This window comes from Anser anser, assembly GCF_964211835.1.
Source record: "Anser anser genome assembly, chromosome: 20".
In the NCBI taxonomy this organism is placed as follows: Eukaryota; Metazoa; Chordata; class Aves; order Anseriformes; family Anatidae; genus Anser; species Anser anser.
Genome location: NC_139741.1, coordinates 7012830 through 7148755, shown reverse-complemented (window position 1 = coordinate 7148755; position 135926 = coordinate 7012830). Strand labels below are relative to the sequence as shown.

General features: G+C 56.1%; 8 protein-coding genes across 28 annotated transcripts in view; 4 read left to right on the top strand and 4 right to left on the bottom strand.

Moving 5' to 3' along the window:
* The window catches only part of YWHAG (tyrosine 3-monooxygenase/tryptophan 5-monooxygenase activation protein gamma), a 20638-nt gene extending 17929 nt beyond the window's left edge, over positions 1 to 2709 (top strand). The window contains exon 2 of the mRNA XM_083806157.1: positions 1 to 2709. This exon is cut by the window's left edge and continues 622 nt beyond it. Within this exon, the coding sequence (XP_083662283.1) occupies positions 1 to 35 (35 nt within the window). The 3' untranslated portion in view covers positions 36 to 2709.
* A 2124-nt stretch (positions 2710 to 4833) lies between these two features.
* On the bottom strand, positions 4834 to 6912 carry HSPB1 (heat shock protein family B (small) member 1). Its single transcript, XM_083806161.1, has 3 exons — positions 6390 to 6912; positions 5383 to 5446; positions 4834 to 5193 (listed from the first exon to the last, which is right to left on the bottom strand). Exons 1-3 carry the CDS (start codon positions 6748 to 6750, stop codon positions 5028 to 5030), a joined length of 591 nt encoding a protein of 196 aa, XP_083662287.1. The 5' UTR covers positions 6751 to 6912; the 3' UTR covers positions 4834 to 5027.
* Positions 6913 to 10916: 4004 nt separating this feature from the next.
* Positions 10917 to 38929, bottom strand: SRRM3 (serine/arginine repetitive matrix 3). Of its 10 annotated transcripts, none has more exons than XM_083806129.1 (15): positions 30573 to 31298; positions 27970 to 28071; positions 23171 to 23305; positions 22848 to 22928; positions 22401 to 22430; positions 21995 to 22063; positions 21600 to 21635; positions 21317 to 21367; positions 21090 to 21194; positions 20624 to 20795; positions 15001 to 15296; positions 13901 to 14131; positions 13620 to 13757; positions 11900 to 11939; positions 10917 to 11297 (listed from the first exon to the last, which is right to left on the bottom strand). In XM_083806129.1, exons 1-15 carry the CDS (start codon positions 30908 to 30910, stop codon positions 11007 to 11009), a joined length of 2115 nt encoding a protein of 704 aa, XP_083662255.1. In that variant the 5' UTR covers positions 30911 to 31298; the 3' UTR covers positions 10917 to 11006. The 10 variants fall into 10 exon arrangements, 7 of the variants coding, with proteins under 7 accessions (XP_083662255.1, XP_083662253.1, XP_083662256.1 ...); XR_014574197.1 differs by having other exon boundaries at positions 11283 to 11297; positions 11900 to 13383; positions 30573 to 31312; XM_083806128.1 differs by lacking the exon at positions 10917 to 11297 and adding an exon at positions 38841 to 38929 and having other exon boundaries at positions 11799 to 13383; positions 30573 to 30827.
* A 6920-nt stretch (positions 38930 to 45849) lies between these two features.
* MDH2 (malate dehydrogenase 2) lies at positions 45850 to 55608 on the bottom strand. Its single transcript, XM_083806148.1, has 9 exons — positions 55438 to 55608; positions 52719 to 52887; positions 51484 to 51567; positions 50403 to 50512; positions 49774 to 49899; positions 49039 to 49116; positions 47739 to 47838; positions 47166 to 47317; positions 45850 to 46156 (listed from the first exon to the last, which is right to left on the bottom strand). The coding sequence occupies exons 1-9, from the start codon at positions 55507 to 55509 to the stop codon at positions 46025 to 46027; spliced, it is 1023 nt and encodes a 340-aa protein (XP_083662274.1). The 5' UTR covers positions 55510 to 55608; the 3' UTR covers positions 45850 to 46024.
* A 105-nt stretch (positions 55609 to 55713) lies between these two features.
* Positions 55714 to 65378, top strand: STYXL1 (serine/threonine/tyrosine interacting like 1). Of its 3 annotated transcripts, none has more exons than XM_083806160.1 (7): positions 55714 to 55875; positions 56641 to 56702; positions 57147 to 57273; positions 57483 to 57539; positions 58470 to 58615; positions 61200 to 61294; positions 63051 to 63160. In XM_083806160.1, exons 1-6 carry the CDS (start codon positions 55773 to 55775, stop codon positions 61239 to 61241), a joined length of 537 nt encoding a protein of 178 aa, XP_083662286.1. In that variant the 5' UTR covers positions 55714 to 55772; the 3' UTR covers positions 61242 to 61294; positions 63051 to 63160. The 3 variants fall into 3 exon arrangements, with proteins under 3 accessions (XP_083662286.1, XP_083662284.1, XP_083662285.1); XM_083806159.1 differs by lacking the exon at positions 61200 to 61294 and adding an exon at positions 65244 to 65378 and having other exon boundaries at positions 55715 to 55875; XM_083806158.1 differs by lacking the exons at positions 61200 to 61294; positions 63051 to 63160 and adding an exon at positions 59565 to 59975.
* A 958-nt stretch (positions 65379 to 66336) lies between these two features.
* Positions 66337 to 73490, top strand: TMEM120A (transmembrane protein 120A). Its single transcript, XM_083806140.1, has 12 exons — positions 66337 to 66547; positions 67967 to 68085; positions 68523 to 68639; positions 69283 to 69342; positions 69961 to 70056; positions 70175 to 70264; positions 70680 to 70745; positions 71261 to 71322; positions 71517 to 71609; positions 72013 to 72077; positions 72606 to 72674; positions 72756 to 73490. Exons 1-12 carry the CDS (start codon positions 66473 to 66475, stop codon positions 72867 to 72869), a joined length of 1026 nt encoding a protein of 341 aa, XP_083662266.1. The 5' UTR covers positions 66337 to 66472; the 3' UTR covers positions 72870 to 73490.
* A 612-nt stretch (positions 73491 to 74102) lies between these two features.
* POR (cytochrome p450 oxidoreductase) lies at positions 74103 to 112276 on the bottom strand. Of its 10 annotated transcripts, none has more exons than XM_083806111.1 (20): positions 112119 to 112276; positions 110863 to 111264; positions 110352 to 110502; positions 108279 to 108541; positions 100834 to 100971; positions 92014 to 92206; positions 84693 to 84741; positions 83740 to 83868; positions 82961 to 83110; positions 81939 to 82063; positions 80951 to 81040; positions 80387 to 80485; positions 79605 to 79721; positions 78820 to 78938; positions 77225 to 77406; positions 76904 to 77053; positions 76444 to 76711; positions 75767 to 75912; positions 75408 to 75493; positions 74103 to 75160 (listed from the first exon to the last, which is right to left on the bottom strand). In XM_083806111.1, exons 1-20 carry the CDS (start codon positions 112255 to 112257, stop codon positions 75016 to 75018), a joined length of 3141 nt encoding a protein of 1046 aa, XP_083662237.1. In that variant the 5' UTR covers positions 112258 to 112276; the 3' UTR covers positions 74103 to 75015. The 10 variants fall into 10 exon arrangements, with proteins under 10 accessions (XP_083662237.1, XP_083662239.1, XP_083662240.1 ...); XM_083806113.1 differs by having other exon boundaries at positions 100834 to 100968; XM_083806114.1 differs by lacking the exon at positions 100834 to 100971.
* Positions 112277 to 114688: 2412 nt separating this feature from the next.
* Positions 114689 to 135653, top strand: TAF15 (TATA-box binding protein associated factor 15). The gene is made up of 16 exons (XM_083806225.1): positions 114689 to 114797; positions 117549 to 117585; positions 118710 to 118758; positions 118956 to 119046; positions 119125 to 119242; positions 121918 to 122201; positions 123042 to 123156; positions 129770 to 129804; positions 130402 to 130434; positions 131001 to 131110; positions 131660 to 131789; positions 133022 to 133111; positions 134505 to 134589; positions 134676 to 134761; positions 134877 to 134979; positions 135283 to 135653. The coding sequence occupies exons 1-16, from the start codon at positions 114788 to 114790 to the stop codon at positions 135320 to 135322; spliced, it is 1416 nt and encodes a 471-aa protein (XP_083662351.1). The 5' UTR covers positions 114689 to 114787; the 3' UTR covers positions 135323 to 135653.
* The last annotated feature ends 273 nt before the right edge of the window (positions 135654 to 135926 follow it).

Below are 135926 nucleotides of genomic sequence, written 5' to 3'. Positions count from 1 at the left end.
AGCAAGACGACGACGGTGGAGAAGGCAACAATTAGACCCCCAGATGGACTGGCAGCCGCACGCTGATGCTAACTACTGCAGTCTTTATTTTTTTCCCACGAGTGGGGGGGTCAGGGGTGGGGGAGGGAACGGGAGGGGACACCTTCCCAGGGAGGCCCCCCACAACCTGTCTTTGATTGCCTCTTTGACATTTTTGCCAAAACACCACTAGTGGAAGTCAGGCTGGCTGTGCTGGTATGGAATAGCAGCCTCACTGGCATATGGACTGTTCTGTAGATTATTAATACAAGTGGAGCTGTCTTTAATTTAACTTTATTGCTAGAAATAAAAGGGTTTTAAGATGAATTAACATGAATGGAATGGCCCTCGTTTTTAAGAAAAGCAACACAAAAAGGAAGTTCTGTGGTTCCAGTAAGGCTTTGTGCGTTTGTTTCTTCAGTTAAGTGCCGTGTGTTTGTACCACGTCGCGGGGCGTCTCCCTGGAGCGCCCTGCCTGTCAGGGCATAGCTTAAAATCCCCAAATTGAAAAGGAATAGTAATAATAAATAAAAGACTAAAGAATTTGGGACTTGTAAAGCCCCAGGATTTAGGCCATTTAATCTTTTTAAGATATTTATTAGGGTAGCTTACAGTATTAACACTAAATTGCAGTTTACAGTATTTCTACATTACAGCCATATGACATCAAGCCTTTGATTGTCTGTTTTCTTTTGCTAGTTCTTTTGGCTTGCCTTCCTGATCAGTCCTCGCCTGTGGACTGGCTTAGCTATTCTGTGTCGCCCAAGGCAAGAAGACCGCCCGCCCGAGGAACATCAAAGCTGCTCTAGTTTTTTGGTCAACAGCTTAACAGGTGCTTGGCTAGCGGCTGTTTAAACTATTTTAGTCCACAGCAAAAGGTTTAAGAACTTAATTAGAAAAGGGGGAAGTGTTTAAACTTAAAATGCCACTTAAGAAAAAAAAAAAAAGAGAATTCAGGTCTGTATGTCATGTACTGTGTTTGGTATTTCAAAGACCATCCTGATTTAAGGTGCCACAGCTGCTTCCTCAGGGATTGCACTGCCATTTCACTCTGCCTGACTTTCTCCCACTGTACCATGAGGTTTGTCAGCAGATCTGCAGCACCCAGGCTCCCTTGTTTGTCATCAGGGAAGCCAGGTGCGTTTTCTTTCTCCTGGGGAAGCTTGTGGTGTAATGAGTGAACTTCAGGAGCTTAGAAACTAATTTGGTAGAGAAATCCTCAAGGGAAGAGCTACAATCATAGACATTTCTATCAAGCATCGGGAGCCCAGGAACTTAGTTCTCTTCTTAACAAAATCTTTTCCAAATCTGTCTTATCTGGTTGGGGGTGGGAGACAGGGCATCTGAGTTTGCTTAGCAGGTAATATTTACCCCGTTTTGCGTAAAATTTGTATTTTTTTTTCCCCCCCGCATAACTGTTGGAAGTTCACTGCTGGTCTCCGGCTTGCGGAGCGCTGCCACACGTAGCTTTTTTAACTAAAGCTGCGCGGCGGGGAGAACGGCACTCGGGCGTCTTTTTTCGAAGCAGGCTTTCATCCTCCCTTTCGAGAGCCCGTCCGCAAGCAGCGCGCGGCGGCGATCGGGGACCCTCGGTCCCGCCAGGGTCGCACGGGGCATCCACCCTGCCTCGCCGCGCTTGGATGAAGTCGCGGGGGCCGTCAGCCCCTGCTCGGAGGTGAGGTTGCCCCGGCCACGCTAGCCAAGCTTCCCATCGGGTGCCTTTGCACGGAGAGCCTTGCCGAGCCCTGCCGTTGGCTGTGCGCCTCGGCAGCGTGCCACACGCCCGAGCCGCTGGTAAATGCCGTGGACTTGGAAGATCTGTTTAGGCTTCTCACCTTCCTTTGAGTTCCCGTCATGTCCAGTGAGCAGTGTTGTCCCAGCTGTATGATTTGGAAGTGATTTACTGGAATTACAAAACCTATTTTTTTCTTTCCGGCTTTTGCTCTGGCTGCTTTAGGAAACTTAACGCAGGAGAGATCGCACAAGAGGGCTAAAAGGGGAAGTGGGGTCAGGGACTTGATTTTTAAGCAGCTTGAATGGTTTCTTTCGTTTTTTAAGAAATGCACTTGCCTATGATACTGTCTCTCCAGTGAAATGATTACTGCTCCATTACTCTATTGATACAATATTGTGCATGCTAGTGTCGTATTTCTATACAGTAGCTTGAAATTTATTAACTTATACTGTAGATGTTATGTATTCCTATGACAAAATAGTCTTCAAAAATTTTTTAAAGTTTTTTAATTTATTTTTCTTTTGGGGGTAAAGTTTGCTCTACCAAATAGTGATCGTAACAAACTGATCTGTTATGGATGTTGCTATAGTGACATGCAATTATATATGATTTTGTTTTTAAAAAGGAAAAAAGCAAAAGAAAACACCAGTGTTAGCTTAATCTTAATGTCTGGTGTTCGTCATGGTGAAATTATAACTATTACAGTGTAGGAGAACAATGACTGTGTTCTTTGAATGAGCCTTTGTTTGTGCTTTTTGTCATGTTATGCAGTGAACTATTTTTAAGGTCTAATCAGTGATTATTTTTCCAACTCCGTGTTTCTGTAAGGAATTATTTCACACACGGACCATTCTTAGCAGTTTTCCTCAGTGATGGAATATCATGAATGTGAGTCATTATGTAGCCGTCGTACATTGAGCAAATAAACTTACAGATCTGACGTCAGCGCTGCTCAATTGTCTTGCGTCTGTCGAGTTTCTGGGGGTCCGGGGTGGGGGGGCAGCGCGGTCGGGGTCGGAGGCTTGGACCCCAGCCCCAGCTCATGGCAGGTTGGGTGGTGGGGGAGAGCTGGGATCACGGCTGTGTCCCCACCGGGCGCCTTGGTGGTTCTTGGGCTCCCGAAATGGCGAGGGGAGGCTCGATGAGGAGCCGTGGGGACGGTCTCTGCATGCTCACGGTGGGCACGGCGGGTTCCCGGGGCTCGGTGCTGGGTGCCTGTCCGCCCTCCGTCCCCGCCCGTGGGCTGTGCCGCTCGGCGCCGTGTGCCGTGAGCGGTGACTCACGCTGTAAAAATAAATCCCCTCCCTTGGAAACCCTCAGCCCCAACGGGCGTTGACTCGTGAGCCCTGCGGGGTGGGCATGGGTTGGGCTCCTTCCTCCGGAGCTGCCGCCGAACCCCGGGGAAGGGGCTGGGGACGGCCCCGGGACGGTGACAAAGAGGCGCCCGGGGCTGGCACGGCATGGGAGAGCGATGCCACCTCCACCTGCAGTGACACCTCGCCACCAGGGCCACCTCCCCGTTAGGGTGGCCGGTACTCACTGCCCGCCCCTCGCTGCCAGGACGCCCTTCCTGCACCATCTGTCACGGCCCCCGCATCCCTTGAGCTACCGCGGTGGGTGCAGTGGGAGCAGGACCCGGTCCAGCCCCTGGGACTATCCTGGGCCCCCCAGGTGGCACGTTTGGGGGCTGGTGGCCTGCACCACCGTGGTGCCTTGGTTTCCCCAGGGCTCCAGTGTCATGGGGTTGGGGCTGAGCCCAGCCCAGCACCTCCCAAGCCCCACATTAGCCCCACATCTCCCCCACCATGCCTCCCTCTCCTCTGCCTGCCCATGGGGGCCTCCGTTTCCCCATTCGGAGAGGGAAATGCCCCCCACACCTCCAGCACCCCACGCACCAGCAGTGCCTGTGCGCTTCCATCCCTGCATCTCTGCTTGCCGGGCAGGATTTGGCCCTAAACTGGGGCATTGCAGTCTGCCAGGGGCTGGCTGCTGTGGGGTGGGGGGCAGCACCCACCGGCACCCCCATCCCCTTCCTCCCCTACAATCGGCGGGGCTGCGGGGCGCTCCCGCTGCTGGTCCCCAAGGCTGGAGCTGCTCTCGCTATGGCAACCGTCTCCATCGCGCCGGTTGCCGTGGCCACCCGTCCCTAAAATGGCACACCACGCGCACCGGGGGTGCAGGAGGATGCTGTGGGTGGGGGGGTTGGCTGGCAGAAGGGCCCCCCGGCTGCAGGATTCCTCCCGGGTCACCAGCTGCCTGCCTGCGGGATGACTCAGGGGGGATTAGGGGGATTTGCCGGAGCGGGAACGCGGCCCGCGGCCATGTAGGGCCAGCCCTAAGCCCCTGCGCTGAGGCACAGGCACGTGGGGGGCACGGGGAGCGTGGCTCCCCCCTCTGCGTGGCACCAGTCCCTGAGCTGGGGCCGGGGCTGGGCGTGAAGCCCCCCCCATCCACCTGGGGCATCGCCACGGGGTGAAAGGAGGGGGCAGAGCGGGGCACGGACAGCCTGGTGTGGGTTGGGGATGGGGGGGCCCTGTTCCCACCTCCTGGGGGGGCTTCCCTGCGGCCTGGGGGGGGGCAGCTTGTTTTTGAGGGGTGTGGGGACCCGGCAGGTTGGGCACATGGGGGGCTGAGGTGGTGACACTTGGGGTGTGGGAGACCTGGGGGGTGCTGAGACCTGTAATTCTGGGGCCCGGGGGTGCTGAGCTGTTGAGACACAGGATGTGGGTTTTGTGGAGACCTGGGATGGAGGAGACCTGGGGTGTGGGGACCCCAAATTTTGGAGCCCCAGGATGTCAGAGCCACAAGGGACATCGGAGGTCCGGGAAATTGAGATCTGAGGTGTAGGAGACGTGTGGTGTTGAGACCTGGGGTTTTGGAGACCTGAGATGTCAGAGCCCCAGGACACGGAAACCCGTGATGCTGAGCCTGGGCTGCTGGAGACCCGCGATGTGGGACCCCAGGAGGTGGAGACCTGGGACTTTGGAGACCCAGGATGTCGAGACATGGGATGCTGGAGGCCGGGGTGTGGAGGCCTGGGATGGGGGGCTCTGGCCGGCAGACAGCGGGCACGGGGCAGGTTTCTTTCACCACTTTTTATTCCCACTGACACTACCTTCTCCTTCACATTTACTCAAGGCACTGGGTGACTGAGCGAGTACAAAATAAAAAATAAAAAGGGGGCTGGGGGTGGGGGGAAGGCATGAGGGTGCACTTCATGGGGGCAGCGGCGGGGGCTCCTCCTCCTCCTCTTCCTCTTCCTCCTCGGTGCCTCCTACTTCTTGGCCGGCTCGTCTTTCTTGCCCTGGCTCTCGACGGTGACGGGGATGGTGATCTCGGCGGACTGGATGGCCGGCTTGGGCAGGGGCGCCTCCACCGTCAGCATCCCGTCGGGGGACAGCGAGGACCGCACGGCCGTGGCCTCCACGCCGGGGGGGAGGCTGCAGGGGAGAGGGGGAGAGGTTGGGAATGGCCCCGAGGTCCTGGCCACCACCCTCCCTGTTTGGGCTGGTGGCAACCCCGGTGCGTGCGGGCCGGGGCGGGCGCTGGAGGGGACGGGAGGTGGGAGGAGGTCCCCAGGGTGCCGGGGGGGTTCCAGGCCCACATCTCCTCCCCGCACTGGTACTTACGTGTATTTTCGGGTGAAGCACCGGGAGATGAAGCCGTGCTCATCCTGTTTCTCCTCGTGCTTGCCTGGAAGAGAGAAACCCAGGGCAGGTCAGTGCCCACCAGGTCTCTGCACTCGGGGCACACCTTTCCCCTCCCCAGGCAGGGACTGATCCTGCCCATCCCGCATCTCTCTGCCCTACCACCAGCCCGGAGCTGCGCTGACCCACAGGAGAGACCTGGGCCCCTCCAGGAGCATCCCCCAAGCCCCAGAGCAGCGAATTGCTCGTGGTGACGGACCTGACCTGTCCCCAACGCCTTTGTTTCTGCTCCCCAGCACCCTGCGCACGCTGCTGGCTCCGTGCCGCGGGGGCCTGTGTTTTGTCACCATGCCCCTCGCCGAGCCACCCGCGGCGCTCCGGGGATGCTCGGGATGCCGTGGGGCTCGTCACACCCAGCTGCGCCCCCCCGGGCACTGTCACCCCCGCGCCCCTCCACGGCTCACAGCTGGGGCATCCGTCCCCACGTGGTGGCCGCAACACAGCGAGGGGCTGACGGTGTGGGGCGTGGGGGGGGGCGTGGGGTCTGCACCCTGCAAGAACGCTCTTGTAGTGCTATTCCTTCTTCTCTGCTGTTTTCTCATTTCCCCTTTTCCTTGTCCTTTCTCCTCCTTCCTTTCTCTTTTTCCCTTTTCCTTTTCCTTTCTCCTCCATTTTTCTTTCCCTCTTAACATTTCCCTTTCCCTTTCCCTTTCCCTTTCCCTTTCCCTTTCCCTTTCCCTTTCCCTTTCCCTTTCCCTTCCTCTTCCCCTTTCATTTCCTCTTCCTTTTCCCCTTCCTCTTCCTTTTCCCCTTTTCTCCCCTTTTTTCTCTTTTTTTTTTTTGCTCTGCATCGCCTTCCCTCCCCAGCAAGCACCATGATGGCTGCGCAACCATCACCAGAGCCCCCAGGGAATGGGGGAGACCTGGCACACCCCCCGGCCCCCACCTGTGGCACCGCCACCCAGCACCCCACCGCCCCGCGGACCCACCGGTGATCTCCACGATGTTGTCCTTGGTCTTGACCACCAGCTCCTCGGGCGCGAAGTGGTTGACGTCCAGGGTGACCTTCCAGCTGTCGGCGCTTTGGCGGATCTCGGAGATGCCGCTGCTGAGCTGGCGGCTCAGCGCCTGGCTGTAGGGCGAGCCCGGCGCCGGCACCAGCGCGCTCTCCCTGGGCAGCAGACGGAAATACCCGGGCCAGGCGCTGCCGCTCGGCCACTTGTACCAGTCCTCGGGGATGTGGGGCATCCCGAAGGACTGGTCGAAGAGGCGGCTGCCATGGTACCAGTCGCGGAAGGGCTCCCAGCTGGGGCTGCGGAGGAAAGTGAAGGGCACGCGGCGCTCAGCCATGATGCGCAGGGCAGTAGTGCTGGGGGGCCGGCCGCGCGGGGCCTTATGAAGACGTCCCGCCGGTTATTTTTAGCCGGGAGGCTCAGCTGGCTATTAATGGAAATTGCAGCAGGGCCCGGGAAGGGACCAGAAGCTTTCCCAGGCCGGGGCGGCCGTGCGCAGCCGCGTTGGGAGCCCCCGGCTGCCCACCCCCGTGGCGGGGGCTCGGCTGCTTGGCGGGTGATGGATGGCCCCTGGAGCGCTCCCAGCCCTTTCCCGTAAACAATCCCCGCGATGCGCAGCTCCGGGGCCGTCTGCGCCGGCGTGGGGAGGGCGCTGGGGGGGTCAGCACAGCGGGGAGGATGAGTCAGTGGAGGAGCCCGTGCTCGGCCCCGCGCCCGCTGCGTCACCCGGCCCCTGCCAGAAGCTTCTGGAGGCCCCCCCACCTCCAAAGCTCTGTGGCCCCCAGGTGGCCCCCAGGGCTTGGCCAGGCTGGGGTGAGGTTGTCCAGGCCCCGAGCAGCGGGGTCCATGGGGGTCAATGGGGCTATAAGGGGGGTTGTAGGGCTTGGTGGAGGTCAGTGGGGCCCAATGGGGCTGATGGGGGCTGATCGAGGCCAACGGGGGCCATGGGGTTGGCAGGGGTTGATGGGGCCATAGGGGCTGATGGAGCTGATGGGGACTGATGGGGCTGATGGGGCTCACTGGGGCCCAGTGGGACCAGTAGGGCCTGGTGGGAATGATGGGGTTTGATGGGGCCAATGGGGGCGGTGGGGACTAATGGAGACAGCAGGGTCCAACAGCCTTCACATCCAAACACGTCTCTCTGGTTACCCCTGGGATCCCTTGGTGCCTGTTTGGGGCCAGATTCCAGCCCCTCAACCCCACTGGGGCCCCGGCACCTATGTCAGACAGTCTGGGGGCACTGAGCCCCCCCCCGGTGGGATGCCCCTCCTTGCTCAGGCTCTCTGCCCATCCCTGGCAGTTCTGAGGCTTTGTTTTTAAGCCCCTGCATGGCCAGGAGACGTTTGTAGCTGAGACCTGACGCACTTGGCGCAGGGATGTGCGAGCCCTCCCCACGGGGCACAGTGCAGGGATGTCTCAGCGGGGTGCAGGGGGACCTGAAGGGTGTCCCCAACCTACCAGCACCCAGCTGCCCCGCCAGCACCCGCCAACCCTCCTGAATGGGGCCGGGACAGCCCCGCGCTGCCTGGGAAACCTCAGGGCAGGGGATGAAACCAAAGCAGCTGAGCTGCGAGGGGCTGGGGGCGCGGGGGGGGTGGCGGCGGGGCTGTGGGGATGGGGGAGGCAGGGGACAGGAGGGACGGGAGGGTGGGAGGGCTGCAGGGAAACGGTGCAGGCAAATGGCAGGGCTGCAGGGAAGGCTGCAGGGAACGAGGGGAGGGCTGCAGGAAAGGAAAGGAGGAGGGATGCGGAGGGGGATGCGGAGGGCTGCAGGGAGGGCTGCAGGGAGGGCTGCAGGAAGGCTGCAAGGAAACACACGAATCATATTTTCCCCAGCATCAGGGACCCCCAGAGGTTTCCCCCGCCGTGGCAGGATGCTCTGGGACATCGGATGCAACCAGTGCCCGGTGCCACCTTCACCAGGAGCCAGAAACCGACGGGACGGGTGGCAGAGGGCAGGGGAGGAGAGCGGGGGGGTCCCAGGGACAGAGGGGGCTGAGCCTGCAGGGGGGAGCAGAATTAACCCCACCGAGCTGTCCCCATGAAGAAACTGCTCCGTGCCCCGCAGCGTCATTTACAATATATACTGTATATTTTATTGTAGTTGAACCAGCTCACTGAGTCTACAGCTGTACTCACAATCCAGAAAAAAAGAGAGAGCGCGCGCGCGAGAGGAAAATACTGAAGTATTTCTACAGAGTATTTGTTCCAGTTAGCTCCCTCCGCGGCAGGAGACAGAGACTGTAAAAGAGGAAGACTGGAAATTTTCCCTGATGTGCTGTCTTGTCCGCGCCGTCGCTGCAGTCGGGGCTCTGTTGATTTCGGGAGCCGTGGCCGCTGGGGTGGGGACGGGGACGGGGATGGGGACAGGGACGGGGATGGGGATGGCCTCGGGGGATGCCTCCGAGCATCCCCGTGAAGCAGCAGGGCGATGCCGGCGGGATGCGGGGGCAGCGGGCGCACTTTGGGCATTGGTGCAGGGCTGGGTGCCGTGGCCAGAGTAGGAAGGGATGGTTTTGGGGGGAGAATGGGGAGTGCAGGTGCGGGGCTGGCAGGGATGCTGTGGGGACCTCACATCTTTTCTGCCTCAGGCTCGGGCCAGGATCTCCTCCTGCTGTGGGCACATCCAGACCCGCCGCCTGCCCCGAGCCATGCGGAGCTGCAGGTGTTTCTCCTCCATCCCCGTGAAAGCCAATTTCTTTCTGATTTTCTTTTCTGAGCAAGCAGCTTCCTTCCCAGCTTGGGCTTTGCTGGGAGGGCTGGGGAACCAAGTGGCTTGGATCAGGGCACGGCCAGCTCTTGGGGACGCTGCTCCGAGGGATCCCGCTGGCCTCAGTGTGAGGCTGTGCATGACTTCGTGGCATGCTGAGCCCGGAGGGTTCGCCTGGGCAGCACGGGTGGGTTCACGCACACAGCACCCACCCTGCTCTGCACCCCGGTGCTGGCACGGCTGCGGGTAGGAGCAGCACAAGGGTGCCCGCCCCAGCACCCCGCAGCCCTCCCAGGGGCGTTTGCCCCCTCGGTTCAGGCAGGGGCGCTGGGGACGGGCTCTGGCACCGCAGCACCCGCCTCCCGCAGCAGCGGGGCGAGCAAAGCACAGTGGGGTCTGGCTTGGCCGACACCTCAGCCCTCTGGAGACCCATTCGCCAGCTCTAGCACCGCATGACCACCTGGGCTGGAGTCCAAATGGCATCCCAGTGCCCCCCAGTGCCCCCAGTGTCCCCAGGCCGGCTGCAGGCGGGTGTCCGAGGGCTGCACAAAGCCCGGCTCTCCCTGCGGGGCCACGCGTTAATCCCGGCAGCTGCTCTCCCCACTCCGGGAGGCTCAGCTGCTTCGTCCTCCTCCAGCCAGGCAGAAAAAGCGTGGCCAACGCGGATTAAATGCAAACCGCCCCAGGGCCGGCACACAGAGGGGCTGGGGAGCAGCCCCCGCAGCCAGGAAGGGCTTTTTTTGGGAAATCAGCAAAACGGCGCAGAACCGGGGCTGTCAGCAAAGCACTCGGCCAGCCCGTGCTCGTCAACCCCCCGCTCCCCGCCTCTCTTTTTAAAATTAAATTTATAAAGCTGCTGGAGGGGCGCAGGGATGCTCGGGGGGAGGCCGAAGCGGAGCTGGGGGCCGGATCCTGCCCGCTGGGCCCCGAGGCACAGCTAACCCACGGCTGCCACAGCCAGGGCACCAGTGGCAGCATCTTCCAGAAGAGGAGTCAAAGCCTTCACTCGGGGCCGCGTTTCGTCGGGGAAGTGGCACGGGGAAGCCATTAGGACCGGGAACTGGGTCGCGAATCGGGGTGAGGAGGTAGCCAGGGGGTCTCGGGGACAGCCCTGTCCCCTCGTGCCCTGCCAGGGGGTCCCCCTGCTCCGGCGCTCGGAGGAAGCCTCTTCATGCACCACGCGGCTCCGCACACGAGCCCAGAGGTGTCCAAAGCAAGGGAAAGGCGGAGGGCAACCCAAAGGGCACCCCACGAGCTCTGTGGGGCGCATCCCAAAGCACAATTTCACCCCAAATTTGTCAGCTCCCCCTCATGGGGGACACCCAGGGGACCCGGCAGCATTTGTTCTGCAGGGGCAGGGGGCGCACAGCACCAAGGCAGAGGGACCCCAGCCCCGTAGCCCCGTGTGGGACGAGACGGGACGACGCCGGGCTGCTCCTCGCTTTGTTCGTCTGCGGCTCTGCGGGTGCTCGGGGCTGCCAGGACCCCGGAGAGGTGCGTGTCGCCTCTGTCCCCGGGGTGTCCTCTTCCCCGTCCAGTGTCGGTGAAAAGCCCTGAGCGTGGGCAGGAGAAACACGCTTATTTAGCGCGTGCTAGAAAAGTCCAACTGAGCCAAAAAACGCACCGCCGGCCGGAGCGCACCATGTCGGGGGCCCCGCCGCCCCGCCGGCTCGGTCCAAGGTCTCTGCCAAGCAATTTGTTCCCTTGCTCTGTGCTTGCCCACCCCGTCCCACCCCACCCTGGCGTTTGCAGTAATAAGAAGCCAACCCCCCCCCCCCTCCCCACCCCTGACCCCCAAAATACTGAGGGGGGCTCAGGGTCGCCCACTGCCCCGCAAGGTTTCCATCCGCCCCCCGACTTTCCCCCCGCTGCCGGGTCCATCCTTAGCAGCCCCCCCCCGGTTTTTTTCCACCTCCTGAGGGGGTTCTCCCGGGGCTGGGGTGGGGGGCTGCGGGGCTCAGAAGCCGGCGCTCTCCGAGCTGCTGCGGCTGTTGTAGCTGGGGCTGCGGCTGGGGCTTCGCGAGCGGCTGGGGGGGCTGCGAGTCCGGCTGCGGCTGCGGCTGGTGCTGTAGCTGTCGTAGCTGCGGCTCCGGCTGCGGCTGTACGAGTAGGTGCTCAGCGAGCTGGAGGACGAGGGGCTGGGGCGGTAGTAGGGGATGGGACGCTTGCGAGCACTGCGGAGGGAAAAGGGAAACTGAGTCAGGGCCGTGCTGAAGTTTGGGGAAGAGGAGGGAGGGGGGGCACGGGCCCAAGCACCGGCCCCGGTGCTCGGAGCGGCCGCGGGATGTCAGGATCCGGCCCCCCCTGGTCCCTTCCTCCTCCCTGGTCCCCCCCCCCCGGCTGTTAGTCCTGGATTAGGCAGCGGCGAGGACAGAAAGTGAGCAGGTTAATGTGGCTTTTGTGTTTCCCCAGCCACCAAAGATTGAAAGCTGCTGAAAAAGAGACGTTAGGGATTAGCGGGAGACGAGCGCCGGGCTGCCCGCGGTCCGACCCTCCCCGGCTCCTATGGGGACGTGGGGAGCAGGGGGACAGCGGGGAGGGGGGGACCGGGGGCAGCGACGTCTGGAGCCGGTGCAGGACACTGAGCCCGGAGCCCTGTGGGTCCCTGAGGAGGCTGGAGGGGGGACAAGGCAGCCCCTTGCCTCCTTCTCGCAGCCCCACGTCGTGGTGAGCGGTGTTAGTGGGACCAAAGAGAGACACACGGCCGGCCTCGCACAGCCGGGGAGACACGGAGGGGTCCGGGAGGAAGAGGAGGAGGAGGAAGGGGGGAGGTTACCCTGGGAGCCAGGCCCACGGCGATGCTCTCCGAGAGGAACCTTGGGATGAAATGGAAAAGGAGACGTTGGCATCACTGAGGGACGAGGCAGGACCACGCGGTGCTGGGCCCCGGGGTGGTAGGGGGACAAGGACAGGGCAGGAGGGCAAAGGAAGGGGGCTTCTGGCCAGGCTACGGGGCTGGTCTCCCCTGGGATGGTGAGGACCACAGGCTGTCCCCACAGCTCCTCCCTGCCACCTTCCTCGGGGCATCCCAGGAAAATCCAGCCCAGGGCAGGGGACCGAGGGGAGGGATGGCCACGGTGTCCCTGCCGCCTGCATCCGTGTGAGGCTGTCAATTTCTGGGCCACGTGCTGGCAGCCCCTCTGTCCCTGGGGGATTTCAGCTGGGGAACGGCAGAGCCAGCCGGTACCTGAGCAAGAAACCTTCTTCTGGGCTGGGAGGACCTCTCCTGGCCCATATGCTTCACAGGGGAAGCCTGCAGAAAGCTTTAGCGCGGCGTACAGGCTGTATTTCTCCTGCCTTCTCTCCTTATGTCCAGCCCAGGAGAAATCAAAATCCTTCCAGAGCGAGCGAGAGCCGGTTGCTGGAAATCCAGCCAGCTCCGTGCTACGGCCCCCGATCTCCCCGCTGATAGCACGGGAGACAAATAGGTCAGAAAGGAGGTAGTCTCAGCTCAGCACCGGTAACGTCGCCAGCACCGCATGCTAACGAGATGCTATATATGCACACAGTGCTTCATCTGGCACTAAACACTGCCTGCCTTAGAGCCCCGCATCCTGAGTCAGTAAGGTCTCGGGAAGGAGAAAACGGCATTTGGAGGGCAGGAGGCAAACGCACTGGGGTTGGGCTTCTTGCTGGAATATGTATGTGCTGCAATATGGAATATTACACAGAGTAAAATGAATTCATATTTGCTGTCTGCAAACGGGAAGAGACCAGAAGGTTGTAATGCTGGAGGCAGCCTGGTTACCCAGCTGTCTGGGCCAGCCTGGTTCACTCTTCCATTCATCCTCAGGGTTATGTGTCTGTCCTCAAAGCTGCTTGTCTGTCCGTCCGTCCATCCGTCCTTTCTGCCATCCATCCATCCATCCATCCATCCATCCATCCATCCATCCATCCATCCATCCATCCATCCATCCATCCTTTCTGCCATCCACCCAGAGAATCACAGAATCACTGAAGTTGGAAAAGCCCTCCAAGATCATCTGGTCCAACCGTCCCCCTACCACCACCATCACCCACCAAACCATGTCCCCAAGCACCACGTCCAACCTTCCCTTAAACACTCCCAGGGACGGTGACTCCACCACCTCCCCGGGCAGCCCATCCCAACACCTGACTGCTCTTTCTGAGAAGAAATGTCTCCTCATTTCCAACCTGAACCTCCCCTGGCACAACTTGAGGCCATTCCCTCTGGTCCTGTCACTGGTTACCTGTGAGAAGAGGCCAACCCCCAGCTCCCCACACCTTCCTTTCAGGTACCTGTAGAGAGCAATGAGGCCTCCCCTGAGACCTCCTCTTCTCCAGACTAAACACCCCCAGTGCCCTCTGCTGCTCCTCACAGGACTTGTGTTCCAGAGCATCCAACCATCCACCCATCCCCATCCACCCATCCGTCCATCCTTTCCACCATCCCCCCCACCCCTTTGGGGCTACGTGGGGGCGCAGGTCGGTCACGGGCTGTGCCAGCGGTGGTGGCTCCGCATGCCGGGACCCACCTGGTGATCCTCCTGGGCTCCATGAAGCTGGGGGAATCGCGTCTCCTCTTCCTGATGGGGGAGTAGCTTCGGGAGCGGCGCCGGGCCCGGGCGGGATCGGGGTCACCGTGGCGTGTTCGGGGCTCGTTGTCCTTCTCTCTAAACCAAGACGAGGGGCGTCAGGGGCACGAGGAGCCGCGTGTGCACCGAGGCGGGCTGCAGGGACACCCAGCCCTTCTCCAGCCGTGATGCCGCAAGCCCCGAGCCGTGCCCCCGTGCCACCCGCACCCCCCCGAGCTGACCTGCTGGCGGTTTTCTTCTGCGAGGGCGAGCGGCTGCGGCTGCACCCGGCCCTCTTCTCCCGCGAGCGGGAGCGGGACTTGGAGAGGGAGCCGCTGGAGCTCCAGGAGCTGCTGCGGTGCCCGGTGCTGTGCGAGGGGCTCTTCCTGCGCTCCGAGGCCCCGTGCCGAGAGTGCTTGGCCGACGACTCTGAGCTGCTGTTGGGCCGGCCCCGGTGGTGCCGCTCCTTCACCCTGCAAGGGGCAGAGGGCGGGGGGAACGTCCTGAGTGTGACCGCACCGCTCCTCGTTTCCCTCTGCAACCGTGGGGGAGCAGAAGCACCCACGTGGCCCTGAAAACACCCTGATTATCACAGAATCATAGAGGTAGTGAGGTTGGAAAAGACCACCAAGATCATCTGGTCCAAACGTCCCCCTAACACCAATGTCACCCACTAAGCCATGTCCATAAACACCACGTCCAACCCATCCTTGAACACCCCCAGGGCGGTGACTCCACCACCTCCCCAGGCAACCCACCCCAATGCCTGACTGCCCTCTCTGAGAAGAAATGTCTCCTCATTTCCAACCTGAACCTCCCCTGGCACAACTTGAGGCCATTCCCTCTGGTCCTATCACTGGTTACCTGTGAGAAGAGGCCGACCCCCAGCTCCCCACACCTTCCTTTCAGGCAGATGCAGAGAGCAATGAGGCCTCCCCTGAGCCTCCTCTCCTCCAGACTAAACACCCCCAGTTCCCCCAGCCACCCCTCACAGGACTTGTGTTCCAGAACCTTCACCAGCTTCGTAGCCCGTCTCTGGGCACACTCCAGGGCCTCGATGCCCTTCTTGTGGTGAGGGGCCCAAATTGAACACAGCACTCGAGGTGCGGCCTCACCAGAGCAGAGCACAGGGGGACGATCACCTCCATAATCCCCCAGAGCCATCCAGGCACTGCATCACCCACCAGGATAACACCATGGGGCCCCCCCGCCCCACCAGGCTCCATCCACGCACCCACCCGGTGCCCACCCACCTGCACCCAGCCCCGCAGCCCCGGTCCTTGCATTTCCCATACGGAACCGGGTTGTGGCTCCGACGGGACAGCACCCAGAGAGCCCTTACTTCTTGGCGTGGGCGCCGTGGGTCCTGTCGGGGCCGAGCGGGTGGGAGCAGGCCGAGCCCTCCGAGTCGCTGCTGTAGCCGGTGGGGCTGAGCCCCGTCGGGGCCGGCTGGCGGGGGGCCTGGCCGCGGTGGCGTGGCGGCGAGGCGGAGCGGGAGCGGTGCCGGTGGCCGTGCTTGGCTCGCTCCGGCGAGGGCGAGCGGGGGCTGCGGGCGCCGTGACGGCCGCCCCGGGCGCGGGGGGACGGCGGCTCCGTCCTGCCGCGAGGCCGCGGAGAGGGGGACGGCGAGGCCGGCCTCTGGCAGGGGGAAGAGAGACAGAGAGAAGGGGGGACAGGCGGAAGGGGGAGAAGAGAAGAAAGAAGGAGAAAGAGGTCTTTAACGGGGCGCGCCGGGCCGGGGCTCGGTGCACAACGTCAACGCACATCGCATTAAGGCAGGCTACACAGACGCTACCCTGCACCTTCCTCAGCCTCTCGCCCTCAACAACGTGGGTCATGCAAACCTCCGCATGCAAAAACGCAAAAAAAAAAAGAGAAACGAACCAAAAAAAAAAAGAAAAAACAACAAAGAAACGAAGAAGGGTTTGGGGAAGAGGGGAGGGACCAAAAAAATCCAAGAAACCCCAAAGTCGTTGGGGAGGGAAAGCTCAAAGGGAAAGAAATGACCCCCCCCCCAAACAGCTGGAGAGGAGATAAAGCAAACCCCCAGCACCCGCCCACCGCAACCAAGAAAGGTGAAAGGAAAAGGGGCGGAAAACCCAAACAAACCAAGGAAAACGAGAAAAAAAAAAAAAAGAACAAATGAGAGGAGGGGAGGCAGAGGAGGAGTAAATCAGAGTGAGCAGTGGGAGAGAGGGTGAAAACAAAGAGGTGACGGGGCCGGGCGGGCGCGGGGCGGGAGGTCTGCTCACACAGATGCATGCACATATATATATATCTATACGTTTATATATGCATAGGTTTTATAGATAGTACGGCTTTTGGCTTAAAACAAATCAAGAAACGAGGAAGACGGCACAGAGCAACGATGGAGGGCAAGGCAGGGAGTCGGGGGGCGAGGGGCAAGAAGGGAAAAAGAAACCAAAAGAAAGAAGAAAACATCAAAATCAAAGAAAAACCAAACCAAAACTTCACAAATGTCATCGTTACTGAGATAAACGAATGTCTCTGAACTCTTCCTGGGATACGCATTGATCTGTTAGCTGTGACTCTGCAGGGAACTGCTAAGTCCTCATCAGCACTCAACACAGACTTTGCTTTCTGCTTCCATTTTTTTTTTTCCGTTATATGCTTTTTTTTTTTTTTAAGTCCCTCTTGGTTAACATCCACTTACCAAAAAAGTGGCATTTCCTCCTTTAGTAGGTAAGGTATGAAGAGAAGGGAAAAGCGGGGCAATATAAGTGCATCATTAGATTCACAAAAATGCAAGAGAGAAAGAAAAGAGAGAGGAGGAGAGACAGAGACAGCGAGAGGAGAGAAATAAAACAAAACAACTCCCTTCTCCTACGCTCAGACACCGGGAGAACCCCTCCTCGCTACTTGGTGGTGACATTGGGCCACCGGCGTGGTGACAGCCCCGAGTGTTGGGCTGGGATTTGGGGTACTGGGGGCTCCAGCCCCAACCGAGCCGGAGAACCTGGGCTGGGGGGCGAGGGGGCGATGGGGAGACTTTGGGGTCTCTCCCCTGGCAGCCCCCAGTGCCCACGGAGGAGCAAATCCTGCGCGACCTGATGGGGCCTAAGGGAAGCTGGGAGGTGCTGGGGCAGTGCTGCTGCGCCCGGGGGCAGCCGGTGACCTTGTTTCCTCACCATCCCTTTGCCTAGAATGCAGTTAAGCCTAAACGCTGCTTTTCTCCCCAAAAAGAGAAGCAGACGATGTGCCACGGGTCTGCGATGAAGATGCTGACAAAGGGACACGAGGCCGCTCCACTGGTGGCTTGTCCTGCATCATGCCCCTGTCCCCACAGACGAGGGGGCTGAGCCAACAACCCCTGCAGACCCTACAGCCACAGAGCAGTGTGCCCCACCCGCCAGAGCCAAAATGGGGTGGTTTGGTGCATTTTTATGACTGCTTTAACAACTGGCTGCTGTTGCGATTGCTCCAGCGAGGCAGAGAAGCAGTGGGGGCGATGGATGCCCCACCAGCGGCATCCTCACAGGGGATGGGGCTTCGGCCGTACCTGTCCCCAGCCCTACTTCTGGGGAGGGAAAAACTTGAAATGGAGAAGGAGGAGAAGAAGAAGAGAGAGAAAGCCAGAGCGAGGTGTCCTCTTCCCGAGCGCATCGTTCTCACACCCATTTGCTATCCATGCTGTGGGGATGCGGGGCTCACGCCCACAACGCAGGGAGAGGGATGGGGAGGGCAGAGGGGGCTTCCATTGAAAAAACAAACAAACAAACCCAAATAAATCCTTTGCAAAGGTCTGGCCCCAAAGGGAAAATGCATTTGGGGTGCTTGTGCTCCCCAGACCTGCCTCTCACCTCGCCTGGCTCCTTCCCAGGTGCGGAAGGTCTCAGCCTTTTACCACCACAGCCCCAAAATCTTCTCCCCGGGTCCCTCCACCACCACGACTACAGCCCCAGGAGGGGCAAAAAATCCCAATCTCCCCAAATTTCTCACTTGTTATCCTCCCTCCCAGTCCTTCACCCCAAAATACCCGTGCCCCAGTGACTCCTTGTGACGCACTGGGGTTCACCTGCTTCTCTTTGCCTCTATTTTTCGCTAATTGTGCTCAGTCTCATTAGCCAGCCCCTAAAAAGCATGGAGGAACTCAAACCAACTCATGGTAACTGTACCGTCTGTGGGAACAAACACAAACTCGGAGGGCTAAAACACACAGAAATGCATTCTACCAACAGAACGAGGAAACGAGGAAGAGAAAAAGGCGGAAAGAAAGAAAAATATTACATGGACAGGGCAAAAAAATAAAAGAAAAGAACGTAAGAGAAGAGCATGGCTTTGCAGCTAACTGGGGAAAACCATACAAATCAAAAAAAATTATATATAGCCACCAAAAAGAGACAAAATGAAAGAGAGAGAGAGAAAGAGAGAAAGAAAGAAAGAGAAAGAAAGAAAGAAAGTAAGAAAGAAAGAGAAAATAACATTAAATCAAGCTACGGTGCTTTTCAACAGGCTCATCTGCAGAAGTGAACGTGCAGAGGTGGACGAAATACCTACCTTCTGAATTGGCAGTGACAGGAATGCAATAATAAAAAAGAAAACAATAATCTCCACATTTGGAGTGCAGAATGGGAAAAAGACAATGACTCTTTAGTAATGTGATTTAGACCCCTTTGCTAATCAAGTTTGCTTTGCTTAGACTTTTTTTTTTTTATATTGGTCTCATTTGCATCTTTTATTTTATATTTTTTTGCTTAAATGGAAAGCCCGTGGCTTTCGCGGCTGCGGCGGGTTTGCCGGCTTGCGTGTGGTGCCCGGCCCCTACCCGGCAGCGTTTTCGGTCTGGAAGGTGGCTGCCGAACGTCACCGAGTCCCAAACGTCATGCAAGGAAAGCGGCGGATGGAGCGCAACGCGTGGAGGTTTGTTGGGCGGCGTCGGCACCGGGAGAGGCCCGAAGAAAACCAGAGAGAAATTTGGGGCCGGAGAGTGCGTGTGGGAGAGAGAGCGAGGAGGAGGAGGAGGAGGAGAGAGAAATGGGGAGGAAGGGCGAGCGCGAAGATGGGCAGGCAGCCGGAGGCGGGGATGGATGGAGACCAGACTGGGCATTTAAAAGGGAAGTCAACCCCGTGCAGCGCCCCGGCCCTGGGCACCTGGAGGGCTTGGGGAGCTGGGGTAGCCCAGGTGGGGACATGGGGGAAAATGGGCTGAATTTGGTGGTTTTGGAGGGTTTGAGGCAGGCGCAGGGTGCTCAGCCCTGCTGCTGCCGGTCTGTGGGGCTGAGCTCAGGACGGATGCTGAGGATGCTCGGGGAGCGGGATGTGCATCACAGCACGGGGTGGCGCGGGGGTCCCAGCCCGGAGGGGTCACGGCTGGGTGGATGCCACAGCCCCATCCTAACGGGATCACACGTGGGGACCCACGAGGAAAACATCCCCATGGTGCCAGGATTGGCTACCATATGGGCAGCGGGGCCACAGCCAATTTGAGGAGGCAAAGGGCAATTTGTGGCTCGGTTTTGGGGTGAGCCCACTCCCTTTTCAGTTCAGAGCTGCTCGGTTATCTTCCCTTTTAAATTCCTTGTTCAAAATATAGAGAATGGAAATACAGTGTTCAACGGTCGTAAATATTTAGAAAACACATCTCCTTTTTTGTTTTTTGTTTTTCTTCTCCACATTAACACACACAAAAGCAAAAAATTCTAGAACAACACGACGACGACAGGGGGAAAAAAATAAGAGATATATATCGTTTGCATTTCTGTACATCACGAAGGAAAAGAAAAGAAATCATGATAAAGGAAACTAAAACAAGGGGGGAAAAAAAGCATGTTTCATTGCCCTTCCCTCCCCCTCTTCCCTGCTTCTGCTGAGCAAGAAATGGAATTGTATATTACCGTTTGGGTTTTTTTCAAATGGGAGGCTAAAGAAAAACACAGATGGGATTAAAAAGAAAAAAAAACAACAACAAAACAAACAAACAACCAAAAAAAAACAGAGAGAAAGAGAGAGAGAAAGAGAGAGAAGTTGTCGGAGAAAAGTCCCGCTAGAGCCGGGGAGCCAAGGCAGCTCGTGCGGCCTGGGCGATGCTGGGTGCCCGGGGTGGGGGCTCCTCGGCACCCGCACCCCCAAAGAGCTGAGCCGAAACCACAGCAAAGAAGAAAGCGGAGAGGTGCCCGAGAGGTGGGCTCCGCCGCCGCCTGCGAAGCGGCTGGGTGCTGGGCGCTGGGTGCTGGAGGGGATGGGGACAGCGTGGGGGACCCGCGTGGCACCCAGCCCGGTCCCCCCGGTGGTCTCCCAGCCCCTCCGGTACTGGTTAAACTGGGGCTGGCCCCCTCGTCCCGCTGGGGCAGCGGAAGCAAGGGGACAAGTGCCCGCGGCGCAGTGGGGTTTTGCCAGGGCAGTTGGCAGGGCTGGGGACAGTCAGCCCTGAGTCACCCGCCGCGGGGACCCTGAGTGCCTAAAATCTGAGCACCCAGCCCCAGCCCCCCCCTCCGAGCCCTCTCCTGGCCTTAAACCAGTGCCCAGACTGGTGCTGGGGTCCCGCTGGCACCGGCACCTTTGTGCTGGGATGGGCTGGCAGTGGCAGGGAAATCATTTTTCCATTTTTACCCATTTCTCAGCCATCTGGGCTCAATCCACTCCCAGGGCAGCACTGAGCCCAGTGGTGGCCCTACGAGCCATTGGGGACACCTCGGGGTGTGACATCCACAGAGCGGCCGTGTGGGGGGACCTGCTGGGGGTCCTGCCCCGCAGAGAGGGGCCAGCACCCCCCAGGGTGGGGGGGACATTGCGCAGCCAGAGAACGGCCGGGGAGGGGGACAGGCAGCACCCGGTGTCCCCATCCATCTGTCCGTCCCCGACGCCACCAGTGCCCCCCAGATGGCGGCCGGGTGAGTGGGGAAAGAGGGGAGAGGAGAGCTGGGGTGAGGGGGTCCTGCGGAGGGAGGAGGAAGAGGAGGAAGAGGAGAGGGCAGCGAACCGTGGTGCAAGAAAAGCCTACGTACATCCGGCGGCTCCTCGAGCGCGGCGCCGTGGCTGTGGCGGCCGTTCTGGGCGCTGCCCTTGTGCCCGTTCTGGTGCGGCGAGGCCGAGCGGCGCGGCGAGGAGGAGGACGGGCTGCGGCTGGAGCGGGCGCTGCTGCCCTTGGGGCCGTCCTCGCGGTGCTTGGGGCTTAGCCTGCGGGGCACGGCACGGTCAGGGTGGTGGCCGACGTGTCCCCTCGTCCCCAGCTCGGCACGGCGGTGGCACCCAAGCTTGGGCTGCAGCACAGGCTTTGCCGAAGCAAGAAACGGGGCCAGAAATTGCTTCTGGGGTTTTTCCCAGTTCACATTTTCCCATCTGGTTTGAAACCCTGGTGCCGAGTTTCCCGCCCCACCAAGCATCTCTTGTGCTGCAGCACCGCCCCGCTCCCCTCCCGTCCACCCCCAAGGGTCAACACCCTGGGGACAACCCTGCCGGGGGTGCTCCTACCTGCCGGGGGATTTGGAGTTGCTGTAGTCGGAGGAGAGCGAAGCGCTGTGCGAGCTGCAGCTGCTGCGCCGGTGCGACCGCCAGGCCGGCGACTCGCTGCGGGACCTGCAGGGAGGACGGCCGGGGCCGACGGGCAGGCTGAGCCCCCGTGCCGGGCAGCTACGAGGTTTGGGGGGGCTGGCCCCGCACGGCAGCACCCTGCCAGCCGCCTGCCCGCGGTGCCTCACCTCTTGCGCTCTTTGTTTTTCTCTTTCCGCTTGTTTTTGGGGCTGCGGGACCTGCAGGAAGGGCAGAGAGGTGAAAAGGCAGAGATGGGAGAGGGGCAGCGATGATGCCCGGTGCGATGGGTCACCCTGCTGAGCCCTGGCCAACGCGCACCCAGAGCATGGGGTGGCCCCGTGCCCCCTCCAAGGGTGGGGACAACCAGCGGAGCCTGGCCATGGGGCGAGGGGGACGCTGGCACCGAGTGCAGGTGGCGGTGGGATGGCTCCCGGCTGCCTTCGCTCTCACCTGTGTCTTCTCTTCTTCCGGGACCCCGACTCAGACCTGGGGACGGAGAGGAGGCAGAGACACATTGAGCCATGGCGGGGGGCGAAGGCTGGGCAGCCCCAGGGGACGGCAGGGATGGGGACAGGGGCAGGGGGCTGGGAGGAGGCAGCCACCACCAGGTTGGGTCACTGGAGGGGGCAGCCCGGCCACCAGGAGGTGACAGCCCGTGTTTCAGAGAACTGCCTGCCCCCTTGAAAGGCCATCCAGCACCCTGCCCTGCCCATGCTGCCAACCCACCCCAGTCCGAGAGCCCCGGGGGCTTCCCCATGGTCTCCAGCCCTCCCTGCGGCCACCAAGCAGCCCCGCTGTCCCCAGCCCCGGGAGCACAGTGCCTGGAGGAGACGTATCCATCCTACCTGTCGCGTCTGTGTTTCTTTCCAGTCTTCTTTTTCTTCTCCTTGCGGATCGGTGAGGAGCTGTCGCAGCTGAGGGGGGGGGGAAGTGGGTGCCTTTAGGGTGGGAGCAAGGAGCTGGGGTGCAGCAGGAACCCCAAGTCCCATCCTTGTGACCCACCACCCACTGGCACCCCACGTCCCCGGACAACCCCCGGGACGCGTGAATATTGCATGGAATTTATTCCCAGGGGGCTTTTGCAGCGGGGGACAGAAAGGAGAGTCCAGCAGAAGGGCTCAGGTTAACCCCGGTGCCAGGGCGGCCGGATCCTGCTGTGTCCCATTGCCACCTCGTGGGCTCCGTGGCCTCCAGCAGGAGACGGGGCTGGAGCAGCCAATTCCCACTGGGATTTGGGAGCGGGACACTCACCTGCGCTCCGAGCCGGGTTTCCTCTTTTTGCTGCCGCGGGGAAGGCAGAGAAGAAAGGGACGTTAAGGACAGCATCCTCCCACTGCTCAAGGACATGTAAACTGGGGCGGGTACCGGGGGGGTGGACGGAGCCGGCCCCCTCCCAGCAGCCAAATCCTGCCTGGTGCTGTGCAGGGCTGTGCCCTGCCCTCCCAGGGAGGCTGGGGTGCTGATGGAGCCGGCTGTGGATGCACCAGCACCCTGCAGCCCCCAGCCACAACCCGAGAGCGCAGCAAGTGCTGGGTTAATTACCCAAGTCATTAAATAATCCCCCTGAAGGCCTTCAGCGTCCCCCAGCTTGTTGGGACGGGGTGAGCAGGGAGGGGACCTGCTCGGAGCGACCCAGCAGAGCTGCAGGGTCGAGCCCTCCAGGTCTAGGGGACAGCGCGGGGACAACCGTGGACTCACCGGCTCCGACGGTGACCCGATTTCTTTTTCTTTTTCTTCTTGGGTGGCGGCGAGGCGGAGCTGCTGGACCGTCTTTTCAGCCTGCGGGAAAAAGCAGGCAGCGTTGGGGTGAGAACGGAAAACCACCCACCGTGCCCTGGCCACTGTCACCGTGCCCTGGCCACCGTCACCGTGGCCATCACAACGTGGCCTAGGTGTCCTGAGCACGGTGTGGCTGCGCCAAGTATGAGGACACCGTGCATGCATTTGGGGTGCATTGGGGGCCACCACGCGGGGACAGCCATCACCCTGTCCCCAAAACCCGCTGCCCGCCGTGGCCAGACCTGTACTCGCGGTGGCTGCTGTCGTCGCGGTAGCACTCGGCCGAGCAGTCGCACTGCAGCAGGCAGCCCTCGCCGTACTCGGGGTACTGCGCCGCGTAGTCCTCCCCGTCCAGCCCGTGGTGGTTCTCTATCACTCTGGCAAAGGAGGAAACGCGGGATGAATTTGGGGGGCTGGTGGAGCTGAATCAGGGCTGGGAAAGGGGATGGGGGCACAGGTGCCTGGTGGCACATGGGTTTGGGGACAGCCAGCTCCAGCGCCGCCTCCCCAGGTGACCTTGGTCACGTCGCTCGATGCTTGGCAGCTCTGGGTGTGACACCCTGGTGTCAGCACCGCGTGGCAGAGCTCTTATCAGGGCCCCATCCCTGCAGCACGTCACCGCTGGGCTGGCACAGGGACATCCCCAGGGCCGTGCCACCGCCTCCCTGTCCTCGGCATCACTCGGAGCCCCGTGCTGCACCGCGGGGCTGAGCGGGGTCAGCCCAGGTGGGTGGCAGGGGACGGATTAGGGTGAGAGGAGCCGGTGATTCGGGGATTATCCGGCTGGCGGCAGGAGCTCCCGGGATGATCCGGGCTTTGGGACCGGTGCCCAGCCTGCCGCAGGCTTGGCACGGGAGGTGATGGGTGACGTCCCCCCGGGCCAGCCGAGGCGAGGAAGGGGGGGACATCAGGCCTGAAGCCACCAGGGTCTCCTCTCCCTCCCGAGCAGCTTCGTCAACATTAATTTTCCCGCTGCCATGGAAACGGACGGGAGGTTGCCATTGACTACCGGGGCTGCGGGCTGGACCCAGCGAGCAGGAGGGACCCGGGAGCCCTTGGCCAGCCGCTCCCTGCTGCCCCCAGCTCCCCATCTCGCCCCGCTCCTGCTCTGCCATCAGCCCCAGGAGCAACCTCCACCCCCCCGGGGCAGAGCATCCGTCCCCATCAGGCGGGCTGGGGACGCCTTGGTGAGGACGTGGGGCAGCGGCTGAGCTCCTGAGCCCCAAATGTTGCGGGGGTCTGGGGGCTTGGTGACAGCAGCTGTGAGAAGGAGGTGGAGCAGGGAAAGCACGTCAAAAAGCCCTGATGAAACGTTTCCTAGCAATGTCACCGCTGGGGATGGCCACCCATCGGACGAGCTGCCTCCAGCGCTGGTGGCACTGGGCTCGGGGCGTCTCGGCGCCACCGGCACAGCCAGAAGCACTGCTGGGTGCAGGATCCATGGTGCCAGATGTTATTTTCCCCCCTTTTTTTCATTTTTCCCTTTCTGCCAGAGTTCAGGTGGTGTTCAAGCTCCTTGGCAGCAGAAGGACACGTGGGTTGGATGTCCTCCTCTGGGATGTCCTCGGGTTCCAGAGGCTGTGGGTGCTCCGGGACACGTCCCGCGGCGCCCAGCTGCCTGGCCACGGGTGCTGGGCGAGGGCAGGATCCCCAGGGAAATGAAGGCACTGGGGACACTCCTCCATCCGCCGTGGGTAACGGCAGCACCTGGAGCCCCAGAGCTGGGGAACAATGGCACGGGGACAGCCACGCAAGCAGAAATATGGGCTCTAGGTGATGCTGCTCGGCAGGGGGGTTGGACTGGGTATCTTCAGAGGTCCCTTCCAACCTCAGCTGTTCTGGGATTAATGGGGCAGGGTGAGGCGTGGAGAAATCCCAGTTCTCCTTCGCGTGCACACCAGCACCCCCACATCTGCTGGGGGACATGGCTCAGATGTGGGACACCTCGTCCTGGGAGGGATGTGGCCATTGAGGAGCCTCCAGGTGCTCCGGAGGAAACCCTGCTGGGTGGTGCCGTGTCTGGGGGGTGCCGACATCAAACAAGCCCAGGCTCTCACTCCCCGGAGGAGATGTGGCCTCAGGAACCAGGATTTTTAGCTCATGTCCCACCCTGGCTTCTTCCAGATGTCTTAGCCAGGGGGCTGGCAGCAGGGGAAGCTGCTGGAGAAACGCAGCCCTTGGCTTCCGACCCACCTTTTCCACGAAAATGCCTTTCGAACAACAACCAAACCACGGAAAGGGGAAAGGAAAAAGAGAGCTGAGCAAACCGAGATAATTCCTTGCTGCACTCTCTGCTCGGCGGGCAGCTGAAACGGCACCGCGTCGCAGTGCTGGGCCACGTGCTCCTGCTGTCAGCTGTGCTCTGCGGTCCACGACCAGCCCGTGGTGCCCCATTTACACCTCCCCTCCTGACACACGCCTGCATTCTGTTTCAGGCCCACTAACCTGGTCATCGAGCAGTCCCTCAGCCAGCAGAGGGCTGTGTGGCGGGGCTATGCACGCACAGACGGGAGCTGAAAGGGTGCAGAGAGCAAGCCGGGGCTCAGGTGGTCACGGCTCTGCTCGGTGCCTCAGTTTCCCCTGGGGACTTCTGCAGACGATGCCGAGCTTTTCGCCTGTGCTTTGAAACGAGAGCAGCTGGTTCGGGCTCGCAGCCCAGCCAGCCCAGTGACTGATTTGTAGACCTCCGGGGAGGTGCTGGAACAGGACCAGCACACGAGGTGCCTGTGCTGGGGGCTCTCCCAGCCTCCAGCCATTGCAAAGGCTGGGCGTGTTTATTTGAAGCACTGCTGCATCTCCCTCCCTCAACCTCAACAAGTGCAGAGGTTTTGCATCCAGGACATCCTTAGGCAGGGACCTCTGCAGGCCGGGTCCCCATCTCATGGGGAACCACCTCCTTTGGGATCTCCTCCCAGCTTCCCCCAAGCACCTCCGCGCTCCTCCAAGCAACCCTGTGCTTTGAGACTGCTCCCTCCAGCTCAGCACTATTATTTATAGCCCTGGGGCTAATCTAACGATTACCCTTCAGACTGGAGAGCAAGCCTGCCAGTGGGGAAAGGTGACAGCTACGGCCGCCGGGGTACCCGTAACGCACCTCTGTGCTCGTTACAGCACCAGCCCTAACGAGCTGGGCAGCCTCTCCCAGCCTGCCCAGAAGATGCCCTGAAGATGACTCAGGTCCCACGGGCAAAGGCCACTTGTTAACACGCCACCTGGATGCTCGGACACCTGGGTGACCCAGGCGCCTTGGTTTATCCCATACCTTGTTTATTCCACCGATCCCTGCATGGAGGAGGACCCCACATGCTCGTCGCTGCTGCGGGACGGGGATGGGGCTGCACACCCCGACCGGGACGGGCTCAGCCCAGCCCTGGCCCCGCTGGGAGGCTGCTGGCAGAGGAAGGCTGCCCCCGCCGCCACGGCTTCCCCGCCTCCCCCTCGCCCTGATTTCCTGACCCTAATGAAGCATTAATATTCAGTGAACCTGCAGCATCTATTCCTGTCCCAAGTGACCTGGTTTCCAGGCTGATGGATGGTGCGCGCCGGGCCAGCCACGCTGCCTGGGCCATTAAGCAGTGCACAGATAAATCATCGTCAAGCCAGCACAGACCCTCGTGAGGCTGGGGACGATCCCGTGCAGGGCGGGAGGAGCGGGTGGCACGTCCCCAGCAGCAGCAGGGCTGCTTTGCGCGACAAACCTCAGCCCCAGGCCCCATCCTGGGGCAGAAGGAGCACGAGGAGCGATGAGGAGGCAGCGGCACGGGGCAGAGCTGCTTGGGGGAGCTTCCTCCACGGGGCTCCTGGGTTTCACAGCAGTCTGACAGAGGTGCGGCTCCGCTCTAGGGATGGCTCTGGGTCTGTGCTGGTGAAAAGCAGGCTCAAGCCCTGCCTGGGCCTCTTACATCATTTATTGTTGCTATTATTAAGGATTAGTACTGCTAACACTAATGTTACTGGGGTTACAGGACAGCAGCCAGCCTCCCAGACCATCCCCAAGGTGAGTTACCCCAGCTTTGCACCTGGGCAGGAGGATTATTCTGCATTATGGAGTTAACAGCAAGGACTCGAAATCGATGTCCTTGCCCAGATGGAAGCAGGAGCTGTGATTTCAGCCCTGGAGAGAGCAGGACAGGCAACCAAACCAGCAGGAGCAGGCAGAAGTGAGGCATGGCCTCAACATCTCATCTTTCTCCCCAGGACCAAGCTGGTGTCTGCTCTGCTCCAGTGACATTGGTGATAGTTGTGGCCAGGCAGAGGCAGGGAACGAGTGGCTGGACCTGTCCGTACCCCGTGGTGCACCCCAAACCTGCGGCTTGGTCTCTGCCACCAGCTGATGGGTGAGCTGAGCACCCTGAGCTCTGGTTTCATCTTCTGTGATGGGCATTGCGATGCTGGCCTGTACAGCACGCGGAGGCTGCCCAAAGACCAGGGCAGGAAAACCCCTCTGGAGGTAGTAACCTGCCTCAGAGAGGCTAAACCTGCCTCCTACCAACCAGCCAAGCAACAAAGCAACCAACCAACCACCTAACCATCTAACCATCCAACCATCTAACCATCTAACCAACTAACCATCTAACCACCTAACCAACCAATCATCTAACCATCTAACCAACCAACCATCTAACTAACCAACCATCTAACCAATCAGCCATCTAATCATCTAACCAATCAACCATCTAACCAATCAGCCAACGAACCACCTAACCAATCAAACATCTAACCAACCAACCATCTAACCTTCTAACCAACCAACCAACCAACCAACATCTAACCAGCCAACCATCTAATCACCTAACCAACCATCTAACCATCTAACAAATCAACTATCTGTTTGTTCATCCATCCATCCATCCATCCATCCCTCCATCCCTCCATCCATCCACCCTTCCAACCACCTCTCTCTCTATATCCCCCTCTATATCAATCCATCCATCCATCCATCCTTGGTGGCCACCTGGGATGTGTCTCCCAGACAAGCAGCACAACGTGTGACAGACAAGTAGGACACACAGATGGACCGACTCGGAGCTGCCTCACTTACATTTGGCGCCCGTGCTGGTCTTCCCTGGTGAGCACGCCTTCCTTCTCCATCAGCATTTGCCGAAAGGTCCCCACTTTCTGCCGGATCTCCTCTTCCAAGTACCTGGATGGGCAGAGATGTGGTCAGGGCTGGTGTGGCCGCAGCGCGGGCCCTCCGGGGGCTGCACATCCCCCCAGGGGCTGGGACCTGCTGATGACCTCTGTACCTCCAGGTCTGGCGTGTGGCCAGAGCGGCTGGGAAGGAGAGGTGGCATTGTGATGGCCATTGGGGGGTGGAGGACAGCAGGTCCCTCCACTTGGTGCCCTGCCACCGCCCTCCTCAGCCCCATTTCCCCCTCCCCAGCAGCTCTCAGCAGACAAAGGGACCACGAGGAAGGTGAAAGAGGAGGATGACCACGAGGCTGTCCCCGCAGCCAGCGAGGCTGGGGTTCTCCTCCATCCCCTCGCTCGTCCTCGTGCCGCGCCGCGGCCCAGCAGCCGAGCCAGCTCTGCACTACCGCCGAACGCTGACTCAGGCCACTGCAGGGTTATTAACGAGAGACACTAATCACTTTGTCCCTGGCATCTGCAAACAGCCGCGGCAAAGCAGGGCGCTCCAGCTGTCCCTGAGACGCTGGAGGGACCGGTGACAGCCCGCGCCGGGCAGTCCTGTGACGCATCCCGCATCGGCACAAGGGCACTGGCGCATCCCCGCGACCGAAACCCAGCGGTGCTGTGCGGAAAATGCCCGCGTGGAGCAACTCGCCGTGCTCTCGGCACCGTCACCGGGAGGGGGAGGCACAGGATGGCACCTGGGCTGCATCCTGCAGGCGGGTGCAGGGGGTGCAGAGCTCCTCCACCACCAGAATGAGATGGGAATTAATATTAACGAGCTCATTTGCACTGAAACGGGCTCATTAATGCTCCAGCCGGCAAGGGCTGCCGAGCAGGAGGAGGGCGGTGAACCAGGCAGCCCTGGCTGCTTCCCTATACCTTGCACCACGCCAGGGCTGGGGGACCCCAAAAACAGGGCAGGACCCCAAAATGCTGCTCTGCACCTCACCCGGGGCCACTGGCGAGCAGGGAGCAGGCAAAGATTTGCTGCAGTGGGGTATTAATGTGGGCAGTGCTATGGGAGTGGGGACATGAAGTCAAGCTGAAGGTGATGCACAGGCGACCGTGGCCAAGTTTATGGCCACCAAGGGGCCATTTTATTCTCCTTTTCTTTCTGGGGACTTGCCTTTCTCCCCGCTTGCTCCAGCAGCCCCACCACGCTCTCAGAGCTCTCCACGAGGCGTTTCCAGCAGCCTGCAGACGGCTCAAGGGCTGGATTTGTCATCAGAGCCACAGGCAGGAGGACAGCAGCACCCCAGGGCTGGATCTGGCTGTGCCATGCAGAGGGATGGGGGCTGGCGGGTCCCCAAAATCTGCTTCCACCCTGCCCGCAAAGACCTTCCTGCCCCAAGGCTCCCCCCAGCCCTGCAGCAAGGGGAGCCTGAGGTTGGCTGCAGAGCGGCTGCTCTTAACCCTGTCAGAGGGATTTTTTGCCGTTAACACAGAGAACAGGGTGGGGAAGGAACCAGAAATTGCTGACACTTCTTTTCCAGAGAAGAAATCCAGCCATCAGCCTGCAAGTAACCCCGCAGGCAGCCTGGAGCGGGCAGACCCAGAGCAGGCAGGATCCATCCACGCTGAAGGGAACCAGGGAGCTCTTAAATCCCCAGAAAACCTCCCCTGCTATCACAACACCTAACCCCACAGGGTCCCTGCCCTTGGAGACAAATCCCCCGAGGCGCAGGGGCCACAGACAGGCAGAAACCCCTGGGGAGTTTCTCCTGCAGCCCCCGGGAGAGCCCCTGCGCAGGGGGGGATTAACCAAGTCGGCCAAGATTATTGCTGTAATTATATTATCATTTCGGTGGATCCCCGTCCCCACTGTTATTAATAGCCTTAATAACAGCAAAGACAATTACAGCAATAACAACAATACCCATCACCACAGTGCTATTACCCGCTGCACTACTACTACTACTCATAGTAAGGCTCCTCGTAGGGCACGGGAACCCGAAAGGAGGACCCGGGCTCCCCAAGGCGCCAGGTCAGCCTTATTTATTTCCATAACGACAAATTAGGCGTAATCATTATTCCAGTCTGTGTGAGACAATTTAATTCTAGGTCATGGCTGCGCTCTTAATGAAAGCCTTGGCGAAGCCTTCCCTCAATCCATTTTCCCTCTCCGCAGCTGATGCCAGTCTCCGTCTTCCTGCGTGCGCTGAAGAATTTGCTCCATCAGTCGGGCTTTAGCCCCAAAACTGGAGGGCAAAAGGGGAGGCAGGGACAAACCGAAGCACTGGACCGGCCTCACCTGGGGCTCAGCCACAGCTCTGCTTCATTTCCCCAACCCGCGAGGCAGAGACTGGCCCTTTCTCACCCCCAAAAACCCTGTGAGGCGCTGCAGAGACCAGCCCAATCCACTCAAAGACGAATTTCCTTCCAAATGGGGACGTTTGCCGCTTCAGGGTTGTTTAGAGAGAAAAAGGGGCAGGAGGAGGTGCCAGCGGGGTATCCAACGGGGATCCCCAACCACAGGATATCCCAGCCCAGCCCCGAGCGCCCACCACTCACCCTTGCTCTTCCATCATCTCCTGCAGCTCCATGCACTTGAGCTCCACCCGCCGCTTGCGCTCGTGGTCCAGGATCTCGCGGTGAGCCTTCTTCACCAGGCTGGGCTCTGCCAGCCTCACCTCCTCCTCGGCCTTGTGCCACGTCCCCGAGGCGCCGGGCTGCGCGAAGCCGTTGGAGGCTTCCTGCGGCGAGGGCGCGTTGGCCCCGTTGTTGTAGAGAGCCATGCTGGTGTGGTGGCCCGGAGGCACGCAGCACCTGGAGGGGAGGAAGAGCCACAGGTCAGTTCCTTGTCCTGGCTTCGCTCCCTTGTGCCGTGACCCAAAACCTGAGAGCCCCATGCACCGGCACTGGGGATGGTGCTGGGTTAACGCTCACTGGCACTGGCGCGGGCTGTGAGGCTCCAGAAACAACCCCTTGGAGGGGACGGCGCCGCGCCGGGGCTTTGGCTGATGTCCCCAAGCCTTGGGGAAGGGGAGATGCAACCATGCTTACATCCCAAATGTCCCAAATCAGCCAGAAAGGCGCAAACCGCCCCACCGGGCGTCTGTGCAGGTCGTGACAGCCCCGATCCCAGCGGCTCCGGTGCGCCCCTGAGCGCACGAGCCCCCTGCTGCACCTCGGATTCCCACAAACGCTTCTCCCGCAAAGTCCTACCCAAAGGAGAACGATCAAAGGCACAGGCAGAGCACCCCACCCCATGCACAGTCCCCCCGCCCCGTGCTGGTTTTGGACGCGGAAATGCGTCCTTTTGTAAGCAGCCAAATCTCGGGGGTGCTCCCAGCGGCGGCACCCTGCCTGAGACGCTTTTCCGAGGACAGGCGTTGCCTGCACACCCTGTATCGGGGGGGACAGGGACAGCGGCGCGAAGCCAACCTGGGCACGTGGGAGTCGGTGCCATCACATACTAAAAAAAAAAAGCAGGGCAGGGAGAAGGGGATCCAGGTCCCTTCAGCAGGGCCGTGCCAGGGGCTGAGATGGCACGAGCAGGGATGGGAGAGATGGACGCGGAGGGGAAGGGCTGGGAGAGAAGGAGTGAAAACGCGCCAACGAGCACGCCTGCCCTGCCATATCCCAGCATCGTGGCTGCTGGCTGCACACCCAGCGGGGTCACCCAGCACCACCGGCGGTAAAATTATCTGCCCGTGGCTCGGGACACAACGCGGAGCCGGCAGAGAGCTCTGATTTCTCCAGCAAGGCTGTGAAAGCAGCAGCACATCCCTGGCTGTGAAAGCAGCAGCAGGGACGGACATCCCTGTCCTCCCCGCGCACCTTCCTGCATTATTAAAGCCCATTGATTCCCAGGGCTGAAACCCACAGAAACCGGCACGGTTACAGCGGGATTTCTATGGAAATGTCACCTCCTGGCCAACACACGATCACCCGCAGCCGTGTCGGGTCAGACGGAGCCGGGGCAGCAGGGCTCGAGGGCAAACCTCTGCTGTCTGCGCCCCTCCAGAGCCTCTGAGCCCTGCCTGGGGCAGCAGCGGAGAAGAGACGGGCACGATGGGGTCCTTTTCGGCAGGCAGGGGTCCCCCCGGCACCCCAAAAACGGGGGCTCAGCCTGGAGAGCTGCCGTGCCACGGGTGGCCCCGGGAACATCCCGGCTTCCCCACTGCCCCCGGCTGCCCCACGCGTCATTTATCTCCTGACAGCCCTGCCCGGCGAGGATGGCAGCTGACTGCTTAATTACACGGCGTCTCTTCTTCTATTTTTTTCCCCGTTATTACCGTGCCGATAGGAGCCAGCAGGCTGAGTTTCCGCAGCGGGGGCTCTGCACACCCCGAGTCCCCTCGGTCCCCAGCCACACGGGGACTCCCCAGCAGCACAGGGACCCTCCGAGCTGCGGGAGGCACCTCTGGGTTTAAAAGCCCTGGGGAGGCTCGGACGGGTGCTCCAGAAAGCAGGCTAGTGCCCGTATTTCGGGGCCTGCGATGCCCTGCAGCAAGGAGCTGCCCAGGTCCCGCGTGGCTCTGGGTGAGAGATGCTGCAGAAAACCCGGCTGTGGGCTCCTCTTCCCCAAAACCTCTGCCCCGTCGGGGCAAAAATGTGGGGATGGGGAAGCTTCCCACCGGGAAACGTTCCCCCACCGGGGGGCTTCGTCCACAGGGGATGGAGAGGGGGAAGGAGGGGATGCTTCCTGCAGCAGCAGCAGCCTCTGCGCGCTTCCCCCAGCGGGAATTAATTTCATCCTCGAGCCTCCCGTTTTCCTCTCTGCAAAAGAAGCTGAAGGCAACCGGAGCGGAGCCCTCCCTCCGTGCAACGTCCCCGGGTCGATCGGTGAGCAATTTGCTCAAAGATAGCCGCAGCCACGTCCGCTGTCCCTGTCCGTGTCCCCGTCCCCTCTGCAGGGTCCCTGCGGGGCAGGGGGAGAGGGGATGGGAGCCGGCGGTCCCCAGGTGGGTCCTGGCCACTCGCAGGTACCCGGCAGGGCTCGGGGCGGTGGGAGCTGGGCTGGGGGAGCAGTGGGGTGCCCGGGTCGGTGTCACACAGCCGGCTCCCTCCTGGCTGGCTCGAAGCCTTCCCCAGGCGGCTGAGGACAAGGGGCTGGGGGTGGCAGGGAGGGGAAGTGCTCCGACGTGAGTAATATTCCCCATGATAGCTAATAACAGCAATCCTGCCTCGGTGACGGCACAGGCACAGGCAGGAAAACAAAGGAAGAGAAAAAACTACCCACAAACACCACCCTGCTATAAATAGCAAAGCAGAGCCACAAGCAAAAGCCCTGGACACACACACACAGAAAAAAAAAAGCAAATGGAGCAAACCCTGCACCCCTGGTGCCAACAGGACAATGTGCTGGGGCAGAAGGAGCCCCAGGCCCCCAGAGGGATGGGCTGGGTCTGTGCCCCCTTGTCCCCAGAGGAGACCCCCAGCGACACCCTGTCTGCAAGGGACAGCCTGGGGACACGCTGCAGGCGGGGGGCTGCCACCTCCCCAGCCTTCAGCCATCGGCCAGCGCCACGCGACAGAGCGGGGATGGCCTGGGGCGGAGGCAGCAACCCAGCCTCATCCTGAGCCTCCAAACCCATCCCCAATCCCCATCCCCTGCCTCGTCCCCAATCCCCATCCCCTGCCTCGTCCCCAATCCCCATCCCCAGCCTCCATCCCCATCCCCAAACTTCGCCCCGTCCCCGTCGGCCCTGCCCGAAGGCCAGCGGCTCCCCGCCCGGCTCAGCGCTATCCACAGCACTAACCACGATGGCTAAATATTTCATTATCTGCAGTAATTACCCACAAATCATCAAGCGCTGGCAGCCAGAGCCCCGACCGCCTTGCAGAGGGGGACAGAAGGCGTTTCGGGGCGAGCGCTGCCACCCGTCCCCAAACCACCTCCGTGCCACCCAGCCGCCCAAGGTCCCCAGCATCGACGTGCCAGGGCTTCGGGGGCAGCTGCTGGGGGAACTCCCGAGCGAACCCAGCCCATCCCTTTTTGCCAAGCCCTTTGCACTCACGTTTTGGGATCCCCATCCTCCCCGCTGGCACTCCAAGTGCCACCATTGGGGCTGGGGAGAGGGAGATCAAAACGGGTTTTCATCTCGTAGGTGCTTTCTGCTGCCTGGATTCAGCTTTGTTTGGAGATGCTGCATCCCCATCCCCATCCCCAAAAACGTTTTTCCACCAAACCACTCTTGCCTTTAGCTTTTCCTGCCCAAAAACACGACTTTCCCCAGCTGCCTCCTCCAGTCCTTCCCCACCCAGCTCCCTGCTCGTGCCCAGGGCCGGGCTCTGCCCCCCGGCACCCCCCTTCCCGGGGGCAGGGAAGCACCACAGCAGCGGTGCCCCCCGCCCGGCCGGCCTCCCCCTTGCCGCCGCGCTAATTAAAGCTGCCTCCGGCCGGCACTCAATTAATTCTGGCCGCATCCAGCTGCACCAGACGGGGCGACGGCGGCGAGCGCCCGCGTGCCGGGGCCGGGGACTCCCGAGGACGTGCAGCAGCCCCCGGCCAGGGCCAGAGGCCGGCGCTGAGCCCCCCGAAGGCCAAGAGCCCCTCGTGGGAGGCTCCGGCTGCTGCGGGGTCCCCCGAGGGGATGGTGTGACGCGGCGGCTGGCATGGCTGCCCTTTAGATAAAGAGCAGCGGTTTTCCCCTTTAAAATCTCCAACTTGTTTACAAGAGGGAGGCAGCACCAGGAAGCGGGGGGATGAAGCTTTCATCTGCTGCTGGCAGCTCGCGCCGAGCCAACACAGTTTGGAAGGAGAAGAGCCCACCTGCTCCGGGGAACGGGGAGAGGTGGGCCAGCCCCATCCTCCACCCTCCGTCCTCCATCGCCATCATCATCTTCCAGCCACCCCATCCCATCCCCGTCCCATCCCCGTCCCCATCCTCCACCCTCCAACCTCCATCCTCCATCCCCATCCTCATCCTCAACCTCCAGCTATCCCATCCCCATCCCATCCCCATCCTCCACCCTTCATCCTCCATCCCCATCCTCATCCTCCAGCCATCCCATCCCTATCCTATCCCCATCCTCCATGCTCCGTGCTCCATCAACCTCATCCTCATCCTCCATCCATATTGATCCTCATCCTCATCCTCCACCCACTCCATCCCATCCCATCCCATCCCATCCCATCCCATCCCATCCCATCCCATCCCATCCCATCCCACCCGCCCCCCGCTGCCAGCCTTGCTCCGTGCCTCAGTTTCCCTGCCCAACCACAGTTTCGATGCCGACCGCCACCCGGCTGGGGCCCGCGCTGCCCTTCGGGTCTCATCGCGGCACACGGCAGGAGCAGTCACCCCATCCCCTAAGCGCTTACAGCCTCGTTACAGGCTGCTAATTATTTGAAGGTGGCCGGAGGAGGCCTCCACCCGGCCACCTTGCTGCACGAAGGCAGAAAACAGCCGGAACGCAGACGGCCTCTCCTAAATACCTGGCCGGAGTCAGCAGGAGGAAAAGTCTCGGGTTGCTGCTTTTAATTGGGCCGACCAGTGCCAAAACCCATGAGTCAGACCTCCAAGAAGGGGAAAAAAAAACAAAAAACAAACCAGGATGAGAGCAGCTTGGAAAGGCTCAGCCCATCAGCTCTGCCCTGAGCCGGCGGGACCCCACAATCTGGGGAGCAGAAAGGCGCTGGGTGCCCAAAGGGCACCCCAAAAAAAGACAGTACCTGGGGACAGGCTGCCCTGCACCGTGTGGGGCCATCCCGCAGCAAAACCGCTCCATGGCCAGAGCCAGGGGGGACACCAGGATGGACCCGGGGGATTTGGGACCACCCCGTCACGGCTAACGGGGGGCCAGCGAGCCGGGCGAGGGCTCGCTGCTGCTCGTGCGTACGCACGCGTGTGCGCCTCGCTGTGTGTTTTAAATAGCTGAGGAGGCTGGTGGAGAAGCTACAGAGTTGCTAAGCAACTGGGCTCCTTCCTGGCGTGGCAAAAAAAAGGGACCAGGGGGTCCGGGGGGCACGGAGAGGGGCAGGACCCCATGGGGAGGTGGGCACAGGGGGACGATGGCGCGTGGAGAGGGACGGGCGATGCCGCGCGAGGAGCGGGGCGATGCTCCGCAGGGGAGCCAGGAGCCCCAAGGGAGGCGAGGAGCTGGGGTGTGCTCCCAGCCCCAAAACGCAGCCTGTCGGTGGGGGGGGACCCCCCCAAAATGTCTGAGGGAGGGCGGCGGGGAGCGTGTCCTGCAGGCGGCATCGAAATTCATGGCTTCTGGCAGCCCCGGATTCACGGCACAGCACGGGACGGCACAGGTGACGCCGAAGTCCCTAAATTTCACCCAGCCCCTGCCCCAGGAGCCCCCAGCACCCCGCATCATGGGCAGGGGTCGGGTGCTCGCTGCCCCCAAACCCTTCACCCCCGCGGGGGTGCTTAAACAGCGGGGGCTCGGGGGAAGGAGCGAAGCACCAGCAGGGCCATGGGCCGGATCCTGACGCCCGCGGCCCCACAGCCCTCCCTAAGGCCACCGCCAGGCTGGGGACAGCCCCCGGGGCAACCTCGCCCTGTCTGCCCCTACAGCAGCACCCCCTCGGACAATCCTGGGGGGCACAACGATAATAATAATAATAAAATAACAATAATAGCGGCAACTACTGAGACCCAGAGCAGCAGGGGGCTGTCGCACCGGTCCCGATCCTGCCGGCTCGCCTCCCCCGGCGGTAACGGAGGACCCCGGGTGCAGGGGGGGTCCCGGGCGAGCGGGCAGCAGGGCCCCCCCCGGGCGCGGTGCCCGTTGTGTAACGGGAGGAGCTATTCCGGGGCTGAGCACGTTATATAAGACGCGGGCCACCTGGCCGGGAGAAGACGCGAGCTGGGGACGCGGGAGGGAAGGCGAAGGGCTTTGGGGACGCCGAGGAGCGGGGGTCCCGCTGCCCCCCCAGCCCCATCCGCCCGCCCGCGGCCCCGCAGCGGGATCCGGGCCCCGCACGCCGAAATCGGGGCAGGGAAATTGGGGCTGGGGCTTGGGGGTTTGGGGATTTCCTCCACGGAGAGGAGCCGGGAGTGGGGAAAGGCAGCGTACCACAGGCCAGCTACCGCCTCCTGCGGCGTACGGTGCTGGGGGGCACCGCACACCCACAGCACAATCCATGGGGGGGGCTGAGGATGCCCGCGGGGTGCCCAGCAGGCACAGCACCCCAGGGAGCCGTGCCGTGGGGGCAGCCCTTCATCGGGGCAAGGCCGCATCTCCTCGGTGCGGGGACAAAACCAAGCGGGGACAAAACCCGTCTAGGGGGCAGGAAACCTGGGGGGGGGGGACACCACTCGGCACAGCCCCAGCAGCGCTGCCCTAAAACCCACAGGGCTTCTGGCTCCAGGAGCCCCCCCCGCCGGCTCCGGTAACCCCTCTGTGCCGTAGGGAGCGGGGCCGCCTTCATCCCTGCGGGGCTGCCACCGCCGCGGGGCAGCGGGACGCTGAGGATGGGACCCTCGGGAGGTGGGATGCGGGGGGGACACACAGGGGTGGGTTGTGTGAGGGGAAAGGGGCAAGCAAGAGGCTAGCGAGGGGCTAGCGAGGGGCTAGCGAGGGGCTAGCGAGGGGCTTGCTCCCCACCTGGAGCCCCCAGTGAAGGGCCTGCAGTGGCAGAGCCCCACGGGGTGCTCTCCTCCAACCCAAACACCCCCCGGGACCACGGCACCGTGCCCCCCCCCACCAAGCACAACCCCTCCGCCACAGCGCAGCCACGCGAGGCATCGCCCGAGCCGGGGCCACGACCCGAGACCCCCGCGGCGGGCACCCCGCTGCCACCGAGGGGACGAAGGACCCCGGCCCCGCTCCCTGCCTGGCCCCGAGGCTCCCAGACCCCATAACAGAGCCCGCCGGCAGCCCAGCCTTGCCCCTTCTCCCACCCCCAAACCCCACAGCGGGTCTTAGAAACCTGCCCCGTTTTGGGGCCGGGTTTTGGGGCAATTTGTGCGTCCCCCTCGTCGCAAGCCCTGGGCCAACGGGGAGCCCCCAGCCCCCCCTATGGGGCCTCGTGGGGCCGTCGGGCCCTTCCCGGCCCATCCCCACCACGCTGTGCACATGGGGTGCTCCCGAGGAGCCCTGACACCCCAAAAACCATCTGATTCCCCTTCCCCAACCCCACTGTCCCCCAGGTAACACCATACCCAAAAAACACCCCTGTCCTTTTAGGTACCCCCCACCAACCCCATCCCATGGGGTCTCCCCACATCACCCTGCTCCCCGTGCAGCCCCCAAAACCCTACAACCCCCCCCAAAACCCCTCCAAAACCCATCAAAGCCCCCCAAAACCCCGCTCCTCTGACCCCTCCCCAAGTAACACCCCCCACAACCACCCCTCTCCCTTTACCCCCCCCCCAAAAGCCCCCAAACCCACCCCATGGCGTCTCCCCTCACCCCCTTGCCCCCCCACACCCCCTGCTCCCCGTGTGCCCCCCAAAACCCCCAACTCCCCCCCCAAACCCCCAAAACCCCCTGAAACCCCCCCAAAACCCCCTAAGCCCTCCCTTAAGCCCCCACTAACCCCCCCACACCCTCCCCAAACCCCCCAAAATCCCCCCCAAACCCCCCAAGACCCCCCCAAATCCCCCCAACCCTCCCCAAACCCCCCAAAATCCCCCCCAAGCCCCCCAAGACCCCCCCAAATCCCCCCCACACCCTCCCCAAACCCCCCAAAATCCCCCAAAAACCCTCCAAGACCCCCCCAAGACCCCCCCAACCCTCCTCAAACCGCCCCCAGACCCCCCCCCCGGCCCGGCTCCCCCCGGCCCGGCTCCCCCCGGCCCCGCTCCCCCCGGCCCCGCTCCCCCCGGCCCCGCTCACCCGGCCCCGCTCACCCGGCCCCGCTCCCCCGGCCCCGCTCACCCGGCCCCGCCGCCGCTGTTCCCGCAGCCCCGGCGCGGCCCCTCCCGGCCCCTCCTGAAGCGCTGGACAGCTCCGCTCCGCTCCGCGCCGCGCCGCCCGCCCAGAGCGCCCCCAGCGCCCCGCAGCGGCCCCTGGCGGGCGGAGGGCGGAGCGCGGCCCCCTCGCGGCCATCGCCTCACGGCCGGGCCCCGGCGGCCTGCGGCCTGCGCCGTGTCACACAGCCCTTACCGCCCCGTATCGTCCCGTATCATCATCCCATATCATCCCATATCAACCCACGTCGTCCCGTGTCGTCCCATATAGTCCCATGTTGTCCCACATCGCCCCAGATCTCAGCCCGGCTCCCATCCCAAACCCGATCCCAGACCCCATCCTGTCCTACGTCCCACCCAAGCCTCTCCCGTATCCCGCCTCGAATCCCTTCCCACCCTGTATCCCTTATCACTTCTCACAACATATCCCGTCTCAGCCTCTGAGCCATCCCACACTCTGTCACACCCTGTATCCCATCCTATACACTATCCCATCCCACATCCCATCCCTTCCTGTATCCCACATCCCATCCCATATCCCATCCCTGTATCCCATCCCCTCCTATATCCCGCATCCCATATCCCATCCCTGTATCCCATCCCACATCCCATCCCATATCCTATCTTCGCATTCCATGTCCTACCTTCACATCCCATACCCCACCCCACCCTGTATCCCATCCCATATTCCATCTCATCCCACATCCCATCCCATATCCCATCCCACTTCACATCCCATATCCTACCTTCACATCCCATATCCCGCACCCCCCCATATCCCACCCCATAGCCCACACATCCCACCCTGTATCACATTCCATATCCCAACCTGTATCCCACCCACTCCGTAGCCCACCCTACCCTACATCCAACCCCATATCCCACCCAGCACCCCATCCCACCCCCCGCCCTGTATCCCACCTCTTCCCACACCCCAATATCCCACCCCATACCCCCCCAGACACCCATCCCAGCCCACCCATCAGCACCAACCGGGACCACCCGCAGCACCCCAACAGGGACCGGCCGAGGGCTGGTTGGAGGCGGGATGCGGCAGGTCCCTGCTGGGACAAAGCCGTGGCGCCAGCACTAATGAGCCCGTAATTAATTCTGCTTTCCGCACCGTGCCGAGCACTTGTTCTCCTCGTGGGCCAGGAGCTGTGGGGTCTGGGAGGGGGAGCTCCCAGTGCCCCCAGTAATGTCCCAGTGCCACCGGTACAGTCCCGCTCAGCCCGAACATGAGCGACAGCAGGCAGGATTGGGCACGAGGAGGAGAGATGAACCCAAAAAGGTTTGAGATGAACCCAAAACGTTTTGCATTGAACCCGAAAAGGGCCAAAATGAGAGAAAAGCCAGGTCAAAGTGCTGCGATGCTCAGGGCCACGCTGCTCCCCCATGGTGTGGGTCAAGTTACCCAAACCTTCCCGAAATCCGGTCATGGCAAAGGATAGGCTGCCCCAACCCCCCCAAAACCTCCCTGCACAATTGCAGTGAGGGATGGGACCCCCCCAAGCACCCCAAAACAACCCACTGCACTCCCAGCAAGGGGCAGGTTACCCAAACCAGCCCCAAACCACCCCACACCACGTGGCTGCGGCACCGGGGAGCTGCCCCCGGCTTCGGCTCCTCGTTTGTGGAGAGCTAACGAAGGCACCCAGCTGCCCCCATGGGGGTGGTGAGGGGGGGACCCATCCTACAAACTGTTTGTCACTGCTGCGTGTGGGAGGCTTTGGGGCTCAGCTGCCCCCCATCTTTCTCCCCATCCCCATCCCCATCCCTGTCCCCAAACCATGGGGGTGGCAGAGGGCACTTTGGGGCCGGACAAGGGGCCGAGCACGACCCCACAGCATCCCCAGGCTGTTTTTAGGGCGCTCTGCTCCTCTCTTTCTCCCCTCTGCATCCCCACCAGGGCGCGAGGAGACGCCGCCCCATGGGAGAAGCCCCCTGCCTGCTCTGCACCCTCCATTTTTTGATGGCAGAGGGGACAAACAGCCATGAAGGGGAAAAAAATCCGGCATCCCCGGGGCGAGCACGTGCCCCGCGCACTGCCATTCTCTTTCCAGCACCCGCAGCGTCCGCAGCGCTGAATAATGCATCAGGGCCTGGGAAACAAAGAGGACGGGGAGACGTGGCCGGGCTTCCCCGCGGCGCAGCGGCAGCAAAAGCATCGTGGGGAGACCCCGCTGCGAGGGCAGCAGCCCCCCGGCACCCCAGGGCTTGTGGCGGGGCTGTGTTGGGGTTTGCCGCAGCATCCTCGGGGGCCGGAGGAAGGCAGGGGCTGGGGGTGAGGGGAAAAAAGGGAAAAAAGGGAGAGAAACCCGCGGGCAGGGAGCTGGGGGGGAGCTCGGCTCTGCGGTGCAGGGAAAGAGATCGCAGAGAACAAAAGGGGGAGAGGAAAGGAGTGGGGAGAGGGGACGTTAATTGCAGGAAAAGAGCCAGCCAGAGCGAGCCGCGGCGGAGGGGGAGCAGGAGAAAAGCATCACTTGAAAGAAACCCAGGCTCGGGGAAGGAAAGATCCGCGATAAATAATTAAAGGAGATCAAACGAGGCAGGCAGCAGAACAAGGCCTAATTGCAAGGATTCACACTGCGGTTCCAAAAAAAATAAAAATCGCTGCCAGCCTCCTCCCGACGCACGAGGGAGGGCGGCCGGGAGCGGCCCCGCCACGTGCTGCCGGCACGGCCACGGCCCCATCCTGCCGAGCCCAGCCTGCGTGGTGCTCAGCAGCCCCACACAGCCCAGTGAGGCAGCGGGGGGAGAGGAAAAAGCCGAGAAATGCTGCAAAAAACAGGAAAAGTTGTGCAGGGGAAGGGCCCAGGGGCAGCCCGGTGGTGGCTGCGATGGGGACGGGGCGTCCCGGCGTGACCTTGGGGCGTTCGATCGCAGCCGGCGGCTGGAGGCTCCCATCGATGTGGGCTCGACCCCGCGTGGGGCCGGGGATGGGGTTGCAGATCTGCTCTCCCAGCACCGGTGCAGGAGCAGAAATCCAGACGCCAGTCCCCAGTGGGGTCACTCCAGCCTGGAACAACCCAACGGCAGCTGTCCACCACCGCAGTTTTCTTTTCTACAAACCCAAAGCGCTGCTCCCTGCAAGCATCCACCCGGCGCAGGCACCGCCGGAGGGGCAGAGCCTGGCCACGGGGACCTGTCACGGCCCGTGTGCCACCATCCCTTCCCCACGTCGCAGCCCTTCCTGCAAGGGCATCGCCCACCTCCCCGTGCCACCGGGGTGCCCACGCCAGGTGCCAGCAGCGGTGGCGAAGCTCAGCACGAGCGCGCTCACCTCTCCCCGCCGGCAGTAAAACCTCCGCCCCGGCAGGAGGCCCCGCGTATTAATCGCACCGCCTTATCCCGCCATCTGTTCCGGCAGCCGGGAAAAGAGCAGCCCCTTCGGTGGCCTTTATTAACAGGTTTCCCTGTAAATACAAACAAACCCGCCCGTCTCGGCGCCGCGCTCCAAATCCGCTCCGAGGCACCCGGTAGGGAAGGGACAGCTCGCAGGCATTTGAGTAAATCAAGAGGAGCAAACGCGGCGGTGGTGATTTAACGGTGCCGGTGGCCAGGCAGGGGAGCGAGGGGAAGGAGGGAGGGAAGAGAGGCCTCCGCCAAGCTGGAGCCACCGCTCAGGTGGTTTCTGATCCTCCTGCCCGTGCTCAAACCTCTCGGCATCACCCTCCGGGCCCCTTTCCTCTCCCTGTTCCCCTGTGATCTCCCCAGGCTGAGGATGCTCTGCATAAAGCAGCACCCAAACGCCTTCCCCTTGTTGTTTCCCTGCTTCTCCTAAATATCACCGAAATGCCAGGAGCGAGCCCTGCCCAAGGCAAGCTGCTGCTGCCATCTCCCGGAGCGTCCCCGGGGAGAGGAGGCTCCAGGGGGGCACAGCCGCCACGCGCGGGCTTCGGGCTGGATTTTCCCGAAGGATTACGGCTCCTTATGGGGACGGATATTGCGCCAGCGCTCATTCTCCCCGGTCTGCCTTTAAAACCCACCCACTATGCTCACCACAAGGGTTTGAGTTGCGCTGGAGATTGCAGGCTCCATCCCAGCAGGGTTCAGACAGGGACGGGTGCTGGCACCCCTCCCCGGCACACGGTCCCGTTAAATAAATGTGCGTGCTGGGGAGCCAGGAAGGGAAACAGGGAAAAATGTTTTCCCAGGAATAAATGTGGACGAAGGCTGCCAGCCTGCACTCTGTCCCTGCAGTCTGCCAACCTGAAGGCACCCTGGCACCAAGGGCGATGAAATAGCCAAGCCCTAAGCCTCACCGTTTGCTTTTCTCCTCGTTTTACCCTCTTCTGCGCTTTACCACATCACCCCGATCCACGCGGGACGTGTAAAACAGAACGAGGTTGTTCCACCGAGGGCACCTGCACACGGACCCTTCCACCTCCCCCAGGAGCTGGGCCCCGCAGCAGGGCAGGGAACGGAGGCAATGCGCCCCGTAACGGGGCAGGCCGGGCTGGGGAGGATGTTCCAGCGAACGCCTGAACCACTGCCCGCTCTCGTCACAGCACGGCCACCGCGCTGCGGTACCTGCCCGAGGGGGGATGGAGGTTGTGTGGCTCGTTAGGGACCCAGCACCGGGAAATAACGCCCAGGGCGAGGTGCCAGATCATCACGGTGCACCCAGCTAGCTCCTGCTCCTCCGGGAACCTCTGCCAGCGTGTGCCTTGGTTCCCTCCCTGGGACTCCAACCGCATCCTGCCCAGTGCTGATGGCAGCAAGGAGGAATTGGGAGGGATAAAATCGGCACAGAAAGGGGAGCGGATGTTGTCTTATTACGAAAAGGATTTGAAGGAGACCCTGAAGAATCTGCCAGCCAGCAGGCGCTGGGAAATAATCCTCTCCCACCTCAGCTCCACTCACCCACGCTGTCCCACGGTCCCCGCTTTCTGCTTTTCCACGCAACTCCCCTCCCACTTTGCTGGATTTGGTCCGCTGACACAGGAAAGAATAACCTAGGCCACGCTACGAACATCAAAAGTCCCCAAACACTCCAACCCTCGGAAATCTGCTCTACCTGCTGCACCAAAAAGAGCAGGACAAGAACAAGCACAGCTTACGTCCCTCCTGATCCAAGGCGAGGCTTTCCCAGCAGCCTGGGCACAAGCAGGAGCAGGCCACTAGCTCTGCAGACGATAAACTTTTAATAACCCACTGCCTGCTTCTGGGTAGGGAATTGCTGATGGGTCTGCAAGAGCCCCATGCCCAGCAGCCAGCATTATTGCCAAGGCCACCGCGCGCTTCCCAGTCCTTGTTTTGAACATTTTGAACAACCTCGAGGTCGCATGTGCTAGGCCTGGCCTGCCACCCATCCTCTGTGTCCTTTGGTTGTGACATCCTCCACTGTCCCCAACGTGATCTTTAATTCTGTTAATACCACCTAATAACCACTTTGTTCCAAGCCTGCTGAGTAACGAGTGCCAGCACTTCCATTTCATTACTATTTCTGTAAAGAAACCGAGCTTTAACACATTGAGCTTCCGCAGACAGAGGCACATGAGCTGTGCTTGCTGCCCTCCCTGCCCACATGTTCCACAGAGGGACAGAGCCAAGCACTTCATTGTCAGTCTTCAACAGCGTGATAATTGTGTGATCTGTTTCAGGATGATGGGCTAGATCAAAATAAATTAAAAAAAAATAATAATAGTTCAAATAGCTCAGGAGAGTTAGAATACAAGAGGTAGGAGGAAATGAAGCCAGTGACCAAGCAGCATCTACTACCTTGAGGTGTGTTCCCTAAGAGAAACTTCAACTCCAGGTTCTCTCGCTCAAACCAGCACTGCCCCCAACCCATCCAGAGGTGCTGGGCTTTGGCATTTCCTTCAGCTAATCAAAACAGAGTCTGCTCAACTTAGAATTCAGCCTACATGGATTAGAGCAATTCAAAGCAATAGGGTAAGCAGCCCACAGAGCATGGAGGAAGATTGAATTAATAGCTTCCTTCATTAAAGCTTACCTTCAAAGAAGTCAGCGTTAGAACTTGTCATCATCGTTTTCGTGCAGACATTTATTTTTATATTCACAGGAGGATGAATGTAAAAGAAGTCTATGCAGATGCTAAATCAAGGCTTTTGTTCCTAACCAGAAAGAAGTCACTCTCAGCATTTTAATTATTTTCTTACAGCAGGACTGACGTTGCAACCACTGTGCTCTTTCACTAACTCTTTAAAAGTCAACTTACGTAAGGTTCCAGCAACACAATGTAACAGAGGTAATGTGCCAACCTGAAAAAACCCTTTTGGGATCACTCTAATCAGATACCCTTCTGCGAGCCTCTTCAACCTGTCTCGATCCCGTTTGATCATCCCTGTTTTCCCAGCTGCTGTGCTGAACAAGCAGCCTGAGACAAAACCGAAGCAGCAGCACAGCTGAGAGCTCGGAGGAACTGCAGCGTAGCCAAGCAGCAGGACCAGGAAGGCGATGCAGAAAACGTCCTTCCCAAATTACAGATGGGATGGCCACAAGCAGTGGCTGTTGCAGCACGGTGCTGGCATTACTGACTTTCTCTGGTTGGGTTTTCAGACAAAACTTGCTTCAGAGGTGTGAAATGCCAACCTTGACTTCAAAGGCAGCTTATTTTGCAGCTTTCAGAGACGAGTGGAAGTATCTAAGGAGGTCTGAAAGCAGTCTGAGGACAGGTGGAAGCTTTGTAAACTGGCCACCTCCCCTGGCTCCATCACCTCTGTCCAGAGAGCAGTGTTACCTAGTCAGATCTCACCATCTGGAGAAATACAGCACTGTTTTAAATACTAAATACAACTTCAGGCTTCCTTAACCCTGAAATGCCCATCACTGTCAGTCTGCATTATCACCTCCCCTTCTGCAGAGAACAGCTGAGCCCCTTCCCTGGGATGCCTCTCACAAAATCCAGCAATTAGTTCACCCATTTTAAGAGGTTGCTATCGCTGATAACCTCTCAGAGACCTGCAGCTTCTACCTTCAGAAGACAAAAACAACAGGACAACTCCAGCCGGTACGCTGAAAAAAAATGAGGCCATTTTATTGATGATTAGACTCTGCTTTGACAACAATCATTAAACTGGTACAGACAGACTTCAGTCAAAACCTGAGCTTTGAATCAGAAGTTGTAAAGTGACATGATGCCTTAATAAATTAAGGAAGTTGGAATTCCTCTCCATCATCAGCTCTTCACTTGAAGTTCTTTGCAAAATCTTCTCCTTTTTTAATAGAAGCCTTCAGCTCCGACATGGCCTCAGCAACCATCTTCTCTTCAAAGGGGGTGATCTTGCCGATACCCAGGTTCTTCTCAATGCCATTTTTCTGAGGGAAAGAGGATTTAAGGATTAACCATTCATTGAATGACCCAGAGAGCAACTTAACAACCCTGATTACTTACAGTCCAACTGAGATGGAGACCCAGCCTAGGACCTCTGCCACTCCTACTGTCTGCAAACTTTGTGCTTCCTTGCAAGGCTGTGAAGCTTCCTGCTATTTGTAGCGACTTCTAGAGCCTTCACAAACTTCTCATTCACTGTTCTCGTTGGGGTGTGAGACTTGAAGCTAGCCCCTCGGCTCCTTCCAGGGGAGACTGATACCAACTGCTCCTTTGGGCCTTCTCCTGTCCTCAGGACCACCATTCAGCTCTCCTGTGTGTACACCCTTCATTTGCCACTGGCTTGCACTCTGAAACTGCTTCGGAGTTGCACTCCTGGGATTCCAAAATCTCATGCCTACATCCAACTCTTCCCCCTTAATCCTCCTCTACATCCACTCCTTCACCAGCTACCACACAAAACAACATACACCAACCCCTGCATCCAGCAGCCATGCCAGGGCTGCACCATCCATTAATTTCACTCCACCCACAGGGTAAGAATAACTTCGCATCTGGGACCTCTACTGAACTCGGAAGGAAATCTATTAATCCTAATCCGCACCATGGCCCCCTACGTGCCTCCATTTCTGAGTAATTTGCTGGTAGCAGATCAAGCTGAGGAGACCGGGTTGCTGACTCTCCTTAACCATATGAAAGCTCTTCATAAATGGGCACCAACTCGGGACAAACATGACCGCTTAAGAAAGGTCTGAATCGCTGGTTACTCAGTGAGCTGCAGTCTGAGAGCAGATAAAAGCTGCAATACCCCATTCAAACACGGGATATATGCTTACCTGCAATACCCGAATACCCAAGAACTGCTAAATGTACGTTCAGCTGTTTTCTAGTGATACTCAGCACTGAACTAAATTGAAATCACTAAGTAAAAACCACAAAATCTAAAGACTGCACCAGTAACTGCTGTTTATAAGCCCCACCACGTGAAGCACATACTCCCAGCAGCAGAGGTGTAGAGAAGTAGGGGCTCTCTGTCTCTTCCGACCGCACAAAGGAACATTCGATAACCCCTTCCTTTCCGTTCATGGCATCCACCAGGGAGAACACAAAGCGAGCTCCAGCGTAGGCCATAGACAAGGTAGCAGATCCTGTAAAAGTTGAACCATTTTTAGAACAGATCACATTTGAGTTCAGTACTTGGTTTAGTATCAAAGGCTTCCACACTGCTATGCTTACAGAGCTGCAGCGTCATTGACTTCAAGCTCACAGCCAGTTTAATAAGGCAGAAGCCACCTGCTATGCAGTTCACCAGATTTACAGGAAGAAAGAGCTTAATTAGATAAGATAATTTTTGAAGTCACGCACGTTCAGGGATCCGGTAATGTTTAGTCTTACTGAGCTACTTCTAGTGCCACAGTTCAGGCAGTCGCTGACGTGGCAGAGCAGCTAGGATTGCAATCATCAGTTCCTATTTCTGCATCGCAGTTGTAAATAAGATTAAACTAAAGAGGACTGCGTCCATTCAGCTGGACGACAAGAATTACTTGGAAGTTGTAGCCAAGAACCAACCTGCTCCTGCTTTAGCCTTGACAACTTCAGTGCCAGCTTCTTGAATCCTCCCTGTAAGCTTTTCCAGCTGATCCTGAGGGAAGTCCACTTTTGGTGTGCACTAGATTAGAAAAATGAAGGTAGCATCAAACACCAGCACCCCTCCAGCACGAGGCCACCCACGTGATACTTCTCGTACCACTACAGTTGTTACCAACAGTTCTCAGATGGGAAAAATCAGCTACCCCAGCTCCCAGATGGTGTGACAGACTGGCCAGCAGCTGCAGGCATTCACCAAGGCTTCTGGTTGTTGCAAGAACTCTAGCAGTAAGCCAGTCATGCCTAGTTTGCTCAGAGACAAACTACAGCTTGATGGCAAAGGCAGGGCTAGCCACGGTTACTTGCTACCATGCATCTCCTTTGAACTACGCAGGTGCCCTCCAAGCACGTAACAGTCCTTAGGGAAAAAAAAAGCCACCTTATAAATATTTGGGTCACTGTGGCATTATGGAAGCCTAGAGCCTTATGAAGGATCCCGTCTGCAAGCAGTATTTAAGAAGTCCGTGAACCTTCAAACACAGCTGCCCAAGTCTGCTAAGCACAGCTGGGGCTGCCCTGGCTGACTCTAGCGAAAGCACCCTCTCAGCATCCAGCTCCAAAGCCCTTGCTCTTATTCCCTAAGACCGTCCTTCTGTGAAGGGTACTTTATTCCTCACTGAGAGCAGAGCTTTTTGCCCTTTCTCCACTGGCTGCTTTTGGCCATCTCTTAGCCCTCTCTTCATGAAGCTGCAGCCTAATTTAGAGCTGCATTTCACTCTGGATTTGATGCGTGAAGGGAGCCTCTCTCTGACAACCGGTCATTTCTGAAGCAGCCTCCCCGCACAACTTGAGCTATGCCTCCTCATTTCAACACTGGCTGGTGAAGGAGGGTTTCTAGTCCACCATGGCACAAGCAGTTTAATTTTTCTGCCGTAGCAAGGCATTCATACCATACAACTGCCATCAGAAAAAATAAGCGACAAAAGAAAACACTGCCAAGATATCCGAACACCCACACTACACCTCAGTTCTTATTCCAGAACTGCTGTAGGGAAAAAAGAGTGGTGCTATTTAAGCCACCCAGAGGAGCTCAGATTTAGCTCTTTACCTTCGAGTATCTTGCACCTCATCTCGGAATAAAATGAGCCACAAGAGCAGGGAAGACTGCCTCGGCTGTACCTCAGCACGCCACATGCCATCACAAAGGCACTTCACATCAGCTCTAACTCACTGAGGAACACCACGCAGCGCAATGCCACACGCAGCAGCTAACGTGACTTACCTGAGAGATCAGAGGGATGATGGTCTTCCCCGCATGGCCACCAATGACTGGAACGCTTACTCGAGCTGGATCTAAACCCTAAGGGAAACAAGAAGTTGTCCAGATTCTGAGACACAGGAACAAGAAAAACATTTAAAGCCACCACACTTTCTTCCCTCTGTATCTTAACACGTCCATAAACCCCATGGGACACAGGGGAGAAGTTTCAGAGGCAGCTACACTCCATGGACAAAGCCAGATGTACACAGTTCGCTCCAGGTTATTCACTCTGACATCTTGAGGCAGTACGGAGCAATATCGATGAAAGTTCAGATAAATAGCAGCAAAGGTACAAACCCCGCTAGGGCTATTAAGAGCAGTGGAACTGCTACACCTCCTGACACCCCACAGAATATCCCGTAACAGGCAGCACAGGCAGTGTGACTTGGGAAGATATACTACAATTCAACCCCCTCCTCTGGTTGCACCAGCAGGGCTGAAAATGCCAAGAGAATTAAGGCAAACATGCAGCTCGCTCACAGGGGAGAGCTATGAAAGGAAAGGTCAAAGTCTCTCGAACTACATTTTGCAAGAAACCCTATCCCCGGGCTCCTCTAGAGAGTGGGAACAGGGAATCGTTGCTTTCAGCTCTAGCTCCACATAAGCCTGAGCTATTTTAGCTCTATGCAGTGATTTTAGAGGCATTTTTGGTAGATCTGATGACAGAAGCACGCAGCACCCCTCACTACGACGTACCTTCAGTTCGGCCACAAAGGTATTCGCTCTGACAATGTCCAGTGTTGTAACACCGAAGATTCTGTTCGGATTGTACACACCGTGCTTCTTGAAGACTTCTGAAGTTATTGGGATGGTTGAATTTACCTGCAAGCAAAAACAGGCAACCATTCATTAAAACCACGCTAATAACAAAGCCAGTGCGTGAACTGAACAGGCCAGTAAATAAACAGTGCATCTCCAAGTCAACTCTAGCCAATTACTTCAATTCCTAATAGGAAGAGCAATTTACAGTCAGGCCAAAACAAGCGTATTTTAAATAACCGTTAAGGCAGTAACTTGCTCATTCACGTTACAAAGGCTCCTCCCTTACTGAGCCATTCTATTCCAGCTAATACAACAGTATGCACTATTAACCACAGCCAAACAGAGGCTGAGATACCAAGCACTTCTATATCTAAGTTTAATCTGATTTTGATATAGCCCAAGAAAAATGTGTTGACAGAGCCAAGCTTTTAGTTTTTTCTCCTACAAACACTTCATAGACCTTCACGATACTGCTCAAAACTAGCAGCAGCTCGCAGACTGCTCCAGTGTTCTCGGTTTGGATTTTCTTGTCTGCATTTTGAAGGTCTCCAGGAAATGCTTACCGGGTTAGAGATAATACAGATCATGGCTTCTGGACAGTGCTTCGCACAGGCAGTTGTCAGAGTAGCAACAATGCTAGCGTTGGTGTTGAACAGGTCATCGCGGGTCATACCTAGGACACACCCAGCAGAATATTTTAAGTTACCCGCAGCCTATTCACTAAAGGGCAAGCTACCCAATCAAAGAGCGTTCTGCTCTGGACAGCGATATGCCAGCTTCAGCTCCTGGTTTCATGTGTCAAGAGAAAGCTCCCCAGCTGCAGCAAGGAGCTGGCTCCAAAGGTAACCCACTGATAAAAGCTACCTGCCCTTTTGGACAGATCAGCGCTTTTCAGCAGCGACCAGCCCGGCTGCCAGCTATCAGGCTGCCCTTCAGCCGGAGGCGGTGTGTCACCCCGCGGACTTGCATCAGTACCGGGGTGCTCAGCGCAGCCTGACGGCTCCTTGGGTGCATTCTTCCCCCCCCTCTGAGGTCACCTCCACAACTACAGCTCGAATGCTAACTGCTCTGTGCAAAACACTGCTAGCTGCAGAAGTGACACCTCCCGGTCCTGCTGCAGCAACCACTTTAGCCATGAAAAATACACAATCAGGATGAGCAAGAAATTAAAGTCTAGGCTTTTGTAGCGTTCCCAATAGGACACTAAAAACAAGAGTGGAAATGGAACGGAATCAGGGATATGAGGAAGACTTAAGAGCATTCATTTGGAGATGCTCAGAGAAGTAACCACACAATTAATGCAGAACAAATGGATTATTATTATTCTGCTGAGAAAGGAAACAAAGAACCAGTTGTTGAACATGGTAATGCTCTGGGTAAGAAATCCTGCAGGGAGATTCAGGATCACTTGCAGTGAGACGTCTTTGCTCCTCACCCTTACACAGGAACCCCAGAAATCAGTGTTTGTCCCCGTTTCACAAGTGACAAAGGCTAACTGAGGTGCCTGACACCACGCCAAGCTCTAGGGCAGCGTCATTACCAGCCCGCTCCCATCCCAGCCAACAAGGAAAGTGCCGTGAAGCACCAGCCACGTGAACAGAAGTACTGCAGAGACACGGCAGCGAAGCCCTGGGGAGAACACACCTGGCTTTCTGGGGACTCCGGCAGGAATAACTACAACATCGCAGCCCTTCAAACATTCTGGCAACTGCTCAGGTCCCAGGAAGCCTGGAATGGAAGGCATTCAGATGTTATGGTTTTGTCGGTAAGTATCTGACAGCTTGAAGTACAAAATTAGTCCTAAAGGCACCCAATTCTGATATTAGTTTACCCTTCAATTCAGATTCATGCTGAGAAGCAAGCAGTAAAGTTACGGATGAACCCAATCTGATGTTTCATCTTCACTGTTTCAAAACTCAATGAGTAAGAGCAGTGGGAGCCTCCCATCTGTGTGAAAACACCCTGTCCATCCCACTGCGTATGCATAACGTGCACCGTCCTAAAACCCGAGCTAGGCACTACAGCCAGTGCTCCCAGGACATAGAATCAGAGTGGTTTGGGTTGGAAGGGACCTTAAAGACCATCCAGTTCCAGCCCCTGCCATGGGCAGGACACCTCCCAGCAGCCCAGGCTGCCCCCAGCCCCACCCAGCCTGGCCTTGGGCACTGCCAGGGCTGGGGCAGCCACAGCTCCTCTGGGCAGCCTGGGCCAGGGCCTCACCGCCCTCTGAGGGAAGAATTTCCTCCTAACCCCTAATCCAAACCTACCTCTTTCAGTTTAAAGCCATTCCCCCTTGCCCTATCTGTACACCCCCTGACAAAAAGTCCTTTCCCAGTTTTCCTAAAGCTCCCTTTAGGTACTGGCAGGCCGCTGTGAGGTCTCCCCAGAGCCTTCTCCAGGCTGAACACCCCCAACTCCCCCAGCCCGTCCCCATAGGAGAGGTGCTCCAGCCTCTGAGCCCCCTCATGGCCTCCTCTGGGCTGGCTCTAACAGCTCCCTGTCCTTGTGCTGGGGGACCAGAGCTGGGGGCAGGGCTCCAGGTGGGGTCTCACAAGAGCAGAGCGCACGGACACACCCAAGTAAAACGTCACCTTTTAGTGACGTACAGCTCATGGAGGCACCCAGAGAGCATCAGTCCATTTGTAGACCAACTTTCAAATCCAACGCTCGTTTTTTTTCCCCTCGATATGACTTTACTATTTCCTGCCAGTTTTTATGAATTCCCCTCCAACAGCGCAACCAGGAGCTAGTCCCACCTCCATACACACCAATCTAACCAACAGAGCCCTAATTAGCCTCGCAGCAGGCTTCAGGCTCAGATCCCCGCTCCCACGAGGGGCGGCAGCAGGCCCCGCACGCCTGAGGGCGGCCCTACAAACCTTTGACGGTCGCTCTCGTCTCGATGTGGCTGAGGTCAGCTGCGACGCCGGGAGTGTGAGCGATGTCGTAGAGGCTGAGCCTGCTCACCAGCGGGCTGTTCTTCAGGAGGAGGGACAGCGGCTGGCCAATCCCTCCCGACGCCCCCAGCACTGCCACCTTGGCATTGTTCTGAGGAAAAAATGAGAGAAAAGCACTGAAGAGGCGCTTTGCTAGTGACTGCAGAAGTGACCCCAGGGATTTCACCACACTTTCTTTGCTTTTCATTCCCGTTTCCCAACTTCTTTATCGAGCACTACGCAAATTGGATTGCCTAAGCCCGCAGAAAGCCCTCATCACAACGGCTTCCCAAAGGGCCCTGAGATTCCCTGCTCGGACACATCAGCTGCAGACATTCTTTGGGATCTGAAGCTGAGCTAGGAGCAAGGCCAGGCAGAGGAAACAGAGGGTCAGCTCTCCTCAGCTGCAGGCTTCTGAGAACATTAAGGGACCAAATCCCAGCTTTGGTCAAACACGTGAAGTAAAATCAACCCTGCTTCGTTGCCCTGGTGAACCAGTTTTTTTCAAACGTGTTCTCTGGAAGAAAGTTATTTCTCTTGCAGACTCCCTGTGCTCACAGTGAGAGGAAAGCTCCTTTTCAAGAGAAGAGGAACTGTAAAATGGGATGTTCTGACAAACTCGGTGAGGACCAGAGGCTCCTGCAGACGGAATGTGCTAACAGAATGATCGGTGACGCTCTGCATCACGTTGTCTCACCAGATAAAGCCCTAATTGCTCCAAGGCCCCGCATGAACAGCTTAATTATTATGCTCTGACAAGAAATAATCCATAATCTGCCCAGAAGCTAATCAACTTCAGCTCAGCTCAACGTCCTCGCTACTGCAACAAATGCAATTTAGCAAAAAACTCTTCAAGGGAAAGCAAAGTCTAGCATTAATCGTTGCTGTGCCCCGTATTTATGACTGGGCTGATGCCATTAAGGCAAAACTCAGTGCTATTAAATGTAAATCCTAATAATTACACAGTTCTCTCCTGTAGAGCATATCTTTACAGCTCCGATAGCCGTTCTGTCACATGGCACTGCAGAGCTGTCTCCTTTCGATGGCAGAGGTCTCCCCCCCTCCCCAGCACCCAGCCGCAGCCCTTCCTGCCACCGGGAGCCCCGCACTCACGCACAGCGGGGCCCCAGATCAGAATATTCCCAGCTGGAAGAGGCCCGCAAGGACCTGCGGCTCCAACTCCTGGCTCTGCACAGGACCACCCAAAAATCAGACCGTGTGTCTGAGAGCGTTGTGCAAACACTCCTTGAGTTCAAGGATACCACATATTAAGGTTTACTGCTAAAGCTGCAGCTACCACCCGAGTTCTGAGTGCACTGAGAGCTGGGACACGCTCTCAGGAGGGAAAGGGAGCAGCATGGAGCCTGGCACCTCTCCCTGCACACCCTCGCTGAGAGGATCGCCCAGCGCTCAGACTCCAAGTACCCACTGTGAGGGGAGCCAGGCACAAGCTCCCCAACCGGGAGGTGCCCAGGGACAGCCCGCACTGTGCAGGGCCAGGCTGAGGCTCCCAGCTCCCTCACCATCATCCCTGGGCTGAGCCCCACAACCTGCTCCCAGCCCCCTGTCCACCACCATCACCCCCCGTGCACCCCCCCACTGCCTCTCCCTGCCTGGACCCAGCTCCCTGTTCCCCCACCACCACCCCTGGGCCAAGCCCCACCAGCTGCTCCCAGCTCCCTCACTGTCACCCCCGGGCACCCCCTGCCACGGCCCTGCTCCCCCCCATCCCCAGGCACCCCCCACCGCCTCTTCCTGACTGGACCCAGCTCCCAGCTCCCTCACCACCACCACCATCACCCTAAACCCAGCCCCACGACCTGCTCCCTGCTCCCCCATCACCCCTGAGCAACCCCTACCACCTCCCCCTGCCTGTACCACCACCCAGCTCCCCCCCCAGCCCCATCTCCACCTCCAGGCCGATCCCTACAACCTCCTCCCAGCTCCCTGCTCCCCCCCAATCACCCCCAGCCACCCCCTGCTGCCTCCCCCTGACAAGGCCCTGCTCCCCCCACCACCACCTCCCCCTGCCTGTGCCCAGCTCCCCAGCTCCCCCTCATCCCCATCTCCACCCCCGGGCCGATCCCTCCAACTTGCTCCCAACTCCCCCCCCATCACCCCCAGCCACCCCACCACCACCTCCCCTGCCTGCTCCCAGCTCCCTGCTCCCCCCCATCACCCTCAGCCCCCCCCCAGCTACCTCCCCCTGACAGGGTCCACCTCCCAGCTCCCCCCCATCACCTCCAGGCACCCCCTACCACCTCCCCCTGACAGGACCCAGCTCCCTGCTCCCTCCCCATCACCCCCAGCCCCCCCAGCCATCTCCCCCTGCCTGTGCCCAGCTCCCTGCCCCCCCCCATCACCCCCTGCCACCTCCCCCTGACAGTACCCAGCTCCCAGCTCCCAACTCCCTCCCCATCACCCCCAGGCACCCCACCACCACCTCCCCTGCCTGTACCCAGCTCCCAGCTCCCCACCCCGCCCACCCCCATCACCACCACCTCCCCCTGACAGGACCACCCCCTCCCCCCCCTCACCGCCTCCCCTGACAGGACCCAGCTCCCCCCCCCCCCCCCCCCCCGCGAGGCCCATCTCCCACCCTCCACCCCCCAGGCCCCCCCCAGCCCCCTCCCCGCTGCCCCCCGTCCCCCCCAGCACCCACCGGCCCGGAGGTGGCCAGCCCTCGGCGCAGGGCGGCGGCGGCGGCGGCGGGGCGGGCGAGGCGGGGCAGCATGGCGGCGACTGTGGCGGCGGCGGCTGAGGCGACTCCAACGACCTCCACCGCGCCGCCTCTCGCGAGACCTCCGCCGCTCCCGCCGGCACTTCTCGCGAGATCTCCCCGCCCGCTCTCCGTCCCCTTGCCGCCGCGGGGAGGAAGCATCGCGAGGTTGCGGCGTGACGTCACTCCCCATGGCAACCGTGGGGAGGGGGGGGCCCGGCGTTGCCACGGCAACGGGGAGGGAGCGAGGGGGAGCGCGGCCCGGTGCGCGGGGCGCCATGGCGGGGGTGGTGCTGTGCGAGCCCGGCCGGCTGTACAACGCCCTGCAGCAGCACCGCCGCCTGCCCAGGCTGGCCGAGCCCAACTACCTCAGCCTGCTGGGTGAGGACGCCCACGGGCGGGAGCTGTGCTGGCCGCGCGGGGCTCAGGGGGACGCGGAGCGGCGCTCCTGTACCCGTACGGATCACCCAGGCCTTGCTTGGGGGACCTCCGGCCGCCCCGTTACGCTCGCCGTGAGGCGGGACCGCCCCGCTTTCGTCCTTCACATGGAGCTGACAGCAGCCGCGTGCGGCGCTTGGCCCCGCGGGGAGGACAAAACATAAATTGGGAAGCGTTCTGCCCGCACAAATCCTGGCTGCCGCTTCAGCTCCATCCCGCGTCCAGCTCCCCGCTCCCTGGCCCCCTCCATCCCCCTCCCCTGCTCCCAGCGGTGGCCGTGCTGACAGGCGGACGAGAGCTGTTGGCCATCGCACAAAGCCTGCTGATAAGCGTGGGTGTCCTTCGGGGTGCCCAGAGCCCCCAGGTGATGCCTCACACTGCACCTTTTGGGCAGGGAGTCGGGCGGATGGGGAGCAGGATGGGGTCCCTGCCGTGTGCCCCCCTCAGGAGGTGCTGGAGGGCACAGCACGGCGCTCAGGGCAGCTCCGGGGCTGTCGGCATCTCTTGGTGTTGCTCGTATTTAGAATCACATCGGTGCTGGGGTTTATGCCATGCATAAAGTCTCAGTTTATAAGAAACAGAGTCTTTCTCTTGCTGACATTGGTGCCTGAATTCCCGTTGGCTGAATTAGAAGCAGGATTCTACCTTAAAAGCATCAAATAAGCCAATTGCCCTGCCTTAGTTATCTTCTTTTTTTTTTTTTTTCAGATGCCCGTACTCAGCGCGAGTACAACGAGAGCCACATTATTACAGCACGCAAGATTGAACAGGTGAGGAAGGATTGCAGTTTGTGTAAATAATCTCTGCATTTAGCAATTAGCAGTACATGAAATGGGCTTAAAAAACAAGGGAGTTGTCCTCGCCTCTCCCCTGCCTGCTTCAGCCATGTTCCAGTTCTGCCGCTGGGGGGATGTGTTCTGTCACACAGAAGAGCTGGCTTCAGGAGCCCAAAGGATTGGCACGCTGAGGCTGTGTATCAGGAAAATATTGCACAAGAACTGACATATTGCAGGCCTGTCTCACAAAGGACAGTGCTGACATCTTTACTACTGCAGCAGATGAAGCAATCTGGAGTAGTCTGTGTGATTTCTGAATTCTACCTGGGTCTTTCAGCATAAAGCGCAGACGTAGCCCCAAACCCTCCTCCTTGTGTTGATACCACAAGAAAAGCGTGGAGCTGTGCTCCTGATAGAATTCTTCTGTGATTTTGTCAGAGTCCTACAGGGAAGTACCTGGTGCCGGACTCAGAGGAGCTTGCATGTGTCAGATACTGCGTGGTGTATGACTGCGAGACCAGCTCTTTAGACTTATCTGATGACGAGGAAGAGGAGAAAGAAAAAGGTACCTGTGACTCATGTCAGTCAAGACCTCACTGCAGGATGGGTATTCTTCCCACTCCTCATTACTTTTGTGAGCTACCTGGCCGGCCTGCTTTCTTATCTGTAGACTGATCCCTCTGACCTTGCTGCATGTAAGGAACTGATTTTTTAAATTATTTTTATTTTTTCACATCTCACTGAAATTGGGCTTGTCCAACGATTTCCTTTCAGGGAGCAGTGGTTCTTCAGAGACTGAAAACACTGACTCAAGTTCCTTATGTTCACAGAGTGAGTATTTCCTTCTCTGAGGGTTACGAAACCTTCACATTATCACATTGAAGAAGACGTAGCTTTAACGCGGGTGCTGAGGTAATGGAGTTCACTGAAAAGTGTGAGAAGCTGGAAACTTTTCCCTGTAATCGTTCAGTCTTCCGTGAACCACGGAAATGTATAGTTGCAACACATCCTCTAGCCAGGAGTTCTGCTGTATGCAGAACCACTTCTTTACGTTTGTTTGGCTCCAACTAGCTTTATAAAGGCTACTACAGTTTTAGCAAAGACTACATCTAGCCCACACCTTGATTTTTAAGAAAAAAAGGAGTATAAGCGGAACGGACAAAGCAAGCACATTCATAAATGCTTGGTGACCAGACCTTAGCATGGAAGGTGTGAAGAATCAGAAGCAGGTTTCCGTTGTGCTCATCTGTTTCTAAAGCAGGCATAGGTAGAGACAACCTGGATGGATCCTGTGGGAGAAGGAGGGGGCAAAACCGTCTCTCATGTGATTTGCTTCACTGAGAGAGTGTTTGAAACGCTTGGGAAGAATTTGTTCAAGACACCTCTTTCACTTCCCTTTGCAGGCTATAGGAAAGGGTCTCCATACAACTAAAATCACTAGATTTACACTAACAATGCTTTGCTATTATGGGAACTTATTACAAGCATTTCCCAAAGAATAATGGGGAGAGAATAAAAACTTTATCTGGACCTACAAAAGAAAACAGGAGAGGAACAGGACTAAAGGTGAGCAGCAGCTTGTTACCGACCTGCAGCAGCAGTTAAATAAATAATAAGTCTGGCTTTTAACAAGGCTTCCTACAGACCATTAGATGAAATGAAAAGGAGTTTGCCGGTGGTGCCAGAGGGCCAGATTTAACCCCCAGGGCTGTTGGAGGCACACTAAACCTGCCCCAGCAAAGAGCTTTTTGATCTCATTAGATGCCAAGGAAGGAACTGCCGTCCGACACGCCAGAAGCTTACAGCAGTTCACCCGCCATCCCGTGCTCGTCCTGAGGGGAGGATACAAGCGGTTTTCAGCTTGCTATCATTTTCTGAGGACTCAGAAGATACTGTGGATGCCTCAGGTGAGACTAGGCCAATTTGCAAGTAAAAGACACGAGCATTCCTATTCATCTAATGATAGCTAATGAGTAGCTAAGTGGTGCTGTAAGCCTGCTATCAGAGTAATTTCAAACAAAGGAATTAAATGTAATTTGAATTACTGTTCTTCCCCCGAGTGTCACCACAAATTCTTTTGCAGCCACACTGTCTTTTTTTTTCACTCCTCTATTGCGTGAAAGCTAGCTCATGGAAACAACCAGGGAAGCCTCCTCTGATAACCCCAAAACTGGCCTACTGGCAAGTGCAGATAACTAAACAAACAGGAGCAAACAATGAAATAAGGCAGGCTCCTCTTTAATCTCTTTTATATGAGGTTATCTGAGATGTTACACGGTAAATGTTTCCAGACAGAGGTGCAACTATCAAGCGCTGTATTTCATGTCTATAAAGCTTTTTGTCTGGAAGGGTCACAAAGCAAATATTGGAGCGTTGCTTCAATAGGCCCAGAAAGAAAAGAGCCATCCACTGGAACACTGGTATCCTAATTGTTTGGTTTCACCTGCAAACACTGATCTATTTAACTTATGGAAAACAATTGCCCTATTTTCACATCTAGAACAGGACCTGCAGCAGGGCAGATTTAGAGGGCACTGTACAGCAACATCCTTTGTGTCTGCGGTTCCTACTGCTTCACATCTGATTCACACGAAGCAGCCCACGACACAGTGCTAACCTTGTTGGATGCTACAGCACAGAAAATGAATTCACTGTGCTCTTCTGTGAGGGGCAGCAAACTGCTAAGCTCCCCTAGCAGATTCAGCTGGACACAGAATTACCTCCTCAGCTCAGTTTAAGCTGTTGTTCTCTGATGCTTTAAGTTGTTGAGCTGCTGTTTTGTTCCGATGCAGCATTACGGAGTATCAGTTATGGATGTAGAAGCACTGCTGCCTACTTGTATATTTTTGTTCTCAGCCTTTCTGCAGCACAAAGCCGAAATCTCTGTGGACTTGTGCTGTGCCACGACGTTGCACCTGCAGCTCTGCAGGTGGCAGATGACTTCAGTTGGCCTTGTGAACAACAACCGGGGAAAACATCAAATGAACCCGTTATGCTGTGGTTCCTCCAGACATTGCAAAGAATATATTCTTCCCCCTGTTTAGTTAGGATTTGTTTCAAGCAATGCCACAATGAAAGCATTTCTGTTAATTATTCTCACTAAATCTAGCAAGACTTCAATATTTCAGAGTGTCCGGGTGATTGAATGCATCATTACATTCAAATGTGTCATGGGCTGCTGACTAAGTGTGTGTTCATTTCTCTACGTGACTTCTGTTTAAGGAACTAGAAGAGCAAATATGCTCTGAACTGAAGCCACGGCTTCTCTCCTTGCAGGAACTAGACAACTTCCAGCTGTACCCTGTAGAAATACTGCCTGCAAAGTTGTACATGGGCAATTTCAAGCAGGCCTGTGACCAACAGATTCAGAAAGATTTGAAGATCAAAGCACAAGTCAATATTTCTGAGCAGCCTGCAGCACTGTAAGTTGTTCAGGGTGTCTTCTCACTGATGGCTGTGCCTGTGAGGTGGCACAGCATCACAGCAGCGAGTGCCTATAAACTTCCAAGGGGAACTCTGTTTTTTCACTACAGATTTGAGTGCTATTTCACGCTCAATCTTGTGATCTCTACTTGCGTAGCAAGAGTTTGCATAGCAGCAGTGCGTTCCTGTAGCCATTTACTGTGACATGGACGGATTGGGTGAGAGGACTGGGAGGCCCTTGGCACTACCAGTCTGTTACGTGCCACCGTCCTTCAGGTAGAACCTACACCAATGAGTAGCTTTCCGAGCAAAATCGTACAAACACATCAGTGTAAAAGCTAAATCATCGATGTTTCACGTTGTTGTTCATCTTCGTTCCTTACCTGCTTCTGTCCATGACCGCTCAGCTCAGTCAGGCCGTGCAGGAAATGTCATTTCACCCAATGAAAAATCCAGTGGCATTTCTCAGGGTCTTGGCCAAAACAAAGTAAGCAACAAGTCCAGTCACTTACCTCAGGACACGTGTACCAGCAGGCATTTCTCCTGCCTCTGGTTCTGGAGGAAGACATCAAAGGTCTCTGCACTCTGTGTGATCTCCCCATGCCGTCTGTGTGACGTGCTTTCACATTTCAGAAATGTCTCAGCAGTGTTTTGTGCCATTAGTTCTCTGAGCTGAGTTCTCTGAGCTTCTAGAAGCAGGAGAATGCTGTCACAGAAAACCACATGAAGTGAATCATGGAGCTCTGTTGACATAACTGCTAACATGCATGCTGCGAAGGCACTCTTGCTTTCAGTTCATCTGTTTTCATTTAGCTCTCAGATAAAGGAAGCTGTAGGATAAAGTTAAGGCAGCAATGCTGATACCATGTGGAATGGAAAATCAGTAATTAAGCTGGTTCTGTATTACGTGTGCCTCAGTGTCTTACCATAACAATCCCTTATTGTAACGGTAATGATGAAAAACTCACACATGTAACAGCGAACAAAATTATCTGCTTGCCTCCAACAACCAAATTTTCCCCATAGTTGCTTTGTTGGCCCACGTAATGCTGCGTGCTCTTTTGACAGGTTTGCAGAAGAAGGCAAATATCTCCATGTATCTGTTCCTGATTCACTCGAAGCAAATCTTTTTTCTTCCTTTCCCACCATTTGTCATTTCATAGGTGAGTTGTTCCTGATCTGGAATTCCTGAGCCCTTGTTCACTCTAAGATATTAAATGGGAGTGACTGCAATTGACTCCAGCAGGAAGCTCAAACGGGAGGGTCGTAATCTTTCAAGATCACAGTCTACTCCCAAGCCAGCCCACACCCTAATGTATACCAGAGCTGTCTCAGTAACCCGCCTGACAGAGAAAGGAGATTTTAGAGGGCATCTGACACTGATGTTCCTGACAGAGAGTACTCTCTTTAAAGAACACCTCACTCTGGGGTAGCAGTGAGCTTTCCACTAGGTGTGAGAGAGCTTTGGGATAGGATGTCTGTGAGGGCTTCACAGGATCCCCCCCTATTCCTTTGTTTTTAAATACAACTGTTTGACTCACCAGCCCGAATCTTCAACCACCAGAGCTTTATTTAAACAGGAGTGTGATACACACTGGAGAACTTACCATGAGACGCTCTTAGCCCTTGGGATTTGCTGTGCAGACTCACCGTAGGGCCTAGGGAAACTTTCAGGTTGGACAACATAAACGTGCCTTCAGCTGATTATATCAGAGAGGGCAAAGAAAAACATACCAGCTCAGTACCTGCAGCAGCACGGCAGGCATAGTTCCTGCAGCTTCATCCTGTGATGGTGTCCACCTGCGTCATCTTGTATTGTGCCTACAAAATAGCATCTGCCACAGACCAAGGCCCTGCTGTGCTAAGTGCCATACAGACCCAGGAAAAAAAGACCACCCTGTCACCACAGAACTTACAATTAAGGTACAAAATAACAACGGGACACAAAGAAACAAGGAAGTGAAAGCTGAGGATATAATCCTGTAGTCCTAACTGAATTTCATGACTTGCATGCATTGAAACCCAAACGCTGATATCCGCTTACATGTCCTGCATTTTGGCCCATTTCTTTTTCCCAGCCTGGAAGAGTGCTTGGAAGAAAAAGAAAAAAAAACAACCTAACAACCTCTCGGCAACAGCAGAATAGGCTTTGCCCTACGAATTCTAGAGCGCAGTTGCTGATATTCCAAAAACAAGTTGTGCTGTCTACTCTGGAGAGGGAGGGAAAGAATTAAAAGGTTTATTAATAAATTATAGAACTTTTCAGGCATAGGTAGCAGAGTTGATGTGGTTAGCAGTGAATGACAGCATCCTCAGCCAAGGGGGCTTGGCTTCTGTAGAAAATGAGTTTGCTGGCCTTACAGATTTTCACTGCAAAGCATCCACAACGTGAGAAGAACAGCGCCCTGACTGCCATGCATGCGCTTCCCACTAGTGATCCCCACAGAGGGGTAAGGGATTTGAAGTTCAAGTCCCTGCCAGTTTGAGAGCCGATTCCTCCAGCTTGAGTGGACAACAGTGAGGTTTGCATTCAACAGAAATGTTGTTAGCTTTAAACCTACCTACCTGGAAGAGTTTTGAGTTGCTGATGTGATGCTGACCACAGCTACTTGGTCCTGACTTTTCGTCACAGTTACCTGCTAAAAAAGCGACACTGATCTGTCATGAAACATTGACTGATCATTGTCATTTGGTTCTGGTTCTCAAAAAAGCCACTTTTTAACTCAGTGCGGTTTTAAGAAAGGCAAATAGTTACAGAAACAAAAGCTGGCAGTGCCCATCTGTTCCTGTCAGGGTTCATGACGGTTCCTGTCTCTCAGGCTGGCTGCCTGTCAGTTTTCACTGAATTAGAGCTTGACTTTACAATTGGAAGTTTGATTTCCCAGATCACTAATCTGTGATTGGCATTTCTTTACTCAGATGCCCAGCTGGATCTCGGAGCAGTGCTGGTGTTCTCTAGCCTGGGGATAAGCCGGAGCAGCACAGTAACCATGGCCTATCTTATGCATTCCCACCAGTTTTCCCTGAAGGTACATCACTGTCATTCTTCCCACAGATACTGGCTGGGTCTGCAGTTTATTTCTGTTCCTGAAGCCTCATTGCTGTGTTAACGAGAAAGAAATTATCTGTGCATTCATGCAGACTATCCACCTGATAATGCAAGAGATTCTATTATGTCAGTTGTATCTTGGACCTTTAAGGAGGCGGCTTAGGTGCGATTTTGGATCTGTGAGCTCTTACCTGGCACCGGTGATATTCTTGTATTTCCCTACTTAACTAAGAAAAAGAGTATCTGGAAGCTACCGGACTTAATCCCATCTCTTAATGCCAGGTGGTTACAGGGACATTGACACCCTGGTGCTTGCAGAGCTCTGATTTACCACTGGGCTCATTAGCATTGACTTCTGAAACCTTGTTTTATTTCCCCAGAAGCAATCCCCTCCCACAGACACTACTGTAAAGAAATCTGGAACGGGATAACACTAGCCCGGGAGGGACACACAGGTGAAAAGGATGGTACATTTTGTTCCAGAGCTCTGAATAACACATGAAAAATAAGGAATGAAGGCTGAGAAAGACCCTGTGGCGTGGTGAGACTGGCAGCCTCTCCCCAGATGCCAGCCCGTTATCCCTTTGCGTACAAAGCACGGGCACCATGCTGCTGTAGGCACCAGCTCGTGCTGCCTGCTTGGCACAGAGCAGCCTTTTTCCCATGAGAACCGAAAGGTTTCTCCTTAAAAGTCTTGTCTTTGTTTGGAAAGCGTGACCTCCTTTGGGAGCTTGAAAGGATTGATTCAAGCTTCACTGGAGCTGGGTCTGTATCTAATCATTTAATTGATTTTGTGCAAACATTTGCAACATAAGAGGAAATCTCTTACCACTGGTGTGTGCCAAAGGGTAATTTCAGGTTGAGCGTGCCAGCTGGGCAGCAGACACTATTTGGTCTCTGCTAGTAATGCTGGGTGTGATTGCTCCGGCACATCGATAACCATTCCCTTGCTGTTTTCCCCTGCATGCTAAACTGCCAGAGATGTTTGCGATGGCAGAGCAAAAGTCAAAGCTGATCCTTGCAGTTTCTCTCAGCTGGTATCAACAGGTTGGTCTCAGCGTTTTGCCGAGCCCCGTGGTGTCCTGCAGCTGGCCTGGGCAAAGCCTTCCTGGGGGACTGCCCTGGCAGACAAATTTGTTTCTTGCAGACTAAGGCAGCGCAACAGATTCCCGGGTGATCCTTCACCCAATCTGGGCAGAGATCTTTGAAAATTTTCCAGAGACAGAGATGTTGCAAAAGAAACACAGATTTGGGACGTGTGGCCCCTTAGTCTCTTGGTAATCGATCTGAGTAGATCTGCGGGGTTCAGGGGAACTACAGACGCACATACCATGGGCAGAGGAGCAAATATCGGAAGACGAGGTTCAGAGCCTGCAGAATTGCTGAGATTAGAAAAAAACAAACCAATGGAGCACTATCTTTTGACCTTTGGTCTCATTACACTTAAGCAATCCTCTGATGACTGGGGGGAATAAGCAGGAAGATGAGCACTACTGGGTAAACCCCAGGACGTAGCTGAGCAAAGCAGAGTAATGCTGGTGGATTTGCCCTCTGTGTAGCAGAGTTCCTAGCTGATAACACGGAACTAACAAACCATTAAGATGGCTGTAATTAACATGGTGGGATAACTGGAGCTTAATAGCTGCTCTGCCACATCAGGTCACACCAATCCAGAAATGTGAAAACCTTTGTTTCTTGCCTGTAAATAGCTGACACTTCACTGCTTCGCTTATCTCCCGTGGAAGAAATGGCTTTTTAGAGCAGAAAATCCAGGACTGCACTGCTCTGTCGGTGTAAACGATACAAGAAACACGCCAGCTAATGAAAGAAGCATGAGCTATCCTCATAGCCAGGAAAGCAGGGTATAAAGATGAAAGGCTTCTCTGAAGTTCACATCTGGATCCGTTATGTCCTTACTTTGGTAGCCGACGTCTTATCTGCCGAAGTCTATCACGAGCAGTAAATACAAAGCTGTTTTGTTCACAAATGTAGCTGCTTAGCGTAACTACAATAAATTTTCTGCTCAAATTTCTAACGCTTCTTTGCTTTCTTTCTGCTTACAGAAAGCTTGGGACCACGTTCTGAAATGCAAAGAGAACATGAGACCGCACCGGGGCTTTGTGAAACAGCTTTCAGACTGGGAGGCCCGAATCTATGGGACCACGATCACAGACATCTCTGAACCAAACTATTGACAGGTAGCCCAGGGAACACCCAGCAGGGGAAGACGCTTCCCTGTCCACACCACCATCTCTTCCGTAGGTAGAAGGTTAATGGAAATCAGTTGAAAAAGCTCTTAACGTAACGGAATTCCTTCATCTTTAGCTCTTATTATACTGGGTGAAGTTTTGGAGCCATTAGGGGAGCTGGCCTGCATTGCCGAAGGTGGTGGTTTGGGGAAGGTGAGGCCTGCAGGATGCGGCCCGTTCAGCACTGCTCGTCTCCTTTGTAAGCCAGGGGGTTTGTGACCACGTTATCGGGCCTGCTTCCTGCCCCAGCTACGGGGAAGTCATTAGCATTCTCTCTGAAAAGGCAGATTTGGGGTTTGGCTGCGCCTGGTTCCAGCTCAGGGAGACGAAGGCAGAATCTCCCCGTTTCAGGAGCTCCCCCGTTCCGTAAGTGTCTTTGCAGACCCTGGCAGGCACCGGACCCAGACCCGGACCCCGCTTCCCGCTCACCCCCCCTAACCCGGCGTCCCGCTTTGCCTGGCAGCCAGTTCCGAGGCGCCGGCGCTGCGACAGGACCACGACGGCCGTGCTGTGACTCCTTCCATGGGCACCACGAAATAAAGACCCCCCGCAAAAACCCTCCCGGGCTCTCCCCGCGCTCCGTGCTAAGAATTTATCGCCGCGTGGCTCGTGGGGGGCCCTTAGAGCCCCCCCCGGTGCTCCCCCCGCCCCGCTCCTTGCCCTTCCCCGTCCTCCCCCAGCCCCCGGCGTTGCTGGGGAGGGGGCTCCGCGGCCCGGCCCCCGCCCGTTACCCCCGGGGGCTCCCGGTGAGAGCCCCCAAACGCCCACACGCGGGCACCGAGACCCCCCCGAGCAGAGGGGGCGGCTCGGCGGAGGCCGGGCCCCGGGAGCCGCCGGTAGCGGGCGCAGCCCCGCCGCCGCCCCGCCCCCCCCCCCCCTCCCGGTTCCCCCCCCCCGGTGCCGGTCCCGCCTCCCCCGGCTCGGGGCGTGCCCGGAAGACGGCGGCAGCGCCGGGCCCGGTGCCTGGGGGCCCTCCGGCAGCCTCGGTGCCTCTCCGCCTCCGGTGCTTTTGCCCGCCGGCCTCCGGCCCCGCTGCCTCCGCCATGGCCGGCGGCGCCTCGGCCGCCGACTGCCTGCGGGAGTGGGAAGAGCTGCAGGACGGCTACCAGCGCATCCAGGTACCGCCGGGCTCCGGGCCGAGCCCCCGCCCGCCCCGCAGCCTCCGGGGCTCCCCCGCCGCCCCCCCCTTTTGCCCTAAGGGCTCAGGATCCCCCTCCCCGGCACCCCCGGGTGGCTCCGTTCCCGTCTGCTCCGCGAAACCTCCCGGGGAGAGGCTGAGCTCTGCCTCCGGGAGAGGCTGGGCAGGGGGAGGCCAGGGGGAGGCAGGGGGAGGCACCTCCTGCTCGGCCCCCCGCCGGCCCCAGCGGCCCCGGTTCCCTTTTCCCCTCCTTCCCCCCGGCTGTTGCAGGCGCGCTGCGGCTGTGCCCAGATCTGGGGCAAGGGAGGCTTTGAGAAACCCCCGCTCTTGCTCCACAGGGGCTGTGGGGATGGAGCGGCTGGCCCCAGGCTGGCCCTGGGGACGTGACAGCTCTGTCCTGCGGCCCCGAGCCCCCCCGCCCCAGCACGGCTCTCCGTCAGACCCCCTCGGAGCGCGGTGGTCCCGGTGTGGTGCAGAGCAGCAGGACCCAGGCCGGCACCTCTTTAGGAGCGGGTGTCACGCACGGCACTTGGTCCCAGCTAACTGAGAGCAGCAGGAGCAGGGAAGGGTGTTTGTGGAGCACAAACGTCCTGCCGGGACATAAATCACTGCTGGGGGAGCGGGGAGCATCTGGGATCTGCTCCCCCCTGCTGCGGCCGCGCTGCTCGTCCCAGGCGGGAGACCGAGGTGTTTCCCTCCTCTGTTTCACCTTCCCCTGCTGGGAACAGCTTTGACAGCTGCTGATAAACTGCTCGATAAGAACCGCAGGGCCTGAAACACGTCTACACCAAGGTCTAGTCCAAGGGTTGTCGCGAGCAGCATTTAATTCTTTGGAGGTGGCGGCGCTGGGGCTGCCCCCGGTCGAGTTAAGGTTGTTTTTCAGCTGACTGGGACAAGGAGCATTGACACAGCGCGGTCTCTCCTTTCCTGTCTAAATATAGCAGAAGAATGGCATCTAGCGTTACCCAGGTGCCGTTGGGTTACGGTGGCACGTGGGGCCGTGCAGCCGGCCCCGCCGTGAGCCCTCCTGGCGCAGGGGCTCCCTCCAGCATCCCAGGGCAGGACTGGGGGGCCTAGCCCAAACCACGGGCACCCAGGGTGACAGCAGCAGCGAAGCCACCTCTGTGCCCCCACGGTAGCGTTTGAGTCGCAGCCCCTTGGCTGCGGTCAGGGGGTTCTGCTAAAATAACTCCTGAGCCTTCTGCGCTGCTGCTCCGGTCTCACCCCGATTCCTCGTTGGGCCGCGGGGCCGGGGGAGCAGGGGGCAGGTGGGCAAAGCCTGCCCGGTTTCTCTGGGGTCTTCCTGAGGTGCCAGCTGAGCGGAATGGGAGGGCGTCAGGCACCCTGCGCCCTCCTAGAGCAGGTAGCTGGAGCGTGCTGCTCTCTCTCTCATGCCCAGGATAATCACAAGCTGTACAAGCAGAAACTCGAGGAGCTAACCAAGCTGCAGGATGGGATCTCCAGCTCCATCGCACGGCAGAAGAAGCGGCTGAAGGAGCTGTCCTTGTCCCTCAAAAAGTAAGCTGGCGTCCTGCGGCAGCCGGGGAGGAGAGAGCCACGAGGACGGGGCTACTGCATGCGCTCCCGGCTCTCCCCAGTGCAAACGTTAAAAAGGGCTGTTGAGGTCTGGCTGTACGCAGGCAGGTTTTCCTCGGCTTTCCCTTCCCCAGATGTGCCTTGGCTGCAGTTGGGAGCTTGAGCTGCCTGCTTGGCGGTGGGAAGAGCTGGGAAGAGCTGCTGCCCCTTCCCTTTCATCCCTGCTCCCTTCCCTCCAGCAACCCCCTGGCCTGCCCCGCAGGAGCTCTCCCAGCAGCTGGAGGTGCAGACTCCCCTCCCGTTTGTCCTTCCCGTCCTTGGGGTGTCCTTGTCCGAGACACAGCCTCGCATCACACCAGCCCGTGCTGGGCTGTGACCGAGGCTACCCTGATGCCACAGCGCCTGTGTTTCCTCCCCAGATGCAAGGCCCACGTGAGTCCCGAACAGCAGGAGTCCATCCAGGAGACCCAGAGCCTAATCAAAGAGAGGCAGAACGTCTTCTTTGAGATGGAGGCCTATCTGCCAAAGAAGAACGGGTAAGAGGCACCTCGTGGTCCCTTTGCCAGAGGGACTCGGGACAGCCGGGGTCTGCGGGTGCCAGGGTCCTCCCGCGGCCGATCCTCTCCCTGCCAGAGGAGCTGCTGGGGAGGCAGAGGGCTGGAAGGTGGCCGGTGCCCTTGGAAGCTGTCGCCAGGGCCAGATCCTTCACCTCCACCCCTGGAGGAAACCTTAGTGCCCCTCTGGGGAGGACAAAAACCTTGGATGTGCAGCACAAGCCCCCAGCAGCTGTAACGCCGCGAGGCACGACCCTGCTGTCGCCCTGCCCTTGCCCGCTGCCACCCTGCCTCGCTGCCCCAGGGTGCCTGGGACAGAGCCAGCCCCGGCCTCCCCGGGCCCCGCCACCACCTTCCCCTGCCCTTGAGCCCCTGGCCAGCGCCCCGCTGGGTGCCGACGGAGGGGGTGGCTCTGGCCTTGGCCGCCCCCCTGCCACCCTCGGGGCGGGATGCCAGCACCACGCACGCCTCCTGGCAGCGCTCGGTGGAAAACATCCGTGCGCCCCTTCCCCGGTGTCACCGCGCACGGGACGGGGTCGGGGAGGTGACGGCCACGCCACGGGACGGCCGGGCAGCCGGCCAGCCCTGGGCGGGCGCCCACCGCACGCCTCTGCTCTCTCGCCAGGTTGTACCTGAGTCTGGTGCTCGGGAACGTGAACGTCACGCTGCTCAGCAAGCAGGCTAAGTACGGCCCGCGTGCCGCGGTGGGCGTGTGCTTCGGGGGGGGGGTTTGGGAGCCCCTTGTGTCACAAGGAAGCAATAAATCTTCCCCCGGGCACGTGGCTGCCTTGACCCACCTCGTGCAGATTCCGTCCCTGCTCTGTTCAGTTCCTCCCTTCCCAGAACCAGCCCTTGGCCCTGCCTTAGCTCCCGTGGCCGGGCTGGGACGGACCGTTCGGATCTGCCACCAACGCTGTGCCTGAGTTTCCTCCACGTCAGGGACTTCCAGGAGGGACAGAGTTGTGGCGAGCCCCCTCCTCTTCCCCTGGGGAAAAACCGGGCTTGGCCCTCAGCCCCCACATGCAGGGAGGCACTGAGCAGAGAGCCCTGACCCCATCCAGTTCCATCAGCTCCCCGAGAAATGCTGAACGGACACCGATCTGCTCGGCTCCCCTGGGAGCTCCCCCTGCTCACCAGCATGAATGCAGCATGGTTTGCTCTCTCAGAAGTGCCCAGGGGACAGGGTTTTCCCTTCGCGCCTCCGAGAGGTTCCCAGCAGAGCGGCATTTTTGCCCGGCCAGGCAGGACGGGAGGACGCAGACTGGCAGCAGCCACCTTGCTCCAACCTTGTGCTTCCCCGCAGGTTTGCCTACAAAGATGAGTACGAGAAGTTCAAGCTCTACCTCACCATCATCTTGCTCATCGTGTCCTTCTCCTGTCGCTTCCTCCTCAACTCCAGGTGAGTCTGTAAGGTGCTGTCCGTAAGGTGCTGGGCGTGGGTGGGCGTCCTGCAGCCGTCGCTGCTCGGTCCCTGAGCCCCGCTGCTGCCCTTTCACCCCCGCTTTGCTTCACCCCAGGGTGACAGACGCCGTCTTCAACTTCCTCCTGGTGTGGTACTACTGCACCCTCACCATCCGGGAGAGCATCCTGATCAACAACGGATCCAAGTGAGTCCCTCGGGGCTCGGGGAGGGCAGCCGGGAGAGGGGCGTGCAGGCACTTGGTCCCCCCCCCATGGGGCCACGGCGCAGCTCCGCGCTTCCCAAGGGAGCAGCTGATGCCTCCTACTCAGGGTGTGTAGCAAACCCCGGTAATTAGCCGCACGAGCTGGCTTTAGGAGGCAGTTGCTGGCGTGGGAGGGATGAACTCACCGTGTGGAGGTGGTGGGGAAGCCGGAGCAGCCCCCGAGTGCCACCTGGACCAGAGGCGCTGGGTCCCTGCTCTGTATGCGGCCATCTTGTGGCCACCCCTGCTCCTCGCCTTGCCCTGGGAGACAGAGGGTGGCTGGCACGTGGCTGGCTCTGCTTTCCTGGGCTGTGCTTGGATCTTGGCTCCTGACCCCTCGCCTGTGTCTGCCTTCCAGAATCAAGGGCTGGTGGGTTTTCCACCACTACGTCTCCACGTTCCTGTCGGGCGTCATGCTGACTTGGTAAGCCTGCGTCCTCCTGGCTCCTGGGGGTTCGGACTGCAGCCTGCCTGGTGACGGGGCCTTTACCCTCCGTGCCCTGACCCGTGGCTGTATTCCTGCTCCACGGACATCGTGGTCTAACGGGCAGCTCCACGCGGTCCTCACCAGGCCCAAGCACTCCAAAGAGCAGCAGCCACCAGCACGTAGCAGGGCAGGCAGCACTGCTCCGGGCTCCGGGTTGGGAAACGTGACCCCGAAGTGTTGCAATCCTTGTCCAAGGGCTGCTGCAGTGTTTTCCTGACCCCTGCACCAGCGGCCTCCCCACTGCTGGCTCCCCAAGCCGGGCGCTGTTGCACTGACTTGCTGCAAACACTGTTCAACAAGGCACTAACGCGGGGGAGCTGCGCTGGGGTACCTGAGCTGGGGAGCCCCCCGTTTTGGTGGCAGCGGTGCCGTTACCGCAGCCGTGGGGCAGGCAGGGCTGAAGGCGTCTCCTCGCAGCCCCGCACACCCCAGCCAGCATCCTCTCTCCCCAGGCCGGACGGGCTCATGTACCAGATGTTCAGGAACCAGTTCCTCTCCTTCTCCATGTACCAGAGTAAGTGCTGCTGTGCCTGCTGGGTTCTTGACACGCGGAGAACTGGCTGCGGTTGCTCACAGCTCTCAGCTCACCTGGGTTTTCCCTTGGCTTTTCTCCTGCCTCCCCGGGGCGAGGAAGGTCTCAGAGCAGGGACGATGTGGCTGAGTGCCACAAGCCGGTGCCTCCTGCCCTCACCTGCCCTCTCCTTGCAGGCTTTGTGCAGTTCCTCCAGTACTACTACCAGAGCGGGTGCTTGTACCGGCTCCGAGCGCTGGGCGAGAGGCACAACATGGATCTCACCGTGGGTAAGCCAGGATTGCCCTTACTGGTTGTCCCAGACCTGCTGTCACCTCTGCTCCTGGGCCCACAGCTTCTGGCAGCCTCCCTCCCAGTACAACTGGTGCTAGGCAGGGGGAGCTGTGGTTCCTGTTAGAAGCAATCTAGACAGCGGCCTGTGCAGCCCAGGGAGCTCGCTGTGAGGGTAGTCCCACGCAAGGAGCTTCCTCCAGAGGTTCCACTAGACCCCAAGGCTAGGAAAACCTGCCTGAGTCCTCCCTGCACGCACAATTGCCCTTGGGGAGGCTGCATGAGCCTTCAGGACCTCAGTGAGGAACATGGCCACTGAACTTCCCTGCCCCTGACCTCAGGAGCTTGGCTCCATCCGGCCCCCTAAGGAGCGTGTTCTCAGCAAACCTTCATCCTCTGCAGAGGGCTTCCAGTCCTGGATGTGGAGAGGCCTCACGTTCCTGCTCCCCTTCCTCTTCTTTGGGCAGGTGAGTGGGCACCGATCCTCGTGGGGACCTGCAGGAGGCCAGAGCCTCAGGGGTGACTGAGTCGTAGCGCGTTCCCGCTGTGCCCTACGGAGGCCGGAGGCCGAGCCTTTTCCTTTTTCCACCAAAGCACCACCTCCGCAGCTTGGCTAGCAAGATGGGGCAGCAGTGCCAAGTGCTCGAGCGATGTGCAAAGTACAGCAGAGGGGCTGGCTCTGCCAACCCTCCCCGAACCCTTCTGAACGTCAGCTCTCGAGCTGCTGCCCAAGGTCCAATTCCTCCTTAAATCGGTCAGGCCGATGGCCGAAAGCAGTAGGCTGGTGGGGGGCTTGCTGCAGGCTGCTGGGCTCCAGAAGGTGGCAAGGAAGGGGGAAACGTCCCCGCTGGGTCCCCGGGGGGATGAGTGCTGCGGTGCCAGTGCCGTGCCGGGGCAGGCTGGCCTCCTGCAAGGTTTGTGCCTGGGGGAGTGTCGGGATGAGCAGCAGCACAGGGCCGAGCCTTTGAAAAGCCCTAAGCCTCCTGTCTCTGCAGTTCTGGCAGCTGTACAACGCCGTCACTCTCTTCCGGATGATCCAGCACCCGGAGTGCAAGGAGTGGCAGGTAAGGGGGGCTCCGGGCCGCTGCCCGGGGAGGGGGCGTCTGTGCCGGGCACGTCCCTCCGCTGACCCGCGCCTCCCGCAGGTCCTCATGTGCGGCCTCCCCTTCTTCATCCTCTTCCTGGGAAACTTCTTCACCACGCTCCGCGTTGTCCACCAGAAGTTTCAGAACCAGAACAAAGACACCAAGCGGGACTGAAGAGGGGCGCTGTGGGGGCCAGGACTTGTTTCTCCCCACTGGCTCCGTCCTCCGTTCCCGTCTCCTTGCCTCGATGCCGTCCGGACTCGGGTGTCTCTCCCCGTTCCGTGGAGCAGGGGGCCCGGGACAGCCGCTCCCCTCCTCTGTGCCCTGAAGACATTTGCGGGGATGGTTCTGGGGCAGAGCCCGACTCCTCCTCGCCCTGCTGCGGGCAGGGAGCAGCCTGGGGCACCCAGCTTGCATCAGCACCCTTGGGACGAGGCCGGGCGTGAGGCTGACGGGTGCCTGGTGCTGAAGGCTCACCTTGTCCCCAGCCCTGCGGCCGGGGCAGCTCCTGGTGCTGGAGGCAGAGGCCAGCAGGGAGCAGCCGCTGCCCCGGCAGCCCCCTGGGCTTTCAGGGGAGGCCGGGGCCGTGCAGGCACCCTGGTTTCCAGCATGGGCTGCCCCCGGTTCCTCCTCGCTGCAGGGGGTGCTGAGCTGGAGGAACTGGGGCGCAGGGGAGGGGTGGGAGCACCCCGAGCCTGCCCCAGGCTTCGCTCTGGAGCTGTGCGGCCAGCACCCTGGGCTCGCATCGCTGGAGGATGCATGCGCAAAAATAATAAAGGGAAGGCGCTGCCTCGGTTTGCTGGGGTCGTGGCACAGTTCGCAGGCTCTGCTCTGCACTTAGGGCCAGGCTGGCTGTGGGCTGAAGGAAGGTGGTGGGGAGGGAAGAAAACCATCCCCAGCTGCCCCCAGGCCAGCCTGGGGCGCAGAGCTTCCCAGCTGGGTGCGCTGGGGAGGGGAGGGCTGAGCAGAGCAGGGCTGGGAGCTGCCAGCGCCCTCCCACAGCCCCCCCCGGTACACACACAGCCCCGTGCCACCGGCTGCGGCCGCAGAACAAGCAGAGCAGGGACACCCCAGGCAGGATTCAGTGTCCCTGAAGCCCGGTACTACCGCAGGGAACTCCTGAAACGTAGGAAACCAAAGAGCAGTTCCAGTGCAGCTGTGTCTCGGTCCCGAGCCGCCTGCCCGCTGTGCACCGCTGCTGTCCTCACCTCCCTGCCTGGGCTTGGCACCTTGGGGAGGAGCTGCCCCAAGCCTCCTGCCAGCCCAATCCCACAGCTGCCGCCTCTTCCCTGGGTCCCCTCCACGCAGGGAAGGCTGCGAGGCCGCAGCTGCTGCTCCTGCCTGCCTGCCGCCTTTGGCTGAGCAGGGGGCGCGTGGGAGGGCAGGGAGCAAACTACAGAAACAGTGTTTTTATTCCAAGGGCAAGTATATTTAAATAATTTACAGTCATTGGAAAGCCTGAAAGTTCTTTTTTTTTTTTTCCACGATTAAATCACAAAGATGTTAAAATAAAAATAGTATTTAAAAAAAATGAGCGTATACAGCATGACGGAGGGGCTGGGCACAGGGGAGCCAGCGGCTGCAGGACCCAAGGGAGCCAGCAGGGCCCCAGCAGCCGTGACCCCAGAGCAGGTCTCTTCCAGAGGGGACAGGAGCCGCCCCTTCCCTGGAGCAGAGGAGGGCAGCAGGGGAAGGAGAGGGGTGCCTGCGGGGTCCCGGCTGGGTGCTGGCTCTGCCTTTTCCTCAGAGCAGCCGCCTGCTGGCGTTTGGTGATGGCACGGGGCAGCTCTGCGCCCGAAGCCGGCTGCCAGCCCCGCGGCTCCAGTCCTAGAGGTGGCCAAACAGGGTGGGAGGGAGGCGAGAGCGGGTCGCTGCCCCACACCGTGCCCTCCCGCCAAACCCACAGCACGGGGGGGGGCTGCCCGGCTCCTCCACCCTCTGCCATCCCCAGCCTGCCTGGCACGAGGGTGGGTGGTAGCTCCGGGAATAAGGCAGCACCTTGTGTGCGGGAAGGAGCCCAGAGCTCCCCCGGTGCCACCTGTCCCTCCTGCCGGCGTCGGCTGTCACCAACCCCAAGGCGAACGCCGGGGACGAAGCCCCAGCCACCCCCCTGCCCCTCTCAACCCCTTCCACCCCCTGGGGCACGCAGCCTGCCCTGGAGACGGCTGCAGCCCAGGAGGGGCTGGGGGTGACCCTGGGGTCGCTGTAGGCTGGGGACGAGGCAGTCGCCCACAGGAGCAGCGGGCGGGCAGGCACCTTCTGCCTCCCACAGGCCCACTCCTGGGGACCCGTTCCCTCCCTGGCCCCACCAGCCCCGCTCTTAGCTCCAGACATCCAAAGAGTAGCGGCCCTTAGTCATCAGTTTCTTTACATAGTCCGTGGCCTGGGACTGGCTCATGTTCCCATACTCAGCCACGATCTCGTAGAAAGTGTTCTGTACGTCCCGGGCCATGTTGCGGGCATCCCTGGAAAGGAGAAGACCGTGAGCGAGGTGGTGACACGGAGCCACCAAGCCCTGGTTGTCTCTGAACACCCAGAGGGGGAGGGTTTGCTCAGCCCAGCACGTTTAAGCTGGCTGCTCACCATCCCCTAGAACAAGGATGACACAGCCCTCCCAGGACTTGTAACACAGCAGTGGGTAAGCTGAGTCATGCCCGTTTTCCAAAAAACAGGAACATTTTCCCAAAGTCCTTTCCCTGCCCCTTGGCTTACCCACACACATAGATGTGAGCATTTCCGTCATTCACCAGCTTCCAGATGTTCTCCTTGTTCTTCTTTAGTAAGTGCTGAACGTAAACCTGGCAGAAAACAAGCAGGGGGAAGGTGAGAGGGGCAGAGCCCCCATACCCCCAAGCGGTGTCACAGGCTGGGGCGAGGGAGGGAAGCCAAGCCCATGCCCATGCCCACAGCTCACCCACCCCACGCAGCCCCACGAGGCAGCAGGAGCTGGGGGTTCCCGTGACTGCCACGGCCGTTCCCTGACAGCAGGCTGCGTGATTCCAGCCTTATTTTCCCCCTAGCACCATGAGCTGGGCAGGGCGAGCAGCCGGGGGGGCGGGCAGGAGCAGTACCTTCTCAGCCTGGTCCCTGGAGAAGGCGACGTTGAGCTGGGTGAGGACGCCCTCCTGCTGGAAGCGGGCCAGCTCCTCGCGGTACAGGTAGTCCTCGCGCTCGCGGCGGCAGCCATAGTACAGCACCGTCTCGCCCACCTCCTTGCCTGCGGGGTCACAGGGCATGCATTAATCCGCCGGCCCCCAGCAGCACCCCGGTCCTGCCACCCCAACCTCCCCCTGTCCAGCTCGCCCAGGAAAAACTTCTTTACCGAAAGGGTTGTTAGGCATTGGAACGGGCTGCCCAGGGAAGTGGTGGAGTCACCATCCCTGGAGGTCTTTAAGAGACGTTTAGACGTGGAGCTTAGTGATATGGTTTAGTGGAGGACTTGTTAGTGTTAGGGCAGAGGTTGGACTGGGTGATCTTGGAAGTCTCTTCCAACCTAGATGATTCTGCGATTCTGGGCTGGCAGAGCCGTGCTGCTGCCTCTGTTTATGAGGAGAAGCTCATTCAATTCTACATGCGTTAGAAATGAGTGTAAGTGACCCGACTCTGCTTATTTGGGGAGGTGGTCGCAGATTTGACCCATCAGCGAGGTGTGGCCAGCACAAGCTGCTGGGCAGATGGAGGCGCTGGCCAGCCCCGCAGAGCACTGCCCTGCGGCAGCTCGTGCCCGGGGAGGTTTCTGGGCGCTCACCTTGCTGTTTGAGCCAGGCCCGCTCCTGGATGAAGCCGATGAAGGGGGCTATGCCAGTCCCTGGTCCGATCATGATGACGGGCGTGCTGGGCTTGAAGGGCAGGCGGAACTGGGACTTCCTGACGTACATGGGCACCAGGGAGTTGCTCCCGTTCTCGTTGGGCACCTTGTTTTTGAGCCAGTTGGTGGCCACCCCTTTGTTCAGCCGCCCCGTCTTGGTCTCGTACTCCACCGTCACGGCGCAGATGTGGATGGCGTTGGGGTGAACCTGCGGGAAGGGGACGTCAGAGCCAGGCGGAGAGGGAGCCCCCACAGCAACGTGGGACACCCAGTTTCCCTCTGCGGACCCTACGCAGGTCGGGATAACCCCACTTCTCAGGCACGGAGGGACCGTGGTGCTGTGCTGCCAAAGCTCCAGTGCCTTCCCAGCACCCTTCGTCCCTGCCGGGAGCACGCTCACCTTGGAGGAGGAGGCGATGGAGTAGTAGCGGGCCTGCAGGCGGGGCAGGAGCTCACACAAGTGGTCGATGGGGGGGCGCAGCGAGGGCATGTCCTGCAGGATGGCCAGGATGTTCCTCCGGGCCTCCACCACCCAGCTGAGGTAGAGAGCCTGCGGGCAAGGAGGGCACGTGCACGGTGACTTCCCCACGCAGCCACCAAACACCCCCAGAGCTCCCTGCACACGGTGCCCAGCAGCCCTGCATCCCTTCTGGCCCCCCCCAGCCCCAGCCCTGGCCCCAGTTCAACCCAGCAGCTCTGCTGGGAAGGCTGCAGCTCCCACCTTCCCCTCCGCAGTGGACGATGCCATTTTTCGGAGGCACTCCTGCTCGCTGCTGTCGGTGGCGTACTGCGCCAGCTCGTAGAGCACGTTGGTGCGGGGCGGGTTGGTGATGTCCAGGTAGTACGTCAGGGCTGTGCGGTACGACGTGGGGCAGGGGAAGGGGTGTTTCTTATTGGATTCCTCTGGAGGAGACAAGAGGAAAGAGGGAAAAAAAAAGTAAGTGAGCAATTACTTGTTAAATCAGAGATTTCCTGCCAGTGCTACATGCAGTACAGGAGTCAGACGCAGCAGGGGAGGAGAGAGAAGCCCCAGGGCTGAAGCAGCCTCCTGGCCAAAGCCCTGCTCCCACCGCGAAGCAGCGCCAGCACAGGGCAGCTCCGTCCCCAGGCAGCTGTCTCCTGGCTGCCCATTCTGCATTTCACAGGTGCCACCCCGACGGGACACTGACCCAAAACATCCACGCATGCTGCAGAGGGCAAGGGCTTGGCTCATCGTCCCATTTTCCAGGGGCAGCAACATTCAGGGCAGGGGCAGCAAGAGTGCAGCTGGCCCAACAGCTCAGGTGACACGTCTTGCTCTCTGCCTACCGTCTCCAAGTACTTCGACGCCCCCTGTTTTTGTTCCCTGCCTCCCACGGGAAGTCTCACTGCACACACACACCTTGGGAAGGCCACGCGGAAGGCACAGCGTGCCCTCAGCCTGGAGAACAGCAGTGCTCGGACCCTGGGTTCCACGCAGAGGTGGGAGCAGGTTTCCCAGGGTGAGCTCAGGGCTGAGACATCCAGCACGCTGCCAGGCCCAGCAGGAGGAGGCTCTGCACGGCTAGTTTGGCTTCATGCTCTTAATGCCCCCGTCAGACCTGCCTTCAGAAGCATCCTTCGGCCACGGACATCTGCGCTCACAGCCCCCGGGGAGGTGAAGCACCAGCAGCCAAGGCTGGAGCCATTCAGTTTAGCAAACTAAGAGCACCAAAAGGGACACGAATGACGATATGAGGCCAGAGACCAGGCCAGAGCTCCACCAGTGCATTAAAGCCAATTGCTCTCTGGAAACCAGGAGCCAGCTCCCGGGCCAGCAGCTCTGATGCCTTGGGGCAGGCTTCACCACCTCAGGAGCAAGATGGGCAGCAGCTGTAACCTCCCTCTTGCCAGAGGCCAGCTCTGCTGGGAACGGTGCCCAACAGAAGCTCTTTGAATCAGCACTGAGACGTGCTCTCCTCCGGCAGCTCCGTCCCCAGGGCTGTGTGTCCTCCAGGGACTCAATAGCAGCGTTTCAGGCTCCAGAGCTCCTCTGGAGCTCTGGGGCTGCTGCAGCAGAGGGATGCTCTGGTGGGCTGGCGCTCTGTGATCAGGAGCGTGCTGTTACGTAACTTGTTGAATGGGCACACCGAGTACATTTCACAACTGACCCACTTTGGCTGGCTCACAGCAGGCTCTGAGCCACTGCCGCAAAATGGCTCCGCACTCGGAGTGGCCGAGGGATGTCCCCGTTTGCCTTACGGGACCCGGAGGGGATCTGACCTCTGCTCTGGTGGCAAGGACAAGAGGCCGTGGCAGAAGGAGAGCTACTGATGCTCAGGGGTGATCAACACTCACCGTCCAAGTTGTTCAGGGACATGATTGTATCCAGGTCCGTGCCCAGGATCTCGCCAATCTGATTCACCAGAGATGAGTCATTGGCCGGGTACACAGCCACGTGGTCCCCAGACTCGTACCTGGTACGAAAACAGGATGAGAAGAGATGAAAATTGGCACTTCTTGCCCACGCCAAGCCCAAGCTGCTCAGCTGGAGGACGAGCAGGCTGGAGCTCAGCAGGACAGCAGGGCTGAGCTGCTGCACAGCACCTGCGGGGTCAGGGACCCCCGAGCTGGCAGTCAGAGCAGCACAGGACCACTGGGGAATAATGGTTTTAAGAACCTAGTCTTTTATGGGGGAGCTCCAAGATAACAGCAGTTTTGCCACAGACTTCAGTGAGGCCAGGCTTCCAGCAAGGACAGGCCAGGTCCCTGCGCTGTGCTTTCTCACAAGCACACAGGCGAATTTAAGCCAGCAAGAGGGCTGAAGAGCTGGGCTCTATCCTCCCTTTGCTCATCCGTCTAAGCCAAGCAAACGTAGACACGAGCCATCCCCAGTTCCTGCCCCTCACAGTTTGTCTGCCCCCTTGTTCTTTGGATGACCCCTAGAGAATTCCTGCAGCTGGCACTGCCCAGGTGGGAGGGATGTGCAACCATGGAGGGGCTCAGGGTGGTGAGCTACAGCCCAAAAAGTGGGAGAAAATCCTGATTTGGAGTACCTGATATGTGGTCCAGAAGCCAAGAGGGGGCAGTGTTAAGTTTTGGCTCCAGACAAAAGAGGGCAGCAGCCTCCCATGGGCACCTACCTGATTTTGGAATTGGAGATGTCCAGCTCCAGGTGCATGAGGTGTCGCTCTCCGCCCTCGTTCAGCTTACGGTTCTCTGTAACCACAGCCAGGAAGGGGTTCTTGGCATCAAATGGTCTGGAAGGAAAGACAAAGACCTCTGGGTTACTCTCCCGCAGGCTCACAGCACTGCTTTCATCCCGGAATGCTCCAGAGCAGGCTTCCACCATCTGAGCACAGGGCTGCCCTGGCTCTTGTTTCAAAGCACACCACAGCACGAAACAAATTACGATCCTGCTGCTACCCGCACTGGCAAAGAAAACAGATCATTTTCCTTCTAAGCACAGCCCAGCAGTCAACAGCTCCTACCCCATTAAGAACAAGTGATGCAACAGGGGATTAGAGGGAGTGTCACATCTCAAAGCGACATTTCAGGTTGGAATTCATTTACACAATTAATCTCCCCACAGCAATACTGCAAGCAGCCATCGTGCATTAACTACTCCGGGGGACGAAAGGCTCCAGACTGACCTCGAGACAAATGCTGGGAACTTACCAGCCAAAACAGCGCCTGTGAACACAGCCAGCTTCTCAAACACCAATGATTCATTAGCTGGGGAACCCCCAAGAGTCCCAGGGGAAATCTGAGCCCACAGCTCTTAGGCAAACATCTGCCCTATGGCTGTGCTGCCAAAATGGCCCTGCCTGCATGGCATGTGGTGTTAGAAACATCAAGAACACCAGCAGTCGAAGCCTGACCCATGCACACTCCGTCTGGGGGTCTAGGGCACTTTGGCACTCACGGCTTCTGGTTCTCGTAGCTCTTGAGACGGCCCATCTCACCCGTGTACACTTTGTTCATGTTCACGTCCGTGTGCACCACGAGCTCGTACTGGCGGATGCTGGAGAAAAAGGGAAAGAAAAGAGGAAAAAAGTCAAACTGGGAACAACAAGATACAATTGGAACCATCCCCTGCTTTGCTGGATTTGCTGCAGTTCAAAGAAAAAGCCACTTCCACCCCTTCATCCCTCCTGAGACATGAGCAAGCACAGAGATGATGCAGAAAGCCCAAACAGAAGAAACATCCGCTTCACTGGGAGTATCACCAACCTAACAGCCACCCCCGAAGGAACTAAACCCAGCACATCGACCCTTCAAAACAGAAATCCAGAGCTGCATTCGAGTTTGTGCCAGGACGGGCTCAGTCCGAAGAGCCCCACTCACTGATCTGCTCCGTGTGTGCCCCCCAGCCCGGAGGAGGTGGCAGCACGCAGGAAGGGGGCAGTGGCTCAGGCCTGATGGCACAGCCACCGCTCAAATGCAGTCGATCCCCCTGGCACCCAGAAGCTGCTGCTCTGACACCCACCTGGACTCTTCTCCTGTAGCCTCCACCCCGAAGTGCTCGCACACGGCCGGCCAGAACTGCTCCCTCCAGGTGATGAAGTCCTCTTCCAGGCTAGGCAGGGCAAAAGAGAGGTTCAGTAATGCTGCCCATGAGAAAGCAGAGGGGCATTCCCAGAGGAGCCGTCTCAGATCCCTATGAACTTCCTCCTTCACCATTTGCCCTCGGAGCCAGGCAGTTTTGGTACCTCCACATGCCCACAGATCAGCCTCAGAGCATCTTCAGGGCACGAAGTGGATGGGAGGGAACTCCTGCTGCACCAACCACCCCTCCCTTCAGGGCTCTGCCAAGGAAGGTTTTGTTATTCAGGCTTGGTCTTTGCCCGTCTCATGCCCACTCCTGGCATTAAGTCACCCTCCTACAAGGCAGGTTCCAACCTGGAAAGGTTTATTTTCCTAGATTCACAGAGCCTCCCACACATGGCATAGCCCTCTAATTAAATCTTGCAGTCCTTGGAGGCAAAGCCACAGGTTGATGTAATTTCCACGGTTAAGCTCCTGCCAGAAGGGTGTTCAGGTGAGCACAATCATTTCTGGACCTCTGAGTTGGGACAGTGCTGCGTTCTACCATAAAGCAAACAGTTCACAAAGAAATGGAGCCTGGCTCCTCCACGGGGATGGAGGAACTTATCCATGCAGGCTGGGATATCAGGGGAGCTGCAGAAGGGCACAGGCAGAAGAGGCTGTGAAGCCTTGCAAAGAACACAGCTACGGTCATTTAAAGCTGCTGTGGGATTTCCCCAGGTACAGGACTCCCTAGGATGCTCCAGGTGCCAAGGGATCTGACTGATCTCTGTAGGAGAGAGACCAGACACACACTCAGGGACATGTCAGCTACCACAACTAGCCCTAAGGAGTTAATTTCTGTCTTAGCAGTAGATCCAGCTCCCTGCCAAGGTCCCTTCCATGACGCTTTAGCCGGCTCAGACCGACCCTAAAGCCGAGCCACTCACTTGCCATCGTCATCTCCCAGCCCAAGTTCAAAGATGCGCTGAGCTCCGAGCTCCTCCAGTCTCTTGTCCACGTACTTCCCCATGGCATTGAAGTGTTCATACGTCTTGTTCCCCAGCCCAAAGACCTGGAAGAGAATGTTGATAAGCACAGGGAAGCAAGGACTGGATTTCCCCCAGCCAGCCGGCGTCCTCTGACCAGCAGCACACAAAGGATGATGAAATAAGAACACAGAAGACAGACAGCAGTAACTCTCCTGGGTCCCCATCAGCTATTTGTGAACTTCCTGAGTTACGACCTACCCCTGGCTTTGCCCAGGAGACCCAGAGAGTGCCTGCTCAGCTGGCACCTCTGCTCTGAGCTGGGCCTCAGGCACACTGAGGGGACGTGCACACAGGAGCTGCCCGTGCCAGCTCCTCTGGGGACCAGTAAGGGGCTGGACTGCCAGCAGACCACTTGCGGTCCCTCCCCTCCCACAAACCGCTCAGCGAATGCTTCCTGACTGCTTTGTACGGAGCAGCTTAACATCTCCAGCAGAGGATTTTCCCCTCGTTTGCAATTGTGATGCAGCCTAAGGAACTTGGCTGGGGTTTAGGTGAGGTGGCTGTATCTCAGCCAATTATTCAGCTCAGCACAGGAAAAGAGCCACGCACTCCTCCGAGTGATTTAATTTGTGGGAGAAGATCCGGCCAAGGGCTGCTCAATTAGCTTCTGAACAGCAGCAGCAGCCTGTAACTCATTTACAGACCTTATATTCAATGCCTGCTGGGCTGTTTGCAGCAAGACATCGCCAGCGAACCCTCATGATTTAGGGAGTGGAGAGCGTGCTCCAACAGCTGCGTTTAAAGCCCCCAGATATGTGTTTGCAAATATCTGTGCAGCTTGGAGACAGAGACAATAGGGACCGCATCCAGAAGAGGCACAGACATCATGTTGTGCCTTTACCCAAGCCACGTGCAAGCACAGTGGAGGGCTTTTGACTTTCCTGCCCAAATGCAGCAGAAACTGGAACAAAGCAACTTACTGCAAATCGGAGACCCGACAAGTCAGCGTCCGCCTCCTGCAGCCAGTCGTAGAAGTCCTGGGCATTGTCCGTGGGGTCGCCCTCCCCGTAAGTGGCCATGCAGAACACAGCCAAAGACTTATCGATCTCGGAGAGGCGGCTCAGGTCCGACTGCAACAAAGCAAAGAATAAATCTCCAAGGACCCCACAACACGGTTATCGGGCAAACCTGTTCCTACAACACAGCTACAGCCCCGGTGCACAGAGCAGCACCACGTCATGTCAAACAACTAATTACAACAGGGGCTGGGGAAAGACCAAAGCCACCTGAAATGGCAAGGGAAATAAAGCTAACCACACCCTCACTGGGATGAAATCAATACTTCTACCCCACTACAAAAGCGACTGGATTTTCTATCTAGGCTGTAAGGGACGGCATTGTTGTTCCATCTAGAGAACAACACGGTATCAGTGCCTCTGTGCCAGACTGCTGCAGTGTGGGACCAATGCTAACTACAGAAAGAACACGGAGCAGGTTTCACGCTGCCAACAGATGACTTACGACTCCCAAACACCCCAGGTTACCCTCCTTTTTCAGACACGTTGCAGAGTTCACCCCAAATCCATAGACTGACATGGACCGAGCCCACCTCAGCACCTCTCAGGCTCATCCAATTTCCTTTGCTCCTCTAAGTACCACTGCTAACAGGGCAACAGTCCCTTGGCCACGTTCTTTCTGCTTTTGGGGGGCCTCTGGACGGATACGATCTATCCTGAGGCCGTGTTCGTGTCTAAGTTACCAAGTCATACTCCTCTGGGTCTGCTGCCATGCCGCGGAGGCCATAGCGGTGAGCGTCCTTGGAGAGGCGATTGGCAAACTCCTCCGCCGTGCCCGTCTGGGAGCCATAGAAAACCACGATGTTTCGTCCCTGGAGAGAAGAAGAAATCCCCGTTAAATGGTGATTACTCATCTGGCAAAGGCACAGAGGAAGTGCTTCTCGTCAGAGACAACGGGAACGCCTGGGACCAGGAGCCCGGCAGCTGGAAGGAGCCTGCGTTTGTCCACGAGGCGCCGCCAGGCTTGTGGCAGAAGACTCAAAGCTAAGCTGTTAGCAGGAATATCACTCTTGTCATCTCCGAGGTGACTCGGGTCAGACTACAACCAAAGAACAAACCCTCGAGGTTTGTTCTCAGCCTCGAGGCTGCACGGTGACTCCTGGAAACAGGGAACTCCCTGGACGAGAGCAGCTTTGCCAAAGCTTTGGGGAAGTGCCCCAACACAGGAGCTCCTGCTCTGCAGCAGGCCAGCTACTTTGATGTAAAATGGAAAACGTATCCAGCCCTCGCCTTTCCCTCTGCTTCCTCTTGCGTGCAGTCCAGCAGTCAAAAGCTGCCAGCTCTGTGTGCAATTCCCATCTCAGAGCGAGCCAGGTTCGGGAGCCAACCCCACAGACACACAGCTGGCAGCCAACGACTTTGAAGTCCCTGCTATTTCCCTCCTGACTTCGACCTCACGTTACATTTCTTTTTTTCTTGCATCAAATTGTCACTTTTAATTTCTCTCTCTAAGAGCAACTCTCATGCACGGACTGCTCGAGCTGCTCCTGCCTCCCCACGCAGCCCATCTCCGGATGCTCGTTGCAGCAGACACGTCCGGATGCAAACAGGTCCCCCCTGCTGACAGTCCCCAGGGGAAGGGGGATGCCACGAGCCCCGCCATCCTCCCAGCACAGCGTGCATCCAGGCAGCTTACCGTCTTCTTCATCTTCTCGATGAAGCTGCTGTCTCTCGGTGAGGATGGTCTGAAAGACAGGAGGAATCCCCGTTCAGATGAGTGCGCTCATTCTTTAAGGTCAGGGATAAGCAAGGAGGGAACAAAGTGGTCCCCAACCTATATCAGATCTCAGGAAGGCTTCCAAAGAAGGGAGATCCCCCATCAAACACACGTGTTTAGCCTGTCCCAGGCTGTCCATCTGCAGGGTGGCTTCTCCGCGCGCAGCCACGGAGCAGAGGAAAAGCGAGCTGCTAGGAAGAGCCCAGGAGCTCAGCCCTGGGCAGCAGGAAACTATTACTCTGAAAACTGCCCCATAACCGCTGGCAGGTTAAGGGACCTCACAGAGCTGGGATGCGAGAGGATGCCTTCAGATTAACCGCAGGGGCTCAGTCACGGTGCGAGAGGAGGGAAGGGAGAGCTCCCTGCCTCCCCTCCTGCGCGGCAGGCAGGCTCCGCTTCTGAGCCATGCCCCCAGGGGCGGGTTCTCCAAGCTTGAAGTCACACAAGGCTAAAAACCAGCTGTTCTGACCTCAAAACAGACCTTCCCAGAGCGTGCCAGACATGAGTCCCAGAGCTGGGAGCCCCAAGGACACACAGAGGCTCCACGGAGGATCAGAGCCTCTGGCAAGGCGACCGCTGCCCTTCGAGGTCCCGCAGTGCTCGTTCCTACACCAGGGCTCCCGTCCCCAGCACAGAGGGCACGGCGGTGGCTTTCTCCGCTTTGAAAGAGGGACGAACCACACCGGTGTCACGATCACCCAGGCAGAGGTTCGCTCTGCTACGGCTGCCCTGCTAGGTGGGAAGCCAAGAGAACCTAACCGTCCTAAACGCATTCGCGGGCTTTTAGGTTCGCAGCACGAAAGCAACGCAGGCCTGGTGGAAGCCGGGCACCCCCAGGCACGTGTGGCTGCGCCAGGTTAGCCACTGGAGCCTCTTCAAGGCAGGAGGACAAGTGCCAGGAGCTCACTTGCTGCCTGCCCTGCTGGAGCTTCGGTGGCGTGGAAGAGGGGAACGCGGGACCCGTTCCCATTTCTCTTTCACAATGGAAGAATGCAAGGCTGGGTCTCCTGTGGGAAGAGAGAAGCCTCCAGGCAAAAAACAAATGGTTTTGGCTCCGGCCCATGTGAGAATGTGCAGAGCTCACTAACAGTTTCCTAAACCCCGCGGCCCAGAGGGGGGGATCTGTGCGGGTGTGCGCAGACTCTCGCAGAGCGCACGCAGGGAGCAGCAGGGTGGGGGGCGTCCAACCCAGCACGCCCCCGAGCACCCCTTTCCGCCCCAACCCCACAAGGAGCTCCGTAACCAGGCCCCGCAGCTCCCAGCACTTACATTCCCATACAGCATGCGTGAAAGATGAGTGAATGCTACCCAAAAAAGCTTCCCATGGAGGCTGTGCTCCCAGGAGAGCCGCTCTGTGCCCCCGTTTGGCCCTCCCGTGCTGTCATTTGTACCCTGCCGGGGACAGGGGCACGGCAGGCATCTCCCAGAGAGCAGCCCCAGCCCTGTCCCGGGTGCCCCCAGGACACAGGCTCCATGAGCTGCCCCCCACGTGCCCCACAGCCCCCTCCCAAGACTCGTCTCTCACTTAGCTCCTGGCTCACGGGTGCGTCCCTTTGGTTTACTGCCCTCTGCAAATCAGATCCAGTTAAAGTAGCTGTTGGGTCAGCAGCTAAACAGAACGCTTTGAGAGGAAGGGAAAAAAAAAAAGGAGTTTGGGATCCTTTCAGTGAGCTCCCTTTAGAAGAGGAAAGGGCACGCGTGGAGCTGGTCGGCTTTCAAAGGAGGCGAACCCGCACCGAGGGGCAGCGGCGGAGCAGTCTGCGGCTCGGGCACAGAAGAAACGAGTCTGGCTTCTGCAAAAAAAAAGCTACAGGACTCCCTGAAACTGCTTCATCATGACGGCTTGAAAATCCAAGCTGCAAAAAGCACAGATCCTGAAGACAGAAAGGACGCTCGTTTTCATTACTCGGGAAACAGAAAGAAAATGTAGGAGAAAATCACATTTTTAGCACTGACCGCTCTTAAGAGTTTGACAGCTCGGGGTAGTGTTTGTAAGAGAGTTAGAAAAAGTGACGGGCGGAGGAGAAGGGATTAGCTCCGTTAGCTTAGTGCGTACAGGCTGCCTACCCTCGGTGAGAGCCCACAGCCCAAAGAGCTCCCTTTCGGTTTGATTTCAGGAGGGGAGGAAATCGCTGGTGGCTCAGCAACGTTACCAGAGTCTCAGCTTCATCAAGCCTCGGTCCCGGTTCAGCTGAACACCTTTCCTTCCGAGAGCCCCCCGGCCTGTCCCGCCCACTGCAGGCACACGCACATCCCCAGGTGGGACCAGCCTGGCTACGAACCGCTCTGCCCCAGGCGCCACGGCGGGGACCTCCCGGCAGCGACCTGCCTGCCGGCACAGCTCTCCCCGCGCTCTCCTGCCCCAGCAGGAGGCACGCAGCTCCCTGGGGGCAGTGGGAGCTCTCCCCCGGGTCCGAGCCGTCCCCTTTGTGGGGCAGATGAACTCACCTGGCCACGGCCGCCTCTTCTCCCGGCACCGAGTAGGCGCATCCCATGGCGAGGGCGCAGGCAAAACAAAGAGTCCCGGGGCGGCCGTGTCTGCGGGGGGAAGCGCTGGGGGAAGGCTCTAACTTAGCTCCTTAGCAGAGACTCGGGGACAGGCCTCTCCATTCCGCTCCCCCTGGGCGCTGAAGCCAAGCCTCAGCCTTTTGTTAAGGAGAAGAGAGGCGGCGCAAAAGGTCCCGGCGCGGGTCATAGCAGGAGCGCGGTGCCGGGCGCGAGGCTCGGGGAGATCCCGACCGGATCCGAGCGGCCCCCCCCGAGCCGCAGCAGCAACATCTGGCAGCAGGGGCAGCGAGGAATTAGGAGCGGGGAACGAGACCTCCCAGGATTCCCCGCAGCGCTCGTCCCTCTCCCGTCCCCGTGGAGCGGAGGGAGGGGGGGGGACAGGACACAAAACCCTCCTCCGGCCCCGTTACCTTGGAAACGGTTTGTATCCAGCCGCTTTGGGATATATTCTTTTTTTTTTTTGAAAAAAAAAAAAAAAAAAGTCAGGGTCGCAGCTGAATGAAACGGTTCCGGGCACGGCGCGAGCAGCTATGGCAGTGCCACGCCGGGGGCGGCCCCGAGGAGTTTGTTCTGCTCGGGATCCCAATAAATTAAATCGGAGGTGGTCTCTGCCCCTAGCGCACGCAGGCGGCAGAGAGAGAATCAGGCCGAGAAGTTGGAGCGATTCCTGCAGCAGGAAACCCGACAAGCACCAGGGAACGAGTCTGTGTGTAGCTGCAGAGCTGAGATAAGCCCATTTCTGCCCCAAACAACGTCAAAGACGAGGAGGGAGAGGAGGGGGGGGGCTGACACCAAGCGCGCCCATCGGCACCTCGCCCGCGGCTCCCCGGGGGAGCAATCTGTGCACAGCAGGCACACGAGGAAGGGAGGAAATCCGTGATTGAGAAACACCAGAGGTGGCCTGGCTGAGGGGAAAAGAAAATAGCAAAACGAGTGCATGCCCCAGTAATGTCACCGAGAGGGAGCGCAGTCACCCTCGCCGTGGCTGCACGGGGAGCAGGAGCTGCTCTCCCCGGGGACATCTGCAGAGCAGGCAGCCGGGAACGCGCCGGTGGCTTCAACTCCTCCTGAAAACTGTCAAAATGCAAGAAACCCTCAGTGGCAGCACCCCAGGCTGCCCCACGTGCGTCACACAGCACAGGTACAGGACGCCTTGCCCACAGGGAGCTTGTACGTGGTCCCAGCTCTGTCCCCTCTCTGGGACCCGGGACACGCCGGCGGAGGGGGAACGTGGTTGTGCGGGGCCACAGAAAGTGAACCCAACGCAGATCCCATCCAGAACAGGGGACTTTGTGCATCTCTTCTTCCACAGTCAGCAGCAGCGGCATCTTCTTTCTGCCTTGGCTTGGTCGAGGCGTGTGGGCAGCTCCCAAAAGCCCCAGGAGGGCACCACGGCGCCAGAGCCCACATGCGGACGGAGCCTCTGCTTGCACTCTCACACCTTGAACCAAACCCATGAAGGCAGCACCCCTCACGACGCACCTGAATCGCTCTTCAACCCTTTTGCCCTCCGATCTCTCAAGGCTGAAGCTGGGGGCTAAAGGGCCATGACAGAAACCGTCCCAGAGTGCTGCCAGATAAGGCAGTTCGGGACATTTTGGCGAGTCGAGGCGCAGCTGCAGGGAAAGCGCTGAAGCAAAGCAGCACCTCCGAAGGCCAAGGTTCTCCACGTCAGCCAAAGATGGCCCCTGCCAAGGGCTCCTCTGCCTCCGTGGGTCCAGGCCAGCCTCCCTGCCCTGCGGGCTGCCCCTGCCTCCCCCAGGCCTGCCGTGCCCCACAGTGACCTGCTTTCCTGATCTGCTTGCTCAACAGCAAGGAAACCCCACCCCGGACTCCAGGACGATGGAGGAAAGGAAATCCAGGGCTGAACAAGCTTATTTTCCCCAACTCATTTCCCTCCCAGACCCAAACGTGCCATGAAATAACACTGCAAAAGCTGCAGGAAGCTGCTGTCGCCTTCCCAGAGGATGGATGTGCCATCGCCCAGACGTGCTGCGGTGAGACGGGTCCGTGCTGCCCTCATCTCACCGTGATGCTCACACTAGGGCCGCAGCAGGGCAAGGCAGGGGCAGGTTTCCTGTATAGAAAAACCTATTTCAAGCCCTTTTTCTCATTCTTCACCTGCCTGGCTGTCACTTTGCCAAAACGGGATCGTGTCAGACGAGGTCTGGAGCACCACGGCCTTCCAACCTGGCTGTCGGTGACACACGGTGCTGTTCCTCCCCAGCATCTCACAAGCAGCAGGTGCACCCAGCCGTGTGCCACGCAGACAGAGAAGGCAGCACAGTGCGGGCAAACCCACCAGGCAGTCCCAGAGAAACGCCCACGGGCCGAGGTCCCGCAGCACGATGGGGCAGGAAGAAACGCCTGGGGTGGCTGGCGAGCTCCTCTGCGGCGCCACTTCTCTGCAAGGTCAAGGCAGCCTCTGGAAGAGCTGCATGGGTGGGACAGTCGCGAGGACAGCCAGGATGGGAGCTTCTGGAGTCAATCGGGATCTAATTTCCAAGTGCTGGTGCCGTTCCTGCAGCCAGCTCAGCTCTGCTCGCACCGCGGCCATGCCCATCGCGGTCCCAGATCCGCACGCACACATCCACACGTTCTTGCAGGCACGAGAGGGAAAGTATTTCACTGATTCAACAAAACAAATTCCCAAGATAAGGCTGAGAATAATTCACTGATAGCTGCTATCAGCCTCGCACACACCTGTTTGCACGCAGGAGCTCTGCCACGTGGTACTGAAGCCAGGGACGTTTCTTCTTCCAAACCCCTTCCAGCCAGGAAACGTGCACCAGTGTGTGTGCAGCCTGCCTTACAGCTTACACAAGCCGTGTGCTACTCTTCCCGTCACCCAGGGACTTCACAAAAGACCTGGCAGCCCAGGCCTGCCTTCAAACAGAGGGCTCTGCCCAGCAGCCAGAGGAATCACGATCTGCCCGAGGTGGAAACGAGGAGACCAAACCTGCCCCTTTGCAACCGCAGCCTGAATCGCGATACCCACGCTGAGCGACGAGCCCTGACACCCGAAAGGAGCACAACCCATCCAGGGAGCTACAGAAGCCGAGAAGAGATAGAAGAGATAAGAGGCCCGCAACCTCTTGCTGTGTCCACACGGGGTAACAGAAGCACGAAATGCCTTGGCTCATCACCAAACGTCCCCACCTGACCGGTCCACGGACAGTTCCTGCCCCTGCTTCTTTCCGCACTGGGCTGCAACCTCTGTGCTCCTGCTTGAGCGAGCACTTTGAAACGAAGGACTGAGAAGTATTTCTTACCAGAGCGGTGCCTCGTGGAGAAAAAAACCCTTCACGCAGGACATCTCGCTGGTGCAACTAGGTGTGTAAAATCGTGGAGCTACCGCGAGCGTCCAGCCGCCACAACCCTGCCCCTGGAGGCTGCACGGCCACCCACCACCCACCCAACCTCTCAGGTCACCAGGGACCTGCAGCGAGCCTGTGCCCAGCGTTACGGACACAGAGGATTCACCTTAGACACGAGGTCAGCTTCTGCAGAGGCCTAACGCTGAGCTGGCTTTCTGCCCGGGGCAAGCTGCATCCACAGAGAGCAGATCCCAGGAGGGATGGGTTCCGCACAACGCCAGCTCCCGAGCTCCCTGCTGCAGGGTTTCAAACCTGTGCTGACTGCTCCTACCCACGCAAGGACCGCTGCTCCAGGGGGAAATAGGAGTGGGCTAAAAAGCCCAGCAAGAAAACTGATGCTGAGTTTTTTGCATGTGCCAGTTGAAGAACTAACCTCACCCAGACCTTCACCAACGCAGCTCGCTCCTGGCCCTGAACCCTTCGGAGCAGGCAGGGTGGAACAAGGACCTCTCCCCGTCCAAACCCAGCCTCCTGCTGCCGCAGAGACCAGGCGGCAAAGCCAAGCACGTTTCATAGGAGCTGCCAAGCAGCTCGTGCCCAGAAACTATCTCCCAGTTCCCAAGGCCCTATTTCTTCTTCTGACAGCTAAGAGTAGATAAGATTCCCTACAGAGGAAACCTGCTTAAGAACAAATTCGTCTTTCTCCAGATTTATCTATGACTTAACAGAAAATGAAGAGAACAGCCAAAGCAATCCCGGAGCATTTTGAAGTGCAGCCAGGGGATTTTAAAGCCTTTTCTCGCCTTGCTTGGCAAGACAAATTACTGATTTGAGCCACAGCGCAGGGTAAGAGAACTGGAGCTTGGTTCTTCCACGGGGATTTCTGCATCGTGAAGCAAACGCACAGCTCAAAAAGACCAAGACCCCACATCTGGAAAACTCACAGAACCCAGCTAAGCCTCTTCCCGGAGCCTTCAAGGACCCGCCAGCAGCACAAAATCCTCCCACCCCTCCGACAGTAGGAGTCCCCTGGGAAAACCACCCACCCTGACAGGGGTCAGAGCGATTTCTTAGATTGCAATGCAAGAGAACCACTAACAGGAGGACTTTCCCTCTGCTGCCTTCTCCACCAGCTCAGACAGCAGGACGCGAGTCTTGGTGGCAGCTCTGTGAGGTCCGGGCGTGATGGGAAATGCAGCAACAAGCAGAGTGAAAGGCTGGAAATCCCATCTCAGCGCCCTCAGACACAGAAAGCAGCCCTCCTGCTCCCGGGAGCCTGCGATCCCAGCCCCCTGGGAGGACTGGTACATGTGCTCTAGGAAGCCTGAGCAGGGAAGGGAAAGCAAGAGTGACTTCGTGGCCAGAAAACCATAACCAAGACCAACAGCCGCTGCCACCCCCGAGTTGCTACTTACACTGTCTGGATTTTGGGGAGCTCGGGGATCTCCTCCTTTTTCTTGCGGAAGAAGAACCAGTAAGTGAAAAGCCCGGTGATGAGGGAGATGAGGAACACGTCGGTCATGCTGAAGAAGGAGTCCTGCTGTACGCTGCCCTCAGGAGGCGCGATCGTCGCTTCCATGCCTGCGTCCCCCATGGCGATCAGAGAGGCTGGAAGCAAAGAGAAACAAGTGAACGCCTGCAGCAGCACACCGTCACAGAGGAACAGAATTAAAGGCTGTTGGGAACATGCTTTTCTACGACATATTTAGCTCCAGGAGCACAAGGCAGCCCGACAGCATTTTTGGAGAGCTTCCATCACATTCGGCGAGGTCCTTTCACGTCCCGAGGTAGCTCACCGTCCTGCCAAGCTCGTCCCTTCCCCTCGCACCCAGCAGAAGTAACTCCTGCCCGTCCAGCCAGCACGCTGGAGCAGCCCCGTGTTGCAGGCAGGGAGCCCACACCGACCCCACTAACACCCACGCTTCTGATCCACTATCCATCCCCACACCCATCCGTTTGTGTCTCTGGCTTCCCTGCCACCTCCTCTGCCTTCCCCAGCTTAACTTCTGCCTCCTCGAGCCGCTCCTTCCCCACAGCCAGTAAGTGCACCGCTGGAACCTTCACTTAACTGACCTGCTAACGACTCCCTTTCCCCATTTCTTCTGTATCCCAGAAGAGATGAAGGCAACCAACCCGTGCCGGCAGCCCTCAGGACAGCCACCACCACCTTGGGGACACCTCCCAGGGCGTTTCTCAGCTTTTCTCTCGCCCAGCAGCCTGGCAGGACTAAGCAGAGCCCTCCCAGCCCCAAATCACCCTGAGCAGCCCCACCAAGGGCCGAGGCTTCTGCTGCAGGGTCACCAGTGGGAAACCAAGGCACAGCCATGCCCACGGCCATGCCCAAGGTGTGCGGTGAGCCAGGACCCGTCCCCAGCCCTCGAGTCCCCCATGGCCTCGTCCTCCCCCCCGGAGGCACCCACCGCTCCCTCCCCCTGCCCTGCCAGGCTCTGAACTCCCCTGCCCGTGGCGCAGATAGCAGGATTATCTTCCGGGTGCGCAAGGACACACTCTGTCCAGGCAAACAGATAATTAACTCAAAACTCGATTCGTGGGGGCAAAGTGACTCTTCTCGGGCTTGGGCAGCCCGCCAAGCCAGGAGGGAGACCATGGACATTTGAACTCGCACGCAGGAGTGACTCAGAGCCGCGGGCGAGGACGTGGCAGGGCAGGAGAGGAGAGTTAACCTGCTCGGCACGCCGGTGCCCAGAGAAGCTCCTGGGTGGCCTTCCCAAAGGACCGAAGGAGAAGCAGCAAACTTCAAGCTGTGCCTGGGCTGAGAAGTAAAACTGGCTGAAGTGTAAGGTTATTGCACTAAGGAACTGGGAAGGAAAGAGGTGGTGGTGCTTAGGGAGCAGGAGGGAGACAGGGGAAGGTCTTGGAAGAGGGACGCAGGAGGCTGGGAGGAAGAGATGGCTCTTTGACCCCGTTCTCCTTGCGCGTACACTGCTGCCAGGTGCTGATCCCAGTCTAAAACCCCAGCCGTGCCACAGGACCCCAAACTTGCAGAAGCACACCCCGGGGCAGGACGGCTGGTGCGGAGCATCCTGCCCAGCGGGATGTGAGACCAGGTTAATATCCACTAACTCTTTGTTCATGGCAGTTTGTTCAATCTAAACCCAGGCTCTCACTCCAGCCCATTATTTTATCCCAAAAAAAACCCCACGCAGCAGCTGGTTTTTACCCCAGCCCACCCTGCCTGCTTGCTGCTGCCCCTACTAAGGACGCATCCGGCTGCGGGCCACCGGTGCCAGCTCCTGCACAGCTCGGGGGAACCCGCAGCCTCCTGGCTGCCGTCACGGGTGGGCTCCCGGGCATTTCCGCAGCCCAGCAGGTTCTCAGCCCCACAAGAAGTCTAATTTAGTGAGGAGCTTGGCACGTGACACCACGAAAGGCACTAAAAGCACTGCATTGCTCCCCATTTGCCATTGGGCTCGCGGAGATGTCACTAGGCAGGGGGTGGGAAGAAAAATGCGAGCAATGCGGCTGCAGACACGCAAAATGCCCGCTGCTCTCCATCGGGCAGGTCGCCCCGTCCTCCCTCCCTCCCTCCCTCCCTCCCTCCCTCGGAGAGCGGCTGCATCTGAGAGCCAAGCGGGGGCTGGCTTTGTTTCTGCCCAGCCGCAGCCTAAACTGCCAGGCGAAGCCTCCGCGAGGGAGCCCCGCTGCCAGCAGCTCCCCGCAGGCTCCCTCCTCTCCTCCTCCCCGTTTGCTCCCAGCACGCCGCCGAGGAGCTGCTCCGGCAGCTGGCACCGAGGGAGGGAAGTGCTGGGGAGGAGAAGCGTTGGAAGCGTCACTCCTTCATTGCCTCCCCTCCTAACGAACCCCGAAGTTTTCACTGCAAGCCCTCCTCCTCCTCCTCGCCGCCGCCCCAGCTCATCTGTAGGAAGAGCTCAGACACCGCCAGGCAGCCGCCCCCTCGCACACAGCCTGGGCTCCTGCTCCAGTTGCTTTTTACGCCTTAGAGCAGAAAAATCCGCGGGGGCTTCCCCCGGGAACCTCGGTGGCTGCTCACACGCAGGAACCCCCAGCTCTTCTGCGGGCAGCGGGGGAAGCAGCGCCCAAGCAGGCTGCCTGGAGAAACACCTCGGGGCCTACAAGAGGCTTTTTGCAGGACGCACGGACACGGCCAGCTCCCCTCGGGGCAGCCGTGGCCACGCCAGCGCGTTTATCCCCAGCAATAGCCCGTCTTCAGCCCCCTTTCCTGGACAAGACCCTTCCCCGGCACAAGCCCTCTGCTATTTCTACCCTGCCACAAGCACATCCCTCTGTCTTTCTGATCACAAAGCCTTCCCGGGGGGCAGAGATGTCCCGTGGTGGAGGGAGGAGGGCTGGGGAGACAGCAGGCCTGGAAGAGAGCAGAGAGCGGCTCAGCACCTTCACCTACAGCAGCCTCGGGTGTCTGCCCCGAAGTCAGAGGCACGAGCACGACATAAGGGTTTGCTTAGGTCTAGCAGAATGAAGGCAGAGGACGTGGAATTAGACTTCACTTTTTTTTTTAAAGGTTGTCCTAACAGGAAGGGCTCATTTAGCCCACTTCACCTAGCACAGGAAGGTTATTTCTCAGCTTAACTCAGCCGTACCCAGCTGGCTCTAACAATTACTCTCCAGAAGCTCACAGCATTTAATTTCTTAACACTCGCCTGTTTCTAACCTCCAGGGAAAGGAAAGCCGACCCTCAGTTGGAACTCAGCTCTCCTGGCAGGCCTGCAGCCTCTGGAAGGACCCTGCTAGGATCAGCCCTTTGGGGTTTTAAACACGGGCAAAAGCACCGCATGATGCACGAGTTCCCCCTCCATCAGTTTCAAGGACAGCTCTTTTATCCCCGATGTTTATTGTACTCTCACCCAAGATAAGAGAGACATTCAATCTCTTCCCACTTTTTTTTTAATTTCCCGATCCTCGTTTATGCTCACGGTACCCGTCTCAGCTGAGCCGTGAGGTACCAAACCACTCACACAACGCTTTGAAAGGCTGCAGCGAAGCAGCGCTGCCGCATTTTCCCCCAACTTTTCAGCCTCTCAGTGCAGCTCCCAAACCCGGCAATTTGCACGGTACACGGCAGCTCGCACGTCACGCGGGCTGATTTAATCCCCCAGCATTTCCATGGGGACTAAAGGTGCTACCGTGTCACCTGGACAGCAGCGCTGAGGTATTAAATGACATTGTAACAAGCAAGAAGGAAGGGGAAGTGCCCTAAGAAAACAAGCGGTCAGCAACCCCAAGGGAACTGCTATTCTCCCTCTCTCGCACATGGCTGATGGCAGCGTTAGGGGAGGACACACACAAAAAGCAGGCTGCAGCCCTCACCCCCACGGGGCAGGCACAGCACCGGGCTCACACGCGGAGCCTGGCAGGTTTCCCTTCCCACCACCCGCACGTACGGACGTTTCTGAGGGTTGCAGACTGCTCGTGTTATCTTCTGGAGACCAAAAAGCCTCAGCTCGGCCGCTAACTCAGCTGTTTGTGCAGGAAGCTGGCTCTCCGTGAGCTGAAATTTGTTTATGTAACGTTTGCGATGCCTTTCAAGCATCTCAGGACGTGGTTTCCTGGCCGCAGCCCGTGACTCCCGCCCCAGAGTCCACCTCCCGCACCCCTGAGCCTACTGACACAGCCAGCTGAGCTTCTGGGGGTTTTCCGAGCCAAAGCGAGTGGCAGAGCCCCCTTGGACGCTCGGGGACAGAACAGAGGTGAGAAGTGCAGCAGGAGCTCTATTGCGTGATACACGCACGCTAAGACCTGCGACAGCCGAGTCGAAGGAGACGGCCAAAGGCATGTGGTGGCATCAGCCACTCACCTGGTGCTCACACGGGCGCTCGCGGTGCCAGGCTCCACGCAGGGACAGAAGCCTTCCCCAGCACACGGTGATCTCCAGGCTGACCCAGGACGCCGGGGCAGGTCCGAAGCCTGAAGCACGCCCGCAGGAGCGCGCTCGCTGCGTGCCTCGCTGCCCACAGGAGCCCCCAGCGCCCCATCCTGCCCCGCTCACCGGCACATCCAGCGAGGACACTCACCGCAGGACTGCTTCCCCACTTGCTATGGTCAGGAACGTTCTCGGTTCACCACCACAGCGAACCGCAGCACCCTCAGAGAGCCCCCGGCTTGTTCAGACCAGCTCTCCCCACGCCGGGCTCCCAGCAAAAGCCGTGCCAGGGGAGCGAACAACGGAGCCGTGCCAGGGGAGACGGCTCGGGCACGGCGCTCCTCTCGCTTCCTGCGGCCACATGACGACCCTCGTGCCACTGACTCAGCACATATTTTGCTTGAGCACAGAAAGCAGAAGCACGGCCGTCACGATTCTAGCGCTGGGAGCTCCGCGCCGGGGATGTCAGCGTGCCCCGGGAACATCCTTGCTGTCTCATGGTGACCGTTCTCGTACGGCACCGTGGAGAAGAAGCCTTAAAAAAAAAACAACCCAGCTCTAAATCAGAGATCAGCTCAACACGGCACGGCCCCAGAAAAGAGCTTGGTGGCAGAGGGGGACCCTGGATGGAAACGAGCAGCCGGAGCCCGTGGAAACCCCCCGTCTTGGCACAGCACCGACCTGCAGCCCGAGCGTCAGGAGCAAGGGCAAAACGGGGAGACCGCCGAAGGAGCTCAACTTAAAGCTCAACTAAAACATCTGGGAGGGAGAAGCAAACGACTCGAGGCCACCTCACAGCCGCTGAGCCCCTGCACGCAGCCGGGGGATGGATGAGGCAGGAGGAACTTGCTTACCAGCAAGAATGCGGTCTTGTGATGGGAGGGCTGCCTGCCTTCACCCACAAGATGCGCGCAGGCTACTGAAGCAGCAGGAAGAAGTCCCGCGGACACAAGTCCGTGGGGGAGGAGTCGGCAGCAACAGGAACAGAGACGGCCTGTGGTGGAGCTGCTATTTCTGCCCAGGCTCCTGCGCACCAAATACCCCTGCAGTGAGGACATCCCTGCGTGCCAGTGTGTGCTATTAGGCCTTCGGGGCAAAACTGTAACTTCTCTCGTCCCTCTTCTGTACGAATGCAGCTGATTAAAAGCAAGGGATTCTGCTTGCATCAGCCTGTGCCCGTTCTTGGCCTCAGCAAGACTCGGATTTGTTCTTTTTCCCCGTCCTTTGTAGGGAAAGGAGACCTGGAAAGAAGAGCGGTCCTTTCCAAAAGGGAAGCAGACCTCTGAGGGGCTCAGACCCAGTTACCGAACGCTGCACTCACCAGCCCCCGGGTCAGCCAGTTCTCTGCACCTCTGCCTTGCAGCGTTGGCACTTCCCCCAGCCAAAAGCGCATCTTTAACAAGCCCCACCACGTCTCACGCGGTACCCAGGAAGGTGCCTCCCCAGCATAAATCCAGGAGGGGTTTTTAAGCCCCCCAGCAGGGTCAGGGACACGCACACGACTCGGGGCTTTTGCTGAGACGGAACGAACCAATTCCTCTTGCCGTGCAAGGCCCCTTCCAAGCGGGCCTTGACACACCGGCCCAGACATTGGCAGAATTTCTATTTTAGGCACGAGACAGATGCGCAGCGTGCATCGGGCAGTTTGGAACTGAAACACTGCGTAGCTGGGCGTTCACTGTCACGCTGGGGCTTTTTCTGGCCAGTAGGTCCCCGCCAAGGACAGCAGAGCAGCTGTGAGAGCCAGGAAGAGAACAAGAGGAGCGGTTCTGCACCTTGGCCCTCGGGGCGTGCCACGGTGGGGCTACGCAGCGAGCGCAGGACGCTGCACCAGGGGACTTGAGGCTTTATGGAGTGAAATCAAACTTGCCAAGCTGTTGTAAAAGCCCGCAGCCTGGAAGTGCTGAATCCGTACACTTCCCTTCCCCAGGGGTCTCCCAAGCCCTGCACAAGGACGGGAGGCACCTCACTGGCTCAGGCACTTGCGCGCCGACTAACAGGAGCCAGCGCAGAAAAACGAGCACGCAGGACAGCAAAACAAGCCTGCAGGATTAGGGGATAAACAAAACCTGAGACTGGCAGGTAAATTGAACTGCTCTGCTGACTAATCCTGCTCCCCAGCCTTCCCTCCCAGGGCGTCGTGCCACACGGGCATGCTTTGAACAGGGAACAAGGGCCCCAGCGCTGCCAACACCTAGAAGCTGGGACAAGACTACAGGAGGTGCAGGCCACCCCTTTGCCAAACACCACGGGCACTCCTCAGCCAAAGCAGCTGCTCAGGGAGCTGCCCTGCTGAATGCCAGGAGCACCACTCACGCACGTGTTTTGCGTGGTTCAGGTCCTGCCTGCTGAAAATGCTTTTGTGATGGGAAGGAGGCTGCTCACAAGCACCACGTTCCCTTCTGCAGGTGTTGTGCCCGACGCTGCTAAAGCCAGAGGTTCAGTGACACCTCTCCTGCTCGAAACCAGCCGGTTGCTCACCCCGTGCCCACACTACACGAGGGTACGGGACGAGACGTGACTTCACCCGAGGCTGCTACGGGAGGGGAGCCCCAGGGACGGGGCTGGTGGCCGCAAACCCTGACCTCTTCCACCAGGAGAGCTCAGATGACAAAAGCCTGAAACACTGCTCTTGTTTGGGAGGTTTGCTCTGAAACAAGCGGCTGGATGAGCATCAGAGGGACGCGGCTAAAACAGATCCAGCAAAGGTTTGAGATCCGTGAAGACCTCTGATCGGAACGGCGTGTTTCAGGGGTTATTTATTTACTTAAAGAAACCAGCGCTGTTTGTACAGAACCCGAACGTTTTGTACTCCCCTCCGTAGGGTGGAAAAGGCAGCGTTCCTCTGGGGATGTGGAAGCATTTGGGACATTACGTGCCCACCTCCTGCACTGCTGTGAGGGAAGATGTTACTGCGCGGCCCTTGTACGAGGCCATGTCACTGCCAGCCCCGTGGCAGCGCAGGGCGAGAGCTGCTGTCCCGGCCCCAGACGCAGGTTTCACACCTGGTTTTAGCATTAAGGGCGTGCAGGACCCTTCATCCCTCCCTGCCCGGCACAAGGCCACAGGACAAAGAGGAGTCGGGCAGGGAACGCCCAGGGCACAGGCTGAAAGGCGATCTCACGCTGTAAGAGCCACAGCCCCCCGACTCTGCGCTCCCCCTCCAGAACAGCCAGCACAAGCAGCAGACACCTGCCACACAATTGTCCCTTCCCTCTGCACGCCCGGCTGCTCCTCGTACCCCAGGTAATTGTAGACACGGCCCCGTTACACAACCACGGCTTGCACAATCCTCGCGGGCATTTTAGCAGCTTCCTCCTTGGAAGCTTGGAGCTAGCTCGAACCCAGAGGTGCCACGAAGCCACGACAGCAGGCCAGCAAGTTTCACAAGCAGTCATTCAGCAGGATGAATTCAGCCAGTGCCACCAAGACAGACCTACCAACCCCCTGAGCTGCTTACCAAACCTTCACAGCCGCCTGGCACAGGCAGAGAGATTTTCCAAGGAGGAAAATCCAGCCCCATCTTTAATTCTGATCCTCCCCGTTTCCTAGTCCATACGGTGAAAGGAAAGGAAAATTAATCAGTAATTCTGCTTAATTCCTTGCGAAGGAACAACTGCGGGCACAGCAGTGGCCAACACCTAAGCAAGAACGCTTTGATAACCTGCCACCAGAGATCAAATTCAGCTGCCCTTTGGACCGGTGGCCTCAGAGAAGCCACCAGAGCTCCGGGCACTCCTGCCCCGCTCTTTGAGGACTCTGAGCACCAAGCAGCCCACAACTGACCCGAATGTTTACTTGGGGCGAAGCAGCGAGGGCTTACGAGCAGCCTGCCATTGTTTGCTCTGTTATATGAAATTTCAGACTCCGCAGAAACCAACCTTGGCAGGAATGCACCGGGCACCGCGGAGCTCCTGCCTCACGCCCAACAACGGCGTGTCCGCGGCGATCTCGGCGCCCGGATCAAACGATGGCGTTGGGAAAGCGCCTTATGCAAGTTCTGGAACTGCCTTGTTAAAGGGAGCAGGGCTCACGTCAGGCAACAGCACAAAGTCCGGTGTCACCAGAGGTAACTGCCGGCTGGTTTGTTCCTACAGGGGAGAAAAGGGATGGGGAGGAGATGGCAGGAGCACAGGCCTGAGCGGGGAAGTCTTTTGCCCAGTCCTCGAGGACGGAGCGAGCGTTCTCTTTGCTGCAACTCAGCAAAGGAGAGAGTGGAGGTCTAATCAGGTTCCAGCCCACACGGCTCCACTTCTGCCGCAGGTGAAGTGGGCAAGGAAACCACCACCCCCAGCTCGTGCTGCCAGCCGTCCCCCCAGACCCCCCAGCACCCAGAGGTGCTCCGCGGCCTGCGGGCTCAGAAGAAACACGTTACCTCGCTCCCACTGCTCCGCGAGCAGGCGCTGACGGCGCCCACGAGCTCCAGCACGGAGGGCAGCGAGCAGCACCAAACGCCTCCCTCGAGAGCAGGACAGAGACTGGCTCGGGCGGCCCCGTCGAGCTCCTGCAGCTGCTTTGGAAGAAAGCAAAACAGAGTTGCAGAAACCACTCGCTTGCTCAACCCCGCGCAGGCACCACCCCGCGGATTACTGATTGAACGGGAGGCGGCCGCGAAGCGATGACAGAGCAAGAGCTTTCCCTCTGAGATCTACAGAAAGAGATTGTAAAAAGAGATTTACGAGCAGAACGGGGCTCCGTGCAAGTGGCAAGCCAGCGGGGCGGCGGCAGCTCCTCCTTCCTGCCCGCCCTGCACCCCGTTCTCCAAGGCTTTTACGCCGTGGGATTAGGAGAAAGTGCCCAGTGGTGCCACCCGCCTTCCCGTGGTGCCGCTTTTCCCTCCCTGCCTTTTCCCAGCGTTGCGGGAAAGTGTTTTACACACACGGCTCTCGCGCGGCACCACATCCACGTGCGACACGCAGGGCTCCGAAACGAGACACCGTGAGCTGCGCACACCCCGGCGCCCGGCAATCACCCAGCAAACGACCCAACCGAGCACTGGGCCAACACGAGGTGCTCGGGGGGGCCCGGCTCACCTGCAGATGCCAATTTCACTACCTGCAGCAGGTGAATTTACAAGCGTGCCCTGCACGTGCACAACAGGCCGTCGGGATTTCTCAGAGACATACAGCAAAGCGAAGGCCGGCACGCTCCCCTCCAGCTAGGGAAGGGACGTGCACGTGCTGCTCCCCGCTGCGGTCACCGTAAAGCCCAAACTGGGGGGTGAGATGCCCCCACGACACCGGCACCGTTTTACTTTCCGAATTTCTAAGCAGAGACCCGACCCTTTGCGCTTTTTTCACTTCTCACCAAGATGTGCTGCCGGTTTTTAGAAACGGATGCAAAAAGAAAATCCCGTTTCAGTTTCCCAGGCCACTGAGCCGAGGCAGAGACCCTAAGGGACACCTTTCTCCTCCGAGTCGTCACCTCTCGTTATCTATCAAATCATCACCCATCGTTATCTGCCCGCCTGCTCCGAAGGCTGACTCAGGGCAAGGCGGCGCTGAGCACTGCTGGGCCCAAGCAGGCTCCGGGCTGCGCCGACTCCCAGGGGACTTCCCAACATCAGTCCCCGTTCGCTGGCTAACGACCAGGACCAGGACCAGGACCAGGACCAGGACCAGGACCAGGAGCCTTCCTCCTCTCCCGCTCAGCATTCCCAGACGCGGGGCTTTCCATTATTCCCCCGACCAGCCCGTTCCCTAGGGGGATAACTCCACTTCTCAAAGCGAATCCTCCGGGAGGGCCGGGAACGAGCAGCCTGCTGCCGCCCCACAGCCGAGGAAGGCAGACGGGAGGCAGCAGCACCCGCACGCGGCGGAGTTTTCGGGGGGACGCCGGGGTAACTGGCTGCAGGAAGGAGCCCTCGGAGGCTTTCGGGGAACAGCAGCCCCTCGGAGGGGGGAACCAGGTAGGGGAACCCCACAGGGGGGAGCCCTGACCCCTGGGAGCCCCCCAATAACAGGGCTCAGCTCACCCCAGGCACCCCAGTAATGGGGCCGCATCGCCCCAGGCACCCCAAATAACGGGGACCCGCTCGCCCCAAGCCCCCCAATAACAGGGCCGTGGCTGCCCCAGGCCCCCCAGTCACAGGGCCCCGCTCACCCCAAGCCTACAAACAACAGGGCCCCGCCTGCCCCAGCCCCCCAGTAACGCCCCCCCCTCCCCAAACCCCCCAGTGACGGCTCCCCGCCCACCCCGAGCCCCGATAACGGGGTCCCCCTGCCCCCGGCCCCCCCATACCGGGGCCCCGCTCACCCCAACCCCCCCTCAGCAGCCCCAAACCCCCCGATAACGGGGGTCCTCTCGCCCCCAGCCCCCCAACGACGAGCCCCCCCTCACCCCAACCCCCCCAGCAGCGGAGCCACGACCCCCCCGGCCCCGCACCGGGCCCCCTTCACCCCCGGCCCCGCACCGGGACCCCCCCGGCCCCACAGCGCCCCCCCCCCCCCCCCCCGCCTCACCTGCGCCCCGCTCTCCCCCGCCCGGCCCGGCCCCGCCGCCGCACGCAGCCCGGCCCGCACCACCGCGGCCCCGCGCGGGGGGGGGGAGGAGCCCAGCCCCGCCCCGCCCCCGCCGCGCAGCCAATCGGGGGCGAGCGCGCGGGCGGCCCCGCGGAACTTTTCCTCCCCCCCCCCCCCCGTCCGTTCGGCGTTGGTACGGCCCCAGCGCGCCGAGTGGGGAGGGGGGGGTGTTAAAGGGGCAGGGCGGGGGGGTGGGGGCATGGAGGGGGGACGGGGGGACACACGGACACCTGCGGGGGGGCGAGGGGTGGAACGGGGGGGACAGACAGACAGACAGACAGAGGTACGGGGACACGTACAGGCGTGGTGGATATACCACGCCCAGCACCAGATGCGTACCACCAGGTACAGGCGGACAGACGTGTGGGTCTGTAGGGACACGGACAGACGGACGGATATAGGTACGGGGACATAAGGACAGACAGAGGTACACGGACGGACAGACAGACACAGGTACGGGGACAGCTACAGGTATGGTAGATGTACCATGCCTACCGCCATATGTAGGTACCACCAGGTAGAGGTGGACAGACATGTAGGTACATGGACGGACAGACGGATACAGGTACGGGGACAGACAGACGGAAAGATATAGGTACAAGGACAGACAGACATAGGTACGTGGACAGACAGACAGACATAGGTACATGGACAGACAGACAGACATAGGTACATGGACAGACAGACATAGGTATGTGGACAGACAGACAGACATAGGTACACGGACAGACATATAGGCACCTGGCATAAAGACAGAGGTACGTGGACATAGGTACAGGTACACGGACAGACAGACACGTACCTGGACAGACAGACGCAGATGTAGGTACACGGACAGACAGGTATGTGGACAGACGGACAGATGCAGGTACACGGACAGACGGACAGGTACCTGACATAAAGAGACAGAGGGACAGGCACATACAGCCGTACAGGTACACGGACAGACACGGGTATGTGGACAGACAGACAGACGGAGGCACGCGGACATACAGATACAGGTACACGGCCGTTAAGGACAGACGCAGGTACGTGCGGACAGACAGACGGCCGCAGGGACACGGCCGCACGGACTCGGCGCCCCTGGTCCGGCCGCAAACCCACGCTCCTGGGGCGTTTCAGCGAGGCTCCCGGGGAAAGCTCGCCTCGCTGCCACCGCAGTCGCTCAAGCGGCTCCAGAAACGCCTCCGGCGGGGGAAATTTCACGACCTGCAGCCCGGGACCCCGGCTGCGGCAGGGCCACCGCTCCCTTTTGGGGTTTTCTTTTCCCCCCGCCGTGACCGCAAACCCCGCGGGAGCGCTTGGGTGACGGGCTGGGCTCGGAGGGTGAGCTGCCGAGACAGGGCTGCGGGAGAGGTGCGGGGGCATCCTGGGGGGGATTTTGCCCCAGCAAAGCGCCGCCGGAGCACAGGGTGTAAGAGCAGAGGTCGCCGAGGTGCCTTTTGGGCCCCGTAGCACCCGCCAACCTGCGAGTACTGGAACGGGGCAGGGCGCTCCTCCTGGCTGCGCCGCGAAGCCCTCTGCCACTGCTGGACTCCTCCTGGCGTCCCCGAGGGGCCACGGCCCTGCTGCCACCGCCGTATCGCCGCTATCGGAGCCGATAATGCCCACGGGGAGGGCGCAAAGTCCGGGCGGGTGAGCTGGGGGCACCGAGGAGAGGCAGGGAGCCCAAAAGCTCCGGCTTCCCGGGCACGGCGCCCCGAGCGGCCCCGCGGCGGCGGAGGGGTTGGGGACCCCCTGCTTGGCGGAGGGGGCGAGCAGGGGAGCGGGGCTGCCCGTGGGTCACCCGGTGCTGGGTGACGGCACGCGTCGGCTTTGCCAGAAGAATAAGGAGTTGGGGAAGCAGAGAAATACAGAAACGTACGTACGGGAATGCAGGCCGCGGGGCTGCTCGCAGGGGGACGGGCAGCAACGTCCCCCCCAGCTCAGCTGGCTCCTGCTCAGAGCCGTCATCTCCAGACAGCTGAAACCTGCCGGTTTCACACAAAAATACCAAAAAAGATGCTCGGGACGTCGCTCAGCAGCGCCAGGAATCCCGCCTGGGTGCTCCAGCTGCATGCCAGCACTTCAGCCATGGCCGCAGCCATCGCCGCCACCCACCTCGGCCTCCCTCGGCCCCTTCCAGCCCCCACCCCGCGGGCATCCCCGCTCCCGGCACGGCTCAGAGCCGGAACCGTGCTGCCCGGTCCCCAAACCGTCCTTCTTCCCCCACGGCGGGGTGGAAAGGCAGCAGGGAAGGAGCTGGGCTCCGCCAGAACACCCGTCCCGCTGCCCCGGGCGCAGGGCAAGCACCGCGTCAGCTCCCGGTGCTTGTCCCCACGCTCCTGTCACCCCCTGGGCACAGGGGGGTGACCGAGGGGCTTTCTGGGGTCACGTCTCACCCCGCTTCCAGGGCAGAAGCGACCCCGAGCTCGGAAGCAGTGCCAGTTGTACTGGGAACGCACCAGGGGCGCAGAGTAACAAACCTTGGGAGGCGGCGTGTTCCCGGGGGCAGCCATCGCCCGCTGAGCTGCAGTTTTATTGATTTTTAGGGGGAAAAAAAAAGGCAGAGAGGAAAGGAATAACTTCAGTTCTCTGTCTCCCCTCCAAGGAAGGGACCCGGTACTGCAACTCGCGAGCAGGGACCCCATCTGTGGGCTCCACGCCAAGCAGATTTTTACCTCCCCCTCCTCAATCCCACTCCTCCTTCCAGCCTTCAGCCGCGTTTGCCCACGTCCCATCCCGTCCTTTCCCCGCAAGGCCGCGGAGGAGCCTCGTGGCAGCACGGGAGGCTTTAGGGCTGCTCCCTGCTCCCTCACACGGGCACGGTTTGAGGGCTCGGGCCCCCCTCACCTGGGGAAGGAGCTCTGCTGTCCCGGCCCCACGCCGCCAGCCTGGGGCTGCTCCTGCTGCTGGCAGCGACACGCCAGCGGCTCGCGGGGAACATTTCCTTTCTCCCGCGCCACCCATGGCACAAAAACACTCACTGGAAACCACGCCACCCCTCCGACGGCTCTGCAGCTGAGGAAAGTCAACCGTTAAAGAGTCTGAGAATAAAAATTCCAAGTCCCACGTGCGGCACCGCCCTTCCCCAGCGCGCATCCTCCGTCACCGGGCACTCACGCAGCTCGCGCCCCACACACGCTCGCCCCGCAGTCCCCAGGGGACTGAGCCCACCCCAAGAGGCCCGGGCCAGCTCTCCCCACTTGAAAGCAAACCGGGAGACGTGGCGGTTTGTTTCCGGGCTGTATTTCAAGCTTTCAGCCTGCAGGTACACGACGCTGCCGGTCCTCGTCACCCCGCTGGGCTCTCCGCCCGTTTCTGGAAACAGGAGCGGTGAGACGTCGCGGCTCGCAGGAAGGCTCTCGCAAGGCAGAGCACCAAGGCACCGACCGGAGCGGAACATCAGCACCTCAGTCACCTCCAGCAGCTCCTTCCTGGTGTCAAAAACACCCTTTTCCAGTTTCAGACGAGCACCTCGTCCTGTCGTTGCTCCCCGCTAAACAACGCGGTTGCTGGCAGCAGTCCGGGAAAAACAGGACCACGAAACCAAACCTGCCCGAGACCCCAGGGAGGGGGGAAACAATCGGGATGGAGCCGGCCACCAACTCCAGTCCCCCCCCCTCTGCAAAGCCCCTGCCCAGCCCTCGAGCCTCCACCTCTGCGAGCAGCTTCAGACGAGCACGAACCTGAGGTCCGCGCCCTCGGCCTTCACTGCGGTCACCCCGAAGCAAGGCCCTGCGGGGCCGCACGTCATCGCGGCAGAAGAGCTGCCGGCACGGCAGCTGTACGGCGCCACGGGGCTTCCTCGGGCACCCGAGACGGGGGAAAAGGGAGAAAGAAAGAGGCACGCGGGGGCTTTGGGGCATGCAGCCGCCGGTGCTGCCTCCTACCTGCGCTCCTGGAGAGCACGGAGGAGCCGTGAAGAGACAGCTCAGGCATGGCAAGATCATTCCCCGGGGCAGCGAAGGCACTTCAGGCTTCACCTAACACTTTTTGGTGTTACTTTTTTTTTTTCTGAGAATAAACCTCTAGGCAGCTACTCAATGGCAACAGCTGAGATCCCGCCTGGTTCACAGACGGAAAGAGGAGATTCCTCCTGGGCACGGCACGGCAAAGCAGCCGCCCGGTGGGAAATAAAGCCCACCAGGTCCCACCAACCCAACCCCACCCCTCCGCCACCAGCGCCACACAGCGCCCCGCTCTCCATCCCTTGCTGAGAGCTCCTCTCCCACGCCTTCCCACCCACCTCTGAAGGAAACAGAGGAGGGCTGTGCTAGTACTGGGGGGCCACGCGTCTCAAGCTGAGCGGTGCGAGCGCCCCAACGGAACAGCATCGTTCCAGCTCACTCTTATAACCCGCTCTCAAGGTCCCTCCAGCTCCTCGGATTTACGCTGGCCGCACAAACGGCCAAAATCCCCCACCGGAGACCCTTACGCTACTCTGCCTGCGCCGGGGCTGCCTTGTTGACGAGCGCGGGCGAGGCGGGCCAAGGCAGAGCTATCAGTGATCCTTCAGGCACCGCGCTGGTGCACAGGCTGGCCGCACTATGGACCCGCCAGCATTTAAGAGCTGGGTTCAGGGGGGCAGAAAAGGGCGCTCTTTATTCCGTGACACTCAGCCCAGCCCTGGCTTAACAAACCCCCTACAAGGCTGCTCCCAGGGGAGAAGTCACCGGCAGAACGGTTACCTGTGCCCCTCCGCTCAAATACTACATTATAAACGAAGGCGTCCATGCTTTCCCCTTCTTTTGGGCCCTACCTACATCGTACCTGTAAGCAAGGAAGGGGACCGAGAGCCTCGGTGCAGGTGGGACGTGCCCCGGCCCTGCGGTGCGCTTCCATCCCCCGTTAGCTCAGCACTCTGACCGCTGGCTTCGGCCTCTGGCTCAGGGCAGGGAACGGATGCACCGTAACCAGCGGCGGCGTGGAAAAAGGGGTGCGAAAAACAGCAGCGAGAAAAGACTCTGAGAGAATGAGAGACGCAGAGAGGCGACACAGCCCCCACCTCCCCAGAACACTAAAAGAGTATCAAAATTACAAAGGAAACAATTAAAATAACCCATTCAGCTAGTGTCAGACACAGCAAGAGTGCCAGCAACGTGCTGCCGCACGAGCACCATGTGCGGTCCTCCCATGCCGGAGGAGCCCCGCTGCCTTCGGGAGGCTCAGTACAGCTGGATCCTGGAAAATTCAGCCGGGACGGGCGGCGCTGCGGCTGCTGGGCGCCCCGGGGCTTGCTGAACCCCGGCCAGGGGCTCCAGGCCCGCGGGTGCCTGCGGTCCGGGCGGGCACACGTGCTGCGGGACGGAGAACTTGCCTGGCTGGCAGCACTGTCCAGGAGAGGCTCCGGCGTGGGTCTGGACGTAAAACTCCCCGAAGGCACCTCCGGCTTGGGAGGGGGAGGAAGGGGGGCCGTATCCTGCCGCAGAGCCGTGCCGAGCCCCGTCGTGTCCCCCCGCGTGGCTGTGGTGGAAGCCCTGGCTCCGAGCGGCAGCGTGCTGCGGGGGGAAAGCGGGAAGAGCCGGAGGCGAGGAGCCGCAGTAGCTTTGCGTGGGGTACGCGCCTGGCGGAGGGGCGATCCTGGGCAGGAAGGAAAGGGGAGGTTATTGCACAGCCGGCGCTGCCTCGCTGCTGCTGGAAGCGCCCCGGGGGCAGGTTTCCTCCTGACCGGAGCTCACGAAGGTCACTGCAACCCACCAGAAAGGTGCTCCTTCTTACAACAGGAAAAATCCCTAGTACGAGCAGCGTTTGGGTAAAAATAGGGATATCGGTCACCCGGGACAGATGTGCCCACTCCCAACCCGCAGAACAAGCGGGGCTTTAGCCCTAAATCTCTTCACGCAAGGAACACGCCAGCAAAACCGTGAGGTTTGGCTTTACGAGGCCTCACAGTTTCCACGCACATCCCCCCTGCCTTCCGCCTAAGCTATTCAGCAGGAGCCGCAGCTGCTGAGCATCATTTATCGAGAGCCATAAAGGCCCCTGGTGGAAGCAGGAGCCCAGGGTAGAGAGCAAAAGGGAAGGAGGAGGAGAGCTACAGACGAAATGAATCATTCAGAAGCAAGGTCTAGGAGCAGCCTCTGCCAGCAGAAGGCGTGACTCACGCTGCCGAAACGCATCAAGCAGCCTGGGAGCTGAAGCCTCAGGGCCTTCGGGAGCACGGCTCGGCCCACGCACGCGCTACGATGGGCATCGAGGCGGCATTCACACAGGCTGTGACCACCAGATCCCGACGAGAACAAGGGCCTGGCTCACGCTGGGGGCTGGGAGCTTGGGTTTGTTCCCCCCACAGCTCCGTTTGTGGAGGCAGGCGCGATGCAGAAGGCAGAGCCTCCTAGGAACGCCTTCTGCCTGCTGGCAAGTCGGTGCCTGAAGCTTTCTGAAGCTTTAAAACATGCTCAGAGCTCGCACTTGGGAATAAGGATGGAAGTAATAAAAATTAAGGCCCGGAAGCAAGCACCAGACTTGCACCTAAGCCGCAGAGACATGCAAACCGAGCTGCAGAAATGGAAACATCCCCGAAACGCCTCCCCACGCCCTGCTCAATAGTGGGCGCTCAGACTGATCAGACTGGGGCTCAGTCTGATTGCCCCGCTGGATCTGGGTGCATGCCTCCTGCCAGCAGGGCTCTGTTCTATGGCTTCCCCTCGGGTGAGGGTAGGTGTAAACACTTCAGGATGCCTTACACTGAGGCCGTGGCTTCGGCAGAACGGGGAATTTAACCCTTCACAGAGAAACGTCCTTCCTCTGTGAAACTCACATGGCTGGGGGAAAAACTGACCTGCATTTCTGAGCTTTATAACGTATAAGGGAGTTCTCAGGGATTGCGATAGACACAAAATTAAAATAACTCCCGAACATCAACCCAAGTCCCGAGGTTTCTTTTCGGTAAAGCCGTCTTGTTTGACGCTGACCACGAGCACTGGAAGGTGGCATCTTCAACTTCCAACGCGCCGCTCCTGTAGGTTTGGACGTGACTAACTTCACAGCGCTGCCAGCAGGCGAGGCGGGGCAAACACAAATAAAGATCACGCCCCAGGGCGCAACAGGGCCAGGAACGAACAGCAGCAGCGGCCCTGATGTCAGGGCAGAGCTGCACGACTCCACCTTTGCGTCAGCCACGTTACCTCCGCGTGCGTGCACAGCGGCCTCGCAGCAGCTGAGCAGGTCTTTCACCTCGGTCTGGCTTTCCCCGACAGATTTGCCGTGAGAGCACGTTACTCGCAGCAACGTCACCGTTTTGCCACCCGGGGCCAGCGCATCCCACGCTCCCACCCCTTTCGCGCTCTCGATACGAGCGCAACAAAGCTTTAAGGGTGCCCCGGTGCCACCTCACGCCTCGGAACTTCTCTACACGGCGAGAAGCTCTCGCGGGAGCTCCCGCACTTACTTGATGCTCTCGGAGGCTCTCCTCTCTGCCAAGGACCCCGGGATGTATTTCAGCCCCGGGACTCTCTTTAGCAGGCTGAAGGGGAACAGCCGATCCAGCTTAGAGCTCACCGACTCCGGAATATCCAGGCAGAAGCAGTAGCCAAGCCCATCTGAAGCCAGCAACACGTCAAGGAGGCCCACGGACAAAACGTGCTCGTTTCTAACACGGCCACGCACCATCCCCCTCTGGCCACAAACCCATTCTCCCTGCAGAACTCTACCTCGTGCCACCCCCACAGCCCACCGCCCTCCTCAGCTCCAGGACCTCTGCAGGCCTCGAAGCCACGAAGTGGAAGCAGAGGGCGAGAGACGAATGCGGAGCTGGGCGTGCTGAGGGCAACTAAAGCCGGCGAGGGCTTAGCAGAGAGAAGAGCCCAGGAAACGCCAGAAAGCCACAGCCACCAGAACTGCAGCAGGCTCACCAGCAGCGATCCCGCGCTGCACTTCAGGGCTGGGCACTCAAAGGATACAGGCTTCCCCGACCAGAAGCCCACTGATGTTACCGAGGAGGGAGGAGTGGGGGATAAACCACGCTACGCAGAGCAGAAACCACGGCACCAGCGCCACCGGCACCCTAACCCCGAAGAACAGAGTTCTCTTCATCCGCGAGCGGGTGGTCGACACGCCCAACATGGCAAAAGCTACCGGCATGAACCCCTTGGGGCCTTCCACCTCCGACACCCTCGAGACGACAGCCTCGAGCAGGAGGTACAGGAGGGCGGAGAGGACGGCGAACAGGACGGTGAGGAAGCAGTGCTTGGCGGTGCCAACGTTCTTCTCAAAGCTGCCTGCGAAGTACCAGACGAGAACGGCCCCGCAGGTCAGGGATATCAGGTCGTCGTAGCTGAAGACGTAGGTGAGCAGCCTGTGGACTGAGCACAGCAGCACGTCACAACGGCAGGGACAACGAGGGGTTTGTTTTAGCCACCAGAAGCTGGATTCCTTTTAACCAAATCTGGTCAGCTGGAGCAGAGGGAGACCGAGCCTGCAGAAGTCATCGCTTTTTGTTCTATCCCGCTGCAGAAGAGGGGGAGCTTGGGGCCTTTAAAACCAGGAGTAAATAATGAAACACTGCTAAAAGGAGAGCTGTTGCAGGCACTGCGCACACGGACTGCCTCTCGCCGCTTCCTGGGATGGTGACTGGAAAAAAGCGACGGTGTCTGCAGTCAATTTCAGTGTCATTAAAAGAGACGCCAGGAGATGTGGAACCGTTAAGGTTGGAAAGGAGCTCCAAGATCTGGTCCAACCGTCCCCCTACCACCAATGTCACCACCAAACCACGTCCCCAAGCACCATATCCAACCTTTCCTTGAACACCCCCAGGGACGGTGACCCCACCACCTCCCCGGGCAACCCGTCCCGGTGCCCGACTGCCCTTTCTGAGAAGAAACGTCCAATTTCCGACATAAAAACGACTGTCCCGGTAAGTACACCGGTCCTCTCTAACATTAGCTACCACAATAAAATAAATAAATAAACAACCAAACTGCCGGGGGCCGGCTGCTCTCACAGCAGCAGCTCCGGGGGGTTACCAGATGCCAGCCCCCAGCCCCGGGCGCACCAAGCGGCCCGAGCCAAGCCACCCCCGCGCCCCTCCTGCCGGCCGGGCGGGCAGCGGGGCCGACCCCCGGCGGCTCCCGGCCCTCACGCGAGGCCGGGGGCAGCGCGGGGCGGGCCCAGCCGGCGGCGGTGGGGGGAGGAGGCGGCCCCGCACCTTCCCCCTCACCTTCCCCCGCCCGCAGGGAGGCCGCGGAGGGGCCGCCGGTGCCGCCCCCGCCCCGCAGCAGCGCGGGCCCGGAGGCGCCGAGGCTGAGCAGCACCGTCACGGCGCTGCCCGCCGCCGGCCGCCGCCACCCCGCCGCCATCTTGCCGCGCGCCGCCCCGCTTCCGGCCGCCGCCGGAAGGCCCGGGCCGTTGCCATGGCGACGCCGGGCGCTGTGAGGGCCCCCCCCGTTGCCATGGCGACCGGCTTTGCTTTTCCTTTTTTTATCTTTTAATCCCCCTTTTCTTTTTCTTTTTAACTTTTAGTCCCCCTTCTATTTTTTTTTAAATTTTAATCCCCTTTCTCTTTTTTTTAATTTTTAATCCCCTTTTTCTTTTCTTTTTAACTTTTAATTCTCCTCTTCCTTTTCCATTTTTAATATTAATCCCCCCGTTTTCCTTTTTAATTCTTTTTCCTTCTTTTTCCTTCTTTTTTCTTTCCTTTCCTTTCCTTTCCTTTCCTTTCCTTTCCTTTCCTTTCCTTTCCTTTCCTTTCCTTTCCTTTCCTTTCCTTTCCTTTCCTTTCCTTTCCTTTCCTTTCCTTTCCTTTCCTTTCCTTTCCTTTCCTTTCCTTTCCTTTCCTTTCCTTTCCTTTCCTTTCCTTTCCTTTCCCTTCCCTTCCCTTCCCCCTTCCCTTCCCTTCCCCCTTCCCTTTTTTATTTTTTTTCCCCTTTCCAGCAAGGGGCCGAGCGTTCCCCCCAGGGGCTGCACCTGCTGCCCCCACAGGGACAGACAGGACAGACAGCTCACAGGCAGGCTGCCACAGACTGGGAGAATCCTCCTGAAACAGCACCAACGTTGGGTGCGGAGAACAACGGACACGCCGCTGCCTGAGGGAAACGACAGAGGAAGGGGCCAGGGAAGGTCCTGCGTGAGAAGGATGGGGCAGGAAAAAAGCGAGAAACAGAGAGAAAGGCTTTGCTCTGAGAGCGGTGGGAGGTGAGCGGGGCTGCAAATCTTGGTGTCCAGCTCCCGGTGCTCCCACCCTGCCCTAAACAACCAAGTGCCAGCAACAGAGCGTTTGTGCCACCGTCTCCTCTGGCCAAGAGCCCAGCCGCTGGTGATGGCTCAGGGCTAACAAAAGACCCTTGAGGTCTCATCTACACGGGAAAGACCAGCAGAAACACAGCTTCCCCGCTCCCTCTGGTTCTGGGAAAGGGAGACAGGGTTTGATACAGGTGGGATCCCTTTCAGCCGAGGGGGATGAGCAGGGGGCTGAGGTCTGAAATCTTTTCCCCACCAAAGCTTCAATATTTTTGTTTGGGAGCAATGGGAGAGCGCAGCACTGGGCTTTCCCTCTGAGTCTGCTGCAAGCAGTCAGAAGTCCCTGATCTATCAGCAGGCAAAAAGTACGTGAGCTCAGCTCTTTGTCTCAATGCCATTTTCTATTTATATGGACACCTCAATCTCTTAGGAGCACAAAGGTACCGAGAGGCTACACAGAGCAAATGATGTCTCCCCTGCCCTGCCCCTGGAGCATTGTTTGGGACCTGCCCTAATCCCTCAGCACACTTCCAAGGGAGCCTTTGTCAAAAGGTCCCAGCTTGTCACAGGCCCAGGAAGGCGCTGGAGAAGGCACTGAGGCTGGAGGAGATGAAGTTTTTCAAGGAGAAAACCGAAAGACAGGCAGAGACCTTGACCCTTTTTAAATTCATCCTCCTGGTCACTGCTTGTTTTGCAGAAACTTATCTTAGGCCTTGGGCCTCCCGCTGCTATGTCCTGGGGGAAAGAAACAACCCGACTTGTTTGCAAATCTGCTCAACCCATTCAGCTGGAACCAGAGAATGCTCCTCATTCCCAGTAAAAAAAAAAAAAAGAAAAAAAGGTAAAACCTCACAGTGCTGTTCCCCCAGCCGCCCTGTAAATGCTGATGCGGGTACAAACCGTCACTGGGCGGAAAGCACACAGTTGTGTTTCACGGTAACTTTTCAAACACCCTCGCGGCCTTTACAAGAAGGCAGGCAGCCGATCGCACACAAGGAACGCGAAACGTTCGTCCCTGATCAAACAAACCACGCTTGTGCAGCAACACCTCCTGCTCCGCACGCTCCCTGCGCTTGGCCAGACCACGGCCCCTCGTCTTAGAAAGTCGCTTTCTGAGCCAGCATTTGGCTTTTTAAAAATATTTGGGCTCTCTGGCAAGGTTTTCTTTTCCCGATGGTGGGACCAGACGCTCCCGGGGGTCCTTCCCAACCCCAGTGCCCCCGGGATCCCCTCATCCTGTGCTTCTTTACGTTGCCTGCTTGAGGTTTAGGTTGCTCCAACCCCCCCCAAAAGGCTCCCCCGCCTTTCCCAGCGCCGGGCTGGGCCGCAGCCCCTCGGGCCGAGCTGCCCCACCCCCGCAGTGCCCCCCGGGGCACCCCCGAGCACCCCCAGGGCACCCCCAGCCCCCCCCGCGCCCCCTGGGATCCACCCCCCCCGCGACTCCCCCCCAGCCTCCCCCCCCCAATGCACTTGGTACGCTCCCCGCCCTCCTCTCCTCTCCTCCCTCCCCCCCCCCCCCTCCGCCGCGCGGGTGGGAGGCGCCGCGCGCTCCCATTGGCTGCCGGGCCCCGCAGTCCGCGCGAGCTGCGGGGGCCTCAGTGCGCGCGCGGCCGGCGCGGCGCTCGGTCACTGCCCCCGGCTGCCGCCGCCATGGCCTCGGGTGGGTGCCGCGGGGCGCGCAGGGGGGCGGGGCCTGCGCCTCCCGGTGGGGAGGGGGGAGGAGGAGGAGGAGGAGGAGGAGGAAGGGGGGGGGGGGGGGGGAGAGAGGGCGCCGCGTCGCGGAGGGTGGGGGGGCGAGAAGGGATGGGGGGGTAAGGGGGGGATGCGGGGAGGGGCCACGCCCCCTGATGGCGCCCGGTGGCCACGCCCCCTTGTGCAGGCCACGCCCCCTTGTGCAGGCCACGCCCCCTTCCTAGGAGACGCTTCCTGAGCGGCCACGCCCCCTTTACGTACGGGGTCCGCCACGCCCACTTTGTGGGGGCGGGGCCTCGTGTGGCCACGCCCCTTCCCTCCGGGGGCGGGGGAGCGAGGAGCGACTCCCACCCCCCCCCTCAGGGCCTGCCCCCCCCCCCTCAGTTTTGAACCCCCCCCCCAGCAAATTACCGTGTTTTAATTGGGATGTGGCTGCAGGGCTGCGTGAGGTGGTTGCCCTGCCCCGCCCCGTTCCCAGGACGTTTGTCTGTGAACTTCGTCTGCCTTCGGGGAAAACGCCCCCGGATCCGTTAGTTTCCAGAACAAAAACGCCGTCCCCAGAGCTGATGAGAGATTCCTGGTCCCGTTGAGCCCACCGAAATAAATCCGTCAGGAGGCCGTGGGCAACCCGGGAGGCCAGGGAGCAGTCCAAGAAAGGATACTTGGCACATAGAGAAATGTATAAAGAGAGGAAATTCCTCTGGTTCTGTGTATTCACATTTTACGGGCTCCTTATCTGGTTGCTTTCGATCTTCTTCCAAAACGCTGTGGTTTGGCACAAGTTCGTGAGGGAGAAGCTGAGGGGATCAAATGCGCTTCTTTACTTTGTAGGAAGTTACATCCTTCCTCAAGAATTCTTCCTGAGACGACCACTCATATTCTTTGCTTTAATTAGCAGTTTTAATGGCATATAAATTTTAAGTGAGGCATTTTAAAATGCTGTAACCTATTTAATGGTAAGCTTTGTTATCGTTTAAATGGAAATAACAAAAAAACCCTGACCTTCACTTTGTTAAAAGCAATAAACATTTGAGCTGCACTGCCGACTATTTACTGGAACGCTTGTGTGGCAGTGCAGGATGAGGAGAGCGTTTCCCGTCTGAGTAAAACCGCTTCCAGGAGGTGAAATGAAATACTTCATCTCATTTTGGGGTCTGGTAACTGCTTCTCTAACAGAATGGGAAACGTGGCGCTTTCTTTCGCCTTGCGGAGATAGTTTGATGTCGGGATAGCTGAGGTGGCCGCCTGCCCGCGTACGGGTGTGTGTGTAAGCGCTGGCAGGAGGGGGGTTATGACCAGGTGAGGGAGGTGCAATGAGCAGATTTGGTGTGTGCTTTGATTGCAGAGCGGCTATAGCTGTTTGCTTATAGCTTATGACATTCATCCTGAACTGGAATTCATCCTCAGCTTCTGCTTTTTAAGCAATTCCAGGAGTAGCGGTTAGATATATGGAAAGAGAGAGGGGAAAGACTGAAACCAGAAGTTCTCGGTGTCTGGTCTTAGACTCTGGTAGCCCAATATTTGTACCACTTCTTGGGGTGATTTGGAAGGACCAGGAGCATCCCAAGGCTGTTACCCAGACTGACGGTACCGGTAGAGAGAACCCAGCGCTGGGTTTTGACCAGAAGATGCAAACTTCAAGTTTTGATATCAGGACTGAGGCACCTGCACAGAGCAGCGAGGCCAGCAGAGGCCGTGTGGCTGGGAGGCCGTGGCCATGAGGTGATGGAGCCTGCTCTGGAGGTCTGCACCCAAAGGGCCTGAAGGTGGTAGAGCAAAGCGTGCGGGTGCTGCGGCCCCAGCCCTGGCCCAGGTAGCCGGCTGGGGAAACTGGGCCTGTAGGAGTGGGTGCTTTGCTTGGTGCTGTGAGAGAAAGCTCTTAGTACTCAGAAAGTTGAATTTTTACAGAAGGCAGGGAATCCATCTTTCTCCCATTAACAAGACAAAATGCGGTAAGCTAAATCAATGAAGACAAAGCGGCATATTTAGGAATTGAATTCCAGCTTAGGTACTAGGGTGTTTTTTTGTGACATTGATAGCTTTTACAGATTAGATGCCATACGTTAAATACAAATCAAACAATTTCAGTGATTTTTTTTTCTTACTTGAAAAAGTATTCTGAAATCCATATTCTTCCAGTGTGTTTGTCTTTCAAGAATCCATTTCCATGATATCTGATGTTTATGTTAATTGGAAATAACCTCTGTAATAGCTGTCTGAACAAGCTGTATGTAAATGAATTAATTCTTGCGTGGTTGGGGCTATCGGTAAGGGAAATGTCATCTCCAAATTCTGTCTCTTTGCTAGGCAGAGCTTTTGTAGGGTGCCTTAAATGGGGTAGGCCTGACCTACTTAGCTTTGCTAGATTAATTAAGCAGCTGCGTTCTGTTCCTTGATGATGGGACTGTGTTCAGTAGCCATTAGAGGGGGTTGTGCAGTCCCGAATTTGAGGATGCACCACGAAAATGGAATCCAGATGCTTCACAGAGGGAAGTTCAAAGTGTCCGCACCTCCCCACGCTGTGCTGTGCTCCCCTTCTCCCCATTGGGATTTCTCATCTGCTAGCAAGAAGCAGCTCTGAGATTCTGCTGGGAAAGTACTTGTGTTGTCTTGTGTCTATACCTTCCTTCGTCTCCCCCACGTTCTTCCTTTTATATTAAGTAGAGGAATAAAGTATTAATTGGAAGTTCTCAACATGACTTTCTTCTTCTTCTTCTAGATTCGGGAAGCTACAGTCAGTCCGGGGGCCAGCAGAGGTATGTTTTTTTTGTTTGTTTCTTTCTCTTGGCAATTAAATTTGCAAAATAAAGGCAATTTAGGATTCCCAGCAAGGTGTTTGAATCTTTGGGTGTGATGCGGTATTGATAACGTTTTGGGAGTAACAGTTGCAAAAAGCTTGCAGCCCTGGGCCTTTACTAAGAAGCCTTATAAAATAGGGAAAAGTTGATATTCCTGAAGGGAAGAAAACAAAGAGGGTTAAGTTGGAAGGCTATCTTTTAATGAGAAGAACTTTTGAAATGTCATGGATATAGAGAAATATTTTTCATAAGTCTGTCTTAAGCTGCTCGCTGAGGTATTAGTCAAAGTTTATACAAGCATAAAGGTGATGGCCACATAGATATTTTACTTTGCCAGTAGAGGGAGTTTTTGTAAAAAAACAAAACGAAAACCTTTGAAAACTGTTCATAATTGTGCGATTTAAAAGCCAGTTAATAAAATAGCTGTAAGATTTTTAGGGTGATGTTGTATTTTAATCAGTAAAAAACAAAGCATTCTTACAGAAGTACGAAATTCATGGATAATATTGACTGCTAATGAAAGTCATCGGGTTCTGTGCATCTAGCAGTATGTGAGTTTGAGTTTATGTCTGAGTTTGATGTGAGTTTCAGCACATGATTCTTCTGTAAGTTCATGAAACCTTAAAGTGGCAGAATAACGAGTAAGTATAATCGAAAGCTAGTGCCGTGTTTGGTGGTGGTGATGTCAAATCGTCCAGCAAGCACCAAATAGACAGCAATTGATTGAAATAAAATTAACTTTCTGAAAATGTACTGAAAAATTTAAAATGCCATGGATTCGTATGATTAGATTTGTGTGATTCTTAAGAATCTATCAAATCACAGTAAGCCGAACTTTAACGTACTTTAAAATTACACTTGAAACACAGCAGAAATTAAAATAAGCTCATACGGCTCTGGCAATTAACTGTGGCAACCATCAGTTTATTGGTGCTTTTCTGAGTCCTGCAGTTGTGGCATATTAGATTAAACACCTTTTTTCAAGATGAAAAGAAACGTAAAATAACACCCAAAGTACTTTTATTTTCCAGCCTGTGTGGAGGGTGCTGTACGTGCTTACTAGCTGCGTTTTTCTCTTACAGCTATTCATCCTACGGCAATCAGGGCAGTCAAAGTTACGGACAAACACAGGTAAGCTGAGAAAAATCATTGTGTCTTTCAATGTTCTTTGAGTAAAATAAAAAATTGTTCCTGGTTAGCCCTGTTTGGGCTGGGAAGAAGTAGGTTCTCAACTTGTGCTTGATGTTTACAGTCGTCTCTAGCAAAGAAAAACTGCAATTACCTGCTGTGGAATTTGCACTTATTTGAATACGTTATTTAAATTACAGGGATATTCTGGTTATGGGCAGAGTGGAGACAATTCCTCCTATGGACAGAACTATGGAAACTATCATGGGAACTATGGACAAAATCAAACAGGTTTGGCTAGCTTGTTACATTCATTGGCAGTAATTAAAAGGTGAATATTTGCTGAAAATTTTTTTCCTTGATTTCCAGGTTATGGACAAGATTCCCAGGGATATGATGATGAATCCAGTTACGATAATCAGAATCAGAGCTCATACAACCAGCAGTCTTACAGCAGTCAGGGACAGCAGAAGGGGTCGTCCAGAGGGTAAGGAAGCTTAAGCAATATTTGCTTAAACTACTGTCTAATAGTTGTACGTTCTTAACTAGAGCTATAAGAAGTTTCCCGCTACAGTTGATAAAATAAAAAGTAAACAACAGAACAACCAACAAACATCTGAAAATTCGCACTTTTAAGAGCTTTATAATGCCTGAAAGAGCAGAAGGTAGGGGGAAAATATTCCTTTAGATAAGAAGGATTGATACAGTCGTTCTGAAGCTAAGATGTATGAGGTGAGAAACTCTAGGAAGTCTTTGGATAGTGACTACAACAAAGGATGGACTTGGTAGAGGTTATTTTGATTACGAAAAAGATGGGTCAGGTACATCTCTGTTCACATTCCCATGTATAAACTTACAATGTCCTTACAGTTCTTAGATTTGCAGATTTCTGCTATGACTTTTACCTTTTATTGGTAGAAAGAAGATGAAAGGATTCATAAATATCATTTAAGAGAGATCTTTTTGCAACCAAGTGGGATTACTGCAGTCAGTTCAGTACTTTACACAATTACAAATGTATTTTATTTCTTAAATGATGTTGTACTCAAATCAGTTTCAGGGGGATTAATAATACAGCTTTGAAAGTATCCTGGAAAACACAGTCCAGCTTCCTGTAATGAGTTAAAAGGCCACTTGGTGCTAGAATACCTTTATTGTGTAATTTGCAAGCTCCATGTTTACACTCTAAGGTTACGTCTTACGGTGGTTCTTTAATGAGGCTCAAGTGGCCTATTAAAAATACACCGTACATACTAAACCTCATTCCTGTGTTCATGGTCCAAAAATTCTTACTCTGTTTTGCAAGGTTTATATAACAAGCTGGACTTCAGCAAACCAGTACTTGGTTTCTGCTTTTGTAGTCGTTATTGCCAAACATCTTAATATAAACAAGCACGATTTTAATCTGAACAGTAGGTGATGTCACTTAGAATAGAGTGTCTTTTGCACATCTCAAAGGAAGGCAGGTACATGGTTAAGTTTTGGTTATCTTTGCTTTGTTTTCTGAGAATTTCTTAAGAGTTGTACAGACATACACAAGACTAGGCAATAACGTAGTCTTTAGCTCTGTAGACATCCAGTGGAAAAACACTGCAGTAGGGCATAGATTCTCCAAAGCAGTTGGTTTTGACCAGGAAAATTAAAATAGAAATCGGAGGGAAACTGTTTTATGTATAGTTGTAACAAATAAGGAGAAACTGGGATGGTAAAAATGATAATTTTAGAGAGGATGATCGCAAAATCGTAGCTCTCACTTCCTGATGGAAGGGAGGAAGGAAAAACTGCAAATAGTGGATGCCCTCAGTAATGGCTTCTGTTGTTGGTGATGGTGAAAAGGCTGAAGTAGATCTGACTTTTTTTGAAATTAAGATATAAGCAAAGTCTTAGCAATCTCTTTGTTACTGGGATTAGTGACGTTAAAGGTAAGATCTAGACTAGAACTAGGAGGGAGCAGGTTACACAAGTATTTAGTTGCATGGCGTAGTTTGAGATTGGTTAGTCCGAATGGATTTCATCTTAGTGTTCTTTGAAAAGCTGGTGGAAACTTCCTGTAGGCTTTTAGATTTTTGTTTGTTTGGTTTTCTGAGGCATTTTGGGGAGCAGATAAGATTACTAAAGACTTGAGTATGACAAACATGGTGCCTCATTTTTTGAAAAAGGGTGAGAGAAGGGAGGAGGAAGAGAAGAAAGGGTGACAGGTCAGTGATTAATTTCAGTTACTGAAAAGGTAATACAGTTAAGCTGCAACAAAGCACCCGGGGGAAAAGAAAGAGATAAGTAACAGTCAGTGTTTCCTGCATACAATTTATTTCTCATAAATTTACGCAATCTATTGCTATGACAGTGTAACCTAACTGGAACAATAATTGTCTTGCATAGCTAGTTTTTCAAAATACTTTTGCTTCTACCTTGCATGCTGAATTAGGAAGTAGCCTAGGGACATGTGGCGTAGGTGAGGTTTTCTTGTGGTTGCTGTAAAGTTGATTAAATAACATAGTCAGAGAAGAGTTATTGATGACTCCTTCTTAGAACTTGGAGGCACGTTGAGTTATAATATCCAAGAGGTCAATGTTTCTGGTAAAAGCTGGTGGGATAATATATACAGACGGCACTAAAATGGGAAGAACTGCAAGTTTGTTAGAGGACATCACTACAGTTAGAATAAGTTCTTGGCAAAATGGTAGAACAACCAGAAGATAGGGTGCAGTTCGGTAATGCAAAGTTTTGAGGGCTTTTTGTAGGCTAGAAGTACCGGCTGCGCAATACGGTGTGAGCAGCCTGTGTCTTCCCTACTGCTCTGTAGGAAAGGATTTGGCGTTCTGTGGGTCATGGGCTTTGCATCAGCTATTGTCACACTACTGGGGAGCCAGCCTTGTACTGGGATATGTAAAGGGAGCACTGCTGTTAAGTTTCACATGCAGTGGAAATTGAGGACGTCTTGAAAGTGATAGTGATGTACGCTTTTCTCTCTTGGTTTTACTGGAAGCCAGATACATCCCAACAGAGAAGAGACAGACAGTATTTTCATTTCAATATGCCAGTAATGACTTGGAAGGTAACTGTGACTAGGAAATTTTTAGCAATGTTATGTATTTTCAGCCATTACTTCGCTCTCTATTCTGTGAACATTTAGCTATTAATACACATTCTGTTTATTTTAAGTGGAAGAGGCTCTTATGAACAAAAGTCAAACTATGGTCAGCACCAAAGCTCTTATGACCAGCAGTCAAGCTATGGACAAAACCAAGACTCTTATGACCAGCAGTCAAGCTCATACGACCAGCAGTCGGGCTATGGCCACCAGGGCTCATACGACCAGCAGTCGGGCTATGGCCACCAGAGCTCATATGACCAAAAGTCAGGCTATAACCAGCACCAAAGCTCATATGGCCACTCTCAGCAATCCTACCAGTCTCAGAAGGGAAGCTATAGCCACAACAGCCAAGGTAAAATTCACAGGTTGAATTCAATATTTACTAGTAAGATTGAACAAAACACTCTGAAATAGCTGGATTTTCTTCCACAGACAGTTAATTTGGTGAATAGTTCAAAGCTCTTTTTTCTATGTTGATATTCCTGGGGAATGTTCTGTTTGTTAAGACTTTCAAAATGTTATGTGGAGATGAAAAACTGTTGGGGCCCTGAAAGTGTTGCGGTTGCATTTGTTGGAGACATCCTTGCAGAGTTCACGTCTCTTGAGTTCTAAAGCTCTAGGTGAAATTGTTATAGGTGAAAATGTTATTTTGCACCTTTTTCTTGTATGAAGGTAACATGTCTTGATCGGTCATGATGAGCTTTTCTACTTCACATTCCAGCTTTACGCTGTGTCAGTGAATTCTGAGATAGACAGAAATGAGAAGTTTAAGATTGACCTTTTTCTGCAAAATCTTGACACAGTCAGGCGGGCCCACACTCATCCTTGTTCTGCCTTCAGTGATTTCTTTTGCAAACTGGGAAGGCTAAGTGGAAGTATAATGAAAAGTATATTTTAGACAATATGTGTTTAATATTTGGAAAATGTAGTGTTTATGTTAAAATTAAAATAGACAATGTTTGCATTCTGAGATACTGTGTGGTGCTGGAAGCCAAGGGAGATAACTGGAGCAAAATCAGACTTTGCTCCGTTACTTCCTGGAGTAGATAATGGAAGTGGGATATTTAGAAATTGCCATTTATATCTAGAAAGTGTCAGACTTGAGGAAAACAAATTGTAGGGCAGGAATTTTCACTGCACTCCAGTTTGCACTGCAATTTACTCACGTTTTGTCTTTTTTTTTTTCCTTCAGATGATCGTCGTGAAAAGAGTAGGTATGGAGAAGATAATAGAGGATATGGCGGGTCACAGGGAGGAGGTAGAGGGGGCTATGACATGGATGGAAGAGGTCATATGTCTGGATATAGGTAAGTAATCTCATTTCAGTGCCTGCAGTTCTTTACCCTTCTATCTTATTATTTAGCTGTTTTTAAATTTTATTATTATTCCTAACGTGGTTCAGATTTAGATTTCCAAAAATGGAAGGTAGTTGGTGTCTAAAGTTAAGCCTTTCTGCACTGCACAAAAATGCATTTTGCCCAGGAAAAGCTTTTACATTCAGACAGATTGAGAACAAAGTATTTGATTTTTATGACACAAAGCTATATATTATATTACATCAGTTGCAATAAAAGAACTGCCAGAAACCATCACTTGAAATAGGATATTTAAAACCTATGAAAATCTTTTTTTTTTTTTTTTAAATATTGTGAAAACCAACAGACAGGGTTTGAGACAGTTTTATAAAATTCATAGCTAAAGCAGCTAACCTTTCAGCAAGGAGGTATTTTGACTTTATGGTGACAAATCATTACAGTAAGGTTAGCTAATTATCTTTCTGCTTCCTAAATTTTTTTTAATCAAAAGTTTATTTTTTGATTTTACTCTAGTAACATTGCTTGTTCTTTACTGTTTGTTTTTTTTCAGTTCTAAACTTTAATTAAAATACAGCTTTTTAATTGGGTTAGCTGTCAGTCTAAACCCATTTATTTTAGGTGAATTTTTTAATACTTACATTACTGTTTCCCCGGCTGCCATTGACTTAGGCCCTGTTCCTGTCAAGATTTATGCACATATTTAATTTTGTGCTTGTAGATTTTTTTCATTCATAGGTCTGAGAGATTGGAACCTTTGCTTTAATCCTATTGAATTAGGAGAAATGACATTGCTATTTCTTAATTAACTGTCACAATTGGGTACATTTTATGTACCTCCATGTTATGGCTGTGGGATGCAGAGTGTTCATTCATACAAAGGAAGAACATTGAGGCTTCCAGTGAGCTTTGCAGTGTTGCTTGCATCACTTTAAAAGACTGCACAATTCTGGGTTATTGCATAAACTCCAGATAAAGCACTCTTAAGTATACAATGCCGTTCATGTGAGCTGATCTAATTAAAAAAAAATAATCCAACAGTGTGTTAAGACTCAATTACTTTAAAAAATATTTAATTTTAAACCACATTTAAAGTTTGCCTTCTCCTAAGGTGGTCCCAGATTATACTTTGTGGTTTGCTGTTTTAATGACATCGGTGGACTGCTCTCTTTCTTAATTAGACATGGTAGTACAGTTTAAAAAAAAATAGTAGTTAATATTAAAATTTGCTGTGTTTTTATATAATTAATGTAAACTTAACTAGCTAAATAATTTCTAAGTTCATTTATAGTTAAAACTGAACATTTGTTTTTAAACCATGGATGAGGGCTTTTCATATCCCTATGCCCTTTCCAATAGGAGAAATGAATGTGAGCTTCAAAAAACGTTTGGTAGACTTGATCACTTTGAAACAAACCTCTGTCTGTGCAAGACAAAAATAAGATAAATTAATGTCTGTGAAAATAAAGCCTCTTACCATGTTTTTCAAAATGTAAGAAAAATTTTGTTCACGCGTCCATGTGGATAATAGTACATCACTGGACTTGAAAGCCCAAAGAAGGAAAAAAGTGAAGGTGAATGGAGAAATGGGGGAATCTCGATGGAAGTGGGAAGGCCTTAGAGACATTTATTGTGAAGTCTGTCTGCTTCCATTAAGTGATGCGGTCTTTAATGCCATTTCCATTGAAGTTTTTTCTGAAACTAGAGGGCTGTCGATGTTTTTTCAGTCTTTTTGCATGATTATGATTGGGGGTTCTGCTTTTGACGAATGTATTTTACTTAAGTCATATGCTTATTGGAAAAGTGTAAGTAAATTAAATAGCAAGCTGTGATCAAGGCGAAAATAAGATTGGGCAAGAAATCATGTTTGGTCCTGTGAAAGTGTGGGTTTCAGGGCAGTCGTTTGGTTTTGTTTCTTTGGGTTTTATTTTTTATTTTTTCCTAAGGACAGCTTGTGTAGGAATGTCAGTTCTAACTCCAATAACTTCCAGTTTTTTACTTTGATCGTATTTTAATGTTTAAATTGTGGAAATTCCATAGCCATTAGGAAATATCTATCTAACAATCTCATCTACAGAGAGGTTTGCACTGCTGTAGTAAAATAGGCTTTGATTTTTATAATGATTAGAAACTGATGTGTAAACGAGTACTGTCAATACACAAAATTGATATTTCTAAATCACCTAAACAGACTTCTCAAATGATACAGTGCTTGGTTTTGATTTTTTTCATTTCTTGTTCCCGGACTTTATGAAAAAAACTAATAGCTGATCTGAGATCTTAGCAAATGAATCTCTTTTGTGCCAGCTAGCAATAAAAATTGCTTTCCCTTGCGATGAAAAGCAGGGAAAACTTGCTGCAGCTTGTTCATCAGTAAGCATTACCAGCCGCTGGTGTTCTTACAGCTGTATTGCCTAATTTAGTTTGTGGTGCTGAGCAATGAATGCGTCCTGTTCACAGGCGTTTGGTTGCTGGCACGCTGCTGTCCTGCACTAGTGATATCAGAGACTTTGGCCACTGGTTGGACGTTTGTTTTACAGCAGGATTCTTGCCAGCTCCAGTGGCCCATAGAAGCTTACCCTCTGTGCCTCTCAGAGAGCCTGGCAGTGCAAAAAATTTTGGAGGATTTTGGGGTAAAATCAAATTAGCATTTTTAAATGTTGAGAGCTCACATTTCTATGAGTATCCTTTATCAAATATTTTAAAATACGTCTGGTAATGTTAAGGTGTGAACCATTATTCTGCAAACTAGAATGACCTGAATGCACACTGTAGCAAACGCTTTCCGCACTCATTTTTCTTCTGTGCCTGTGCAAAGTCACGCAGCACTGAGAAGAATATCTTGAGAAATTGCTTTGCAGTTTCCCTAGCTGATACGATGATAGAGAATAATTATTTTCATATGTCAGCTGTTCACTTTTTAATCTTAGTAAGTGGGGGGTTTCAAAAGTATTCTTCAGATTTTTTGAATGGTCTTAAATTACATCTTTTGGGAATCTAGTACTCAATTTTTCTGCACTTTCATTTTGAAGCTTTAAAAAATGATGACTGCAAAAAGTCATATTTTGGCTAAGAAAATCATTTTCTTTAACCCATGATGGACGAGGCTCATCTTTGAGTTCTTAGGGTTAGAAAGCAGGTACGCCGGGTCATTTCCTTGTAGAGTAAGTCTTTTTTTTCTTCTTCTTCTTAGTCCTCATCTAAAAAATGAGGAATTAATTGCTAATTGTAGTTATGGCACTGAATTGTTTTGATTAAGCATGCAAGTGGGAAATCCAGTAGCATTACAAAGCAGGGCTGTTCTCTCCCACCTTAGAAGGGCCATTCAGCCAGTTGAGTACCCGTACCCACGCAAGCTCCCTTCTGTTAGAGCCTGGACCAGCTGGGAGAAGCTTTGCCACTGAATTTGCTCATGAATTTGTTAGTGAAATTACATTGGCGCAGTTTAGAAAAGAATTTTGATGACCAAGTCCTTGGGTATGGCTAACTTTGCTCAACGTAGATTTTGTTCTTTTCCAGATTTGAAGTTGCTGCACTATAAACAGGAATTACTTACGCAGCTTAATTGCTATATTAGCCATTCCGAGTGGGAGTTAGCTTACTGTGGTATCAAGAAACTACAGCATAACGCAAATGGTTTTTACAACAGGGTGGTTTGTGTTCAAATTAATGTTTAACTTGTAAGAGGCTAAGCTCAAGCACATATAGGCTTTGGGGAAACATGAACGGAGGCAATAAATACGGGCAGCAGAAAAAGCCATCTGCCGGTGACTTCACGAGTGCACTAAGCATTCCTTTCTTGTTTGCAAAATCACATCCTTACATGTAACTCCCACACACTTGATGAGGCATAGATACACGTCAGAGGCTAAAATTTGGTTCCTGAATTGTTAGTGCTGCTGCTGCCAATATCCGATCGCTTCTGAAGTGTATCACTTGTCTGCGTAGCGTTGAGCTTTCCAAGTAACTGAGCCTGTAATTTGAATTACTCCCAGATGAAGTAAGCAGTGTTCAGGTGAACTACGGTTACGCTCAAGTAGGTGATGTTTAGATGTGTGACCAAGTATAGAAGAACAGCTGACAATATTTTTCATAGCAGTAAGTTTTACCACCGTGAACGGTGTCACGTACACTCTCTGGCTGCTGCAGATCGGTCTGTTTTGTTTTACCTTTGTTGGTGGCCTTGCCAAATCTTAGCAACCTGTTCGTGATCCTAACGTCGGGTGCTAAAACCCCAAACTGCATCTGGTCAGCCATACGTTTGGTCTGTGTGCAAGACTGACGAAGCAATAGACTGTGAAACGCTGGGATGAAATGTTCCACGTGTTCTGGAAGTGCTGCGGTTCCTGACACTGAGGCTTACGCTTCAGGTCTCGGGGAGGGGAAGATGTGAGGCTGCCTGTCAGCTCCTCTGTGTGACTTCAGTTCCTGCAGCAGGTCTGCACGCCTCCTGGGGATCTGAGGAAGCTTTGCCCAGCAATCCCAGGAGCGTAACACACCGCAGCCTTATTATAAATTGCGTAAGGGCAGGGACTTCCAAATGGAGGAAGGCACTCACCCCTCGGTGAGGGTGTCTGCTGCTGAAGGGCTGCAGGTTTTGGTTGGGTCAGTCGTGTGGGACCAAGCAGGAGATAACGTGCTGAAGCACATTTGGGCAAAAACATATTTCTACAGTCATTAAATAAAAAACAGTAATTGAAAAGTGTTGGATTGCACTAGCACTTGCAATCCAAGGTGCAGGATTAGTATAACACAAAGTTAAAATGAGGCTTTAGGCTACAGCTTCTGACATGTTTTATATATCCAGCTCCATCACTTCTCAGAGTCATGGTGCACACGTTTTACCTCAGCATCCGAAATAAAATCCTCACATCCTATAACATCTTGGCTGTATTGGTCTTGGACTTTCTCCATGTTTTTAGATTGTTCTGTTTTGTTCTGTTTTTTAAGTTTACATCTGTGCTGCTGTATACTTTCAAATCAAAACATATGTGTGATGGATAATGCTGTCCTAGTGAATTGGGACCATAATCGAGGGCTTGAAAACTTTGAAATCATTTCCATGGTTGATGTATTGACTGTTGTAGTGTCTTATTTCTGAGTTAAGATTTTAGAAAAGCAGGTGCCCTGCTGAAAATTGTTGGGTTATAATGACATTTTCTTTAACTGAACTGAACTGGAGGTGGCAGAAAGATATTTACAGGTTGTTTTTTTTTTTGTGTGATCACCAGGATGTTTTTTTCATCTGTCCTTGAAAACAGCCAGCCTTGAATAAAGACCAGCTCAGATGCTGCATCTACAATTCATTCATTTTACCTCTTTAACAAGCAGAAAGTAATTGCTTATGAGTAAACAACAAGGCAATTTAGCATTCAGATTTTTTCAGTGGAGTATCAGTTAAAAATTGGCAGCAGAAATTTAGCTTTATTTCATTGCCTTTTGCTGGGATACCTGTGCCCTGTGTTAGGACACCCAAGAGCTGGCAGATGGAATTAAAACCTGGAGTGACTTCTAGTTGTCAAGCTTATTGCTGGAGATGCTGCTTGTACGGGTGCGTTACTTCCAGTACAAAATTCCTGGGGCTTGGAGACAGCCCTCTGCCTCGGGGTTTGAACTTGGGCTGGCTTTATTTTAGTATCTGAGCCTGAAAGCTGCCAGGGGTGATGGTAGGTGAACCTGCCCAATTTTTGGCTGGCAGCTGTGTTCTCCACGCAGGGGAGGGCAGGCAGCTGTGCGAGGCGGCCTTTGTGGCACTTGCTTATTGACTTTCCAAAAAATCCAGTGGTTGTATTTTTCCTGAAGGGCTTTGAATATCGATTACATTTTAATCATAGCACGGATGCAATTAAAATCGCTGTTGTGAAAATTCCTACCAGTGCAAACATTTACATTTTAAAGAGCGAGGGTTTATTTTCATGCACATAATCGGAGGCATAACATCCTGTTTCAGCTCCCCCTCCTAACCTTTGAAAATTGATGTGTCTAATCTCTTAACTTGGTCTACGTTTTGTGCCACAGGTTGCAGAATGAATGAATTAAAACTTCACGGCCTCTGCTTTTGAAGCTCACATGCACACACCTCTGTAACGGGCTGATCGTGCAGCAGCTCCCCCCAGACCCTTTCTCAGAGAATGGCTGATGCTGCTGATTTGCCCCCAGTATATAAATGCCTAACAATGGAGGTTAATTAACTTTAACTCTTCTCATTTCTAGGAAAGTACTAAAGTACTAATTATTCCAAAGCAGCAATTACACCTACAATTAAAGCCCATTAACATTCATGAAAATAACGATTCCCTTTTAAAACCCAGTTCTTAATAGCAGTCATTTTGGTTTAGGGGATGGGAGGAAGTACTGAAGCAAAGATATGTGTGTGTGGGCTAGTTTAAATGACTCTTTAGGACACTTCTTCTCCGGTGCAGCACCCTGTGAGATTATTTTCTTTCATGTATTTTAATCTTTGAATGATTAGTGAGGAGAACACAGGGAGGGTGCTTTAGCTGCTAGACAGTAACTCAACTTGTGATCAGTTAACTGTAGATTGAGCCTTGGGCTCAGCACTTAGAGACTTAAGGAAGAAATCATTTCTTCAATTTTTCCTCTGCAGTGGTGGTGACCGTGGTGGCTTCAAAAATTATGGTGGTAAGTGCCGAGTATCCAAAAATGTTTCAGTGGAAATTCTTTATAAATCTAAAAGCCACCAATATCTTGTTACTATCTCGTAGAAGCATTGTAGAGTTTTGGTGAGGCTGGTGTGTTCATGAGTTTTAATAGCCAAACCGTTAGCAATAAGGTGGATTTCTACTTTGTCCAATTGCATGAAAGAATTTGTGGAGACGGTGACGTTCACCGGATTTTTTTTCTTTTTTTTTTTTAATTTTCTTTTTTTTGTTGTTGTTACAAATGCTTCTTAGAAAGGTACTAGAGGGGGAAAAAAACACCTTGGTAAACTGCTTGGTGATCTGATAACCAGCATTTGCAAGATAACACCAGCATAGCATCAGTGTGGCAATTGCTGCATACTGCAACTTAAAGAACACATTAACGTCCTACAGACACCCTCTGTTGAACGTTTTAATCTAAATACTCTCTAGATCTCTGGTTAATGTTTTAGATCTTAGATGCATTGCATACATACTTTAAATATTTTCTTGTCTTTAAAAAGAGTCACTTGAAAATGTTTTGCTAAAAATAGACTTTCTTTTTTTTTTTCTTTTTTTGTTTTAACCCGTTTCATAGGTCAAAGGGATTATGGACAGAGATCAGATGCTGGTAAGAAAGCAAGCAGTGGCTGTGAGTGGATTGTTGCTCTTAGGTCATTGCTTTTAAAATGTACATCTAGAAACACGGATGAGGCTGTGATTCCCATGGTTGAAAAGCAATTTAGCTAAAGCTTGTCTTTCTTAAAATAAATTCCTTTTATTACAGCGCATGGGAATTTGTGGATGTTTTTTGTTACAGCAAGTAGGGATTTGCTGCTGAACCTTGAATTGGGTTGAGCCAAACAAATGCTTTTGCTGCTGTAACGTTTCTGCTAATCTTTATTATTGAAAGCATACGCTTCTCTGGTGGGTTTGGATGTCCCAGCTGCATGGACAAGCTGAGTGGGTGGCAAACAGCTGCTCAGCTGTTGAACATATTTGGGCTGATGTACTGCAGCACCTGAGGGTGCCGTGCAGGCCTTTTTGGAGTTTGTCATTAGCCTCACAATCATGCTTTCTGCTCATCTTTTATCTCACACAAGTTGTCTTTGAGATTTAAGGGTCCGTTACTGGGCGGTGTGGATCTAAGCTTAAAATGTTAAAGGTGTATGGTAAACGTAGCCTATTTTTTGATAGATACAGAGTCTGACAACTCTGACAACAACACTATCTTCGTGCAAGGACTTGGAGAGGATGTTTCAACAGACCAAGTGGCAGACTATTTCAAACAAATAGGTATTATAAAGGTATGTGAAATGGGAAATCATTAGGAAGAAGGAAGAGAACTCGTGGAACTAGCGTATTGGAGATGTACTGGTATCATTTGAAGCAGATGCTTGCTCTGACTCCCTAGGAGTTATGAATAAAATAATATCTTTATCTGGGTTCCCAGATGACAGCTCATTTGAAAAAAGCTGCTGGTGCTGCCAGCTTACTTAGTGACATTTAGATTGCTTCGTGTCTCTTTCAGTTTTTCAGTCTTTATAACCCTTAACACCCTATCCATTATGCCATCCTGATCCTTCAGCGAGTCTGCTTCAGCCTGTGGCTCTTTCTTCTCTTTCTGCAGTTCTAAATGAGGGCTTCCTGCACTTGACCTCAATTTTTGTAAAAACTGGGCCCATCATTATTTCATGGAGAACAGTCAGTCAGTATCCCTCGGTCAAAAGCATTTGTTTCTGAAAGCTAGCTCCAAGAGGATCTTCTGTCTAATGAGACTTACCCATTGCAGTTTATGCTGTGAACTGGCTTTACCAGCATTTCTCCTTTGCCAAGTATACGACCTTTCTTTTCAGACCAACAAAAAGACTGGCAAACCCATGATAAATCTTTATACAGATAAGGATACCGGCAAACCAAAGGGAGAAGCAACGGTATCTTTTGATGACCCTCCTTCTGCTAAAGCAGCAATTGACTGGTTTGACGGTGAGTTGTTCTTTTTGTGATTCATGAATCTAACAAGCAGTGGAGAAAGCAAATCAATAATCTCACTGGGGACAGTGTGCTACTTTTTGTTTTCCTAGGGAGACCTCTGTTTTCACGGTGTTTTGTGTGTGCTGGATTTCTCTTTTATTCAGTGGAAAAGCAGTTAGCGGTTAAGACCAAAAATGTGTAATGAAACACTTCAGATTTGCTGCTACACCTCAGTCATCCCTGCACAAAGCGTGAGAGTTGTTCTTGTCGCTCAGGAGAGCGTAACTTCTTGTTCAGTCCTGTAGAGCTGTAATCTGTAATTAACAGCTGAAAGGATTTCCTACAGTGTTACTATTGATATTATTAGTGATGTGGTAGTATTTTCAGATTTTGGCAAGGGTTACAGCAATCTTGAGCCAAGTGCTTTGTATACACGCAGTGGAGAACTTTTTTTTTTTTAATTATATGTTCAATAGAGGAAGATAGCAGATCCCAGAAATACATTAACATAAAACTCATCAGTCCTGATGCAGAAAATGCAATGATACTTTTTTTGTGGCAGTAAGCTTGAAAAAGAAAAAAAAGAAGTGCCTGTTCCAGTGACCTTGTGTGTCCACAGAATTTTAATAACAATGGGCAGAAACAAAAGTGCATACTCCGTTTTTGGTGTTCAATGATAATACATAAAAGTCTGGCATGGCATGCTATTTTGCTAATAAAATACAACTCATTTTTTGTTTTGGAGGATAGATCAAATATAACTATATTAGATATTCATTCAGCCCTACTTGCTTTGTAATAAACCTTTCACCTATGAAGAACTGAGACCTTGTATTGAGAAAAGTCACCTCTTTCCCTTACTTGGGAGTATCTCATTTTTGCACAGGGTATTGAATTGTACAAAAGCCTTGTTGCCCTACTTGGGGGAAGAAGTGGACTTGTAACGCACCTACCCGTGAAAATAGCAAAAATATTCATATGTATCTAGTTAAATTGTAAATTGCAGACTGTATTTTAATCAAAAGAAACATCTTTTGATTTATGGAAAAACTATTAAGTACCCTAGTGTTTGTCATCTCACATTTGGACCAGTGCATTCAAAAGTGAGAGACTGACTCCAGACTCCCTGTGTCTTAAAAAGGTTTTAATTCAATCTGCATGTGCAAAACACTTCTGTTCTTTTGAACTTGTTGCTGTGTTGTCGGGAGCTCTAATGATCTTACTCTCACTTTGTCTTTCTACAGGAAAAGAATTCAATGGCAATGTTATCAAGGTTTCTTTTGCAACTAGAAGGCCTGAATTCATGAGAGGAGGTGGAGGTGGTGGACGTCGAGGTGAGACTAAAATCCGTAGAATCCTTTTTATGAAGTGAGACACATTTTAGCTGGTAACGGTTTATTCAAAAAAAGAAGTTGATTTTGTAGCAGTGATCTGTCAAAGTGTATGGGCCTTTGGGATTCTGGCAATAAGCGATATGGATTGAACCAACTTAAGTAAAACTGAGATCTGTAATCTTTTATGGACAGCGTAGAATCTCTGCTTTCCTTCTGAACTGGAAAGTCCCCAGATCATGTCTCAGCATTTCTCACAAAGAGATGGCAATGACTTTGAGGCTGTACTGGTTCCACAGAGACTGCTGTGAATTAGCAGTGAATGTTTGCTTTGAACAGCAAAGTCTTGAGATACTCTGATGCTTGCAGATGGTATTCAGCAGGTTAAATTATTCAACTGCTACTGACTTAGAGCAGCAGTTGGAGGTCTGACTCCTTTAATTAAATAGACATTAATTTCCCCGATTCTCTACATAATCCAGTTTTATCAGTAGCCTGCTGGATATAAATTACCATTTCACAGGAAGCATGTTTTGTGTGGCGGCTGTCAACACATTTTAGTTTTAAATCAGACAGTTCTGTAGGCTGATTTCAAAAAAAAAAAAAAGATTCTTCAAGAAATTTAGTTGGTATAAAAGTTCTTGTTTTTTTTTTGATACGGAAAGCAAGAACTGTATTGTCTCTGGGGTTGTGTTCAATGCATGCTGGCATTAATCCGGACGGTTGTTTTCTTAAGTTTTTGTTCTGTGACTAAGTCAGGCCATCTGTGATTGATATCATAGATTGTTAAATCTTTGACATTTTATTAATGCGCATGGTGGTTTTATATTTATCCCCTGGCAATTCAAGCTGATCAAGTTTCCTTTTATTGATGAAAAAGAATTTATAAAAAATATGTAGTGGAGCAGATTCTTGTGGCCTTCTTCTGGCCACCATGTGCTACTCCTGCTTCTTATTTTTCCTCATCTGCTCAAATTCAAAGTCTGTCCATGTAAGCATGTGTACCTCAGTTATGCAGATACATTAACCTCAGGATATCAAATGCCATTGAGGTTTGGTGGTGGCTGAACCTTCTGCTGTTCTTTTGCCCAAGCCTTCTAGCTAACTTGTATCTAGTAGTAAATGAAGGATTAAAAAAGTAATTCTTGAAGGCTGAATTCTACAGTGGTACAAATTTCTGCCAGTGGCCCTACCTGCTCTCCTTTCAGAGTTCCTAGTGTGGCTCGCCTTGTAGGCAATCCTCTGGTGATTACCTTAATCACTTACTCTTTCTTCCACATGGGAGGTCTGTCTGTCACTTGAGTTCTGAAGCCGGGGGCAGTCCTTAATAGATGTTTCTCATGTGTAGGTCGCAGGCACTTCCCCTCTTTTATTCTGATTATAATTTTGTCTACAGGTTCACGAGGTGGATATGGAAGAGGTGGGGGCTTCCAGGGTAGAAGTGGGGAACCCAAAAATGGTGATTGGGTTTGTCCTAACCCGTAAGTGTCATTTTAATTGGGCAGTGGTGTTTCATGCCCTCTGAGTTTCGTAGCAGCTAAGTCTGGGAAATCCTTGTCTTTTCTAGGGGCTGTGGTAACATGAACTTCGCTCGCAGGAACTCCTGCAACCAGTGTGGTGAGCCCAGACCAGAAGATTCACGTCCATCAGGAGGTGTGTAGAAGATCAGTTAAAACTGCTGCATCTCTTCTGTAGTGTTAAAAATGTTAATGATGCCTTCAGCTTTTTGGAAAACCTGACTGATGTGCTGATTTGCATTTTCCTCCAGATTTTCGTGGGAGAGGTGGCTATGGAGGAGAAAGAGGGTATCGAGGACGTGGTGGCAGAGGCGGTGATCGGGGAGGAGGCTATGGTGGTAAAATGGGAGGAAGGTAAGCAGCCTCTGTGCCCTGGCTTGGTTGTGCAGCATGTGGACTGTAGAAGTGATTTGGACTGTGGGAGAGGAGCGTTGTTTGTGTGTGCGTGCGCAGCTGTGCTATGAAAATATTAACTGCAGATAGGAGCTTCAGGACAAAATAAGTCAGTTTGCCCACTGAGTGTGTTTTGTGAGCGCTGTTGGATAAAGCTATCTAAAAACAGCAGAGTACACAGCAGTAGGTGTGGAGACGTTTGACTGAAAGGACTATTTGTTATGTGCTTAAAGGATTCCTTGCAACTTTTTCTTTCCCTTTCAGAAATGATTTCAGAAACGATCAACGCAACAGACCATACTGAAGACCACTGTGAATGTTTTGTTTGTCTTCTTGACCCGTTGGATAGTGAAATTGCCAGAGTTTTGCCTGCCGCTTCACCCATGGCCTCTTCGGATAGTGGAACTGAGTGAAACTAGATTTTTATTTTGGTGGGAGGGACTGGGGCAGTTTGGGAGGATTTTTTTTAAGTGAGACATTAAAATTTAATCTTGATTTCAATCTTCTCCTCTTTTCTTTCCCCCCCATACCTCTTCAACAGGCCCTAAGAAGAAAAAGGATAAACTGTAAAATATTGCCAAAATACGAAGTGTTTTGTAATACAACAATAAATGCTGATTGTTTTATTTGTGAAATCTCACCGTTTCCCAGTTACTTAGGTTGCATGTGCTTCTTTGCAAATTCCCTGTCTTCCTGTGGTATGACCTAAGTAGTAAATAGAGGCTTGGAAATGCCACTGCTTCTTTGACCTGAGCTCTGTGCTGTTGGCAAAAATCTGCAGTTAAGTCAGCGGCAAGTCTACCTGCTCTCCATGCCCTCTATTCCGGACTTACAGACTTGTCCGCTTCTTCTTTCTTATTTCCTTCTGAGGCTATAGTCCTGTGTTGCCTGCACTTCTGCGACGCGTG

Coding starts and splice junctions, on each gene's coding strand:
- HSPB1 (XM_083806161.1), bottom strand. CDS start 6,750: ATGGCTGAGCGCCGCGTGCCCTTCACTTTCCTCCGCAGCCCCAGCTGG. Junction 5,447..6,389: donor CAACATCGTGGAGATCACCG/GTGGGTCCGCGG, acceptor TCTCTCTTCCAG/GCAAGCACGAGGAGAAACAG. Junction 5,194..5,382: donor TGCTTCACCCGAAAATACAC/GTAAGTACCAGT, acceptor TCTCCCCTGCAG/CCTCCCCCCCGGCGTGGAGG.
- SRRM3 (XM_083806126.1), bottom strand. CDS start 30,910: ATGGGGCTCTCAGGTTTTGGGTCACGGCACAAGGGAGCGAAGCCAGGA. Junction 22,929..23,170: donor AGCAGCCACCGCGAGTACAG/GTCTGGCCACGG, acceptor TTTTTCCCGCAG/GCTGAAAAGACGGTCCAGCA. Junction 21,195..21,316: donor AAAAACAAAGAGCGCAAGAG/GTGAGGCACCGC, acceptor TCCTCCCTGCAG/GTCCCGCAGCGAGTCGCCGG.
- MDH2 (XM_083806148.1), bottom strand. CDS start 55,509: ATGCTGCCCCGCCTCGCCCGCCCCGCCGCCGCCGCCGCCGCCCTGCGC. Junction 50,513..51,483: donor CGGAGTCCCCAGAAAGCCAG/GTGTGTTCTCCC, acceptor GGTGTGTCCTAG/GTATGACCCGCGATGACCTG. Junction 46,157..47,165: donor CTACACCTCTGCTGCTGGGA/GTATGTGCTTCA, acceptor TCTTTCCCTCAG/AAAAATGGCATTGAGAAGAA.
- STYXL1 (XM_083806158.1), top strand. CDS start 55,773: ATGGCGGGGGTGGTGCTGTGCGAGCCCGGCCGGCTGTACAACGCCCTG. Junction 57,540..58,469: donor AAGTTCCTTATGTTCACAGA/GTGAGTATTTCC, acceptor TGATCTCATTAG/ATGCCAAGGAAGGAACTGCC. Junction 58,616..59,564: donor AGATACTGTGGATGCCTCAG/GTGAGACTAGGC, acceptor TTTTGTTCTCAG/CCTTTCTGCAGCACAAAGCC.
- TMEM120A (XM_083806140.1), top strand. CDS start 66,473: ATGGCCGGCGGCGCCTCGGCCGCCGACTGCCTGCGGGAGTGGGAAGAG. Junction 70,057..70,174: donor CGCTTCCTCCTCAACTCCAG/GTGAGTCTGTAA, acceptor GCTTCACCCCAG/GGTGACAGACGCCGTCTTCA. Junction 71,610..72,012: donor CAACATGGATCTCACCGTGG/GTAAGCCAGGAT, acceptor CATCCTCTGCAG/AGGGCTTCCAGTCCTGGATG.
- POR (XM_083806111.1), bottom strand. CDS start 112,257: ATGGCGGCGGGGTGGCGGCGGCCGGCGGCGGGCAGCGCCGTGACGGTG. Junction 83,869..84,692: donor TCGAGAAGATGAAGAAGACG/GTAAGCTGCCTG, acceptor TCTTCTCTCCAG/GGACGAAACATCGTGGTTTT. Junction 81,041..81,938: donor CTGGGAGATGACGATGGCAA/GTGAGTGGCTCG, acceptor TGCCCTGCCTAG/CCTGGAAGAGGACTTCATCA.
- TAF15 (XM_083806225.1), top strand. Junction 119,047..119,124: donor CTATGGACAAAATCAAACAG/GTTTGGCTAGCT, acceptor CTTGATTTCCAG/GTTATGGACAAGATTCCCAG. Junction 130,435..131,000: donor TGGACAGAGATCAGATGCTG/GTAAGAAAGCAA, acceptor ATTTTTTGATAG/ATACAGAGTCTGACAACTCT.